This window comes from Triturus cristatus, chromosome 10, assembly GCF_964204655.1.
Source record: "Triturus cristatus chromosome 10, aTriCri1.1, whole genome shotgun sequence".
NCBI lineage: Eukaryota > Metazoa > Chordata > Amphibia > Caudata > Salamandridae > Triturus > Triturus cristatus.
The window spans coordinates 1,158,735,471-1,158,859,284 of NC_140593.1; the positions used below are offsets into that span (position 1 = coordinate 1,158,735,471).

The 123,814-nt window shown below is 46.0% G+C and overlaps 1 protein-coding gene across 1 annotated transcript; it reads left to right on the forward strand.

Annotated features, from left to right (window-relative positions):
* Positions 1-32,670: 32,670 nt before the first annotated feature.
* Positions 32,671-118,085, forward strand: LOC146796817 (metalloproteinase inhibitor 3-like). Its single transcript, XM_085629541.1, has 6 exons — positions 32,671-32,829; positions 60,981-61,147; positions 67,017-67,114; positions 68,395-68,509; positions 74,778-74,893; positions 116,906-118,085. Exons 2-6 carry the CDS (start codon positions 61,024-61,026, stop codon positions 117,068-117,070), a joined length of 618 nt encoding a protein of 205 aa, XP_085485667.1. The 5' UTR covers positions 32,671-32,829; positions 60,981-61,023; the 3' UTR covers positions 117,071-118,085.
* The last annotated feature ends 5,729 nt before the right edge of the window (positions 118,086-123,814 follow it).

Consider the following 123,814-nt stretch of genomic DNA (forward strand, 5'->3'; position numbering starts at 1 on the left):
TTGAATAGAGAGCTGGGTGCGGGGAGAGATAGTATGTAGATCTCGCTATCACAACAGAAGTTATTGCAGTGGAGTGGTCTGGAAATGTTCAACTGAAATATTTGGAATATTTGGCATTAGAATAACACGTCACATCGTAAAGATTGTTAATCATATAAGCGGTATGTTTATAAACTTCAAATATCCCTTAATACTTTGAGACAGAAAAGGGAAGGAAACATCGTCAGTTACCTTTAGGCGCATCCGTGTTGCGGCTGCTGCCTTGCCACCGTAAGCGCGTAGCCTGTAATTAAAAACGGGATAGGGCTGGGATGGGTAGGGGTTGGGAGGTTTTGAAATACCGTGTAGTAGTTGAAGGCTGCAGGGCTGGTTGCCGTTTACAGGATTCCTCTTTCGTACCTCCTTTGCGGGCTATGCACAACTTGTGCTGACGCTGGCTTGCAGGGCTCGTACTGAACGAGATCCCGTGTTCTTGCCGTTTTGTACTTTCTTGATGAAGATCGAGGAAGGACTATATACGTCATTGTTTGTGTGAATCGAAGAAAGACTCACTTTGTATGTGACGTGTTTTGCGCAATAAAGTAAGGTTTTAATTGAAAAAGGGGCTGTATATACAAAAGGCTTACTTTAAAAGTGTAGGTGTTTTATGTGTAATAGTGATGTGTTTGTACACTTCTTTTCTTGACGACGAAGCCTTTAGAAGTTCTAATCTTATAAATATAGTTATCTTGTTGCATTAAAAAAGGTGAAAGCAAGTTGGGGTCAAAATGTTTTGATTATCTCGTATAAAACAGAATATTGTCCATCGCATCATAGGTACAGAATGAGAGTACGTCTGACTTAGTTTAGGAAGGGCTCCTCACGTTGTGGGTGTAGAGGGTCAAGATCTTTCAGAGAAGTTATTTGAAACTTAACCAGGGTATGTTATCGTTCAATCCTTTGGTATCTACATAGACGGTGTACCCATCTTTGTTCTCTTTCAAATAGGATTTTTTCAGCATTAGTCTTTGATCCCAGTAGTGTTTCAATTACAATCCATTTCAAATCATCCACTGAGTGTTTTTGTTCGATGTAATGTCGGCTCATCTTTGTGGTTTCTCGTTTACATTTTACGTTACTCCTATGTTCGCAAATTCTTACTTTGATTTTCCTGCATGACATTCCGATGTATCTAAGGTTACAAGGACATGTGATCATGTAGACAACGAAGGGTGTATTACAGTTTGTGTGTTGTCTTATGGTCCACTTGAGGTTTGGCGTTAATTGGATAGTCTTTGTTGATGTAGTTAGGTGACATACTGAGCACTGTCCACAAGGGTAATGACCTGTGACTGGTTGTAGGTCCCACAGGGTGTTGATCGTTTTTGGGGAGGGAAGGGGTGGTCGTGTATGTACCAAGATATCTTTTATGTTCCTTGTTCTTTTGTTGTCAAACCTGGGTTTCTGCCATTTTAAAGTACCTGAGGTCAAGATCCGCCAATTTTTGTTGATTATTTTCTTTACAGCATTGCTCGCTGTACTGTAGGTTGTCACGCATGTAGGTGTATCATCTGTAGGATCTCTCTGCATTGTTTCCAGTAGACAATCCCTTGGCTGATTTCTCGCCCTTTTTTTGCATTTAGATATTATTTTGGTTGGATAGTCTCGTTTGAGAAGCTTTTGGCTAAGGTCATTTGCTTGCTTCTTGTATTCCGTTAAATCACTGCAGTTACGCTTCAGCCTTAGGAACTGGCTGTATGGTAGGTTTTCTTTTAACGGACGAGGGTGGAAACTGTTAAATGATAATAGGCTGTTTCTGGCAGTCGGTTTGAAGAAAGTTCGTGTCTTGATGGTGTCTTCTTCAATGTAAATCGTGAGATCTAAAAAATCCAGCTGTGTGTCATTAGCTGTATAAGTGAATCTCAAACATTCATCTTGTTCATTCATCCATTGATGGAACTTCCTCAGGCTTTCTTGATCACCTTCCCAAATCACTATGATGTCATCAATGTACCGTTTCCAAAAACGGATGTGAGTTTGATATGGATTCCTTGCATTTTGTATATAGATTTTTTCAAAGGTGCTTACGTATAGTCCCGCTACGCTCGGCGCAAATGTGCTCCCCATAGATATTCCGTGTCGCTGATGGTATAGTTTCCCTTCGTACTCGAAGAAGTTCTCGGTGAGCGCCAGGGTGCAGCATTGTAATACGAAATGTCGTGGAGTCTGGTATGTCCAGTCTTGATCAAAAAGTATTGTTTCGAGGGTTTCGAGAGTTTTCTGCTGAGGCAGGCTGGTGTACAAACTCTCTACATCAAAACCTGCCAGGAGCATTGTTTTTGAAGTGTAATTTTCATTTTTCAAAAGGTTCAATAGATCGCGTGTATCCTTCAGGTAAGTTGGTGTCTGTTGAACCAAAGGTTTTAAGAAATGGTCCGCAAATTGTGAAAGAGGCTCTAGGACAGACCCAATGCCTGACACAATTGGGCGGCCTGGGGGTGGTCTCCTCTCTTTATGTATCTTAGGGAGAGAATAGAAGTATGGTATTTTTGGGGATGTAGTCTTCAGGAAATCTGCTTCGTTCTGTGATATCCACCTGTTGATTTCGGCTTCTTCTACCATGATCTTGATTGTTTGTTGTAGTCTTGCAGTCGGATCTGTTGTAATGATGGTATAGAATTTCTCGTCGGATAGTAGGTTTAGGCATTGTTGATTGTAGCCTTCCTTACTTATTAAGACGATTCCTCCTCCCTTGTCTGCTGGTTTTATTATCATGTCTTTAGCATTTTTCAAGGATTCCAGAGCTTGTTTTTCAGCTCTTGTTAAATTCATGAATGCTTTTCTTGTAGATTCTGTCAGTTCACCGATTTCCTTCATTATGGCTTGTTCAAATGTCTGGAGCTCAATGGGAACTTGGTGATTTAGTGGGCAGAAGGTGGATTTGAGGCGTAATGATGTATGTGTCTTTGAAGGTAACCACCTAATCAGAAAGAAGAAGTTCAAATAGCTCCAAATTACCTTAGTCTAACAGAGCCACCTCCAACTTGCAAATCTTAATTGTAATTGAATAGATCAGTTCTCTGGAGATGTCCAAGTTTAGAAACAGCTGTCTGAGAGAGAAAAAGATGAACTTATGTGACTGTATAATATGATGAATTGGAACAAGTTCTTCTTAGTGAATATTTCATTAGACACTTGCCTCTTAGATCTCAACCTCCTTCATTTGCACACAAAATGCTTTCTCATCACAGTAATTTACAGTACTTGAAATGGAAATCTAGTAATGTGTGCACTCCCTAACCCTAAGTACCTGTTAGTTACTCAGAAGTTCTGGTGCTCACCAATTAAAAGTATTACACTGCTGCCAAGAAGTGCCAGTTTTAAAGTGCGTCCTCACTCATTTCGACCAAAGGAACTGTTTGAACAGATCTCTTTGAATAGTGGTGATGTAGGATGGTAGAATATTGTGAACTGCTTTTCCTATGATGCCAACTGCTTTGCAACTATGGGGCCTCACATTGTCCGAAATAGTTTTGAACAGTGATGAACTGAGCAAAAATAGTCATAAATTTCTGATAAAACCAACTGAAACATGCAAAGTATATATTAAGTGAGAAAAGCAAGCGGCGAGTATAGATCACATTGGATGAGCAAATTTGAAGACAGATAAAAAGAAGCAAATTTGATCAAAAGTTGCAATGAATCAGTTAATCGAAACCTGGTGAATACTGAAATGACCATAAGTATCTTGATAGCAGATCCTTATTTGCAGTGGTAAAATTAGTCTCCAACTGCATAATAGTATATATATTCACATACACTGTAATAAACTTAACATTAATCATCTATATACATAGAGTTTTTATTTCCCTCCCTTCCTTTCCATTTAATAAACGGGGAAATATCACAATTCTTTCAGCTTTTTTTGTTTATTTCTTTCTGTGTCCGACTTCCATACTTCTGCTCATTCAGCATGATCATATGTCAGTGCTCTCAATAAAGCAGGGAGACACATCTTGGCCATTTCTCCAAAGAATATGCTCTCTGAAAATCCCATTGAAGATGGTGGTCATGCAGTAACAAGGTTATCCCAATGACAAAGACCTTTAAGCCTGCATTAAATCACAGCATACATGATAAACTATATGTTCTTGTTCACCGCACTTGAACCAAAGGGTTTGCAAACGCTAAAACCATTTGTACATCTTGGGGCACGTGCATCATTCTAAATACCAGTCGCAAAGTGGCAGATTCACAGAATCCGTCCCTTTGCGACCAGTGTTTTTTGCATTTGGGATGCATCAACCCAAATGCAAATTCGCAATTTAAGTAATCACAAAATTTGTGATTACTTAAATTGCGAATACATTTAGGGAATCGCAAATTGCGATTCCCTAAATGCAATCCATGATGCACTTATAAATTGCGATTTCGCAATTAGGGATAGCAAATTACCATCAAATTAAAGTTGATGGTAATTTGCGAAAACTTTGAAAATTGCACTAAAGTGCATTTTTCAAAGTTCCGTGTTACACACACACACATGCCCTTGGGGCATGTGTGTGTGCAACATGTGGTCACATGGCAATTTCAGGGGTGCATCAGGGTGTATTTTTGACCCCCATGCACCCTTGAAATTGCATGCGTAATTTGCGAGTACCTATTTGGTACCCGCAAATTGCGCATGCAATTCTCATTCATGCCTAAGGGCCTTTAGGCCCATAGGCATGAATGGGAAGCTATTCCTAAATTATGAATTGCAATTTGCAATTAAGGAATATGTAGGAATCGCTAATATTTTAGCAAAACCTACATGCATAGACAATTGCGATTCATAATAATCGCAATTATGGAATCACACTTGCCTACTATGATGCATGTGCCCCCTTGACCTTAGTTCCTTGTGTCTGGAACTTTCCCAAATTATAAAAATTAGAAATGAGAGGCTCAACATTTTAGATAATCGGTTGATTCAGTTCATGGAAGAGAGTGGACCCTTAAGTTGTGCCCCTTTGGTCTGATTTCTGCTTAAGAGAAGCCAGTGATAAGATGTCCACTTGTGGCACATTGAAAAAGACCGCACTAAGAGGTGGCTGTTTTTTAACTGCTTTAATGAACAAACATTTGCAATGCAATCTGTCTCACCTTTGGGACCTTATATGTATTTAGCTATGCAGCACATTGGCCTGGGTGCTGAAACATCTACTGTTCTTTTACATATCAGATTCGCGGTTGCTGAATGGAGTCATCTCTTTGGGGCATATTGTATTAATCTTTTTTGTAGGGGTAGTGAGCACTTGCCCTGAAGTGCATTGAAGCCCATGCACAAGAACAATGGCTATTCTCTGTTTTAAAGGTAAAACAGTTGAGTTTTAAGTAGTTTCCTGAATATAAAATGATCATAGCACTGACCTATATGAACAGGAAGAGCTTCCCAGTAAGTGGGGGTGGGGTAAGAGAAAGATCATCCACCAGACCCAGACTTTTCGATCCGAGGAACCGTCAACAACGTTTTATCACGCAATGTTGGGGCCTTTCCTGAACAGTAAAGAGTGCGCTCGGAAGAGAAATAACGAGGCCCCTTGTGAGTGATACCACAGATTTTGAAAATGATCCTTTTACGAATCCTTTTCCCTCGTCTCCTGTCGCAGTACGCCGCAGCCCTAACTAAGTGTGTGGGGGGGGGGGGTAGGAGAAGGAGAAACCTCCCTTTTGTCCTTTTCTAGTCTCTCGTCACACTAGTCCCCAACTGCACATGAACAATTAATTGCGCGCCATCTATAATTCAGCATGCCCCCGCTCGAACCCCCATCAGACTGGAAGTAAAGGCTTTGTACGATACACACTTAACAACAGTGTAGTCTCTTAACTCAGGGATATATTACGCTATTTAAAGGAGGTATTGTTCAGCAAAGTTAATGGCCCTACTCCTGTGTGGCTTTACTTCTTCTCTCGTCACCCCGCCGTCACTCACTGGTCTTTGCCCACGTGCTACTTGCACCCTGTCTTGAAGGATCCCTGAAGCCACCGTAAGGCTTCCTGTGGTGCTATAAGTGAAGGGATCGCAGCACTTCAGAGTGTCAGTGCCAGCTGGAACAAACGCCCCTTCCGTGAGGGGACCTAAATCCAAAACCTGTGTGAAAGGGCCTTTGTCGTCCATAAAAATCTCTAGAAAAATTACTTTCTTCTGAAAAGAGCACCACACTGAAGCAACGCTGCAGCACTCACTCAGCCAGCCAAAGAGCAGTTAGTTATCCGCCGTGAGGGTATGCAATATCCTGCCGCAGACTCCCATCAAGGTGGCCTACGAGGAAGGCTGTAAATATAACAAGTACTGGCACTAACAGTGCTTTAGGGAGCCCTGTTCACTGGGCTCCTCCAGGTGCACTCCACTCAGCACCAACAATGTGCAGCGACCGGCCCTAATCACCGGGCTGTGTTTCGGCGATCAGCAGCATGGAGCCCTGCTCTTTTTTTGGAAGCCTGTGAGGCTCCGATCCTCCTCTCCGTTGTCGGAGCAATTGGGGATGCTCAGTAGGGTGACCAACTGGCATTGGTGCAAATTCAGGACGGTGAGTGTAAAAATTCAGGACAAAGGGTCAAAATTCAGGACACAAATTCAGGACAGGAGGTCAAAATTCAGGACAAAACTTCAGGACAATAGGTAAGTTTTACAGACACATCAGAGGAGGTCGAGCAATAGTATACAAGTAAACCCAGCCATATCCAAACATATTCAACCATTTGCAAACCTATTCATCATGTATCCTTCCATCTATCATTTCACTCATCCATCCATCCCTTCATCCATCTTTTCACTCATCTATCCATTATCCATCCAGCCACCCTTTCACCCTATCCATCTGTACACTCATCCATCCACTCTTCTACCCATCCATCCATCCACTCATCCATCCAGCCATTTACCCTTTCACCCATCCAGCCATCCTTTCACTTACTCATCCATCCACCCAGTCGCTCATCCTTCCACCCATCCACCCTTTCAGTCAGCCATCCATCCTCCCTTTCTCTCTCCATCGACCCTTTCACTTAGCCATCCTTCCTTCCATCCACCCACCCATCCATCTACTCATCCACTCATGAATCCATCCATTGACCCTATCACTCATCCATCCTTTCTCTCATCCATTTATCCTTTCACTCCTTCACTCATCTATTCATCCTTTTGTCCATCTACCCTCCCTTTCACTCACTCATCCATCCTTACATCCACTCTTTCACTCACCCGTCCATCAATTCACCCTTGCACTTATCAATTAATTAATCCATCCATCATTTCACTCATCCACCCACTCACTCATCATCCACCTTTTCACTCATCCATCCTTTCACTCATCCATCCACCCTTTTACCCATCCAGCTACCCTTCCACCCATATATCCAGCTATTTACCTTTTCTCTCATCCATCCTTCCACTCACTCAATCCACCCATCCATCCTCTCTCATTATCCATCTATTCAATTGTTCATTCATCCATTCACCCTTTCACGAATTCATTCAGCCATCCACCCATCCCTTCACTTACTCACTCGCCTACCTTCTCATATTAATTTTGAGCTGAGCCTTTTTGAGAAGAGGCCCATCAAGAACTCCACCCTTGCTGCAGGAGCCATTTCAGGACTGGGACAGAAGCCACCCAGGGCGGACACAGGATCCACCAAAGGGGGGACAGGAGCCATCACAGGCGGGGGGGGGGGAAGGAGCCACCACATGGGGGACAGGAGCCATCATTGGGGGGGAGGGGGGGGCAGGAGCCATCACAGGAGGGGGAACAGGATTCACCAGGGTGGGCACAGGGGTGGGCATGCAGTATTCTAGTATCATCTTGGTCTCTTCCAGGGTGGGGTAGGGCTCCTCACCCCCTCCTGGACAAGAAACTGAGAAGACAGGCTCTCTTTCCAAAATGTTAGTTTTGCCATCCCCCACTGTGATGTACAGTACTTAAAGGAGATACTCCAAGAGAACTGATTTAACTGATTGGCCTCCATACTTTGTTAATCAGTGTGGGTGCGATTGTGCCATTTCTTTATTTTATTACATTATAGACTGCATGTTTGAAGAACCGGGGTTTGCTTACAATTTAGTGACAGTAATTAAGCTCTGTGAAGAGAACCACGTGCTGCCTCGGGGTAATCAGGGCAGGTTCTAGGATGTTTGGGGCCCTGGCAGAAAGGGAATGTGTGAGGCCCCTCTAAATTGCAGAGACATGACACATGAAGCATTCAGGGCTGTTTGCATCTGAATAGATGCCCTGGCCTGAAGCTGCAGCCCCTCCCTCTCAGTCACCTTCAAGCACCTCTTAACAGCTCATCAAGGGCTGAAGGTGTGAGGGTTGCCGTCCCGCTGTGCAATGCTGCTGGGGATCTGAGCTTTGGTACTGCATAGGATTCGGTTACACCCGACCTCAACAACATCGGAGTCAAGAAGGGAGGTGGGTGGAAGCTGTGCCGGCTTTAGGGTGGTGCGACCGGTGCCCGGTTAAAATTACGGACAAATGGCGTCCGTTAAAGAATCCTTCACGGACAACGGACAGACGGCCGAAATTACGGACTGTCCGTGAAATTTACGGACGGTTGGTCACCCTAATGCTCAGTCTTCCTCTGCCCATAGTGCGGGACTCTCCTCAGTGAATGGGAGCCTTGCCCACACTGCGGTGTGAGACGCCTGATTTCCGGTCTTTGCGCCTACGTTTCGCGAGGTGGGCGTGCTTGTGACTGCGCACTATTTTCAAACAAGCATTTGCAATGCAATACGACTCCCATTTACGCGAGACGTATTGCATTACAAATGGGAGCTTCCGCGTTTAAGAAGGCACGAACAGGAGCGGGGGTGAGGGAGGGCAAAAAATGTGCAAACTGTGGGAGGGGGTGGGAGGGACACAGGGCAGCAAATAGTTGTCGAGTAAAGGGGCTGAAAAATGACGACATAGCCATCAGGAGGCGGGACTAAAAAGCCAATCACAATGCAGAATTTATGAGTAAAGCCAATCAAAAATATGGGCGGGAAGGGGGCAGAGCTTCCCCCACTATAGTGTATACTGCATGCCTCACAAAGCGAGCAGCGCGTTGCGCTGCAACTCTATACGAGACCTAAAAAGTAATCACATTTACATAGCAGGTGCCGTAAGTAGCCCAGGATCTTGTACCAGCATGTCAGCCTATTTTTAAAGAGCATATTCTTTTAAGGTCAGATATTCAGTGCAGTTTTCAGAGATCGCCCAGTAAAGTTTCAGCAGCAGTGATGCTAGGGTGCAATCAAAAGGTACTTCCAGTAAACTCTTCGGAAGCCAGTAGCCCAGTATTAGCTCCGGCAACATTTTAGAAGGTTAAAGCAAGGTACTGGAAAGTAAGAATGGCGGGGCCTGTGGACGTGTCTGCTCAATTGGCAATTATCTTGAAGCAGACCTTTGTGACTGAAGGAGGCTTGTGAGAACAGTGTCAATGGGTATGTGGGCACGATGAATTGAATAGATGAAAGAGTAGAAAGACTGTGAGTCTTCTGAAATGTTATGTTTAGAGTTTATTGACGATGAAGGAAGATTGCCTTTTCTGCATGACCACTCTGTTTTGTTTTGCCTTTTGCTGTGCCCTATATTTGTGCTGGTTTTAGAATTTGTGCTTTAACCTGCTAACCAGGGTAAGGTGCCAATGCTCTCCTTTTAAACACTTTAAACATGGTTGTATTGGCTTATTCTTAATTACCACTTTTATCCTGCATATAAATTCCTATTTGACGGTGTGGAAAGTGCACCGAGGACCTGGAAGTTAAATGCCACTTGTGGACTGAAGCATCTACTGTACCATCCACTATAGTGGCAGTGCAAACATAGCTACAGGCCAACCTTAGGAATCCTGACAGCTTCCGTGTAAAACTTGCAGGTTGACCTGTTAAAATAACCCTTTTGACAGATAAATACCTGCCTTTTAAGTATTTTTATGTCACCCCTATGTAATCATTGTAGCTCACAAGGCTGTATGCATGGTAGTTGACAGTGAGACATGAAGAAAATTAATATTGTCATGTCCCTACAGTGACAAGGACTGAAACTATTTACACGTTGCTGGCCTGGCTGTCTTATGTAGAAAACAACTGTACAGTTTAAAAAATACTGCATCTCACGAATGAGACAAGCTACAAAAATAATCTAGAAAACTATTTTTAATAGTTAAAAAGACAATTCAGTGGAAAGTTGGATTTGTAATGAATATTAAGGAATTGTACGTTTGTCCCTGCTTGAAATTCTGGAAACTAGTTTGCATTAGATCTCCCTGAATAGATGTTAGTGAGGAGTGAAATCCCTTCCAGGAGCAAACAATAGGCTGACCTCAATGGGCAGAGATGACCGCTCTGAATTCCACAGAATATTAAGAGCGGGGGTTGTGGCCATCCTGTGACACCACACTGTCAAATCCTGCTTGATGGGTCTTTGAGACACATATAATACAGTTGGGGCACAATGAAAGGCAGAGAACAGGATTCCAATACAATTCTTGATTATCCCCTGACTGTTTGTGGAAGGATCCTACTTAAGTCCTACGAAACGTCTTTCTCTCAGTTTGTTGTGGGTACAGTGTCTCAGTCAAACTGAATGTTAGTGTTAGATGTGGGAGTACATTGATGATTTCCCTTTGACACTCCCAGACACACCCCAACCTGCAAAGCCCCATTTTAGTTTTGCAGAATTCTTTTGGCCTTTAAAAAATTCCCTGACACATGGCAATGTGGGCCTGTTTGCATTATCACAAACAGGGACTATTGAAACAAGCATTTGCAATGCATTAGGTCTCGCATTTACACGAGTTTGAGCTATTGACATTGCAAATAACAATGCCTATTGGCATTGTCATTTACAATGCCAATAGCTTTAACTCGTGGTAACTGCGAGACCTATTGCATTGCAAATGCTTGTTGAGAAGTTTACTGCCGCCTTTCTCGTGATGCCCGGGGCATTGTTTTCTGTACTGGGTCAATGAGCGCAGAGACCTTCGACTGGTGCCAGCGGCTCAAGGGGAGTCTTAAATTATGCGCAGCTGCAGAGTGCTGTTTCGGGTAGGGGAGTAGGTGACTGAAGCAGGCACATCAACCTGCCTGCGTTTCTCGCGCCCCTCGGCTCTTTGCCATTCCCCGCCACGCTTGGGTGTCTATAGAGCCGGGTGACCCGGATAAACAAAGGAGGAGCGAGCGCTCCCCCTGTGAAGTGGATAATCGCTTTGATTTCACACTGTTGTGACATCACCACAGTGAAATAACAGATTTCAAAATGGGTAATCACAATAGAGGCTTCTGTGAAGCTGTATTTAACATAATGGCATTTACCCATGTTATGCAAAACATGTATTTCAAGTAGATGGGTTGGGCACCGGAGTTGCAGAATTGACGGGTGGGGGGCGCTTAAGGGTTGTGGTTGGGATGCAGACCTGTTTTAGAGAAGTTTACTGCCGCCTTTCTCGTGATGCCCGGGGCATTGTTATCTGTACTGGGTCAATGAGAGCAGAGACCTTCGACTGGTGCCAGCGGCTCAAGGGGAGTCTTAAATTATGCGCAGCTGCAGAGTGCACGGAGACGGTCCTTCATGGCGGAAACAGCAAGTCCCTTCTCCTGCTCTTCACCTACTGCGCACCGTCAGGGCCCCTCCACGCAGTATTTCCGGCATTGACGCAGGGACTTTAATATGTTAAAAAAAAAAAAAAAATTTGCAACATAGAAATAAAGCAAATCAATTGTGCATTATTGCTTCGTCTTTTATAAAGCGAAAAGAAGCAAGCAGGCTTTTCTCCAAAAATAAACCAGGGCTGTTACTTAAACATTTTGCACGCTGGTAAAAATGCAGAGCAAACTAGTTTGCTCTATTTTTGCCTCATACGTACTATGGAATGGAGTAAACCAAATGCGTTCTGTATTTTTAAGTGGGAGCGATCAGTCTGCCTTTGAGGGAGGATTAGGTTTGCTAAATCAGTTCCTTGCTTAGGAAACAGAGTAAACAAGCAGGAAGTGGGTGGCAAATGGTGTGCACTTTCGCGGCCGCTTTGATGTCCTCAGTGGCCGCGCGGCTCACTGAGGACATCAAAGCGGCCGCGAAACTGATCAGGCAGTGCTTTTCAGGCTGCCAAATAGAGCGCGCGCCCGGCTCACATGCACTGTATTTGGAGGCCTGAAAAGCACTAGTTTGCACTTCCAGATCCCCCTTTTACAAAAGCTCTCGCGAGAGCAGCGCTAAAGCGCTGGCTCAGGCGAGGCCTAAAAATGGGAGAGTTGGCCTCTGGAACTCTTTCCTCATTGTTTAGGGAGTGCATAGGAGTCATACCCACCCACTAGCTGGTGTGAGGCATAAAAGTGCATCTCCAGGAATCTGCATCAGATCACTTTCTGGACCAGCGGAAGATCAGAATCGACGACCTGCTGCCTGTGACTAAGAGGAGCCCTGAAGGACTTGCTCCCTCAAATATCCAGGACAAAGAAGAAGACTCCAAAGGTCAGTTGTCTGACCTCCTGCGTGGCTAAAGGGAGACAACAAACTTCAAGAAGCCTTTTCCTGGAAGTACCCAGCTGACCACTGGCAACTGGTCCTGGACTGGACCCTGCTGTTGGTATCTGCCTGTCACACTTTGAGTCTCCCAGGTTCCTCCCCTGAATTCCCAGGGGCTTTAGAAGTATACTCCTGTGGTTGATGTAGACTAAAAATACTACGTGAGAAGGTAAAATCTTTGACTGGGGGGAATCTGGTTGGTGTATCGGACCCATGCTTCATCACGGTCAGGCTGAAATTGCACCTAACTTCCGGTCTAAAGCAACCATAATTTATCATTGGCACCTAGTGCCTTTTAGCACTATTTCTACTAAAAACGTAAACATTTTTTTACAGTTACTCTTATGGAATTTTTGTGTCATTTTGTTTGTAAGAAATTGGGTTACTAGTTGAGGGGGGTGAAACCCTTTTCATGCATCAACCACAATTCTCTGTTAGGGTGAAGTCACAAGCAACCCCAAACTACCCTATGCTTAACGCTCTGATAACTTGTAAAAAAAAATCAGGCCTAATTTAGATGGAATTTGTAAAGTATTTATGTAGAACTTCAAACAGTAATCAAGAGAAGATACAACACAAGGAAAATCCCACACCAATTTAACAAAACTAGAGTTAAATTTAATAAATAATTTGAGACCAAAACGACAAAAATACAATTAGTAGAACCAGAAATATGCACTTTTTAAGATTTAAGTGAAAATAGCAACAAAAATCACAAAGTGACGCTCCCGGCCATCTGGTCATGAGAGACCTGGTGAAAGTCACAAGTTCAGGCCAACCGCGATAGAGCATGGACCAGATACAGGGACCCGGTTAGCCCCACTGAAAGGGATATCTTTACAGTCCTGTTCAATTTACAGTAGAAGGGGCCGCAAGGAGCAGGGAGAGCGTTGTGGATGGCAGTTGAAGTAGTGTGAAGATCCTGTCGGGCATCACGGCTAGAGATTAGCATTGGCAGTCCCTGCGAACTGTCGATGCTGTATCATGAAGTGCCAATCTTATGCTGTCGGGCATCACTGTATCGCGAAGAATCTAGTTCACCTGAATATTTCATTGTCAGTAACGCAGTCAGCAAGATCTTGTGCACTGGCCCCTTCGCGAGGAACCCAAAAACCTCAGGAAAGCTCAACTGAGGCCATATGAAGGGTCCAGTGCCATAGGGGCTCCACTTGGGGGGCAGGAACTGACTCCATCAGAGGCCAGCAGGGCTTAGGCAGGTCCAGACAGTAAATCAGTTGGACAGTTGCTGCGAGACTCTAGAGCTTGTAATTTCACTGTAGCTCACAACAGTAGGTCATCAAGCAGACCCTTGGAGTCCCTTCAACCTGGGTTGAAGGGTGCAGGTCCAGTCATCCATTTAAGCATGCAGGGCACCAGAGTAGGATGGCAGTAGAGTGGCAGTCCTTCGGGCAGCAAAGCAGCACAGCAGTCCTTCTTCTGTAACATCCACAGATCCAGGAGTGTACTGAAGAGTTGGGTCTAACGGTCCCATATTTATACCTGTGCCCACTTGGAAGTAGGAGAAGCTCCAGAGGTTTCTACCACCCTGAGGTGTCAGGCATCCCCTTGCTCCTAGCCTTGGCACCAGCTTGTCTGTTGTCACAATAGACCAGTGTAAAACCCTTTGTGAGAGTGATCAGGGAGAGCCTTTGCGGTGTGCAAGTGTCATTTGTGAAAGCTCTGGGAGCAATAAACAAACAACAACTGCCACTTATACCTAGTCATGTGACCCAGGATCAGACTGCAGGCACCAAATGGTTAGGACAAGAAAATGCCAACAATCAATGTGGCATTTTCAGGATTGAGATTAGAAGTCCGACTTTACCATTAAAGATGGCTTTTAATTACAATTCTTTAGCCACCTAACTCAACCTGTCTACCTGCTCCCAATTGAAAGTTATCACTTATTAAATGTTATAAGGTAACCCAATGTTATCCTACGGGAGAGGTAGGCCTTGCAGTAGTGAAAAATGAATTTAAAAGTACATGTTCAACTTTTTAAATACACCGCACCCTGCCCTCTGAGGTGTTCAGGGCTTACTCTAGGGGTGACTTATATGTATTAAAAAGGGATATTTAGGCATGGCAAAAGGTTAATTTTACCAGGTCAAAATGGCAGTTTAAAAATAGCACACACAGGCTGCAATGGCAGGCCTGAGACACGTTTAAAGGGCTACTTAAGAGGGTGGCACAATCAGTGCTGCAGGCTCACTAGTAGTATTTAATTTACAGGTCCTGGGTACATGTAAATTACTCACTTGGGGATTTGCAAGTACATTAAATGTGCCAATTGGGTGCAAGCCAATTTCATCAGGTATAAGGGCAAGAGCACAAGCACTTTAGCACTAGTTAGCAGTGGTAAAGTACACAGAGCACTAGGGCCAGCAAAAACGAAGTCAGGCAAAAGTTGAGGGGAAACCATGCGAAAGATGTTAGATCCAACATTGGTTATTACATGTTAGTCCATTTTTTGTGGGTTTTAAAAGGGCCTGTGCACAAAGCTTCAATTTTACAAATTCACGTTAAAATTTGAAATCTTTTTTAGATGGTGACTTTTAACATACTTTGCAAGTACATGATAAGTACTCAGAAAGTGTTCTGCTTGCAATTCACATTTCTTCGTAAGCATTTTATCACAACACTGTACATTGTGTTCAAGGGTAAAGTACTCTGAGCACGCTGCCCTTGTATGTTGCTGTCCCTTTGGAGACCGGAAACATCCATTACAACACAGTCATTACAACAACCTACCTTTACAATGCAACTGTTACAACGCAATTGCCATTACAATGCATGCCATTACAATGCATGTCACTACAACGCATGCAATTACAATGCATACCATTACAACGCATGCCATTACAATGCATTATAAGGTAAGTAATGGATTTTCTTTAGTATTAGGGTGGGTATGGGTTTTGGGGTACATGTGAATAGTAACTTTTACCCCTACACTATCCAACACTTAGTAATTTTTACCCCTACACTATCACACATTTACCCTACTGTTGCACTCACTGGAGTGGGAATAGTAATCGTTACCCCTGTACTATCCAACACTTCCCCTACATTGCCCTAAAAGTATTATGCGTTGTAATGGTATGAGTTGTAATGGAATGCGTTGTAATGGTAGTTTAAAAAAATGCGTTGTAATGGCATGCGTTGTAAAAGCATGCAATGCAATGGTAGTTGCGATGTAAAGACTGCATTGTAAAAGCATGCATTGTAATTATATGCGTTGTAACATCATATATTCTTTGGAGACAGCTCTGAAACAGAAATACGAACAGTGGCTTAGCACAGGACCTCAGACACAGCGCGAACGGAGCCAGTTTTATTATATAAACTGGTTCTGACACTTAGCTCATCAGCGGAGCACTTCCATGGATAATCCTGGACATTCACCTGTGACTGATTGCCATCCTTGCTGACTACCATCACTATCCTGAAAAGGACAGTCGCCTGTTCAACAGCAGACTGGCTTCCGGATACATCCCACATACAGGTAAATGGGGAGTTAAGCTGCTCCAAGAGATCTGGCAGAATGCACTTATTATGTTGCCTAGAGTAGAGTCAGTGTTAGGTAGGGTTGTCAATATGATAATAACTCATATATTAATATAATCACTGCAACATTATAATTTTTTAATTATTCATCTTCTTCACCATTCTTCTAATGCTGGTAACAATGCTTTGTTTCCTCCTACTGATAATTGCAGCTCATGTATTTTATACAATATTCCAATTGCGTCAATAAATGTTTGAAGTTCCAATTTGCTAATTTCTCGTGTCTCCCTTTGGGCATTCCTAAGGTAACCATGACAGGGTCGATCTTTTTCCACAATTTCCTTGGGAGAATTATTGTAGTCTTGTTCTAAGGTTGCAGACACATTCCGGTACCCTGTCGCATTTAGCGGTCCAGATGCCGTACTGTGAGCTAGCCAGGAATTGGGCCAACATATTCTAATGATATGCGTGGACTAAGTCTCCATATTTTGATGCATTTGTTGTCCAAACTCAATTTCTTACTTGATTAATAGTAACTGTATGACAATTACATGTTGTTTTTTTTTAATTGATTTTAGAAATATTATTGTTTGCTACTTTGACTTTATTACTGTTTTGGTGTGGTGTAAAAGCTGTGGGTACGCTGTCACCCACAAAATCCACATAACAGTGGCATACATGGGTTATTGAGGTCAGGATGATGTTGATCTCAAAATCTATGAAGTAATGACATCTCAAAATCTATGAAGTAATGACATATTTAAGTCTATGTAGGTGAGATATTCAAAACAGAAAATCTATTCAATAAAGGACTGACTCAGTAAGGGGGGTTGAGATCAAGAATATAAAAAAAAATAAAGGTTTATTACAATGAAATGTATAATACAGAAATGAGAAATTTGAAGATGCAGCATTGAAAGGAAGTACACAGAAGGCAATTTCCATGAAGGCTCTCAGTTATAGGCAAGGCCTCTGGAATTACGCAATTGTGCGGCTGCAGAGATTTTCGCATAATTGTTGATTTGCCACATTCTCCACATAATCGATCATCTGCCACATAATCTGCAGTTTTTAACAAAAAAATGTGTCTCAAACGGTTCAAAAGCAACTTACTTTTCACCTTGTTGTTGCTTATTGTTATATTTAGGTTTTAAAATGGTATTAAAAAGGCGCAACCAGTTGCCAGACGGTGTTATCAAGTTTAAAAATGCTTAAATAATTAAGTAATACTATTTCAAAATGTGCCACATTATGCCGCATAATTTGCTTTTTCTTGCTGCATTGTTTGCTCAACTGTTATTGTAACATAATTTGGCCCTTTCCAACCTCATTATTTTCGTGGTCCCGGTTACAGGAAAATACAATAATTAGCAAAATCATGAAAAATAGACTAAGTCCCAAAGGTGTAGCATATCAAAGAAAATTGGACAGAATTCCTAGTAGAGACGAAAAGATCTCCAAAGAATCTGACTCAGCCCCAAAATCGAGGATTTATAAAACCAGTTTCAGCATAGAAAATTCTGAAAACTGCAAAGTCAGCATGATGTGAACATTGTTAAAAGAAATAATTAGCATTCTTGGAATCTTACCTAACTCTATCACCTTAACACTAACCCACTACATGAATATTGATTCGCCACCTTGAGGTTCCGTGAGAATCATAATGACATTTTTGGGTTGTTCGAATATGGACGAGTTTGGTATCTACGAACCGCAAATGACGAGTTTAGTGGGTGTACGCGTTTTCGCTACGCTACTATGTACGGTTCGTCTCATTCCTGGGTATGTCCATCTGAACCCTTGGGTTCCATCTTAGATACGGCATCCATTTTGTTTCTTGCCCTCAAGTAGCCAGCGAACGGACACTGTCCGCTTCGTGACCCTGGGATTCCCAAGCTTTCGTGGAGGACACGTGCTCCTTTGAAGGTGTCTGTATGATGAGGGGGTTGACACGGCAAGGGCAGATGGCTCCGCTTGAGGCTCATCTTGCCGTGCTAGTCTATTGTTTCAGTCGTGCATGCATTAGGCACGAGTCCTTTGATCATGCAATCAAGTTTCCGATATTGCTCTCTACACTCTATTTCAATCTGTTGTGCATCCTTGTTTTTCCTTTGCATCTGTTTCTGTCCCTTCTCCTAATTCGTTTACAATCGGAATGGAATGTGCTTAATGTGGGGATAATGTGCTTTTACAGTTGGGAACCGGCAATGCTGCTGTAATTATGTTCCGGGCTTCTGAGAACATAAGTGCGACCCTTTTGAAGTTTACTGTGGGAACTGAGTTGTAACCTTTTGTTCGCCATGTTGTTCAATGACGAAAATGTGTATAAAAGGAGCAATCCACTTTTACAATTTGAAGCAGTCTCTCAGAACCTACACGTTGTGTACTTCTTGCGATTTCTGTATCCCTGCAGTAAATAAACGCTGATCTTTGACGCCACAGGAAGTGTCCCGTGTCTCTGTGTTTTGTACGCCGGAACAGGTGACCCACGAAGGTTTCAGGTGTTGTCCCCTGGCACCGCTGGGCCTTAGAATAGCCCAGTCCTTGAGTTGGCGCCCAACGTGGGGCGACATCAGCGGTACTGGTCCAAAGCCCGACGATCGTGAGGAACTTCGTGTGAAATCTCCGAGGGAAGGTGCACCCCGCTTCATCGATCCAGTTGTCAAAATAGGTGGCCCGAAGACTTTTCCCGCGAAGATTCCCGCCTCCTGACGGCTGCGACGGACTGATGCCCTGACTGTCGACCTGTTTTGGCGCCTGGCGTAGTCCTTTGTACGGCGAGACGATAGACGGGCCTTCCTGGTGACGCCATTGCCCTTTCAGTTAAGTATTTGTGGGTCGCTCCCAGAGTTCTTGGTTAAACCTGGTTGTTTGCATGGTTCCATTGCATTTGTGGTTCTTAGTTGTTGGTTCTTAGTTGTTGGGTTTTATTTGACAATTGCAATTGCCAAAAACCGAGGGTCTTGCATTTTTGCGAGGACATCGTAATTCGATAGCCCTTGAAGTTTGTAAACTCGGTTAGTGTGCACGATGCCTGGCCGTAGTACTTTGTTTGGTTTCCTTAAATGTTGCAGCACGGATTCCCGATTGGAGGATTCATGTCCCATACCTCCAGTTGGAACTCCAATTTATGAGCTCTATAGTCGCCACGGAGTAGGTCCTATCGTATATAATGAATATTGGATTAGTTACACTAAAAATGATGGTGTTCTTAGTTGGCCATCACATGGTAGTTTCGAAACTGCAATATTAGATAATCTTGAAGCTAAATTGTTTAAAAAGAAAGCTAGGCCGGCCATGTTTGATTCCTTTCGGTTATGGCGTAAAGAGGCCAAGCAGAAAGAAATCAAACAGATTAAGAAAAATAAGAGAGAAGGTGTTATTACGGTGATGCGAAATGCAGAACAGTATCAGCGAGACAAAGACGAGAAGGAGCAGGAAGTTTTTGCTAGACTGCATCATATGGCGGTGGATAAATGTTATCTGGTTTTGCCGTCTAGTTCTGATAAGACGGGAGAAGAAGCGGTAGAGGATTCATTATTGTCTTATCTATTGAATTCACCACCTCCCTATGCACCAGATACTGTGGGTCCTGTGATTCCTCCTGTTCCTCAACCTGTTGTTCTGGCGGCTGCTGGTCAGCCTGTCGTTCCTCCTGTTCTTCCGAATCCCCTTGTGCCGCAAATTGTCCATCCTCCTCTACCCGCTCTTCTTCCTACTGCTCCTTTGCCAGTACCTCATCAGCCTATTGTTACTACTACTCCTGCTATCCCGACTACTGCTACTGTTTCTACGTTTACTCCTAATGTCGTTGCTCCTGTGCTTCCTTCTTCTTCCCCTTCTGTTCGTAGTCGTATATTTAATGCTGTCGCTAATCTCTATTCTCCACTTTTTGGACCGATACTCGGGTCCGATCTTTCTGATGTCTCTCAGAGGCGCAGTCAAATTCCTGATGGTAGAGAACGTGAGTCGTTAGTGCAACTGGCGTGTAAATGGATTAGGCATCCTGCGAAGTACACTTCGCGTATAGTTTTAGAGACGTTTTCTCAGTTTAACGAGCCCACACAAAGATTTGTGTACGAGGAAATGTGTAAATCTTTGAGAGAAGAGTGGGATAATGAGGAGGTAGACAATGTACCGCCCGAGATCACTGAGCTTCAGAATCAATTTTCGACTGGTATGATTGTGGGTGGTGATGTCCGACGTGCTTTAGAGCGTCTGTTATCTTTTCGATCTACAGTACAACCTCGAGCATTGTTTAAGGACGAAACTGAGGAGCGGACGGCTCAACCTGGTCAGTATCCTATGCGGGAAGTTCCCCCAGTATGGATGCCAGGGGATCCTGCTGCTAATCCTGCTGTTCTACCACACTTTCAGAGAGTTTGGATACACCTCCCATGGAAGCGATCGGAAGTTTTGCAGGTAAAGCAAACTTTGCCTGACCCCCGCAAAAATCCTGCAGGTTATTACAAGGAGTTATCCCAATTAGTGGATGCTACTGTTATGAACCTTGCCGATATCGACATGTTGTTTGGTAACGTAGTCCCTAAACCGATTTGGGCGAAAATCCGTCAAGAGAATCACGCAGCTGAGTTAGGCGGTGATTGGGCTGCTCTTGCGGCGGCTGACGGACGGCAAGTTGGTGGGGCTAAACCTGAACAGATCATTGAGAATCTGCCCCAGAGGATATTTACACTTATGAAGACACTTATGCCAGCAGTGAGAGTTAACTGGGACAAATTGTCTGCGTGCAAACAAAAGAAGGGCGAGAGTGTCTCCGATTTCTTTACGAGATTTGAGGAGGCATTCATCGATCATAGTGGTCAGGATATGAGCTCTGAGGGAGGTCAGCGATTGTTTGTTGATAAATTTGTATCGAATTTGTTGCCTGAACTAAGCAACAAATTGAAGAATTCTGAAAGTTCGTGGGCCGTTTCTACCACTGCTCAGATATTAGCCACGGCCCAATACTACGAAAATAGAGAGAAAGAAGAAAGTGAGCGCGCAGATAAGAAAACAAAGGATCTTAAAACTAAGGTCTTATTGCAGCAAGCGTACCCTCCGCGCTCGAATCAAAATGACTCGCAACAGCCAAATCGATTACAATCACAGTTTTCTAGATCACAGTCGCGTACTGACTCCTCTATACCTCGATCTATGTTGGGGTATAATCAATGCGCATATTGTAGGGGTGAGGGCCATCTGAAGTTTAATTGTCCAGTTTTGCGTGACCGAAACAATGGTGTTTCGGCTCGAGGAGGTCGTAGTGGTCCTCAACAAGCGTCACGTGGTAGAGGTCGCGGTGTTACTCAGAATCAGAATGAGCGTTTTGCCACTTCATCAAACTCGCAAAATTGCTTTGATCGGCGCGATTCATCGTCTGGTAGATCTGCGCAGTATCATGTGGACGACTATTATGTCGAGCATGATGTTGATGCTGATGGTAATTACTAGGACAGCCATAGACAAAGAGAGGGAGTAGTATTGGTTCCGGTTGATCAGAGAGGGCCTTATGTCGCAGTTGCCACATTGGGCGTAGTTGAGCCTTTTCTGTTGGACACTGGTGCAGCAAAAAGTTCCATCATGCTTTCGAAACTCCCTGGCGCGCCTTTGTCTGGCTTAACGAATGATTCCGTTGGATTCTCTGGCGCCCCTGTTAGCAATCCAGTTTCTAGCCCTTTGCCCCTTACAATTGGGTCTCGTGAGTTAGAGGCTCCTTTGATTTTGACTACTGGTTGTGGTGAGAATCTTTTGGGCCTGGATCTGTTGAAGCGGTTATATGCAACTTTGTACTGTTCTCCTGCAGGAGTGGAGCTTACGTTGGGTCAGAGAGTGATCTCTCCTATGTATTTGTCGACTGATAAGCTCCCACCGGAATTGAGTTCTCTTCCTGAGTCTTTGTGGGCAACAGGTCCCAATGATGTGGGCCTTCTGGATATACCACCTTATGTTGTTCAATTGAAATCCAACGTGCGACTGCCACGCATTCCCCAGTATCGTATCTCTCTTGATGGAGAACGAGCACTATTAGCGATCATTTACGATTTGATCGATAATGATGTCATTGAGGAAACTCGGGGTAACGTGTGTAATAGTCCTGTGTTACCTATTTTGAAACGAACTGATCCATCCAAGCCTCCTGTGTATCGTTTTGTTATTGATTTAAGAGAGGTAAATAAGATTGTAATTCCACAGTTCCCCGTGGTGCCTGACATTACAGCTTTGCTGACTCTGATTCCAGCTTCTGCATCGTGGTTCTCGGTAATTGATCTGAAGAATGCCTTCTTTAGCATTCCGATTGCTGAGGAAAGCAGAGATCTATTCGGTTTCTCATTAGGTGGTCGCAGTTTCAGGTTTAAACGCGCACCTCAGGGCTACTGTGAGAGTCCATCGATCTACAGCCAAGCTCTTAAGAGTCAACTTGATGCGTTTGTGTTACCGGCTGGTGCGGCCTTGATTCAGTACGTTGATGATCTGTTGGTAGCTGCTGACACTGAACAGATTTGCAGGACTGCTACAGTATCACTGTTACAGCATCTATGTGACTTACATCACAAAGTGTCACCTTCTAAACTACAATATTGTTGTCAAGAAGTAACCTATCTAGGTCACTTATTGTCAAAGGCGGGAAGAAGGTTGACCCCAGAAAGAATTGCAGCGATCGCTCGAATGACTGTGCCAACAACTCAGAGAGATGTGCGTGCCTTTCTAGGTATCACGTCATACTGCAGACAGTGGATTCCGAACTTTTCACTGTTAGCGAAACCATTGACAGCTCTTACGTGCAAGGATGTTTCGACTCCCTTGCCATGGACGGTAGAATGTCAGAAAAGTTTTTCTGAACTGCGTGATGCGTTGGTGTTCGGCTCCTGTGTTAGGTACTCCTGATTACAGTAAACCGTTTACACTATACGTTCACGAGAGAGAAGGTTGTGCGTTGAGTGTTTTGACGCAACAATTTGGTGGTAAGCAGCGTCCATGTGCATATTTTTCCTCGACCTTAGACCCGGTAGCTAGAGCGTTGCCAAGTTGCTTGAGGGCGACAGCGGCAGCTGCGGTGTCTATTCGACAATCTGCAGGTCTGGTCATGGATAATATGCTCATAGTGATGGTTCCGCATGCAGTTGACACTCTCCTGAATCGGACAAAAACTCAACATCTGACGAGTGCAAGGTTGTCCGGTTATGAGGTGACCCTTTTGGCAAGTCATATACAGATCAAGCGTTGTAATGTGCTGAATCCGGCGACATTGTTGCCGACTAATATGGAATCAGATGGTGTACCACCACATGATTGCTATTTACGAACTGAGGAAGAAACGAAGGGTCGTGTGGACCTGAAAAACACTCCATTGATAGACCCCGATGGCACTTTGTATGTTGATGGTTCATGATTTAAGTTGCCGAATGGTGATGTGACGACTGCGTATGCTGTAGTGACGTTGAGTACGGTTGTGGAAACTGCAATATTGAGTCAGAATTCAGCGCAAGCGGCAGAGTTGATTGCGTTGACAAGAGCGTGTGTTTTGTCTAAGGGAAAGCGAGTGAATGTGTTTACTGATAGTCAGTATGCGTTTGGCGTTGCACATAGTTTTGGTCGATTGTGGAGAGAAAGAGGATTTATGACATCACATGGTACGAAGATCCAACACGGCCAGCTCGTGAACGATCTTTTGGATGCACTTACATTGCCTAAACAGGTGGCGATTATTAAATGTAGTGCGCATCGAAAGGTGACGGATGATGTTGGTTGTGGTAATGCATTTGCAGACGAGATTGCTAAGGAAACGGCTAAGAATCTTGCAACCCGAATGTATGTTACGAGTTCAGTAAGGTGGCCGACGGAGACTGGTATGTGTGAAGACACTGTTGAGAGCGTGAAAGCAATTCAGAATGAGGCCACTGAAACTGAAAAGACTAAGTGGAAAGAAAGCACAGGAAAGTTAGACACGCATGGATGTTGGGTTGACTTGTCGGAATGTCAGAGGTGGATGTTACCGGATGCATATGTGCTAGTCGTTGTGACTATGGCTCACGGTTTGTCACACATTAGCGCGAAAGGTATATGTAAGTTGTTGTCCCCTGTATGGAAGAATGATGGTATTGCTAAATGTGCTGAGAGGGTGGTTAAGAATTGTATGGTGTGTTTGATGCATAATCCTGGCAAGGGCACCCCCACTCCACCCGGCCATTTTGCTCCTCCTGCCTGTCCCTGTGAGGTTATCCAACTGGACTTCATCCATATGGAGAGATGCAATAATCTGAAGTACGTTTTAGTTGTGGTTTGTGCGTTCTCAAGATGGATCGAGGCCTATCCTCTTAAGGATAATACTGCCCTGTCCACAGCGAAAGTCCTACTGAAGGAATACTTTCCTCGGTATGGAATGCCACGGATTGTGTGGTCAGATAACGGAAGTGAGTTTGTGGGAAGCGTGATGCAGAGTGTGTGTAAGGGCCTTGGAATTCGACAGAAATTCCATAGTGCCAATCATCCCCAGGCAGCGGGTTTGGTTGAAGGGTACAATGGTACTCTGAAGCTGAAACTTGCGAAGATACAAGCTACGACTGGTTTGTCATGGCCTGATGCCTTGTCCCTGGCTCTCTTATCGACCAGGGCGACTGTGCACTCTCGAGTAGGGCTCAGTCCATATGAGATTGTGTTCGGCCGCCCTGCAAACATTTGGGGAGTCCCGAGGCCTAAGGCCTTTGATAGTCTTGAGTATCCAATGTTAATTGATTATCTTCATGATCTGACTGCTAAACTAAGGTTAATTCATCAACAGGTCTTTGAAGCTTTACCGGCACAGACAGAGGGTCCTGGACATCGGCTCCAACCTGGTGACTGGGTTGTCACCCTCAATTTTGGCAGAAAACGCAACTTGGAGCCGAGATTTGTGGCTCCCTTCCAAGTATTGCTGGCTACAAGGACTGCAGTTCGGTTGGAAGGCAGAAAGAACTGGGTGCATGCCACCCATACCAAAAAGGTTCCGATCCCTTCACCAGCAGACAATTGGGTGAGATCTGGTATAGCGGCAATGGAAACCGAGACCCCTCTATGTTTTGTGCCGTTTAGTGATGCTCAACCTGTAGGAGACAATTCATTGCAGCCAGACACATCTGTTGAGTCGTCAGTTTTGGAGAGCTCAAGGTCTGAATTGGTATCTAATCGACTGAACACTGTTTCACCAGCTGAACAATTATTTGAAGAGCAGACTCGACCTGGAAGAAATCGATATTTTCTTCGTTCACAGGACAAAGACTAATAAAAAATTTCTTATATTTTCCTTTACTGTTGCCACGAACATTAAGAACAATTGCATCCTTTACTGATTTTCGAGTTCCTTTCTACGTGTGCTTTTTTACAGCTAAGAGATTTTTTATTAAGTTGGGTGTTTGTTTGAGAAAACCTATCATCCGGGTTAACCGTAGGGCCGTGCGGGTACTTCCTTCTGTTTAGCAGGTTCCTGACACTAGGTCGGTTACTTTTTGTCGATTCCTGGGAACTCCTGGGAATTGATAATCGCTACTCAGAACGAAGTGCGTCAAGGACGTCACGGACGGTTTTTAGAGGATGGCGTTCTCTAAGCTGTTGGAAGTAGAAAGGATGTCGGCGCAAAGATCAAAATTGCATAAGATTGTACGAACAAAATTTTTTTTGTTTCAGGTATTCCTGCTGTTTATGACTGTTTCTATGCTATTGGTGGGTGGAGTGTATTTCGGAATACAGTCGTTATTGCCTTCCATTTCACCTACCTTTTCTCCTAAACTAAGTTCTGTTACCACTGTTTCTCCACATTCTTTTCATTCTCTGCCCCAACATGAACAGGTTAGACGTGCGGAATTCATGAATAACTCCTTTGTTCAACTCCTACATCAGCATCAGTTGGTGATGAATACTACCAACTGTTGGAAGTGTGGGTTAATGCCACATACCATGGATAGGGGTATTCCGTATTTGGTTCTTCCTTATAGCTCCCAAGGGTCAGCTCGAGCATTCCAAACTATGTTCCGTAGTGCACTAGATTCCTACCCCAGTCGAGAGCCACGTTCTGCAAACTTCGGTCCTGGTCCGTACCACAAGCCTTTGGCGATAGCGATTGCTGATTTAGATAGAGATATTTTTGATGCATCGCTTATTCCAGATGCAGAGGTGCAAGCATATAAAGATCTGAGTGAGGCTGAGTATAGTATGTCAGTGGGTGATAGACAGCTTAAGAGCTCGTCTCCAATATGGATCGTACCTCACCTCGGTAATTTCTGCTTGAAAGGTCTTGGTCGAAATCCGAGAGCTCAGCTTGGGAAGAGTGCTTGTACTGATACGTATGTTTTACCAACGCTCTCTTCCCCTGTTTTCTTGACTGCCAAGGGTACCTATTTCGTATGTTATGAGCGTGCATATACATGGTTGCCCCGTGACTTCTCGGGTACTTGTTATATTGCGAATCTTTTGCCACCGACTTTTACGGTTGCCTCAGACTATCACAAAACTAGAATTGTGAGAGACGTTATTAGTGAAGAGGACACTGCCGGTCAAGAAGCAGGAAATTTCTTTAAGGGTTTCTTACCGTTTTGGGGACCTATGGTTAATAGTAGGAACCTGAGACAATTGACCCGTGTGGTAGAATTGAATGCTAACATAACTGCGAGTGCTCTTGGTAATTTAACGGCAGAACTTCAGGCGGATAGACTCACGACGTTGCAGAACCGTATGGTTCTAGACGTTGTTCTTGCAGATAGAGGTGGTGTGTGCAAAGTGATCCATTCGAGTTGTTGCATTTTCATCCCTGACAACGCTCCAACTGTTTACCAAGCCATCTCGAAGTTACATAAGATCTCCGAGTCCATACACGTGGACGAAGGTGGTTGGACACTTCTAGGATGGTTTTGGGGCCTGATATCAACTTGGGGTTGGAAGATTCTGATGATCATAGGGGTTGTTGTAACGTTTCTGTTCACGTGTTGTCTTTGTGTGCAGTGTGGTCCTGCCTTATGTGGCCTCTGTGCTACAACGTGTATAAGGCGGCCATCTGTTACCAAGGAGACATTGATGGATAGAATGATGTTCCAGCAACAACTGAACGATTTGATGAATATCGAAATCGATTCTGATCTCGACTAGTGCTTACCTACATGAGGGCAAAAGGAGCGTCTGAGGTTCCGTGAGAATCATAATGACATTTTTGGGTTGTTCGAATATGGACGAGTTTGGTATCTACGAACCGCAAATGACGAGTTTAGTGGGTGTACGCGTTTTCGCGACGCTACTATGTACGGTTCGTCTCATTCCTGGGTATGTCCATCTGAACCCTTGGGTTCCATCTTAGATACGGCATCCATTTTGTTTCTTGCCCTCAAGTAGCCAGCGAACGGACACTGTCCGCTTCGTGACCCTGGGATTCCCAAGCTTTCGTGGAGGACACGTGCTCCTTTGAAGGTGTCTTTATGATGAGGGGGTTGACACGGCAAGGGCAGATGGCTCCGCTTGAGGCTCATCTTGCCGTGCTAGTCTATTGTTTCAGTCGTGCATGCATTAGGCACGAGTCCTTTGATCCTGCATTCAAGTTTCCGATATTGCCCTCTACACTCTATTTCAATCTGTTGTGCATCCTTGTTTTTCCTTTGCATCTGTTTCTGTCCCTTCTCCTAATTCGTTTACAGTCGGAATGGAATGTGCTTAATGTGGGGATAATGTGCTTTTACAGTTGGGAACCGGCAATGCTGCTGTAATTATGTTCCGGGCTTCTGAGAACATAAGTGCGACCCTTTTGAAGTTTACTGTGGGAACTGAGTTGTAACCTTTTGTTCGCCATGTTGTTCAATGACGAAAATGTGTATAAAAGGAGCGATCCACTTTTACAATTTGAAGCAGTCTTTCAGAACCTACACGTTGTGTACTTCTTGCGATTTCTGTATCCCTGCAGTAAATAAACGCTGATCTTTGACGCCACAGGAAGTGTCCCGTGTCTCTGTGTTTTGTACGCCGGAACAGGTGACCCACGAAGGTTTCAGGTGTTGTCCCCTGGCACCGCTGGGCCTTAGAATAGCCCAGTCCTTCAACCTTCTGACCCAATGTGATCTGGAGGTGTCTGAACACACTAGTTACAAAACAGGAGAAATCAATTGTGAATAAAAACAAAACAGTGTGCCAGTTGGAAGAACCTGGAAATGTAGCAAAGAGGCTTCATCCAGCAAGTTCTTTGAGAACAATACAACATAAAAATAAACCGAGCACACCTTGCTGCATATAGTGTTAAACAGAGAAATATAAACAGAGAATAATCATCATGATGCAGCTTTCAACAAGATGACGTTAAGACCTGAATGAGGCTAGTTTCAATCTAAGCCAGAAAACACATCAAAAGACATTGTAATGATTTTGTTTCATTTGCAATAGCTCTATGCCAATACACTTGTGTGACTTAAGATGCAGAACAATTACTATTAATGCACATTTTTAATGCACATTTTTAATTAAAACACAAAAAGGTTCCTCAACATTTTACACATTGCCCTAAATTAAGCCTGTCCTCTTTGTGAAATAATTACCAGGTGGTTGAGCTTAGAATAATTTAGTGACTTTAGGGGTTCACCCTGAAAAGAGTACACTTACAGAGGCATTTTATGATTTGCATTGGTCAGCAGCTCTGGGTTTCAGATGAACCCTTTTTAAGAAGGTTGAAGGGATCAGGATATGCTTCTACTTCATCTGACTGAAGGAATCCATGTTCATCATTTTTTACAATGTTGAAGCATAATTCACAATGATCAAATTTGCTGGCAGGGGATAGTAAAAATGTTGATGCTGCAGGACTGGTGTGCATGTTCTAGAAGTACATTATAGCAGGACTGGATTATGATCCAAAACAAGAATGATTTTAAGCTTGGAAATGAAAGCACAAGTATGGAACAAACCAGGCATGTGTAACCTGATTAAATAAAACCAGTAATGGAAGAAAACATTAAGACTGGTAAGACCATTCATGATAGTTGGTTGACAGAAGCCATGAATCCATCAAAACCGGCGTCCAAGATTCAATTTATGATTCATACTCCTTTTTTAATTTTTTTTATTTATCTCCAGGAGCAAACATAGAAGAAGCATGTATCAAAAATGTGTACGTTCCAGAAGAAAAAAAAAAAGAATTAAAAAAATAAAAAGAATAAAGAAAGTTTTAAAAAAACAAAGGGAAATAGACATAAAAGAGATAAATGAAGAAATACATAGATTAAAGTATCATAACGATACCTATCATTTTTGTTATTCTGTATTTAACATGAACCCCCCAGATTCGGTAAAATTTCCTCCCAGAGTGAATACCCCTACTCTTGGCTATAGCCATTTCTCTTTCAATTATTTCCCTTAGCATTACCCACCATTCCAAAGCCCTAGGCGGATTTTTAGAGACCAATGCACTGGCAATACAAAGTCGCGCTGTTACTGTGCTAACTGATATAAGAGATCGTAGTCTAAAGTTGAGAATTGTCTTATTGCCAATCATGCTCTCTCTTTCCGTTAGCTGTATATCAATTTTTAAACGATCTCCTATAATATGTGTAACACCCTTCCAAAAAGCTGATAAACCTGGACAAGTAACAAACATATGCAGACTATCTGCAGCAGCTAGTCCACATTTAGCGCATATACCTTTATCACTTATGTTTGTCCCATTAGCAAACGCCCACCTAGCTATTCGTTCTGGAGTATAATAAAGCATGCATATGGTTTTAAATTGTTGCAACTTTAAATAAGTAGAATGTACTGCCACATCTAGCTTCTCTAATGCATCTACAATATCTCCAGGACTAATATCCTGATACAATTGTTCACTCCATTTCCATGCTAGCTTTAGATTATATGTTTAGGGAAACAATGGTTCAATGTTGACCCCAGTGGGTCCGGTGCAGAAAGTGTGATCCCTGAGGGGGACACAGGGTTATATTTTATCTATACAATTAATCATCGAGGGAGCACAAAAGTAAGGGAGCATATGTAGTGTAAAATAGACAATTTATTTTACACAGGCATGATTTTCAGAAATCAGAGTAATCAGGTGCTCACATAAAGTGAAAAGTGCGTGATGTGACAAAGTGAGGTGAACTAAAAACATAACATCACATTGACAACAAAAATAGGAACTCCGCATGAGTATATACAATTAAGGAAATTCCCGTTGTAGGGGTCGACGGAGTTTCGATCTTTTAGGGACTTAAGATCATCTTCAGGACAATAAGTGAGCAATCTGAAATTGGCTATGCCCCCCCCCCCCCCCCTTAGTGCCTTGAGACCCTCACGGATGAGTAGTGTGCTCTACAGATACTTGATTGATTGATTGACTGAGGGGATGATCATACGCAGTAGGTGCATGAGCCACTGTTGTCAATAGGGAAGGTCTGGATGTCATAAGTAATCGTCATACAGCTCAGGCCTCCCTCACACGATACAGGATAGGGCAAAGGAAAGTCAGTTATTTTTAGGTCTCGCCTGACCCAGCGCTTGCGCTGGTCTGGCGAGACTTGAAGTAAGGGCTTAAAAAAATGCTACCGCCGGCATGTGCGCGGGCGCGTGCTTGAGCAGAGGCGCCATATGGCGTGATTACTGCTGCACGCGCACCACTCGCACACATGCCCTGCAAACTGTGGCCGACGGTAGCATTTTTCCCCCGCCACGGCAGTCATTTCTCGAAGCGGGCGCTTGCTTTTTTTTTTCTGTTTATTACTTCTATGTAGTAATGGCGGCACCCGTGCTTTAGCTTAAACATCTTAGGCTAAAGTCGGGTGCTGAGATTGCTTCAAAAGTAAAGAAATAGACAATTCTTTAGCTTAAGATGTTTAAGCTAAAGCACGGGTGCCGCCATTACTACAGATCAGTAATAAACAGAAACAAGCATTGGCATAGCCAATAGGTCTCGCTTTTGGGACCTTATAAGTATTTAGTTATGCAACTGTTGCATGGCTAAACACTTATAAGGTCCCAAAGGCGAGACCTATTGGCTATGCCAATGCTTGTTCCTGCTTATAACATGTCATTTTGGCAAAAATTACAGGGATGGCATGAATTGCTTCCAGGCAATCGTCTGTATGGAAATCCAAAGCCAAATATTCGCCAATGTACAAAAGGCAAAGTAACAGCTCAGTGTTTTGTCCAAGCGGTTTGTAAAGTCACGCAGAAAACATTGCTAGCATACTTCCCAGGAGACAGTTTCTGCTCATTCCAAGTCTCCTGCCATCAAGCATATGGAAAATTGACTTTACGAATGACACATTGCCCAATAATCATGGTTTAGGCAAGATTGTGCGCCTATAAAACTGCACAATCCTAATTCTGGCTGCACATGCCCGTGGACTGGCATTGAGCAGTTGTGGTGAGAGTGGACTGGCATTGAGCGGGCGCACCACATTCACATTTAGACCATCTGTTTGCTGGTGGCAGTGTCGGAGGTGTATGCTTAGGAGCATCCTACCGCATAGTGTGGTATCTGGGGGCCCCATTCACCCACCTTTCATGTGGTAGGATACCACGAGGCCACCTTCCCCTAGCAGAAGAACCTCTGAAAGATGTTCCTACTATGCACAATGCAGAAACAGCTGGACAATGCACATTTACTTATCTTTACTGCCCATTGAGAACAAAACAGATTACTTTGTGTACAAGTTTAACACTCAGTATTTTTACTGGCAGAGAACAAATCCCACCCAAGAGGCATGCTTTTTATTCGCAATACATTTGACTTCAATCACACTCGGCAGTTTTAGGGGCCTATGTTGAGACCGTTTTGCCCAGGCTCCAGCCACTTCTCCTCCCTCTTGGATATAGATGCCAGAAACTGAAATAAGGTGGGATGGATATGCACTCAGGAACAGAATCACAAAGCCATTTGCGTTTTTAAGTTCAACTTACACTCAAAGTTTTTACCAGTCTAAAAACTTTTTATTTATAGAACGTGGAGTTCCACTTTTAAAGATAATTACTCATACATACATACTCATACAGCTGTCTGATTGTCATATTATGGCTTTACCAAGAGCATAAAGAGGCTTGCAGCCACCGGCTGCTCAACATTGGTTGGATTTACAGTTACTCTCATTTTCATACCTCTTATTTCTTACCTTGCATTCCATTGTCTGTCTCTTCCTTCCCTGGAGCATTCCTAATTGACTTGTCATTCCATTGCTTAATTTTACAGCACTGCTTTTTTCTGGTCTTAAGCACTCCATGAGAGTGCATATATTTTCAAGCAGTCCCCCTGTGCTTCTCTTTCCTCCTCCACGCTCCATGTTGCTCCATCGCGCCCTTCTGCCCTCCCCTCCTCTGTGATGCATTACAAAAATTAATTTGCCGAATTTTCAAGGCCGGATTTCTAATTTTGCAGATTTCACCATCACAGTTTTTTGTAGTAATTGTGTACTATATTTATTATGCATAATTATCTAAACACTTGTTATACCCAACAAAAAGAACGATTGCACATTTTCAATAAAACTAAAAAAAATCTAGAACTTAGCTCCTACCAGTTGTTTTTTTTTTCATCACCAAAAGACAAAGCTATCCACAGTTCCACACCACTCAATTCCCCATCATGCCACAAAATTCCACTCCCCTCAATTCAACAACTAGCCCGTTGGGCGGTATTTGAGCTAGTTTTTGGTTGGCTTTGGGCTAGAGAGGCGTGCTCTTTAAAAGAATCACACGCGCCTTTCTTCAAAGGCAGCTGAAGCATCCGTAGAACGCGCCACGGATGCGACCCTCTTGCCCGGATGTTTATAGACTGCGCGCACTGATACTGTTACTTTCCCAGGTAAGGCTTTCGTTTCGATACAGCTTCAGGCCCTGGGGCACTAAACCACTCGTCAATGACAGATTTCAATAGGCAGATCGTGAGGTTCAAACTTTTTTTTGGCCCCGTCTGCCCATGCCGTTGCAGTGTAATTCATGCTCGCTGTCTGCCCCGCGACATCTTGAATGTGGCAGAGCGACAAAGCTGTCGAGTTTGGAAATGGGGACCTAGGTTTGAGTCTCAGCGGAAGTGTTAATATCCAGTAATCCTGTCCAGATCACCGTATCTCCCCTGCCCACAATGAAGGGCTACGCCTGTAATATATAGTGATTCTGTAAAGTGCTTCGATGCCTGTGGGTCGAGTCCGCGCTATATGAAACTGCAAAATATACTAATGATTTTGGAGAAGTATTTAAGCCATAAATAAAAGTCGCCCAGCTTCAAGAATTCACAAACTCGCATACATTCCGAGCTTGAAGTCGCTTTGAAATGTTCTCCTTTGTGGTGTGGAATACGAACAAGAAAAAGTTGCATCTGTGCACTATAGCAGGTTTTCACTTCTGCAGTTCGAGTCGCCGGCTGCTGTGTTTGTTGCACAAAACGTCTTTTCCCTTTCGAGACCAGAGGCATAGTGTGGATGTAATTAATGAAAGCATCACGCAGATAGATCCCCGCGTGCATCCTTACGCATATCGAAATATTAAACCTAATAGCATGATACCACCTCTGAAAGAGTGGGATGGAAAAGAGAGTATGTACACAGACTAGCGCCTGCCATATTGACTAACAAGCATTTGCAATGCAATAGGTCTCGCAGTTACACGAGTTTAAGCTATTGGCATTATAAATGACTGCCTTTTATTTATGTTTTTAAAATGAAAACAAAATTAAAAGGCATTGTTATTTGCAATGTCAATAGCTCAAACTCGCGTAAATGCGAGACCTATTGCATTGCAAATGCTTGTTAGTACATCTGTGCGCCAGGGCCACTTTGCCACAGTCTGTTACTTACCGCCCAGTTATTACATCAGTTAAGAGGCTCACATCACGGTAAGCGAATTAGCTCCGCGTCCTTTTAGGGCTGCTAGATGAGTATACACCGACTCCAGGACACTACGCTGGCCCTCTTGGTATTTCTTTTGACAAATCAGTGCACTCTGGGAATTGTAGTTTTTGTTTTGTTTCAATTAAAACAACGGAACTAACGCACGTAAAATGAAAGAGTTAAATATTCCAGAGCCAGAGGTCAAAAGGTAAAGAAAAGGGCTCTGAGGAATCAGCAAATCTTGTAGGCCACAGGAATAATGGGAGACTAAAGTAAAGGTCGCCGTATGCCGAGGAAAAACTACAAAAGGGCCCCCAAGGGCCAAACTGGGTTCAAAGTGTAGCAGAACTCGCAGTTGCCAGGCATAGTAAAAAAGAGCAACTGCCACTTTAAGGCAGAGATGGCAACCATGACCTAAGGCACTTTCTGATTGGGTCTCGCGCTAGTGCAGAAATACTCTGCCCTTAGATCCAGCAGTGTCGGGGCATTAAAGTGATTTATTAAAAGGGCTGGTAAATAGCTGCTGTTATCGTTTACTGGCACTGTAGGTTGAAGGGGACAGCCCAGCAACAAGTGCCACCTAGAAGCGCTTACTGGACCTTGGCACACTCATCTGCCAACGCGTGTATGCTGGGTGCCACAGAGTGAGTCCGTTCCATGGGGGTGTCTCCCGTGAGCGAATCAATCCTGTAAACACATGCGCTCTCCACGTCCACCCGCCCAAGGTGAGAGCCTGTACACAAACTGTTGTGCGCGCCACATCCTGGATAATGGCGAATGGATGGATGTAACAAAGGATGGGTTAAGAATGAAGAAAAATGACAAAGAAGGATGTAGAGAAGAAAGGATGGGTGAAAATAAAAAAAGATGGAGAGCAGTAAGGATGGGTGGATGGAAAAGACAGAAAGAAAGTTAATGGATGTATAGATGTATGGCTATATGAGTCATTGGATGAATGGATGGATGGATGGAAGAAAGCACAAAAAGGATAGAGAGACAGAAAAGCAAGATGTAAAAAGACAGGAAGAATGACAGAGAGAAAGAAGGACTAGAAACGGAGAGAGAAGAATGAAAGGAAATTAAAGAATTATAGAATTCCCTCAGAAGAGCAATCTCCTGGATTCACTAGCCTCGCCCCTTCACTCAGATCTACTTGGGAGATGGTTAAAAGTGTATGTGTGGGGGAGGGTAATGTATTTTTCTGGCTGCTCCCTTGAGAGGGACATTCACATTCACCAGACAAATGATGGACCTTGATGGCACTGGTACAGAAAGTTTGCAATAGCCGCATTACCTTAACTTTTATGATTTCAATCTTATTTTAAAATTGAAGAGTGTGCTGCATGATGCCTTATCGGGTCCATTGGTTTAGGTTAGATGAAAAGCATCATAGGCATTGACTGATACCCTAGCACATAGTGGAAATCCGACGTAATACAGCACACATTTTATCCGTTACGGGAGAATCGTGAGAATAAATTGACTGTTTTTCTGCATTTATTATTGAAGTTATACAAAATACTGACTACATGCTAGTCATATATTAATGACAGGAAACATCTATTCCTATCCAGACTAAAGCTCGAGAAAACTTTACAACGAATCTGGAAGTACGAGGTAGTCATTACAGTGCCAGTTTTAAAACTAGCATTGGCATAGCCAATAGGTCTCGCCTTTGGGACCTTATAAGTGTTTAGTTATCCAGCACAATATCCTTGGTGCAACAACATCAACCGTCGCATGGCCAAACACTTATATGGTCCCAAAGGCGAGACCTATTGGCTATGCCAATGTTTGTTTGTTTTAGGCGGTGTCAGCAGGATCAATTTTTGTTAGGGGGCTTATGCGATGGAGGAGCAGAGCTTGTGAGGTGGGCTATTGTCAGGGAGCAGGTGGGTGGACTAGACGAAGGTAACAGTAGAGCGAGTGGTAATGTCAGTGGGGAATGACTAGTTGGCCAGGTGTGGGTATGTGAAGAGAAGGTTATAAGTAGGGGTGGGCGGAATTTGCGTAGTCGCGTTACGCAAATCTCTGCGAAATGGTTAAAAATCTCCGCGAACACGCAGAAATTCCGCGAGCACGCGGAATTGCTTGTTCGCGATGCTTTTTTCCTGTTCGCGACCGCTGTTTTCGGGGGGGGGGGGAAATATCTCGCGAACACGCATTTTCAGATCGCGAACAAGCAAAAATTCCGCGGAAAGCAGAATTCTGGGCAATTCCGCGTTCTCCGCGGAACGCGAAATTACCTAAATTCTGCAAATTCCGCAAACAGAACGGAATTTACCGCACAGGCCTAGTTATAAGGAGGGGACACTTGGAATTTTATTAGGGGGTTGGGCACTGCCTGCACTCTCCAATGGTCTATGGCACCTGCCATGGGTTCTCGGATGCCTCTTGTCCCTGAAAAGATTTAGATTTTGTTCCTCTGTGAATCTTTCTGAATAAATGGGTAGCTCAATCTCATCTATACTCTGATAGTAGGAAGGGAAAACGTTTGCTTATACAGAGCTATCAAATGAAGTTGGGTAATCCTCTCTTCGTAGTGTTAAATGGTAGCGGCAGTTTCAGTTGGTAACCTTTCAAGTATTTGCCCGGCGGTAATCGCCTCTCATACCACTCGGTAATTTACCAATAAAAGAGGCAGGCGCCGGAGACTGGAAGGCAGGAAACAAAGTTTTATTCCGTCGGAGCAGAACACATCAGATCAGACAGCAAGGTATCGTCACGAGGTGCTCTAACCGCATCTCTGAGACCTGGTCTCTTATACACCGGTTTATTGCTTTATTACATATAGTACATTCTTGAGATTCTCTTGATGCCTGAAAGAACATCCCCTGAAGCCCCGGCTCAGATCCGATCCCACACATGGTTACAGTAGAGGTTCCCACCCTACCCGCAGTGGGAGATGGCTATCGCGCAGCAGGGAATTCCGCTAATTCCCGGGGGTGTGTGCAACCGGCCGGGTCTCAGGGGTAGGGGCTTTGATCTACTGTAATCCCTTTGATGCGGGGTGTTTCCCTTACAGTAGGGGCAATAAACTGCATCCGCAGGGCTAGGTGATGGCCTGGGACCAGTTCGGACAATGGGGCGCAGAGGAAGGGGGTTATCAAAGGAGAGGCATGACCATGTATGGGATGTCGGTCGGATGTGGCTCCGTAGCAGGGTCGCGCAGAAGGAGAGGGTTTATGGCCTGTATGAGAGAGCGGGGGTGGCCGGCGCGCGGGGGATGCTCGCAGCGCCGGGGGAAAGCGCTGGCGATCGAGAGTGAGCAGGGAGAGAGAGTGGGGTGCCTAAAATGGCGACCGTGCATTTGCTATGCGTGGCGCTGGGGAGAGGCAAGATGGCGCAGATAATGTTCAGTTTGCAAGCTAAATTTCCACAGTCCTCCCTTTTAACATATCTCGCCAGCTTGTCCGGCCAATATTCACCTTTGTTAGCCTTTCAGTTACAGTATCGTCAATGTTCGTCATACATTTAAAGATACAGAGTCTTTAGGGTAGGCAGGAGTAATCTGACACATTTGTACATTGTCTCATACAGTTTGATAAAGTAGGCGAGGAGGAAGTACATTCAAAGTTGCAGTATAGTCGTGTACATGGCTGGTGTTGTATGAATGTTACTATACAAAGTTACATTTTCTTAACTTCTCAGTGTACAGTCGGAAGTGATTGATGCAACATCATGAAGATAGTTAATATAATAAGGTGGTTGGGAGAGGATTTTCAACTTTGACATGGGTCCTTCTTTCCAGTGTCCTTGTTTTATAAAGAGCTATCACTGGTAAGCTCTCATTGTTGTTCTTCTTTCGTTGGCACTGTTGAGCACCGGCGGTGGAGCTAAGGTCCAGCTCAAATCCGATTTCTCACGTGGCAGGGTGTGACCACTCACTGTTCTTTGATCACAGTCCTGTTCCTTAACACAGTTCACCACAGGTACTTTGAGACAGGGTGCCGGCCTTTTGTTCCTCGGTAGTAGGTCAAAGTCATAGTCCAAATGAAAGAGGAAGAGAATGGGGTGGCGTGGGATCGGATCAAAAATGCGGACCAAGAAGAGCAGAATCTTTCAGCACTGGGCCCATCAATCGGGCCCGACGGGTTGAGACTTCAGGCACGCTGGTCAGTGGGCAGGGGCCTCGATGTAGCCCTTCGCGCTTATCGTTCTGATAATGGTGTCTCGTCTCACACCCTTTTTGCTTCGTCGCTTCCCCCTTGGTCGATGTCATAGATGCTTTATGATCCGCAGCCAGACTGTGCGTCACGTCCGACCCCTCTCTTCCGATGGCTGCAGGTTATCCTTGAATAGGTTATAAGAAACGAAAGTCTTAGGGATTTTGGCAGGGAAGACATTTACATACTTCATTCTCTCTCCCAACCACTGAGTAGTTGCGGAAATGCTCTTATCTGTTACTATATGATTGGTGTCTATTAACTCTGGTGTTAGGGTGCGTGTTACTAATCTATTAATTACTGCTGTGGTGCAGGGTTCTGTGGGTGTCCCTGTCCATCGTCTGGCCTTCTAGGTGTCAGTTTCTGCGCCCTATAATACAAGGTTTGGTAATACCCGTAAGTGTGAGGTGCTACGGTCATGCGTTCACGAGTATCCTTTTCATACAGTAGGTGACCCTTTATCAGTTTAAAACAGGGCCATCAGCTGTTTCGTTCGGGATACTCTGAGACGGCTAGTATAGGGCTGGAGTTATCTTTGGGAGAACAGGGTGCTTTAGACATTCTATTTCGGGCTAATTGGTCAGGGGTAATTCTGGGCGGTGGAGATGGTGTCCCTTAAGAACAAAAACCACTGACATATAGTCCCCGTGTTGAGGGTCAGATTGGGAGACATCAGTCGTCTTACCTGTCCTTTCCTTCTCAGCCGATTAGGCTTAACGTTTGTAAAAAGGAGAGGTAGTAACGTGGTAAAGTATGGTCGTTTTTGTTTCTGTCAATTAGTTCGAACACCACTGTGTTCAGGCCAATTATACACTTACCAAAGAGGTGTATGTCGTTAATTTATTCAAGAAGAAAAGAGGGCAAGAAAGAGCCTTTTGCGAGGGAGGGGGAGAGAGGGGGAGAGAGGGAGAGAGAGGGGGGGAGAGAGAGAGAGAGAGAGAGAGAGACACAGAGACAGAGACGCACGCATCAAGTAGGCTATTTTGGCATACATACGACACAAAACGAGAGAGAGAGAGAGATGGGTAAGATAATAGGCCACTTGGTGCACACACAACATGGAGTAGCATGGGTCTGTTCCATGTAAGAAAACACAAGCGGGGAAAAGACATAAATTCGGTGATCACGTACACACAAATGCCAGATAGGGGGTGACAGTACATGCATCAAGACGGAGGCTCAGGGCTGCGTCGAGCACGGGGACCTCTCCTTTCCTGTCCTCTATTCCTATGCATGTTGCGTACCTTTAGTATTTTGTAGTTTATCTTATGGGTTGTCTGACCCTTTATTCTCCTCCCTTTGATCGGTGGACGCGCACTTCAATCATACAATGACGCTCTCTTCAAGTGACCCGAACATGAAATGCATACACATTCATATCGTATAATCGTAGTACACACGCACAATCATATCATACAGTTTTTCATGTTCCCAATGGTGGTCTGTAATTTTACGCACTATCTCACAACGTTTGTCTATGTTTTCCCTGATATTGAACTTGGTGCGGTCCATGTCCACTCCACTCTTCAGTCGGAACTTCGTCGTGACCTATAGAGGGGAAAATAAGAGGGGAGGGGAGGTGTAGTATTCAAAATACCCCAGCGCGCGCAGACACGAAAAGTTCTACCTACCATGTACCAGGCTAGCCGCAGGGGTGGGTAATACCACGGACCTATTATTCTTTAGTTCGAGGCAAAGATGCTCTAGTTCATTCATCTCCTAAATTCGGGTTCCCTGGTCGTGCATGTATTTCTGAATTGGTCGTGTATTATGGTGCAGGATACCATACCTTGCGTGCGACATATACCTTAAGTTATAGTTCATTATTGATTTGACAATTCTTGGAAAAAGGGGGGCAGGCGTGATGGGTACAAATTCCGTTAAACAAAAATATTTTAGGCAAATTGAGTCCGTATTATCTGTATGCTTTCGCTTAGGAGTGATAATCTTTTATTTAAAAGAGAAACCTTCAACAACCCAGATGATTAGTCATGACACTGATTCCGTAATTCCTTTTTAAGAAGCCCTTTATTTAAAACAATGTCAGTGTAGAAATACGGGCCTACAGCCGCTATAGGCCGGCCACGGTGCGAGAGGCGTCGAGCAACATGAGCAACACTAGATTAACATAAAAATCGGTTCCCCCCCCCCTCTCCCCCACCATCATGTGTGAAAGCATCGCATACATATATTTATATATCTCTTTTTAACACAAATGTCACGTGGCTGGAAGCCACAAGGAGTTGTAGGCCACTCCTACATCAGCGCCATCTTGGGGCGGGGTCGGGCCAGTGCACAGTCTAAGTCTTTCCATGAATTAGCTGTTGAACCAGAATTCCTTTCGGTAGTTCGAGAACTTTCGTTAGCGTCAACTTTGCGTCAGCATGGCGTCACTGCAACCTTGTAGCAATGCCACGGTTTGTTCTTAGGGCGGGGCAGCAGGCGGGTTCTTCCGCCGACGCTCTACTGTCTCACTGCACCAAGCGGAGGCAAGGTGGCTGCCGCCCGGGGGCAAAAAGAGCAATGGTGGTGGTTTTGTCCTTACCGGAAGTCCGCAGGAGTCGAATGTCAAATGACTCCAACCAATTCTGCAAGGCTGAGGGGAGCGTTCTGTCAAGGGTGGGGCCCATGCCCTAGCAAACAAGCTTTCGAGTCCAGAATAGTCTCACGGTGGGCCAGGCCTGGAACCGGAGGGGTCAACCGCCGGAGTTCAAGGGCAGCAGTAGCAGCAGCTCTTCGGTACAGTCACCGGAGAGGAGCCAGCAGCAGTAACAGCGGCAGTTCGGATGGTACTGCCACCGGGGTGATTCCAGTAGCAGTGACGACAGCAGTTTGGATGGTATCACCACCGGGGTGGGTCCCCGATTACCTTGCTGCGGGGGCCCACTCCTCACGTCGGGTGCTAGCGGCAGTCCTGGTGAACCCGGTGCTTGGGTGGTTGCCTGGCGGCCGCGTGCAGGGGTGCCGGCTCAGCCGAACGGCGAATGAAGTGGCAGGGCGCAACTCAGCTGGCTGACGTGTGAAAGATGCGGTTGGGGTGCCCTCATCTGCTGGCGAGCCTCCACCTGGGGAGGTGGGGGAGGCCCGTCCGCGTCGCCTCCCCCCGCCAGGGCACCCTCCGTTATTGAAGGAAGAAGTGACTGGGAAGATCCGCACAGCGTGCCAGGGTGAAATTCAGCAGGCCGATGAAAAAGATGGCTGGGTGCAGCTTAGCTGGCCGGCGAATTAAAGACGGTTGGGGTGCCCGGCGAGCCTCCACCTGGGGAGGTGGGGGAGGCCCGTCCGCGTCGCCTCCCCCCGCCAGGGCACCAGCCCTCATTAAAGAAAGAAGAAGAGAAAGCGGAAAGGCCCGCACAGCGTGGCGGGCTCCGCCTTGGTGTTGCCAGAACTTCGGCGCTTCATATAGCCTCCGGCCTATTCGCACAATCGCCCGCCACTGATGTCAAGGGATTTTTGCATGGCTTTTATAGCCCAAAGTCAACTAAGAGGGACCGCCCAAAACGGGCCAATGTTGCAATTCTGAGGAAGGAGAGGCGAGGACGGTGTCACGTGGACGTTAAGGCTTTGGGATGGAGGTTGCAGCAGACTGTCATGTAAATAGTTGTTTTAAAACGTGTTTTAACCTGTTTACCCTGTTGGTGTGTTTGTTATATCCTATAAGTTATTAAAATGTTATAACTACATTACTTCGTTGGAGTGTTTGTACATATTTGTAGTCTGATGACGAGCACAAGGAGGTTACTGTGCAATCGGAAAAATAACATAGCCCAATTGTGCGCGATCTAGCCCTAGTTCGGTGACGTCGATGGTGGGTGTCAGCAGGCTTCCGTTTGTGCGGGATTTTGTCATGCTTATTGGGCGGGGTGGGCAGTAGGGCAGACATGTTTAGGTAGCGAGAGTAATGGAGTCGGGCTACCTCGCGGTCGTCTCGACCGTGAGCTTGACTCCTTCCCTTGGTTTCATATGTCCCACAAAGGGCTAACTCCTAGCGTTATTTTAGTTTTTGTAAGGTCAAAAAGGATCCTACCAGTGCCTTTACTATCTTGTCGATTCCTGTTCGTTCATCCTTAGTTAATCGATTCATTCTGGTGGACTCTTTCTTTCCTATCTCATGGTCGTCTAGCGTTGTAGTCGACGTTGGGTTCGGCACGAGGCTCAGCCGGCGTGGAGGCCGTGAGGGCCGAGGCCCCTGTACTGCTTTCGCTCGTGTTCGGGGGTTGTGGGTGTTGCACTATCGATTGGGAGGGTGCATACGGAGGGGGCATGTAAATGATCGGGGGACCTAACAGTAACTCGTCATTCGTTCGCTGCTTGGAGGACAACTCAGGGTAGAGCAAAGAAGGGGTCCTAACAGCGTACTGGCCTGAGGTTTCGGGCTCCTGTCTTAGTTTAGTTTCCCTTCTCTCCTTTATGTCTTCTTCTAACTTTCTAGCGGCAAGGTGAGCTGCCTTTCGTAATTCCTTTTCTGCTTTTACTTCTTCCCTCTTTTTCCGTTGCGTCGCTTCTTTGCGCCACATGCCGATACTGTCAAGCATAGTAGGCGTCGTCTTATTGCTACGCAGAGCTATTTCTAGCGCCTCTATCTTATGGTCGTCGAAGGATCCCATCAGTGGCCACTGTCTCTCGGGGTCCTTCTTTGTATATTTATGCCATAGCTTGGTATAAGCTACGGCGACTAGTCCATATTTAGTGAACATGTCCTTATTAGGGGTGCCCTCCAGAGGAGCCGGATGGTTCACCTCTAATAAGCGGTCCGGGCAGAACCAACTACCAATCAGTGGGGAGAAGATAGGCATGACGGGTTTCAACGGGGACAAAAGTCAGCACTACCTATCTTTTCACTGCTTGCAAAGACTAGACAGAATATCTCTATTCTTCGTTATTTGCAAGCAGAGAATACCTCCAAAGAACCAATATCGAACAACTAGTGCTCGGACAATCAATCAATCAATCAATCAATGGGAGATAAAGATAGGCATGACGGGTTTCAACGGGGACAAAAGTCAGCATTACCTACCCTTCACTATTTGCAAAGACTAGACAGAATATTCCTATTCTACGTTATTTGCAAACAGAGAATATCTCAAAAAGCACTATTCTCCAAAACAATCAATGTTCGGACAATCAATCAATGGGGAGATAAAGATAGGCACGACGGGTTTCAACGGGGACAAAAGTCTGCGTTACCTACCCTTCACTATCTGCAAAGGGAGAGAGAGAGAGTATTTCTACTCCTCCCCGTTTGTAGACAGCGAATATCTCAAAGAGAACAATCAATGAGCACAATCAATGAGCAATACTAGTATTTCCAAAGCATCAAACAATCCATCAATTATTTCTCAATTTGTCGTGTATCACGACCTTACCCGGACCGCGTGGACAGTTTCTCGTCTTCCGCCTCCAGCGCCCGATCGTCCTCTACTCTCCGTATTTGCCGCGGCACTCCTGATGGTTCCCAGTCAGGACCGTAGATCACTCGAGAGAGGTCTGCTCGGAACCAGTGAAGTTCGGATGATCGGCTGCCAGACGAGGGTCTATTGGGCAGGAGCTCTCCCGATCGTTGCAGTCGTTCACTCTGTCGTCGGGACCTCTCCCACTGGATCCACGTGTCGCTGATGGGGCCCACGTTTGGGACGCCAATTGTTAAATGGTAGCGGCAGTTTCAGTTGGTAACCTTTCAAGTATTTGCCCGGCGGTAATCGCCTCTCATACCACTCGGTAATTTACCAATAAAAGAGGCAGGCGCCGGAGACTGGAAGGCAGGAAACAAAGTTTTATTCCGTCGGAGCAGAACACATCAGATCAGACAGCAAGGTATCGTCACGAGGTGCTCTAACCGCATCTCTGAGACCTGGTCTCTTATACACCGGTTTATTGCTTTATTACATATAGTACATTCTTGAGATTCTCTTGATGCCTGAAAGAACATCCCCTGAAGCCCCGGCTCAGATCCGATCCCACACATGGTTACAGTAGAGGTTCCCACCCTACCCGCAGTGGGAGATGGCTATCGCGCAGCAGGGAATTCCGCTAATTCCCGGGGGTGTGTGCAACCGGCCGGGTCTCAGGGGGTAGGGGCTTTGATCTACTGTAATCCCTTTGATGCGGGGTGTTTCCCTTACAGTAGGGGCAATAAACTGCATCCGCAGGGCTAGGTGATGGCCTGGGACCAGTTCGGACAATGGGGCGCAGAGGAAGGGGGTTATCAAAGGAGAGGCATGACCATGTATGGGATGTCGGTCGGATGTGGCTCCGTAGCAGGGTCGCGCAGAAGGAGAGGGTTTATGGCCTGTATGAGAGAGCGGGGGTGGCCGGCGCGCGGGGGATGCTCGCAGCGCCGGGGGAAAGCGCTGGCGATCGAGAGTGAGCGGGGAGAGAGAGTGGGGTGCCTAAAATGGCGACCGTGCATTTGCTATGCGTGGCGCTGGGGAGAGGCAAGATGGCGCAGATAATGTTCAGTTTGCAAGCTAAATTTCCACAGTAGGGCGTAGGCCCTTGCCTGTTTAGGACTAAACGTCTGTCTCCCAAACTCTGTAACACTTAGGTCACTGCTTCACCTTCATCTGTCCCTTCACTTATGTTGACAAAATGGTCAGATTCGAAAATAAATGATTTATGATGCTGCATAAAAACTTTTAGGAGTAATGCATCAGTTTTACTTTTCCTTCAAAACCCCTAAATTGCAAGGGGCTACATTCTAAAATGCACTCCCCTGTATAAATATGAATGCCTTATGTTACTGCCGATAGTGTGTGGCACTGAAAGCCTCACGTAGAAGCGTTCCAAAACTGTAGGCAAACTCCAGAAAATTACTTTTTATCTTTACGCCCACTGCTGTCAGTAGGAACAAGTATTTATGGCAAAACAACCCCGGCACTGTCAGTCAGTCAATTTAACTTTATTTAGTTTGTTACAACCATAAAAGTATGTACACTAATTCTTATTCCATCTGTTAAAATACATATATAAAATATGACGCATATTCAACACGCCTAAATTATTTCATATCCTTTTTTAAAAAAATTACAAAATATTCTAAAATTAATAAAACCGGGTAATTCCTACGTTTATACCTTTACATCCAATATTTCCGATAGATCAAATACAGTACTGTTATCTCTTAGTTGCGCCATCGCTTAACAACGTTACCATACACATACAAGGGTTACTCTGTGCCCTTAAGAATCACTTTGACCTTACACATAAATTTCCCCATGGCGCAAGCTATGTCTAAGTTCCTCATTTCCATTAAAAGTTCAACAGCTTGCGTCCTACTCATTATTCTGTATTTTATAAATATTGGGCGTAGAATCTCCTTTCGTATATCTAAAAATTTCATACAATCAAATAAAATATGTACAATATCACAGGGGGTCCCCAAAGTGCAAGTGCATTTCCCGCTATAATCTATCATGAGATTTTTCACCCCATTATTCATATAACGGGGATTTATCCCCATTCGCACTTTTAGCACCTCACGTCGTAAATAGTGACTTGGTAACCTATCTATATACGGGTAATGTTTATCCTTTTCCCAAGCCAAGGTCATATGGGATACTGAAGTTTTTCGCGAAACATACTCCCGGTCACGTATACAGGACGTGTCAAAACCCAATGACCTGAGTTCTTTCTTATCTATTCAGGGATAGCCTAGCTGCGGGTCAAGCCTTAAACCTAATACTCCATACGCTTCCTTTATTACAGTTTTTGCCTCTTTTGCCCAGGACAGCTCACTCGTGGCAATTTCCGCTTTACACCACTGGGATACTTTGAGACTCCTCTGCCCCTAAGCGCTGCCAGAAGCGTATTAGTGCCATACAGGCTGTTATGGCCCAAGAGGTAATTCCCAGCTCTAGTCTTGCTGCTTGTACCATAGATGATTTTGGCAGCGAGAACCAGCTTTTTAGGATATTTCCCTCTTCTTTGTCCCAGCTGGATTTTCCGCTTAAATAAAGTACTTCTATCCCGTATAGGAATTGTGGCGGGACCATTGCTAGATAGGCCTTTATAACCGGCCTATCCGACATCTCTCCATATACGCTGTTAAATCTTTTTAGGCCCTTCACAGAGGCCACTGCCCTAATTTTTAGCGCTTCCAGATGAGTATTCCATTTTAAATTACTCGTAAACCACATTCCTAGGTACCTATACTCCATTACTCTCTCTAGGCGTTCTATACCAAGATTGCATAAAAACTTTGTTTTATTCCTCCCGAAGCATAATATTTTTGTCTTCTCCATATTCACTACTAATTTTTTATTCACACTGTAGTCTTTAAACCTATTTAATTTTCTCTGTGGACCTATCTCCGTCTGGGCCATAATCACCAAGTCATCTGCATATAGTAAACAGGGTACGTGATTCCCTCCTAGTTTCAGGCTAGCTCCTCTAACCTCTCTTAATTTTTGAGGTAAATCTGCTATGAACAGGGAAAAAAGTAAGGGGGCAAGTACACACCCCTGCCTCAATCCATTTCCAATTTGGATCCTCCCTGACAATCCTCCCTCCTTATCCAAAATTATCTGTGCCCAATTTTCAGTATGTAAGGCCTGGATCAAGGCCAAAAGATCATCCTGTATTTTATACCCTATCGGGGTTGTCCACAACTGCTCTCTGCCCACAAGATCGAAAGCCGCGCGGAAGTCCACAAAGCAGCAGAATAAATTACCCCTCTGTTGTATTGACTTCCGCGCTATGGCCCAGAGAGCAAAACAGTGGTCCACCGTCGAATGTCCTTCTCTAAATCCTCCCTGTTCTGGGGGTACTATCTGGTTATCATATGCCCAATCCTTTAGCATACCTAGGATTACTTTAGAGAATACTTTTTCACCTATATCCAAGAGGTTTATCAAGCGATAATTTTTTGGATCATTTACATCGCCTTTTTTGTGTATTGGCCTAATAATCGCCCCTTTCCAGCTATCTGGCAGAATTCCTGTAATTAGTATCCTCTGAAACATCTTCGAAAAGAACTCGGCCCACCACTCTGGATTCGTTTTTATAACAACTGCTGGTAGATTGTCAGGACCTGCTGCTCGTGTTAATTTTAAATTTGATATAATACTCCTAATATGATCTGTGGAGAAGTGCTCCTTTACATTTTCCCTGACCCCTGGCCAATTATTTGATACTATTTCATCCTTCCTTGGCCATTTGCCATAGATTTCTTCAAGGTGACTTTCCCACTTATCTTCCAGAACCGAACACTGCAAGATCCTACAACTTTCCCCATACATTCTTGTATCATTTTCCAGAAGCCTTTGACATTTTTATCTTCAATTACCTCCAGTAAGTTCATCCAGCATCTATCTTTATAAGATGATTGCCTTATATTTCATCCTTAATTTTTTAAGTTCATGCAATAATGCATCATTATAAATATCTCTTAGGCATCTTTCTTTCCGCCTAATAGCGGCTTTTACTTTTCGGTAATCGTCATCAAACCATGGTTTATTATTTGAAGGTACTTTTGGTCCGTTTTGTGGCCCATAGTTACCCCGTTTAATATTAATCCTGAGGCAATCTACTAGTTGCCTTATCATATCCTCATACCAGGATAAATCCTCTCCAGCTGGTCTATTTTCTATTTCCACTGTTAATTGAAGTGCACTCAATTTCCTTATATGGTCATCACTAATCCTAGTTGTCAAACGCTTCGGGTATTCCACGTCTACTTGTAATTCTATCATCAGTGGGTAGTGGTCACTACCATCTGCCCTACCTACTTCAAAGTGTTTGATTAAATGAAAACTCCATGCCTGAATAAATGTATAATCTATGGGGCACTTTTGCTGCCCTATTTTAAAAGTGCGCTTTGCAGGCCGATTCCTTTCTTCCATTTACGCAGAACAGGCCCATAGCCCCCAGCAGTTTACCTAGCTCCACGTCTTGGTTTGAGCTACCGCACCTAGGGAACTTCGCAAACTCCATGTTATATACTCTTAGCAACTCCCTCTGCCAAGAGTCAGTTTTTTGGGGGTCTAGTCTGTGATTAAAGTCACCCAGTAACAGTAACACATCTCTTGGGTATGTATCTTGTAACGTCTCCAAGTCCTTTTTTAATCGTTCCAAATCTGCTTTATACTCTTTTTTTGTTCTGCCTTTACATATATACACATTTACAATGCATAAACCTTCCCCCATCTACATTATTGTTCAATATCAACACTCTGCTGCCTAAAGCCCAGTTACACTTCAGTTCAAGTGATTCTATACTTGTCGCTATCCTTGTTGAAACCAATGTTATCTGGCCCCCTGATGGTCTCCCAAGTCTATTCTTTCTTCCAAGCTTTACATGATATGTAAAGCCTTCCATAGCAAGGGTTTCGTCGCACAGCCAAGTCTCCTGTAGGCAGGCAATATCGGTCTTCCTTAGAATATCTTCGAAGTTTTCATGATCACATATTCTTTTATATCCATTTACATTCCAAGACAGTATGGCTAGGCTGTGCAACGACCCTTGTTCCTAATCAACCTTACTCAAATCCCCATCTTCTTCTTCATTGTCCGTAGATGTAATTTCTCCAAGTCTATTCCCTACCCGGGCATCTACCTCATCCCACCCTAAATTTTTAGGGGTTATCGTAATTTCGAGGGCTTCTTTCATATCCCGTCCTGAACTGATCATTTTTATTTGCCTTTCTTCCAACCCTGCATGATTCCTAAGAAAAGGTTTCTCTTGTTTATCTCTCAGCACATCCTCTCTTTTTAATATCCTAATTCCTTCCCTTTGCATCTCGGCTTCTGCCTTTTCCAGCGCTACTTTTATTAATGCTGAGTGGAGTAAAACCTTTCTTATTTCTTGTCCTTTAGTGTTCATCAGGAACCCCACTTCTTTTAGGTCTTCTGTACTTGCGTATCTTAAACTAGGACATTTTGCGAATGAGGAGAGGAGTTGGGCACGATTTAGGGGGTTTAATTTCTTGGCTCTTTTCCCTCCCTTTTTATATCCTGTTGGTTCTAAAAATAGCCATGTATCTACGGGCTTATCTCGCCGCATATCTAATCTTTCTTCTAACGTTTCTTCCCTTCTTTGATAGGTTACTTCTTCTTTACCTCTATTCCTGCACCTCATCCCTGGGACTGGGTTACTGGGCCCTGCAGCTACAGGCGGCTCCATCCCCCATTCTTGAACTACGACCTCCTTTTCACCTGGGTATTTCCACCAAGTCCCCCTAGAGCTCATTGCCATATTTTTCCCTAGTTTTCCCTCAGGTCTACCGGTACTCGCTCCTGTTTCTTCACAAGCTAGCTTTTTTTATTCCTTGCCTTACTACCTTATCCCTTTTCCTTGGCCTTTGCTCTAAACTTACCCCCTTCCCTTTCTCCTGATACTTTGTGGGTGGGTTTCTAGGTGGGGCATTTTTTCCCCTTCTTCGCCCCCGGATATTTTGTTTTATACTCCACCTTTCCCCAAATCTCTTTATAATCATGGGACAACGAGATATATATATACCAATGGTTCTGCCTCCTTAGGACCATTCACTTCTCCCACATCTATCCCCTTATCAACAATTATTTCCTCCTGTACTTCTACAGCTCTTACTAAAGATGGCATTGGGTTTTTGATCTGTGTCAGCTCCCCAATTATAATCCTAAACTGATTGCTTTGCGTTTTTAAAATTTCATTGTTTACAGCTGATACCTCAAGAATTCCCTGTAAGGTTTTCTGCAGCGTCAGCATTACCTCAAGCATGGATAAACTGGAGGAGCCTGTCACCTCCAGGCTATGGGGGCGGGAGACCTGATAAATCCACATGGGTATCATTGGAGAATTCCAGTCTTACTCTCCCAATCATACTTGATATCCTCTGGGCAGAGTCTTCATCACATGAGGATTTACTCTGTTTTGTTCTTTCTTCCTCCTCTACCTCTCTGTTCTGAGTAGGTAGCGACTGGAATAGCCGTGGCGAGGAAGACAAACGTGGTTCCATCGGGATCTCCGAGATACTAAAATTAGTCTGATTCAAGTTCTCCGCGATTTAGTACGGCATTGTCCTCCATAGTTAGTGGTGTCTCTCTCACTCTCATCTCTTTATCTGGTCTCTCCTTCGGAAAATGTTTGCTGATAAAGTCCTTAATAGATTTTGAGACTGCCGACCCGCCTTTCGCGCCTGCCGATTTCAAAGTTGTCAATGTTTTCTGCGGGCTTGCGCTCAGAGGGGACGTAGGCCCCGTCGCTGGTGTTTTGCTCCCGGGGGGTGTAACCATATCCCCATTTGTGTCGTTCAAACCTTTTGGTAAAACAGTTTTATCATCCCTCCCAAGGCTTTTATCTCCTATTTTCTTAAGAATTTTTGGGATTCTCCTCGTTTTAGCTCTCCCTGGGGCCATTTCTTCTGCTTTTCTTGGCGCCTTTCCTCCTGGATATGTACAATTTTTTTTTTTTTTTATTTATTTTCTTTTTTTTGATGATTTTCCCTTTGCTTCCTTTTAGTGAGCTAGACTTCGGGAGCACGAGGGCTCTTGGCTCCCTGTATACTTTAGTTTCCCCTTAATATATTTTAAGAAAAATGGGGACGTACTATCTTTTCCACTTACCTCTGGTCTGTGGGCCCGCGCTCTACCTCCACCACTTCCACCACTTCTCAATTTTTATCAGCTTACTTCTTCAATCTGCTTCCAGTCCAATTTCTCCTGCTCACTGGACATCAACGCCTAGAACTTTACTACTGGATTAAATTTCCATAGGGCGCAGCATTTCCCCTTCTATGCTTTGTTTAGCCGTCCGGAGCCTCTCGAGAAGCAGCTCTCTACTTCCCCTTGTCTGGCTAGGTTTTTAGCGGCCACATCGCAACAGGGGGATTGCTGCCCCAACTGCTGCTCGTGGTCCAGGTCGCAGCTCGTGCCTCCCGCGCTTCCCGTTTACCGGGCTCGCTGTCCACAGCGCGTCCGTTCATGTAGTTTGTAGTTTTTGATAGGTGTGGTTTTTTTTTTTCCCGGGCTGCAATTTACGTAAGAACCCCGGCACTGTGCAGCTCTGTGCACTCAACCCCCACACACTTTATCCTACCCCATGTCGCACCTCCCCCCCCCCCCCCCCCCCCCCCGTGATTGAATATAAGCCTAAAGCCCAGGTCACATTGTGTCAGGAAAGCAGGGCATTGTGAAACATAAGAACGCACACAGAAAATAAAATCGAAAAGCGCCTGCCGTTGCTCAAGGGCAACGAACCGAGAGTGGTGTTGGCGAATCAAATGAAAGTGAAAGTGCACACGGCATGCAGAAAGTGTTAAGTGTGTTAGCATGTGGTGAAAAGCAATCGATGCTTAGGTTGGGGCTCCTTCTCCTAGATTAACAAAAGATGGTGACGCAGATAATGATCAAAGTCCTTCCTGCCGGACTGTTAAAACGGGTTGCTTGAGGGAATGTTTCCCACAAGGAAACAAATCATGGCAGCTGTCTGCTGTTTCCCACTCCCGGGACTAAGCAAACTACTTTGAAACGCACTATTTTTTTTATATATAGAACTTTCGTTAGTTTTGCGCTTTTGAGCACTCGTGTGACTTTTCATTCCTGTGTCACTAGTGCACACGTATCATTTAATTAAGTAACAGCGCTTAGACACATTAGAAATGTGGTATTAAGTGTTATATAAAAGAGGAGTTATTGATATTATAATTTGAAACTCAGCCTTTGCTCTCACGTTGTAAAGACCCGACAGTATCAAATCAGAGCCACATTTCAAATCTGTTCTTCGCATTTCCCAAAAAAACACAGAATAATCAACAAGGCTATATATATATAACCCCTGTACAGATCTTGGCGCTCAAATTCATTAAACTGTTCATCATTCCACTATTATATCTTTCGTCTTCACAGTAATAGTATTAATGGCATATTTTTACAAACTCCAGAATACTGCAGACCTTGGGATGTCAACGCGCTGTAATAACCTAACCATGTCAATTTATCAACCTCAGAAGGATAAAAGGCAGATTCGGCGCTCACGCGATTCAACCCGTCCACGCCAGATGTCAGCAACGAGTGTTGAAGCCACTAAGCAAACTACTTTGAAACGCACTATTTTTTCTATATATAGAACTTTCATTGTAGTTGTGCGCTTTTGAGCACTCGTGTGACTTTTCATTCCCGTGTCACTTTTCATTCCCGTGTCACTAGTGCACACGACCCTGCCCTCTGCAGATTTTCTGAAAGAGCACTTGGTGGGTGAGTGGGGGTTTGGAGTGCCAAAGGGTCTGTGCGGGAGTGAGGTGGGAGGGCACTGCGGGCATCGCTGGAGGTGGGAGGGCACTGCGGGCATCGCGAGAGGTGGGAGGGCACTGCGGGCATCGCGAGAGGTGGGAGGGCACTGGGCATCGCTAGAGGTGGGAGGGCACTGTGGGAATCGCTAAAGGTGGGAGGGCATCGCTAGAGGTGGGGGGGCACTGTGGGCATCGTTAAAGGTGGGAGGGCATCGCTAGAGGAGGGAGGTGGGGGGCACTGCGGGCATCGCTGGAGGTGGGAGGGCACTGCGGGCATCGCTGGAGGTGGGAGGGCACTGCGGGCATCGCTGGAGGTGGGAGGGCACTGCGGGCATTGCTGGAGGTGGGAGGGCACTGCGGGCATCGCTGGAGGTGGGAAGGTGGGGGGGCACTGTGGGCATCGCTGGAGGTGGGTGGGAGGGCATCGCTGCACTTTGAGGGTCGGGCTTCTTCGGGCAGGGCTCCTAGGCCATGAAGGCACAGAGGCCTGCGCAGAAGGCAGGCCTGGATCGGGATGAAACCATCCTGCGCCAGGCAGAGCCAGCGGGTTTAATTAGCTCGTGGGCTGCCCCAGTGCCATCACCTCGAGCCCCACGTGCAGAACTTGCTCAGTTGCTCATCTCTTTCCTAATCTCCGCCTAAGCTCTTGGAAGAGCGGGAGCATGTCCCCTCGGCGCGGCTAGTTATGAGAACGCCAAAGACGCTAAGCTTGCGAGGCGCTGCCAAGCAAAAAGTTGTTCCTTCATGTCACAGGGGCGGGAAGGACTGTTGGTTCGGCAGACGAGGGGTCCCAAGCGCCCCTTAAATCCCTTTTCAAGAAGACTGCACAAACTACTAATGGGCCTGGAAGAGGCTTTCTGTGATTGACAAATAGGGTGAAAGAATGAAGCGGCAGCAGCGGCGCGTGGCCCAAGCAACACCGGGAAGGTTGGCATATGGTGAGCACTTTTGCGGCTGCTTTGATGTGCTCAGTGGCCGCGCGGCTCACTGAGAACATCAAAGAGGCCGCGAAAGTGATCAGCAGGCTGACAAATGGTGCGCGCGCCCGGCGCACATGCACTGTATTTGGCGGCCTGAAAAGCACTAGTTTGCACTTACAAATCCCGCTTACTAAAGCTCTCGCCAGAGCAGCGCTAAAGCGCTGGCTCAGGCGAGACCTAAAAAACGAGCCTGCCAATACAACGAATGGCATTACAAGGGATCCACCCACTGAAACAGTTTGTAATTCCTCAAACTGACCCACCGGTTCCTGGATGTGACTGTTATTATAAATATGAAAATCAATAAAGATTATTAAAGTGATGCTTTTAGCACAAATGCGTATGGGAAAGGTGAACGGAAAGAAGTTACCAAATATGTGATTAAGGGTCTGATATCATCTTGCATTAGGTGTTTAGTGGATTTCCTCTCGCAGTAAGGTGAGAAATGCAAATGTGAGCCTGTGAAGTAGCTGTAGAGAGCCTCAGGTGCTGCAGTGTGTGGCAAATTACCTCTATCGATGTGCAGGCAGGGTCGGAGGCTCGGCTGGACTGCAAAGGTGAGCGGTAGGCGAGTCAAAAGCCAAGCCTCCACTTGTTTGAATGTCCGCCTTCAGAAATATTCCACCCCACGTGACTTGAATTGAGACAGAGGGCGTATCTGGATTTCGGCAAGAGGAGCATGTGGGCCTCCTGATAATAACTGACAAGGAGGTTGCCAAACAATGAAAACCGTTTACAATCAGGAAGCACGGAAAAGAAATGGTAAACAAAAAGGTAGGACTACAGCATAAACCGGTTAACTAGGATGCTGTGTTTTGCATTTTTTAACAGTTTTACTTTGGGAAATATAATTTCTATATCTTTAATATTTCATATTACTAACACTGTTTATGTTTTCTTAAAATTGGCGTTTTAACAGTATCTGCAGGAAAACAATGGGTGATATTTACATTTGTGATTACATTAGTTTACATGATAACCTATGCGGCGTGATAATGGCTTTCGTTATGTAAACTGGCGTTGTAATGGTAATGTCGTTCTTCGGCAGCTGCTGTAGAAGCCTTAGTTGTGAAAGGCTTTCGTTGTTCTGTCATACATTCATCTCATAATAAAAGACAAGCGGCAGTGCAGGCTTGAAAGTGATCGCGATCAAACATCAAAGTGGCCCTGTGACCACGAAAGTGAAAGTAATCGCGGAAAAGCATGGCGCCCGCGCACATGCACTGTAGCTCTAGGCTGGCCTGGTAGCACTTTTTTGAGCCCTCTCAATTAGTCTCGCCAGACCAGCGCATGCGCTGGGTCAGGCGAGACCTAAAAACAGTCCCACCAGTTCCAGCTTCTTCTAAATAACAGCGCGAAGAAATGTCCGCCTTCACGACTAAATGTTGCCTCAACCCCCTTCCAGGAGGTAGGCCAGTTGTCCCCTTGCTTTGAACAACTGCGTCCCTCCTGCGTGGGGGAGGGGGGATTTGTGCCTCCCTGTGCCTGTTGCCCCCTATTTATCCCCTCCCACCTTGCCTACTCAGCTCGCTCCAGGATTGGGGGGGGGGGGGGGTCGTGTTTGCCCTGGGGAGACCAATCTTTCGAGCGGGCTATCAAAATGTGTGGGGAAGGAGCTTCCGCCCCCCGGCCGGTGTTTAGCCCGGGCCCCTGATGGGGCCCGTAAACTCTGTAGTACACGCTCCTACACCCTCTGACTGAACATCATATATTTGTCGCTCATTTATTTTAATTTAAAAGTTTTATATAGTGCTAGCTTGACCCATAGGTATCTGAGCGCTTTACATACATACTGTAAAGAAAAACGGACGGAAATTGTATTACATAGTAAGCAGGCAGTAAGGAAGCAAAACCAGGGATAAAAAAAAAAGTACAGCATGGAAGATAAGGTGGTTAACACTGTCCGGTCACCAACTATCCTTGAATGTCAAGAGAGAGGAGTAAACTTGGATATTGAAGTCTAGGTTAGTTGACGTTGGTCAGAAAAGTATTTGTTAAGGAGATGGATTTTCAGGTCCCTTTTGAAACAGGAGAAGGAGGGGTTGCATCTGAGCACTCTAGGGAGAACATTCCACATCCTGGCAGCATTGCCAGAGAACGATCGGTATTTTTCAGTTTCGGAGGAATAAGAAGGAGTGAGTTGGAGCCAGTCACATGTCTGCCAGTGCCCCCTTGCAGAACAACAAATATCTGCCCTCTATCCCAGTCAGTGCCGCCAGACTGGACTATGCCCATATAGTACAATTTACAGCGTGTCTCTCTTTGGAAGGCCTAGATGGATTTTGCAGCAAAGCAGAATTTAACAGGATTGGGGCAATCAAACCTGCCTCCAAGGCACAGTGTGGAGGTTGCCTGGTCTTATGGAAGGCGAACTGATCCTGTGAAGGAAGGTAGAGGTAGTAGTCTAGTAGACCTTGGAATTTGGAGCAGCGCCTTCTCCCTCCTCGTAGGGGAGCTGCATTTATTTCCATGCAATCCTAGGTTGGCGCCCTCCCCATGCCAACTTGATGGTTGGCGATCTAAGTTGTTCCAAGAAGGGCCTAGATAGTGGGATCAGGATATTACTATGCAAGTGGTGTAAGAGTTTCAGGAGAGGCACCATCTCCATAAGAGATACTCTTCCAGCTCCTGGTAGCTGCAGACTCATCCGCTTCTCTACGTTTGCAACCACAGCTATACTTTCACTTCTCTCCTAGTATGATATCCTAGTCCCAGTGATACACAATGCCTATTAATCGGTTGAAATTGCAATTTGTTTTGGGGAATCCAATTTGCGAGGAAACGTTTTCTTAAAGATATTAATCTAGACCAAGTTACACCTAGGCCCAACCACCTGCCGGAATTAAATATATCATAATTAGTAGTGCTCCGATGTGTGTTCTGGGTCTTTTACTAATAGTAAAATGTTGTCGGGTGTTGCGAACACCACATTTTATGCCCGTGCTGACGATATTCCCAGGGCAAATAAAGGATTGGTGATGTAGTGTAGTTGGCCCTGGTCCCACATGCTACTAAAATGAGTGACACAGAGTCAGGCGATTGACTGGTTAACTGGCCACGAGCACGTGCACCCGGGCCCTTTTACGTCACTCGTGACGCCTGTGATGGATGGGTGCATGTGTGTCCAGCCCTCTGGGGAGTGGCTGGTAAACTCGGTGTCTGCTGAAACACTAGAACGTGTCCAGCAGGACACTACTGGTGAGGGGTCTCGTGTTTCTGCTAATCCTCATCAGAGGGGAGAGAAGGGTATTGATTTTAATTCTAGTTGTAAGAAGAGTATAAAGGAGTGCCAACTCATGCTTTGCATCTACTTAAGTGATGCAGTTGACACTTGCCTACATTTTTCTCTTTTTTGGGAGCTTCACAGACCCCAGTTAAGGTTCGTGAAGCCACATGGATTTGCAGGCCTTTGTTGCTCTTTTTGAGTGTTTACTAGTTTAAATTTAAATTAATTGCAAATGAATCAGGTTAATTTACAAAAAATAATAAATAACGCATATAAGATTAACATTAACATAAAAATAATTCGAAAAATACATTTGAAAACAACAATATAAGCTTAATACTAAACGATGGGGATGAAGTAGTAGTCTGTATAATGGTAAATCTGAGGTTATATCTGCACGGATGATGCAGCAGTAGACAAGGCAGTCCAAGTAATATAGTGGTACGCCATTGCAGAAGAGGTTGGTAAAGTATTACATAACCTCAAAATGCTCCCTGATCATGTATTTCTTATTTCTTTCTAAGTCAGGAGATGTGGCTTTGTGTGGTTTTGAACTGTAGGTTTCTCAAACTTAGAAGGCGGTGTATTATTCTTGGCTATGGTGCCCTGTGATTTTTAGTGCACTATTGCAAAATTCGTCCTAAACGTATTTTTTCTTCAGAAAAAACTACCTGCTAGAAAGAATGTAACCGCCCAGTCTTTAGGTATATTAAGTATAAGGAATCAAGCCTTCCCCAAGGCATTGCCACCATGTCCTTTTTCCGCATCACAGGCCTTCCTCTATTAGTTTAAGTCATCTTCTTGGAGATAAGATCCCCTTTTTTCCATAAAATCAAGGGCAGATTTATCCCCCTAGTGAGAATAAATCTTTTTTCCAATTTACTGAGGGCACTATTTCTGCGCTACGTCAGTAAACCACTAAACCAATATGCTGCTTAGTGGAAGGATACGCATCTGAGGGGGTGAAGTGTCTAATTGCGTGAGACAAAGGGGAAACTTAAAGCACTGTGGCAAAGAACACTTTGACTCAGAGCCATGAAAACCACTAGTAAGTAACTGGAACTTTGCTGTTGGCTCCCAGTAAAGCAACCACACCGTTTTGATGGTGCACAAAAGCATCAGTGATCCGAATCCCCAGTACTTGGGGCTCTGGCACAGTGTCATGTTCCCCTAATTACAATTCTGATTCTATCCAAATACCGTCTGGAGTTCTTTTATGAAAGAAACCACATTCGATGATGCATTTATTCCAGTAAATTAATCTAATATCTCTTTATCGTCTGAAAGTTGTTTGAAGCTTGGCATCCTGCTGTTGCTTCCTTGCGTAGTTGGATCTATACCAGCCACTTGCAGTACTTAGGATATTTACTGCTAAATGCACAATTAGGTATGGTGCGACAACTTCAAAACAATCCACACTTTTTTAGAACGAGTTGTGATCAGCGGAAAGATTGAAATTAGAGTTGGTTAGATCCACAAGAATGAACTTTGCAAGACAAAACTCAGCAACCTCATATAAATATATTACCCTTGTTGCTAAATATAAAACTCATAGATTCATTTTTTTGCTAGATACTCTCTGCTAGAAGATGTTTTGTGAGGGAGCAATTGTCAGAAGTTAAAAACTTAAAAAGTTGGTAAAGTACAGACATCTTAAACACTGTCAGATTTCATTACCTTAATTTGAGAAACTGGATTATTAGTTGAAGAGGATGGGAGTCCTCTAAAGTAGCAATGGCACCATTCCTTACTAGGTTCAGTTAGGTCTCAATGTAAACCTGAGCTCAACCCTTGGTAGCTGTAGCACAGAGGAGGCAGGCTTAACTTAGGAGAAATGTGTAAAGCATTTATAAGTAGCAAAACAGTGAAAAAGTAGAAAAACAGCACAATAAAAATCCCATTCCGATTTATAAAATATAGTGAACTTTTTAATGAGCAGACGAGCACCAAAACAATAAAAATCCTTTGTAGAGAACCGGAGAAATTATTTTTTAAAGCTTTAGAAGTTTCTAGCACCAAAACGTACAAAGCACCAACAATCGGTATCTAATCACGATAGACTGGGTAAAAGTCAAATGTTAAGGGCGACCGCGATGGAGCTTGTGTTGGATACAGGGACCAGGTGTTTCCCGGTGGAAAATGTACCTTCTGACTTAGTTGTGTTTCTAGAGAAAAATCCTTGTCTGCAAGGTATGCAGCAAGTCAGGTTGCCAGTAGGATCTAAAAAACTGCTCGTAAAATTAAGCCGGGTGAAGCACAGGACCTTTGTCAGAGCCTCTGCTCTAGCAGGAAGTTCAAGGCTCTTGACGTTGAAGGTGGGAAAACTGTGAGCAGATGTAGTCTGAAGTTGGGCCCCATAAAGGCATTGTCATCGTCTGGTAGCTGCTCGACATTGGTCCAGATGAAGTGTTCTGCGTTTGAAACTTTTCTGGCAGTCAGAATCCTTTCAGCGGGGCAAACCATCAAGGTGAGTCCGACCGGCAATTTGACGTGGATGGTTGTATGGTGGTAGCTTCTTGTTCTTTTGGCAAAATGTTTTTAAGTGTCTAGTCTTGCAATTTTAAATGATGAAGACTCCACTTTAACTCCAGCAAAGAGTCGAAGACCTTTTAGGCACTAATTGGGGATTAAGACTCAATCTCCCGGAAGCCCCAAGCAGGGTCCAAGGCAAGTCCATATGGAACTGGTCAGCTGGGTTTAGCAGAGATTTGAGCTTCTTGCAGCGTTTGTGCTCCTGGTGCCGAACTGGAGGCTGGTCAACTACCCCCTTGGAGTCCACTAATCTGTTCAGGGTACAAGTGGGGAGCAGGTCCAGCTCTTGGGGGTTTTCTCCACAGTATGAGCAGCAGATACAGTCCTCCTTCTGTCTTCAGTCCTCCTTCTGTCTTCCACAGGTCCAGAAGTGTTCTGAAGAAGGTATGCAGGGGTGCGACATTAATGCTTGACACTAGCTTGTGGGTAGGGCGAACCTCCTGACCAATAGGCTATATGTTCACACGGGTTGCCCTACCCACTTTGATATCACTCCCTGGCCCTAAACAATCCCACAATGCACTGAACTGCTAAAATCCAATATGGCAGAACCCTTCTCCCCTTGGGCAGAGTTGTGGGAACGCTCATAAGGTGGGTTTAGGGAAAAGAAAAACTCCCATGCAATCTAGTTCTGAAACCGCGCCCCTCAATCCCCTCCCCCAGGATTATTACCACTCTGGCAGGGCAAGCCCAGGTGTGAATTACATCTGCCTGTAACAGGGGACGCCCCTTTAAAGCTGGTGTAGTTGGTGGGCACATCTTCCTGGCCATCCTGTCTGGAGGGCTCCTTCCAGCCAAGGCCCATTTGTTCCATTTCCTGGGAACTATTCACAACTCCCTCCTTTCAGGGGCAAGCAGACTGCCAGGTAACCGTTAGGGGGATTAACTCTAAAAAGGCTACTAGAGGCTTTAGGCTTGAAAATGCCAACTTTCTAAAGGTGGCATTTTCAAAATTGTGATTTAGATTTCAACTTGATCAATAGATTACATTACTAATAATTTGAGTCCTTGAACCATGGTTCTAGCTATTCCCAAACTGAACATATGCATTATATGTTGTAATAATAGAACCCAGTGCTTTTCTTTGGAAGAGACAGCCTTGCCAAAGTGAGACGCCACTTTGGAGATTTTTCACTGCCAGGACATGTGGAATATAAGTGTTCATGTTCTATGTTTTAAATACCATGCACCCTGCCCTATAGGTGTTTGGGTCCACAAAGGAAGGTTTAGGGCTGGCAAAAGGTTTTTTTTGCCAGGTGAAATCTGCAGTTTTAAAACTGCACACTCTAGCTACAGGGGTAGGCCTGAAGGCATTCTTTGCGTTGTCACTTTAGTGGTGGCACAATAGGTGCTGCAGTCTTCTAGTGACATTTACCTTGCAGGTCCTAGGTGCACAGAGTACCATATACTAGCCAATCAGGGATTAGCCAATTCTATAGGTTTTAGGGGACCGAGCACATTCAGAGGGCACTGGAGAGCAGCACCCCAGTGTTTGGAGTCCATACACAAGCAATAAGAATCCAGAAAACGGGGGTGGGGGGTGACCATGCAAAAAGAGCATTTTCTTACACAGAACAAACATTGTGACCAACACTAGTTAGGGCACAGTGACCAATGGAAATTATTTACATGATATCATATACATAGAAGTGTTAAAACATCACTTCCAGCATTGGTGGGGTGGTTAGTTCTGTGATGCTTCAAGGAAGGTAAGCTATTTTAATTGGTTGAACTTGGTGTGTTAGTTACTGTTGCATAAAAGAAGGGAAAGGAGTGATGTGAGCATTTCTCCATCTGCAACATTGATCTCTGTATTGCTTCAGCACGGAGAGGTTATTCCTCGACTGGTATGCCTATTTTGGGTATCATAACATATGTATTCTGATTTTTATTTGAAGGTATACATCTGTGCAATAAACAGGTAGATCAGGGCAGGAGAAAGACCCAAGACCTTTTTTCAACTTTTCTGTTTCATAGAATGGAAACATGTATCCTAGTTTCTTTCATTTATCGTCCCAGATCGACAGACATCAAGAAGGTTCTGCTACTCTGGATTATCACCATGGATGCCAAGATGCGGTTGTGGATTCTATTGACTTTGATGACAATTTCAGCTTATCAGTTTACAGACAGCTGCACCTGTCTGCCCAACCACGCACAGAAGGCCTTCTGCAGTTCAAGCCTTGGCAAGTATTGCTAAATCAGAATGTTTGACACTTGTTCACTTTTCCGTGACTGTTAGAGATTTTAAACATCAGTTGAAAAGTTTTGGTCTTACAAGGTTCTTTACACAACTACCTGAGGAATTCTATGGAACAAAAACACAGGACCTATGTCAAGGGGTCAGGAGTGGATTCAGAAATGCACTGTGTTGCTGTTGTGGGTTTTGTGTCTGTTGAGCACCTTTAAAAATGAAACCTTCTGAATCCGTAGAAAATGCGCTCTAGATTTTATTATGTGAATGTAAAAAAACTAATATTGCTGTCTTGGAGCGCTCTCTGTCCTCACAACGCGCGTTAAAACTGAGAACTAGCTGGTGGTAGAAGTCTGCTCACCAGACCCGGTTGGTGGCTGCTAATGGGCAGGCCACAAGGGTGTGGGAGAAAAGCTCCTGGTGTTAGGCTCAGGGCAAAGGGGGATCCAAGCTAACACCCAAAGTACACTCGTAGCGGCACAGGAGCGGCTGGGTGCAGGGTGCTGGTTTGGCGTTGGGTGCCCTGTTGATTTCAATAGGGATTCTTCGGTTGTAACAAAAGACTGCAGGCTCGGGGACGAAGATCTTCTGGAGGTGACCACCAGTTGGAGAGGTAAGTTGGGATGCCTGGGGATGCTGGGACACTGTTGGTTGGGCCACCCAAGGCCGTGGGACGTCTGGTGCAAGAGGGTCTTTAGGAGTCCGGTTTTCTTACCAGCTCTGATCATAGTAGGGGGGAACCCTCCAGAAAGAGGCTACAGGCTTCGCTTGGGGACTCTAGGCAGGTCAGAGATCACCAGATCTCAGTTCAGGATCGCTGGGGAGACCTCCTTGTGGTGTTGGGCCACTCGGACTCGGGCAGTAGACGACGGGTGCAGAGTGGTGCAGACTCGCAGATTTGGCCAGAGTCTGTGGGTGAGCAAATCCGGTGCTTACAGGAGACCAAGTCTTTCTTTTGGGGGGCAGGGCAGGTCCTAGGGGTTCTTGAGGTTGCTGGCTGCAGGACACACTGGGATTTCGCTGGAGCAGGTTCGAGGTGGGGATAGGCCGGTAGGGCAGGGGCCAAGTCTGTGGGCGTCCTCCTCTTCTTAGTTTCGGCACAACTCTTCGGTCTCTTCTTCTTGGTCGGTTCTTGTCTGAGGAGGCAAGGTTCAGGGGTGCCCCTAAGGTGTTACAGGTAAGTAAAGGTTGGGACCAATGGGTCCCTTCCTTGGGGTGGGTACACCCCCTATTATGCCACCCTCCAGTGAAAAGGGGTATATGCCTCACTCTGGTTGGCTGGGTCCTCCCATCTGCAAGATGGCGGGGACTGAGAGTTGTGCTTCACCTCTCCTCCCCCACACGAGGGGTGGCGTTGGCAAAGGTGGGCAAATCTTCCTTCCTCACTTGATTTGTCCGCCGATTCTCCGCCCATAGTTGGGATCAGAACCGGTGGGGGTCAGTTGCTGGAAGCAGCAAAGGCCTGAGGAAGCTCACAAAGCTGGCAAGCCTTTAAAGCTTCCCCTTCATGGACCCTGCCCATACTGGGGAGGATTATATACTAATGGGGTATTCCCAAAACATCTCAAAGGACCTGGGTGCAAATACAGTATAAACAACAGTTGGTCCTGATGTATCTTATTCACTACCCCCAAAGAGGCCAAAGACTCAAAGATTCCATCAAAGAAGGAGTCTGCGGCCTCTTCAGGGTAATGAATAAGATACGTCAGGAACAACTGTTGTTTATACTGCATCCTGGGGGAGGAGGCTTGGCACCTTGTCCCTGGATGTGCATTGTTTCATACCCCCAAGAGAAGCAGGCTTTCAACCCAGGAGTCCAGAAACATGTCTGGTGGTGGCAGCTGGAGAGTAGCCGCTCAGCCGGACACTAGTGTTAGGTTGTTTTTCAGGGGGCATCTCTTAAGCTGCCCGCTGAGTGCATTTTTCATTAAATCCCACACTGGCATCAGTGTGGGTTTAATGTGCTGAGAAGTTTGATACCAAACTTCACAGTAAAGGCATTATGGGGCTGTGGAGTTCATAAAGACAAACTCCCAGCACCTTATACTCTTAATGGCATTACTGCACTTACAATGTCTAAGAATGGACTTGGACACTGTAGGGGTACAGGGCTCATTCACCTGTACCCACACCACTGGTATAGGGCCCCCATCTAGAGGGGTGGCTGACCTATGCCAGGGCAGTGGATTTTAGGCGTGTCACACAGGGATGTGTACCATGTCGACTCTTCACTTTGTTCTGCACCAAAACACTCAGCCTGCAAAGGCAGTGTGTGTGTGTAAAGGTACAGGGCCTCTAAGGGTGGCACAATAAATGCTGCAGCCCTTCTATTCCTTCCCTGGCCACAGTGCCCTTGGTACCTGTGATACCTTTTTCAAGGGACTGACCTGTGGCCAAAGAGTGCCAATTGGGTTTTGATTTCAATGCAGTTTAGGGAAAAAACATAGGCCCTACGTACCTGTTTGGCAGGAACTTAGGGCACACTCAGTCAAAGTATATCAGTAGTTTAGCAAAACGTGGGGCAACTCATTGCAACAAGAGTTGCATCTGGTTGTTCAGCATTTACTTAAATACTGAGTAAAACCACAGTGCAACCATTTTCAGACTTTTACAAAGCATTATTTAAGAAGTCTTATGTAATTCGATTATTTCATATACTTCAGATTGGTCACATAAATGTTTCTATTTAGCTTTAAAGGTGGTATTGTTAAGAGCTGTATAAAACGGTCACCTTTCTTTCTCCTTCCTATGTCTAAACCGTAACCTAGCCATAAATTACTCCCACCTGATGACAAATGCAGATGGTTCTCGACCTGACGTGGACCCAGTGAGGGCCACTGGATAATGTGTCCAGATGTCCAGCATGTGCTGTGTCCTGATTGGCTGAGTTCTTCTAACTTCATGTGGCATCTAACTTTATGATGTTTTGGGAACATGCCATGTGTGTTTTAGTGGGGCAAATCTCCCCGGACCATTGTGGTGTTGCTGCCTATCTGTGGGACTAATTTGGGTTTTTCCTCATTGTGCGTTTGTTCTGCTGGTTACTTGCCACCCCACCAGTGATCTGTCAATCAGTTGCCTCAGGCCTAGGTCACAGGGCCTGCCTGACCACGTATTTCTGGCAGATGGAAAGTTAATCTCTGGTGATTTAGACAACAGTGATTCGATTTCGTTTTCATGCACACAACTATCATTGCGTACATCGATGTCAATATTAACTGAGGTATTGTACCACATTAGCTGTGGATGCTGAAGGCAAACAAATTTGGTGTGCGGAGATTTATGCCACAACAGCCTCTTTGTAAATTGCTTATTTACCTTGTTTTGTGTAACGATATTGCCAGATCCATGTTTATGTAGAGGTGGTACATGTAAAGCACACTAACAACCTTTGTGGGTAAGAATAATGCTATATAATATATTTTCATTAGCCCAGTGTGTTTACCGAATGACACATCTTCAAATGCAGGCAGGCTTACTCCGCCTTTCATCCTCTCAAGGGTGAGAAACTGAGAATTATTGGGCTGGGTAATAATTAACCTAGTTATTGGTCCTCATCTCATTAAGCAGATCTCTTCGTGGGTTAGTGTCCTTTCTGAACAAATATTGGCAGGCAGTAGTTCTGCCTCCTTTATAATCTTCATTAAAGCCATTGACCTGGGTGTCACAGGGTGTTTTTTCCCCTCAACTTGCCCCTTTTCGACCATTGTGTTATTCCCCTTGCTTTGATAATCAGACCTTTTGGTTTTTCCTTGATCAGTTCCTCAGATGGTACCTAATTTACACTGCATCTAGATGGGAATCCTGGGACAGCCCACGTTTTAGGAACTGCCTCTCAGAAGTGGTTAGATGAGCTTTCTAAAGTTGAGTTGAGACAAAGACTAAGGTTCCTGTGGTATGTCAGGTCCATCAATGTGGTTCATGGGATGATACCACTGTGATAGGTCAGTGTCTTCAACCAGTCATTTGGGTTTGAAGTCCAAAGATCTTGCTTAGGAGACAGCCAATGAGTGTAACTCCTTATTTTTGCTTTACAATCACCTTGCGTTTAGGAAACTTTAGAAAACCTGACAGTTTGTCACTCATAGCTTCTTGTTTCTTCCAGCATCTTCTAGTGCTAGGACACCCTAATCATATGCTACAAAACCAATACATAAATAAAATAAAAGAGACATTAAATACATTAATTGAAAAGGTACAAGAGAATCATGTAAAAGTGTACCAAGTATTATTATTAATAATGACTTCTGGTCTTATTTAAGTTGAACAGTGAGTTATGCCTTACTGTGAGTGTCTGGCCCATACACATGGAAATTCCATTTAAATGTTGGTATTTACATCTCATTACTATACAAAAGAGGGGGGGGACCAAGGAGCTTATACAAGGGCCAGTGTCTACGCTCCTTATATCTACATTAATATCACAAAGAGGACACTGTTCCTAAAAGTAGGGTGCAAAAAGTCACCCATACAATAAGGTGCAAAATGTCACCATGTATTAAAAGAAGAAAAAAGAAGAGATCCTAGGTGAAGGGACCCTCAGATAAAAGGAAAAACCATTGTGCCCTCTGTTGCCCTCACACACCCCATAGGGTGTCATGCTTCATCATCGGGCAGTTGCTCCTCGTGGGGCCGGCGCTGCAATTCCCCACGGGTCCCCCGAAGGGTCTCTTTATCGGAGATCTTTTATAGGACTACCGGATGGTGCATGTGGGTGTGTGGGGTCCAATGAGGGTGAAAACAAAAGTGCGTGCAAGCGTTAAGAGAAATTCGTAAAGGGTAAACATGCAGCAATTGTCTGAATCGTGTACCCTAAGCAGACTCAACTGCTAAATAAAATCTAGACCCCAATGGCATACTATGCCCGGGTAATGGAAAGGCATAGGTCAACATGTTTCGCGCCTGCGTCGCCTTAAGGGTCGTTTGCGCTTCGTCAGGACCAGAACTCTAAAATGTAATGTGCACGTGAAAACCAATTAAAATACCCTCAAACAATCGGGGCGGGCAGTAACCTGTATCACCCAAAATCTGGCTACAGCTGCATGATGTAACCGCTCCTGATTGGGTACCTGTATCACCCAAAATCTGGCTACAGCTGCATAATGTAACCGCTCCTGATCGGGTACCTGTATCACCCAAAATCTGGCTACAGCTGCATGATGTAACCGCTCCTGATCGGGTACCTGCTGTGGTCGGGGGTCACACCTCAACCAACCTTGCCATGAGGCTCGGGGGTGGGTGGGAAGTAACTCTGTCCTTGGTGGTCCTCTCGCTATTACTCTTCGTGGCTCAAACACACCGCATCCACCTAGGCTGTTCAGTCAACCGAAAATACAGGGCATCGCGGCGGGTCCTCCCTCTGACAAACCATGCTGACGTTAGACCTGCGGTGGCCTTTTCGCTGTTACGCAGAAAGAACACCGCTATATGTGATAATTATGGTATTTACATCTCTCCAGGGCTGTATAAAACGCGTAAACAAAGCAAGAGTAACGTTTGACCTCCCCAGTCAAAACCTAATTGGTGTCTGGAGTGAGCTTTTTAAATTAGCCTTACACACACATGCATGGTTGTAACTGGAGTAAATGCTGAGTGGAAAAGCGTGCACAAGATGGCATTGTTATCTGGTAGTTGCAAGAACACAAGAAAACCTCACCCTTAGGGTTAGAGGGGGACACTGTCAGACTGGTAAAAATATGTGACTCAGGCTATATAGCTTTCCACTGCTAGGTTGACTTAATACTCAGCCTTCCATACTAAACCCCTAATCTTCTTGATAATGTTATTCATTATCAATAGTTGATGTAACTGAGATTGAAAAGTTTAAATTTATTAATATTTCCTGTTTTTTTTTTTTCTAGCAATACGAGCCAAGTTTCTAAATGACTCCTCCACCGATATGTACAGCGAATACTTTGGCAACTACAGCTTGATTAAGTATGACATTGAGACACTTGAGGTAAGGGCTCTAGTCTGTCTGCTTGAAATGTGAGAATGGGGTGAACCAGGGAATGGGATAATAGTTTGTTTAATTAATAGCTTAACAATATTATGATAACAGATGAAAAAGTATAAAATTTGAACAAGCGTAAATAAATACATTAACATGCTATAAAAACATCACATTATGCGAAAATCTAAAATAGGTTGTGAGGGATTTCCATCGTAGGCGTTTGTAAAGATCGTGCTCGTATATAGGGTGCTAGACTTTAATGATGTATATTGCATATAGCTGTTACAGTGTTAATGATTAAAGTAGAGTGCAAAAGAAGGAATAACTGTAAAGTTTGTATGCGCAGAGGGCAAATGATCGGACCTGATAGTTTAGGGGGATGTTGTGACCCTTCCCAGACATTTACTCATATATCAATACCATTGTCAATCTGTAGATGCCACAGTACTTCCGGGAATAGTCTCCGCATAGTATAGCTGCCCGAAAGTTGACTTGATATGTGAACAGTACTTGTGTGGTCTGTGGCTGCACCGTGTTATGTCGGTGCCTGGATCCAAAGTTGTCCTTTCCTTGTGCAGTCTGCAAGAGCCAGTTGTGAACCAGTGAACTTGCCGGTAGGAGTACACCACTGCGTTGTAGGATAGCAGGCTAGAATCCGCTTCACTAATCACACCATGCTCTGGGGCTAAGGGGTTTGCGCTGGCGGTGGTTGTGGTGGCGTGGTAGCAAATAACTTACAGGAACATTGTGATACACATGCAAAGCACACCAACTATTTGATTTATAGTAGATGGTTCACAACCATCAAAGTGTTTATGATAAGGGTATAAGATGGCAAATGCAGCTGCTGGAAATGTTTTGTGTACACCACCCCAGTGATTGCAAGTTCAGAGTTTATTCGGGGCTGACTTTGCCTTCAATTCGTCTGATATTGGGAAGGTTAATAACTACCATTCAAGAGGCTATTGAGTTTGTGGCATGTACTAGATTAATCCTGACACCTGGTAGAAGAACATGACTGTGGTCAGTGATAGAATAAGATGGGTGTCAATGGTCAGTGCAATGAATACCTAAAAACAGACTGATCACTTATGTCTTTCTATGTCTCAACAACTGAACTTCACCTGAGGAACCTCTGTCACAAGCTGCCTGCATTAGACCCTTCTTTCATTATAACAAACCCTTCTGGCTGAGGCGAAGGGGAACAAAAGTGTCAGGAGAAAGTTCACAACAATACTGCTAGATTAGACAATGTATTGAAATTCTGAATTTTTCAACCTCTGCAGGTGTTCAAAGGTGCAGCTGAGATCCAGAACCTGACGTTTATCTACAGCTCAACGGAATACTATTGTGGCTTTTACATCAGCCCTAGCAGTTACAATGAGGAATACTTGATCACAGGTAGGACCTTTCTAGTGATATTGTATGAGCATCCAGGAGGAGATATTGAGTAACAAATACTAGTAAGGGACAGCAGCAGAACCCATGAGTCCTCGCCAACCAGATTATGTGAAATGTTGGCAAATGATTCCCGTTGAGTTCAGGTCTGCAACAACACCAGGAGAGATGGCCATTAAAAACTAACAATCATTTTATATGGTTAGTAGAGTAGTGATATCAGTTAGTGACAAACAGATAATAATCTCATTGATGAAAATAAGTCATCAGTTGATTGAGTTTAATCACCAAATACCTTATCAGACAGGTATTGCTGTATGTATTCCTCCTATAAAAAGACCTGTTTTGAAATAATTAATAATTTTATGACCAAGAATTTGCTCAGTTTGGGAGTATTTCTCTGATAGGTTTCAACTTTCAAATTACCCATGGCTACAGTAATGAATAGGACTGAGCATGTTTAAAAAAACAAGAAGGCCTGTTCCCCAGAAACCAATATCTGTAAGGAAAGAATAATCCCACTTTGGAGGTAATGGAGAACTGGAAGATGGTGACTATGAAGAGACATGCCATACATTAGAGTGCTGAGTTCACAGAACAATGCCGTCTCCCCTGTCTGCTTCCTCACTCTGTGCATGCGATGTAAGATCATCAAGTGGCTATCCCTACACACGAGACGCATCGTGACACAAGCCCTCATCACCAGCTGAACTACGGCAACGCCCTGTACATGGGAATTGCCGCTCACCTCCTACAGAGACTTCAGACCATACAGAACGCTGCAGCCAGACTCCACCTCGGCTTTTCCCGACGAGCCCACATCACACCCCACCTCAGGCAACTCCATTGGCTCTCCATACTGAACACATGTCAATTCATGCTGCTGACCCATGCACACAAGGCTCTACTCAACCAAGGACCAGCCAACATTAACCACTGCCTGAACTTCCACCAACTTTCTAGAAGACTATACTCCGCCTCCCTTTCACTTGTCCATACTCCCTGCATCTTACGAAGCAGAAGTGGAGGACACGCCTTCTCTTTTATTCCACTGTCCTTCTCCAAGTGTCACACAACCCTAGCTCTGATATCATGTTTTTAATATTCGATTGCATCTTTGGGGCAAGTGTCATCCCTACTTGTCTAAAACATTATCCGAAAAAACATTAAAGTCTCCTGCCACTATAATGGGAGCAGGGAAGCACAATAGTATTAGGTGAACATTTTTTATTAGATTAATGTTGTCTGTATTTGGCACTGGTATCCTACTAATGTGTTGTTCATGTGACTCATTCATATAGTCAATATTATCCACCTTCCTGTGCTATCAATGACATAGTCTTAATGGTATCCTGGATAATATTTTTTACCATATAAATCAGAGCCTTAGTGCAACTATGGTGGTTTTTACAAACCACTTGCTGAAGCCATTTTGTGTAGTTTAAAGAGTTACAAGCATTCTGTACGAGTTAGATGTGTTTCTTGAAAACTAATGATTTGTGCTCGAGTCTCGTAGGTATTGTAAGATTCACTGCCGTCTATTTTGCATGATCAACCCATTTATATTCCACTGCAAAGTTCATGCTGGGGCTACTCCACCCTTACCTTTTTCTCCCACATATTTGTATTCCCATACAAAAACTGACCTCACATTGACCCTATTGATATGTTGTCTGAGGTATGCATAAGGCTTCTGAAGATCTTTTTTAGTTTTTCCCTCAATGCTCCCCACCCAGTGCTCCATTTTCCGCTAACCCCTCTTTTCCCTTCCTGGGAGAACTCTCCCAATTTCCCTATTGACATAACTACTGTCCTTTGGAGTTAACCCATGAATAACTAAACATATCTCAGATGAACAGGCAAAAAAATAAAATACCGAACCTAGAAAAGCCGAATAGCACAAGCAAGTTCTTGCCAACTGTATTCTAATTTGCTTGAACAGAAGTCCACTCTGAACTGCCTGTCTTTACCTATATTGGTAATGTACATGCTTTAACGTTGTCAGTCAGTTCATCTGCCTCTTTGTGCCCTCTTAGGTTAAACACTTTGAAGTCATGCATTACCCTAAGTGTGGCAGGAGTTGGGTCTAATTTTATGAACCCCTCTAACCTATCCATTTTCCAAGTTCCTATTATCGCTACAGAATTATACGGGAGATATCTGATGTGATTCTGAAGTTGAATTCCGTTGCTGTTAAGGATTTCGATTTCAGTGCTTTCGTCAATAACTGTTCCTTAATCAAATATGTTAAAAAATTCACCAGTATTTTCCGATGTTTCCTCCTATTAGGATTCCTCCTAAAGGAATCGCAATGTACTCTCTGAATATCTCCCACTATTTCAACTGTCATCCTCTAGGGGGATTACTGTTGTTGAAAATTCTACCACAGACGTTCTCAAATCCTCCCCTTCTGTTCCCTCTGGGGCATTTAGGATCCTTAAGTTATTTCTTCTTGAGCTGTATTCCAACTGCTCCAGCCTCTCATATCAATCAGTAATTTGTAAAGCGCACCACATACCCGCGAGGGTTTCAAGGCACTGAGGATGGGGAGAGGGGGGGTGCTCTTGCTACTGGTCGAACAGCCAGGTCTTAAGTTGTCTCCTGAAGGTTAGAAGGTCTTCGGTTTGTCGTAGGATGAGTGGGAGGGTGTTCCAGGTCTTGGCGGCGCGGTGGGAGAAGGATTTGCCTCTGGCTGTGGTTCTACGGAAGCGTGGGACGGTAGCCAAGGAGAGGTCCGCGGAGCTGAGTTTCCTGTTGGGTACGTAGAAGGAGAGTCGACTGTTGAGATAGGCTGGGCCGGTCTTATGGAGTGCCTGGTGTGCGTGGATCAGGAGCTTGAAGGAGATTCTTTTGTCGACACGGAGCCAGTGCAGGTTCCTCAGGTGGGGGGTGATGTGGTCACGGTGTGGGACGTTGAGGATCAGGCGTGCAGAGGCATTCTGGATTCTTTGCAGTCTGTTGATGAGCTTGGTCGGGGCTCCGGCGTAGAGGGCGTTCCCGTAGTCGAGTCTGCTGCTGACTATGGCCTGGGTGACTGTTTTTCTTGTGTCAGTCGGGATCCATCTGTAGATCTTGCGGAGCATATGGAGGGTGTTGAAGCAGCTGGTGGAGACAGCGTTGACTTGTTTGGTCATTGTGAGTTTCGAGTCGAGGATGACTCCCAGGTTGCGTGCGTGGTTGGTGGGTGAGGGGTGGGTGTTCCCAGTGACGCGGGCCACCAGGAGTCCTCCCATGCTGAGGGGTTGGGCCTGAGGATGAGGATCTCCGTCTTGTCTGTGTTCAGCTTAAGGCGGCTATCCTCCATCCAGTCAGCGGCGGCCTTCATTCCCTGGTGGAGGTTGGATTTGGCGGTGAGGGGGTCCTTGGTGAGGGAGAGGATCAGTTGCATGTCGTCGGCATAGGAGATTATGTTGAGGTCGTGATGTCGGGCGATGCGTGCGAGGGGCGCCATGTAGACGTTGAATAGCGTCGGGCTCAGGGAGGATCCCTGCGGGACTCCGCAGATGATCTTGGAGGCTTCGGAACGGGGGGAGGTGGACCCTTTGGGTCCTGCCGGAGAGGAAGAAGGAGGTCTAGTCCAGGGCCTTGTCTCGGATCCCTGCGTTGTGGAGTCGTGTGCGGTGGCAGACGGTGTCGAAGGCGGCAGGGAGGTCCAGAAGGATGAGGGCCGCCGTCTCGCCTTTGTCCAGTAGGATCCTGATGTCGTCTGTGGCGGCGATGAGGGCGGTCTCGGTGCTGTGGTTGCTGCGGAATACTGTCTGGGAGGGGTCCAGGATGCTGTGGTGTTTTAGGTAGCGGGTGAGCTGGATGTTGACTATCTTCTCGATGATCTTAGCTGGCAACGGGAGCAGGGAGATGGGCCGGAAGTTTTTGATTTCGCTCCGGTCCACCTTGGGTTTCTTTAGTAGGGTGTTTATCTCAGCTTGTTTCCAGCTTTCAGGGAAGGTCGCGGTCTCGAAGGAGAGGTTGATGATGCTGCGTAGGTGGGGTGCGATGGAGCTGCCGGCTTTGTTGAAGATGTGGTGTGGAAAAGGGTCAGATGGCGAGCCGGAGTGTATTGTGCCCATGGTCTTCATTGTGTCTTCAATGCTCACGTTGGCCCAGGTTGTCAGGGGTTCGTGGTCGGTGGGGTGTGTGGGTTCCGGCGTGTTGGGGCCTGTTTAGGTCGTCCGGGGGTTGAACCTATCGTGGATGTCGATGATCTTGCGGTGGAAGAAGGTGGCGAGGGAGTCGCACAGGGCTTGCGACGGCGGGATGTCATTTGCGTTGGAGAGTTCCTTCACGATGTTGAAGAGCTCCTTGCTGTTGTGTGCGTTGTTGTCGAGGCGGTCTTTGAAGGAAGTTCTCTTGGCGGTCCTGATGAGGTGGTGGTGGTGGTTTCGGATGGCGTAATTCATTCCCCTTACGATCCATTTTCAAAATGTCCTCTTTGCTCTGTGCTACCTATGTTTTAAGCTCACTCGCTGCCTGGTCCAAGGCCAAGGTCCTCTCCTCTAAAGAGTAAATTTGTTTTCTCTAGAGTAATACTTACCCGTTGAAACTCTTTCTGATTTGCTTCAGATATAGTGAATCTAAATGCAATTTCCAATACCAATGACAACAGCATATTTTCCATTTTAAATGTAGCAGGCCTTGTTTGACCTGACTGAGGATGTCTGAGGCCTACATGTGGCAAGTCCCAGTAGTCTGCTCTTTCAGCTCTTTCTTGAACATTCTCTAATGTTGACCCTGGAGTGCTGTGAAGGACGAATTCAATGTCGCTATTTCCTGCCACTATTGTTGAGACATTCACATGGGGACAGGCTTCCCCTGATTCCACTGCCTCCCTCATGTCTATAATGGCTGTCAATTGTTGATGTCTGTTTCAGGTTGTAACTTTCATCGTATTACCATTTACCATAGTCTATGGACAGTAGATTCCCAACCAGCTTGGGGTGGGAGCTCCCTATTTAGAGTATTTATGGCATCTGTATCTTGCTGACTTTCCACCGTGTCTTCTGAATTGTTGTTAGCTAGCACCTTAAAGAAAGATCTCAGAGAGGGTGTATTTTTCAGGCTGTTGGGTTTTTTATTCACACATCTGCTGAATTCATTTGAAGAATGCCACCTGCATTGTGGTTGTAAACCATCAGTCACAGACCTTCCATCACATAGTTTATCAGCTTATCAGGCTTATGTGCAACCAACAAGTTCTTTACATTCTGCAGTATAATGAGAAACTCCAATCTTGCTTTTTAAAACCTCAAGCTGATTATTCTTAGAGCTGACTGGTTCACTTTGCCCTGCCCTAATAGTGCTTGTAAGAATGTATCCACTCCTGCCTCTATCTCTGATCTGCTTTTGCTCCACTATGGGCTTGTCTAGATGCCCCACTTCCTCCTTCCCTTCCATACAGAAAGGGTCCTCTACACACTCTTTATCCACCCTGCTAAAGCTCAGAAGGCTTGCTCTTCCCACAGCCTTTTCGCCTACTACCTTTAGCAGCCGAACAATAGTTAGTATCTTTACCACTGGTTCTGCAGTAAGTAGGCTTCAACACCCGCCATAGCAGGCTGTACCAGCCATTAAAGTCCCGCTTCGCCGTTCGGCGAGGGGCTTTAACAAGGGAGCAGGCCTTTAATAGCTGGTAGAGCCTGCTATAGAGGGCTCTAAGGCTATTCGAACATTACGCCTCTAGAGGGCTGAATGTTCTAATTAGTAAAAACAAATGCCTCCGGAGCCAGAGGAGGTTTAAATCCCCTCTGGCTCTGAGAGGCCTTTGTTCACAGCAAGTCAAACATTCAAATTTTGGAGCAGGTGGCTTCTACCAGTCATTAGAAGCCCGGAGCACTCCATTGTTTTCAACGGTGCTCCTAACAGTCCAATGTTCTAATATATGTTAAGGTTTATCTAAAATAGTGCTTTGTGCCACAGCATGAAGGCCCGCAAGCGGTTGCAGTGAGAAGTACACTGTAAAATGCTGCCGGCACCAACAGAGCTTTGGCAGGACCTGTGCCTTGTTTCACCTCTTCCTAGATATTCCTGACTACCACAGACTATATTAATGATTTTGATTCATTGTTCGTCAATATCCTGAAGTTCTTGCATGGTTTCGGCCCTGATGGATGAACCATGGCTACCCTGGTTCAAAATGTAAGAAAAGTGAAACTTGTAGGCAAAAGGCAATTGGAGGGTGCAGCTCAAGATTTGTTAGTAATTGTTCAAAAGTCATGAACATAATATATTGTGACGTAACAAGAGTTAAACAGTGTCTTTATCACATCACTAACAGGTCCACGGTGGAATGCCCGTGTGGATGTGAACTTATGCAACTACATTGTACCTTGGAGGACGTTGTCTGAGGCCCAGAAAAAGGGAATTGAAGGTGCATACAACTGCGACTGCAAAGTGAGTAACCCTGGAACACTGATGCTGCTAATGAAATTAGGCATCAGCCTAAAAAGGACAGAGGCCATTATGCCTTAACCTAAACAAATCTACCAATCATTTCCTCAAATGTTTAAATAATTGATCTTTTATAATTTGCTTGCTTGCCTGGGCTTGTTGGCCGAGAGACCACTTTTTTCTACTTTATTTCCCTAGTAAAGGAACACCCAACAATTTAAACATCTTGCAGTCAAGAAGATACTGTAAAGGAAGAGCCAATACAAAAGTGTAATTTGCACTGACTCGGTATCAGCGGCAAAGATGTGCAAAGAACAATTCAGCAACCATTCAGCTTGCAAGCAGTGAGCTACTTCCCCTTGCTGCTTCTTTTGGGGCTACTCAGTTTTAGTAATATCATTGTGCGTAATTCTGTGGGCGCAGGAGCACAGGGTCCATAGCAAAACATTGCTACCCACATCTGATATAAATTCAAAATTTGTTTACAACTCTTTAATTACACTAAATTACCAACTTGGAAAAGGTTTCCATTTTACTGGCTTAAATTTTAGAGGGCTAGACTACATTAAAAAAAATAGCTGCTAACCAATATATTTCCAACTGAACCCAATCCTGATGTCTGTAAAGTTGCAACCACCTACAAACATTGAACTGGGCACAAAGGAGAGTTTTGAAATACTTCATTGTTAGAAATGGAGATCTCCAGTTGGCAGCGGCTGGTGCCGATGTCCAAATAGGGATCCTTCTTCCTGAGTAAGGGGCTACACCCTTTGATAACCCCAGCTCAACCCTGTGGTAACGTAGCACTAGCAGACAGGCCTATCTCCGAGGCAGTGTGTGAAGCATTTATGACCATACACAACGCAGTGAAGACACTACAAGGGACACCACACAAGTAGCTATAGAAAAATAAGTATCTTCATATAGGCTTAACCCAAGGCTCAAAAGCGATCAAGAATTCACAATGCACATAATTAGTTTTGCAGCGTGAATCTTTCTGGATTCACTATGCTGTGCATTATTCCGCGATCTGGTGGTTGGGTCCGGATTCGTAGTCTGTCTTTTTTTTTTTTTTTTTTTTGTAGCCCAGGTGGGCGTCGACGTCCCACCATTTGGTGCACCTCTCGTGACGTCGTCGTGCTTCCTGCGGAAGTCCCACCTTTGGGGCGCCATCTTCAGATTCTTTTTTTCGCCGTTGGGTCTGGATCGTCACCGAGAAGCTCCAGAGTTTCTATCGCAGGAAGAAGGAGAAAACGCAAGTTTCATCAAGAAAACTGGAGAAGACTACAACTGGAGAAGACTACAGAGAGGAAGAACTTATAGCTGGGACGTGAAGGAGGAGATCCCCGAAATTCTTCGACGCCCATAGGAAAATGCGCACTCAGAGGCTCTGAGCGCAATGGACAAGACACCGTTTAAATTCTGCCCTAACTGCCACCACAAGTACGTGCAGAAGGACCAGCATCCAGTCTGCAACCTTTGCCTACCGATCGACCACCAGAGCAAGGACTGCAACGCCTGTTCAGCATTCACGCCGAAGACACTCCGGGTGAGAGAACGACAGAGAATGGCTAACTTCAACATGGAAGGCAAGGGTAAGGCCCCGTCGCTATACGATCTGGGCCTTTCCACCGACGATTAAGACAACATCGCCGAGGGACCGGATGTCTTCACGGTCGTAGAGACCGACAAGAAAACGCCTGACTAGGTAAGAGACACGTCGAGTTCAAAACCCCAGAAAGGGCCCCGAAAACCCGAAAGTGACTCTCGAAAATCGGAGTCGAAGTCCACGAAAGGAGCACCGGCGCCGAAAACTTCGACGACCAAAGGTGGATCCATGGACAAAAGGCCGAGCGGATCCTTCGAAAAGGACTCCCTGGTGCCGAAGGCCGCCGAAAAGCAGAGGTCGTCGAAGCAGGCCCACGAGGTGGGGCGTTCGGCGACGAAGGACAAGACCGCGTCGACATACGCTCCGTCGAAGAGACCCGCAGTCGACGCCAAAAACATCTCAGAGATGGAGAAAAAGAAGAGAAGGCGCGAGGCGGAGAAGGAGAGCATCCTTCAAAGGAAGAAGCAGTTCGACGAAAAAATGAAACCATTCAAAATCCCAACGGTTCCGTCGACTGACGTCGTCGAGATCGAGGAACAGGATGAATTCGACGCCGAAGAGCAGCCGAGAGATGCTGAGGAGGAGGAAGAAGGTCCCTACTATGAGGGCGATGACTAGGAAGATGACCAGCAATCGTTCTACGGCTCGGCGCCGTCAACGACTCAGGAACTGGAGTGGCAGGACATCGACGCCGAAAATCCCGAAGAGCCTGTGGACACTTATCCGTCGAGGCCCTCGCCGCCTGACGACATCGGCGCATACAACATGGTCGTAAAGAGTGCTGCAGCAGCCTTTGGAGTCAAATTGCATGAGGAGAAGCCGAAAGCTGATTTCCTCCTCGAGACTCTGCTCCCCATTCAGACGAGGAGCCAGTTCCTCCCCATGCTTCAAAGCGTGATGAGCCAAGGGAAGGAGGCGTTTAAGGATCCAGCAACATGCCGGTCTATCACGCCCAGGACGGAGAAGAAATACAAGCCTTCCTCCCTGGATCCACCTTACATCAAGGGATCTGTCACTGCCGACTCCATCATTGCCTCCACGGCCAGAAGAGCAAATGTGCCAGCGACCTCTGGACCACCTCCTGATAAGGAGAGCAGAAGGATGGACCTCACTGGAAGGAAGGTGGAAAGGAACGCCGCAATGCACTGGCGCATGGCGAACTCTAATGCGCTACTGAACAGGCACCAGTACCAGCATTGGGACGAGATGGGGGAGCTAGTCAAGCATCTCCCAGAAGAGTACCGTCAGAGGGCTTCCCACCTTGTGGAGGAGGGAAAGAATATCGCCAACTCGTGCATTAAGACTGCATTGGACGGGGCGGAGACTTCGAGCAGACTGATGGCCATAGGCATTACGGAAAGGAGGCAGGCCTGGCTCAGGATTTCTGGATTCAAGCAGGAGGTCCAGAGCAACATACTGAACACACCTTTCAATGGTGAAACGCTGTTCGGGGCAACAGTGGACGAAAAGCTCACCCAGCTGAAGAAGGAAAATGAGACGGCAAGGTCCATGGGGGCCCTGCAATTCAGGGGGATGAGAAGAGGCACACCAACTCAGAGACCCTTCGGAAGGGGAGGAATCCAGCAGGGAGCGTCCCACCAGACTTTCCAGCAAGGACAGCAGGGTGACTGTCACAGCCAGCAAGGACAGCAGAAGCAGAGCTGGCAGTACCAGCAGCGGGGGCCAGTCCTTTCGCGGGAGAGGAAACTGACGTGGCCAAAGAAGGAGAGGGGGGGGGGGGATCAACCCTCTTCTAAGTGACTCCGCACGCAAGAGGACGCTCACCCCCAGCATACCCCCAGGGGTGAGGCGCAATACAAACACAGCAAGGGGGTTACACAATACAAACGCCTACGAACATGCAACACCGGTAGGCGGAAGACTGAGACTCCACCTTCGAGAATGGCAACGAATAACCTCAGACAAATGGATTCTAAATGTCATGCAGCACGGATACTGCATAGAACTAGAGAAAATGCCTCCAAAGAGAAGACAACGCTCGGGTCAAGAGCTTGCCCAACTCAGAGAGGAGACACTGCAGCTGCTCGAAAAGGGAGCCATAGAACCAGTGCCATACAGAGAAAGGAACAAGGGGGTGTACTCTAACTACTTCCTGGTACCAAAAGTAGACGGAAATCTATGACCCATCCTGGACCTACGATTCGTAAACAAATTCGTAAAAACGAAAACATTCAAAATGACATCGCTGCAAGAAGTGCTACCCCAAATACGAGGCGGAGACTTCATGTCCACCGTGGCTCTCAAAGATGCCTACCTGCACATCCCAATGAACAGGCGGCACAAAAACCTTTTAAGATTCAACATCAACCAGGATCATTTCCAATTCACAACACTGGCCTTCGGGCTGAAGTCAGCCCCAAGGGTATTCACGAAATGCCTCGCGGCAGTCGCGGCGCACTTATGAAGGGAAGGGATTCATGTGTACCCTTACCTAGACGACTGGCTAATCAAAGCAAGCACTCGCGAGAGGTGCGAGGAACACGCAGAACGGGTGACAAGAACCCTGGCGAACCTGGGGTTCTCGATCCACTGGGGAAAGTCATCAATGGAACCGGAACAGGTGAAGATTTTCCTGGGAGCGAAAATCAACACCATAGCCAAGACGGTCATGCCCAGTGACAGAAGAACAACAGCCCTACTGAAGGAGACGCTTCTCTACCAGAAGGGGCGAGTTCTGACAGTGAGAACAGTGAGCAAGATCATGGGCATGATGGCGTCATGTATCCACCTAGTCCCCAATGTACGACTTCACATGAGACCATTCCAAGAATGGCTACAACAGCAATATTCACAGGCAAACGGGAGTTGGGAGGATCTAGTGGTTGTTACGCACGCAGTGCAGGAGGAGATAGCTTGGTGGAACAAGGACAACATAACTACGGGAAAGAGCTTGACACCACCAAACCCAACTGTGACCATCACCACGGACGCATCACAAATGGGATGGGGAGCACACATGGACAAACTCAGAGTGAGGGGTCTGTGGACTCCGACAGATGCGGTCAGACATATCAATTTCCTGGAATTGAAGACTGTCCTGCTATCCCTGAAGGCTTTCCAGAAGCAGCTATACAACCAGAGAGTGTTGATTCAGACGGACAATACCACAGCCATGTTCTATATCAACAAACAGGGAGGGACACAATCATTCCCCCTTTCCTCTCTGGCACAGGAGATTTGGAGATGGGCTATCCCACTCAAGATAGACCTTCTGGCCATACACCTACCGGGGAAGGACAATGTGGAGGCAGACTGGCTCAGCAGGCAGAACTCAGCATCCCACGAGTGGGAGCTCAATGGACAGGAAACACAGAGACTATTCCAAAGATGGGGAACCCCCTCAATAGACCTGTTTGCAACACGCCTGAATGCAAAATGCCAAAGCTTCGCGTCCAGGCAACCAGAACAGCAATCACAGGGGAATGCCCTATGGATAAGCTGGTCAAAGACATTTGCTTACGCTTTTCCGCCGATACCGCTGTTACACAGGGTGCTCGACAAGTGCAGAAGCAGCAACATGACACTGATCCTAGTGGCACCACAGTGGGCAAGGCAGACTTGGTTCTCCCAAATAATGGAAATGGCACAGAGCAAGCCGCACGTATTCAAAAAAAGAAAGGACCTGCTCTCCATGCAGAACGGGGAGGTTCTACATCCAGAACCAGAGAGCCTCAGCCTAGCGGCATGGCTCCTGAAGACCTAGAGTTTGCGCACCTTAAATTGCCTCCAAGCACTATGCGGGTGCTGCGGGAGGCGAGGAGACCAACAACACGCAAATGCTATGGGGAGAAATGGAAAAGATTTACAATATGGTGCAGCAAAAATAAACTAGAGAATAAAATGACAAGAGAGTCAACGGTGCTTAGATACCTCCCACACCTTCTGAAAAGTAATCTATGCTCGTCCTCCCTAAGGGTACACCTGGCAGCCATCGTAGCTTACACACGAGGAGAAAAAGGAGGAAGTTTCTTTACGTATCAGGTAGTAAAGATTCTTGGAGGGGGCAAAAAGAATTGCGCCACCGAAGAGGATGCCGCCACCGGCATGGAACCTCAACGTGGTCCTAACGGAACTTATGAAGGCGCCGTTTGAGCCCATCCACAAGGCCTCACTGCAAATGTTGACAATGAAAACAGCCTTCCTGGTTGCCATCACGTCGCTACGCAGGGTGAGCGAGCGGCAAGCACTGACGCTGCAAGAGCCATACATACAGATACACAAAGATAGGGTTGTCCTGAGAACGGACCCGCACTTCATGCCTAAAGTGGTGTCGGCGTTCCATATGAACCAGAGTATTCAGATACCGAGTTTCTTTCAAAATCCAACTTCAAGCGCTGAAAAGGCCCTGCACACTATAGACGCTAGGAGGGCGGTGATGCACTACATTGAGAGGACCAAGGAGCACAGGAAAACCAAGCAGCTCTTTGTGTTCTTTGCAACGAGTTTCCTGGGTAGACCAGTGACAAAAGGCACCATTGCAAGATGGATCGCACTAACTATACAATTCTGCCACAAACAGGCAGGACAGGAGCTAACTGAGGGGCCTCAAGCTCACTCCACAAGGAGGAAGGGGGCAACCATTGCCTTTCTGGCAAATACGCCCATTCAGGACATATGCCTGGCGGCAACATGGGCTTCAGTGCACACGTTCACTAAGCACTACTGCGTGGACATACAGATGAACAAGGAAGCACAAGTAGGACAGAAGGTGCTTCAACACATATTCAACGACCAACGCTCATCTACCACCCAGCCGCCACAAAGACAACAAACCGCTACAAAGTCTATGCACAGCATAGTGAATCCAGAAAGATTCACGCTGCAAAACGAATAGTTTCTTACCTGTCGGTGTAGTTTTGCAGCTTGAAGATCTTTCTGGATTCACTAGCGAACCCACCCACCTCCGCCAGGAAGATGAGCCTGGAGGGAGAGGGGGAAAGACAAAGAAGAACAGAAGGAGTGAAATACTACAGAAAAAGTTGACAAAGAATTTGATCAAACGCCTAAGAGAGGAAAAAAGAACCCGAAGATGGCGCCCCAAAGGTGGGACTTCCGCAGGAAGCACGACGACGTCACGAGAGGTGCACCAAATGGTGGGACGTCGACGCCCACCTGGGCTACAAAAAAAAAAAAAAACAGAAGAAAGACTACGAATCGGACCCAACCACCAGATCGCGGAATAATGCACAGCATAGTGAATACAGAAAGATCTTCAAGCTGCAAAACTACACCGACAGGTAAACTATTCGATTCACTTCGAAGCAATAGAGGCACTCAAAAAGCATGTGGAACAAACTTAGTTCGAGGCCGGGGTCCACGCGACCCGGTGATGCACAATGTACCTGAGATTTAAAGGGGTACGGACGGGGCTTAAAGGCGGGCACCCAGCGGCACCCCCAGGTGATAGCAAGATCCTCGAAGTGGTGACTAGTGCGGGCACTCAGCAGCACAGCTTCTCAGCTGCAGCGACCCACAATAGCGATAGCGATGATTCTCGTAGGACGGCAAATGCGGGCACTCAGCGGTGCAGCTCCTCAGCTGCAGCAGCCTACAATAGCGATAGCGATGATGCTCGTAGGACGGCAAATGCGGGCTCTCAGCGGCGCAGCTTCTCAGCTGCGGCGCCCACAATAGCGATCAAGATGACTTTGGAAACATGGGCCAATGCGGGTTCTCAGCTGCAACAGCTCATCAGCTGCGGTGGCCCACAATAGCGATGCAATGACTTTCATCCCGCCTTCCCCGCAGTAGAACCAGAGGCTCTGGAATTCTCAACAGAGTCCTTGCATGCGAGTAGAATCCCTCTCAAATAGGAATCTGGACGGCTGATGAGTGAAGTCTGATGTCCCTCAGACTTCAGCAGGAGGCCAGCTCAAATCAGGTCCTCGAGTAGTTGCTTAAGCAAGATGGATAAAAGTTTCAAAGTCCTTTCCCTCTCGTTACACGGACAGAGGTTCGTCTTGACATCCAGAAGTAACACACCCTGTAGGGGTTTTAGCACAGATCTTTATACCCCAAAAGGTTTTGTTCTCAAAGTCACAAATCGCTGAACCCAGCCAGAACCAGTTTGGTGTCGTCTTGGAGCACTTTATTTATGAGGCTTCATCCTGCCTTTCAGGGAGAGGGGGTCTGCCATCAGATGCATAGTGGGAGATGGAGCCATCATTCACCTTGCCAGGCACAGCCCTGCTCAGACAAAGGGTCACCCCTCCCCATACTCCAACTGCAGATCTCTCTATTTAATCTAGTTCGGTCTCAGCCTGCCCTGACCCGCCAAAACCAGACCGCCAATACACATAACAGCAGAGCACACGGGAAGGCTTAGGCAAGAAAATACCTACTTTCCAAAAGTGGTAGTTTTAAACACAGAATATAAAAATAATCTTCACTAAAAGATGCGCTTTAATAATTGGAGCTCAGGCATACTAAATTCGACTTTCCTATCATGTTCCTTGGGTCAATTAGGATTACACCAATTCTTACAGTCAATTTACAATAGGGGTCATTCGCGCTGTGGCATTGAATGGCAGTGGCACAGCGCCCAGAGCATCTAACACCAGCAAACACCGAGGAGACCACAGCGAAAAATTGAAGGGAGACCCACGCCAATGGTACCAGGTCTAACACTCGTATTGCTCCAAGGTAAGTGAATGATATGTCTGCTAATTATCAATTTATCTTGTTAAATTGCAGTTCAGGTGATGCCTCGCTGCTTTGGCCAGATTTGTTTAAAGAAACCTCTGCAGTGGCTGAAATGATTCAAAAGCAAAAAAAAGCATAACAGAAAGATCTAGATCCTTTTAACTAAACCTGAACTGCCCAGCTTACTCTCTCTGGACAGCACTGCTAGAGAAAGTAAGGAGATAAATCAGAAATAGATGAGAAAACAGAAATAGATGGAAGTCCGTTCTAGCTATATTTAATGTAATGACTGATATGTTGGGTAGTGACGGCCATTGATTGGCAGGCAAAAAAAATGGCGAAACAGGTAAATTTATTAGAACAAAACATGGATCATGCATTGCTAATAAATGGTTCTATAAAGGTTCTAGTATTCAAAATCATGTTCAATGAAGCAGAAGGGAAAATGCACAAGAAAACGATATAAAATCACTTAGTAACTTTGGTAACTTAAATCAAGTTGATTGTAAATAATGTGATTCCAAAAAAAAAGAAAACCTTGCAATTGTCCATTCATAGATGATTCAAGGTGTATTTGATTGGTAAACTTGAATACATCTAGGCTACATATTTTTTTATAAATCAAGAAACTAGTGACAAAACCAACAATAGAGGGTTAAATAGTTGAAAAACAAAACATACTGTAGCAACCTAGGAAATAGTGCATAGAGAGTGTGCCCAGCCACTTTTACTGCACAGGTGACATAAGGATAAATCGACTAGGAGACCCATTTATCACAAGTTTGCACCCAGATAGATTTATGGTCACAAATCTAGTAATATAGAACTTAAAAGCACAAGTAAGCTTGTAGTGGCACACAGACCTGCAATTTTGAATCCTTTTTACAGTCACATGAGAACCTATAATCCTATAAAAAGATAACTAACATATAAAGATATGACAAACAACTCCACAATAAGACTCCCAGGGAGTAGCCAAGAAGAGATATGTGATCCTTACATGAAAGTGCTACAATTGTAGGACTAATGCCCTTACATCAATCTAGAGGAAGGCACACTTTTCAAGAGGAGGGAACCTGGCATATTATGTTCCACAAAAAGCCTAAGCTTTTCTTCCAATATCCGACTGCTGTCAGGTCCTAGAAGGACAGTGCTAAAATCTCATGGATTGATGACAAAATAGTAGGAATTCTCATTGAGTTGTAGGATTCATTTCTTAGACTTGGCAGTAGGTTAGTGAAGTCACAGATGGTGAGATATCTTACAAAGGTGGTATCTGATGGCCTAAAGAGATACAAACTAGTGGATGAAAAATGTGGGATTTTCGCAGGCAAAGTGAATGTGAAGTGTGATTAATTAAACCTTGAGTGTAATAATTTTAACTTCTTCCTTATACAAAACAATTATCTGCAAATACATTTGATCACTGCAGAAGTTAGAAAGTCAGTTGAGATAGTAGATTAGCTGGCATACGTGAGGATGATGGGAAGCATCCTCGATTCAATTTTCAAAACTTTCGATAACCCACAGAGAAATCCATATGTTGTAAAAGGTGACTTCTTCAATTGCGTCCAATGAACAGAGCAGAGTGATATTAGTTGGTGTCTGATTTTGTTTTGAAATGTGGCTTTTACAGCACAGATGTAGGGCAGTTTTGAAATGCTGAAATTCCTATTGAATATTGCTATAATATGCCACCAAGAAACATGGCAAACAGGGAGTTGGAAATAGATGGGTGCGAAGTATTCTTGCAAAGCACTGGTAAATCAACCAAAGGCAAACCTAAGAGTGGTCTGGCTATATAGATTGTTTATTTTCTTATTTTTAAGAGTTTTATACTGCAACATCATGACCCAAAGGTATCAGAGATCTGTATGTAGAAAAAAAAATAGAAATTTGTTCCGGTAATGCAGACATCAAACAATGCAACAAAAGCGCACTAGAATGCAAGGGAGAGTTCGATTGATCATCTTGTAATAAGTCAGTAGTATTGAGCAAAGATCATCTTGTAATAAGTCAGTAGTATTGAGCAAGGGGCCCACTTGGTGTCATGGTGAGAACATGCTAACTCGGTGGTCTACATCTGGGTGTGGGATGTGTTTCAAAACAGGTTGATTTGTAAGCAGGAAGTGAGGAATCTAGTTTGTAGAATCTCCTTCACATCTTTAAAAAAGATATTTTTAGGCGCTTGTGTATGTGTTGGCCCAGTTCTTCGCTGGGGGAGAGTTCCATATTCTCAGGGTGGCTCCATAGAAAGTGTTGGCATAGGTTTTCTTCTATAAATATTGAGGGTTCCATGAAGAAGGAATTGCGTCTTCTAAGGGAGGAACTACCACCTTAGATCTTTAGCTAATTTGTAAGGTATCTAGGTTCCTCATGGTTTAGGGATTTGTGAGTCATGCACACTATCTTCAACTAGATCCTAGTTTCTTCAGAGAGCCATCTGGACTATTTTAGAGAGGGCGTGATGTGGTTGAAACGTCGAGTTCCTGTTACCATTCTCGCAGTGGCGTTATGAATTGCTAATATTGGTGCAAAGCTTGATTTCGGTAAACCCGTTAGTGTAATCAACTACAAATGATTTTATGAGCACAGCACTGCCCCTAGACCTTACAACCATGTAAGCCGTGCTGATTCAAGATCACAATGAAGTCTGCAATGAAGTCTCCAATGAAGAGACCAATGTTCGCCTGTCTGTTCCAAATCTTTTAGCATCAAAGAACGCTGGCCACCAAGATTATAAAAAAAATCTCCTAAATACAAAGCAGCCCTTAGTTTAATGGCAGCTGTAAAAAAAATAAAAAAATAAAAAATTAAAGCACGCTTTAGCCAAATCTCTAAGGACTGTGAATAAACTCCCTGGTAAACCCTTAAAGAAACAAGCTATCTCCCACAGTAGGAGACCACTAAGAAGAACCATTCAGAAGAGAACACCATGAGTGTGTTAGATTGACATTGGAAAGAAGACATCAAGACCTTGCTTGGCTTGAAAGGAGTGAAAGATGCACATTGTTGTACCTGTTTGAGTGAATGAAATGGAGAAAGACCAATTGGCTTTGTACAGGAATTAATGAAAAATCAGCTCCATATAGTCCTCGCCACTTAAAAATTAAACCAATTTTGCGTGAAACTTTTAAACAAACTTTTTTCAACAGTATCTCAACTGTAACAAATCCCCCATGATTGGAAGGAAGGTTTAATGGTACCCCTCTAGACAAGCATTTGCAATGCAATAGGTCTTGCATTATTAAAGTTTGAGCTATTGGCATTGCTAAAGAATGCAACACCAATAGCTCAAAGTTTAATAATGCGAGACCTATTGCATTTTAAATGCTTGTTTATTATTGACAGTGCGAGTAGTCCTGCTGGGCACTGGGTGAACACAGGGCAAAAAACGTCGAAATCCCGATCAGACATCAAGACTGTGAATCTTTCTCTGAGTTCCAGGATTAAATGCATGGCAACTCATTTGCCAACAGGGCATAGGCCAGTGCCTTCAATTTCAAAGCATACGTTTTCATTTCTGCGGTTTCCGCAGCATCCAGCATTTTCATTTCGAATTTTTAGATTGCTATAAATAAACAGTTCACATATCAGTAAAGTAATTCAACACAGGTATGCACAGAGTCAGAAATCCTGGCAAGCAAAGTTTAGATTAAAAAGTAAATTCCCACCTAGAGTAAAAAAAATATATACTATGCATTAATCAATAATAAAAGTGATGTATAGAATTAATTGAAAGTAATTTAATTATATTAAATACATTTTATAGTTACATGACTTAAATGTATAATATGTATTTATATTTATAACTATTTTAAATAATTTAATTTAACATTATTTGCTATGTCGTTTTATTTTAAGTCCCCACCTCCTTTATTTTCTATGGGAGAGTGTTGCAGTGCCAGTGGTTGGCCATGTGTGGTGCTGGACTTACTACAGCTCTGAGTGGGAGTAATTTACTACTGTTTCGTGTCCCTTTTTAGCTTCAGCAACTTTAGAAGTCCATTTTGTGAATCTCAGTTCCCCATTTTCCAGCCACTCTGCCCGGTCCCTCCAACCATTACTACTAAAATGTATACTTACATGTGTGAAGGATCTGCACAGAAAAATATAGGCAAGGTGGAGCCGTAAACTCCACCCATAGGTTTGTGAATAGCATTTTTTAGTTTGTTTGTAGTACTACAGAACATACTACAAAATATAGTTTATGAATAGACCCCATAATATATACTGTTTACTGAATGCAATTCTGCCAGCAGGTGCATTTTTAAGGAGAATAGTGAAGGTTTTATCAGTCTATCCTTGAGTTCTTTCAGGGACACGTGACATGCTGTGCATGTAGCTATAGATGTAATTTTACATATGAATACATTTACTAGGATTGGGGTGACACAGGGCAACCCCAGCAACAGGAGAGAGTAAGAAAGGTAGTTGCAAGTGTGACCTTTCATTCATCACTTGGGACCCCGGTCTCAGTTAATTAAAAAGTGTTTCTCTCACGGAGCATTGCAGTGTGCTACACACGCATCTGCTGAGAGCCCCCTGCCTCCACAGAGAGCCCCCGTGCATCCACAGAGAGGCTCCTGCCTCCAGAGAGTCCCCTGGTGCTAACTAATTGGGGAGAGTCTCCAGGGGTCACCTTTCACCTCAGCATCATGATGATTCCAGCGATACGACCGCATAGCTGGCTGGCCCGGCAGCAAAGGTCCCTGCTGGGCAAAGTAAAGCTGATTGATGACAGCGGGAAACGCCAGAGACTCCGAAGCTCAGCATGGGTTCTAAGAGGATAACCCTGACTGCAGGAGCGCTCTTTCTCACTGCCCTTTAGTTGTCTTCTTCTCATGTCCTTGACCCCTGCCTACTGTCCCTAGCTATATAGGCCAGAAATTGTAGCTGTGGTGGAATAAATCCTCGACATGCTAAAAATAACTGTTTGCAGTTATACAAAAGCGGCGGGAAGAAAAAGCCTGCTGTGGTGATGGGGAGGTGAAGTGATGGAACCGGGTTCCGCTTCCAGGCTTTTATACATCAGACAAGCACACCCAGGCATTCAGAAACGCAATTTGTGATAAATGCAGACCTGTCGACTTAAAATAAATTTCACGGGTTGAAGAGGGGGGCGAGGGTTCGTGCAGAGACTCACCTAAAAGGCACTCTGCCCACTACCCCCCCCCCTCCCTCCCCCCCCCCCCCCAACCACCACATAAAACACGAGCGGCACTGAAAGCAATCGCTATTTAAAAACAAAAACATGCCTGCTAGTGGCGGGAGCCACAGCGAGCCATATGTTTTCAATTATCGCGCCCGTGTCTGGGTACGATAATTGAAACCACATGGGCTTTGGTGCGCGTAACAGACACCAATAGGCCATGGGCGGAGCAATGCGCCCACTTTTGTCCTATTGCGTGCTCTGTTTAAAAAAAAAAAAAACACGCACTCAAAGCCCAATAGCGGAACCCAAAAGCAAAAGCACACGCGCGAGCGTGTGCGATTACAGGGTCTGTTTTCATACCCCAGACAAAACGACTCTCGCCTGCGCGAGCAGTGCTACGCCCTGCAACGCAGGGCGCGAGCCCTAAAAAAGGGGCTAGAAAGGTCATTAGTAAGTAGCACTTAATTGCGTTACTGAATGCTAAGATTAAGGAAAATTCAAAGGGCCTTGTTGGATGATTTAAGTAGAGTGATCGATTCAAAGGACTTATGAGCAATAACACAAACTCGTTTTAGGGAAGCAGGAAGTAGTCTTAGAAATGTATTGGACCGGAGCACGCTTGTGGTGTGGACCCCGTCAAAGGAGGAACAAAACTGTAATGCTGTTTTGTTGATTTCAGTGGATTGTGTAGAATGCACTATGCTGCAGAAACTGTTAAATGTCAACCTGCACACCCCTTGAGCTGTCCTGCTACTGGAACTTGCCATCCCAGTCATATGTGAAAGAGCAGAGGTTGCTGATATTCATTTCTATAACTGACTGAGGAGGAGTGCAGATCATACGTTGTCTGGCCAAGAGTTGGTACGAGTAAATCGGCTACAAAGGGTGTAGGGATTAATAACTATCGGCAGCGATTTGAGATCCAGTCTTAGTGGGACCAAACAGACAGTGATGAGGGTAAATTTAGAGCCCTGGTTTGGGACAAAATGTTCAATAGCATGGGTGAGAAGGACAAGTTATCAAAGAAACTGAAAATAGGCTGCTTATTAATCACTGTTATGGCCCCTTGTAACCTATATCATATGCCCAGTCTCATACCAAGCACCAATTCAGATTCTTATTCCATTACGACTCCAATAAGTAGATTTTCAAGACTATAATATACTGGAGGATTCTGAATCTCAGTAACAAATTGCGTTGTTTTTGTGATCTGCATACAGAAGCTTGGTCCCCTCTTATCACCATATGTAATGAATTGAATACTCTTTGGGGCTTTTTTTGAAAGTCTTATTGAGGTAAAATAAGATGAAAAATGGTGGTGCTCCTCTGAACATGCCACTAGGCAGAGAAACTAATTGGATTGATTACTGGATCACAAAATCCAAAACAAAAGCAATGCTTTCACTGAAAGTAAGTTCAATTGCATAACCTGCAGGAATTTACTTCACTAACTGATGGTTACTAACAATGTTTCAGTTTGTCATGAGGACTCGTGGCCAGAGCTGCACACTTTAAAACTGAGGAGCTAGGCCTGAGTGCCAACCTCAGTTCAACATCCTGTGATTCTGGCCAATCACATAATATTCCATTGTCTACAAGTATGTTGCATAGTCTGGTTCTCATGTAAAGTGCTCTAGTGCCATTGGGCCATCTTTGTGGTGTATAAAACTGCAAATAAGTAATAAAATAGATAAATATTAGCTGCCACTTTGTAAAATTAGGGTTCCCAGCAAATAGTTTAAATTCATTAAATGACTTATTGATGATGTATTGCCTTCACTGACATTTTGAATAAGAAAGTTCTGGATTGATTTTTTTAAATGTGTGTAATATATTATGATTTATTTCATTTTTGACATTGCACAGAGTAATTGGTATGTTTAAATTCATTCTGTTCACTTTTTTGGAAAGTTTTTCTCCTTTTAAAACAAAGCTTCACTTACCTGGAACAGATGACATGTTTAGAAAGTGACTGCTACAGTAAATGTTCAGACTTCAGAACATATAGTAGAAGTTGTATCTCACCAGGTCTGGTGTTTTGAAAATCCTCAAATTCTTTAGGGACTGATCTTTAGGTACCACGCCAAAGTAGGAGGCAGAAAAGAGATGATACCTCTTTTTATGGCGGACCGGTAACAACTATTTACCTTCCTTTGCCAAGTCTTGGCTAATCGTAATGCAGTATACAAACAATAACAATGGTTCACTGAGGAAACATAGTTAAGATTATTCAAACCAGTTGTTTAGTTGCAGCTAAGGTAAGTTGTTCAATAAATGTGCAGCCTTCAGTAAAATGCTTTTAATTCACAAAGTGTTAGCAAGGACAGACCATAATATAGTGTTTACTGCTCATAGTTTCCACACCCTGAATAATTGGGCTTATTTGTGTGTATTTACACAAAGAACCACTGCATAAGACCAATAGTGAGCAAGTAGCTGAGCTGGTTTAGACAGAATTTTCCAGACATCTAAACAAGACAGATGATTCCTAGTCTTATTGTCGTAAGGCATGGTTGTATGACAGATTCGCGACCACAAAAAAACGAATAACATTGAGGGCCAAAATATGAATTATTAGAGTTTGACCCTCAAGGGCAGGCTCTGGTGTGACAGGTTGCCTTTTTAAAATGTACACACTTTGTTTTTATCTGAATCTGGTTCCCTTGCAAATATGTCCTAGGAGGAAATCAACAAATCATCATGTTCGAGGCATGTGGGCTGCTGAATTCATATCTGTGCATACATCGCCGCCTAGTGTTGGGTCCGGATGTTTGCACGTTGTTGTCCTGGAAGAGTCTTCGAAGTATCCTGGGATAGGTGACTCCTCCCCTGGACTACAGTGCGCATGGGCATCCTCTCCATCCTCAGATTGTTTTTTTCCGCCATTGGGTTCGGATGTGCTATCTTGACTCAAGTTAGGAAAATCTTTTTTCAGGCCAAAAGGCCTTTAGTTCGCGTCGGTACTGTTCTCGATCGGTATCGATAGTATCTTTGTTAGTTTACTAACTTCCAGAACAAACTTTCGCATCTTACCCGACCGTCGATTCGACATCAACGATGGAATCGAGGACACCATTCAAGAGGTGTCCGGTATGCAATGCGAAATATCCCCACGTCGACGTCCATCCGGTGTGCAACAAATGCCTTTCACCGGATCACGACGAATCTACATGCATGGCCTGTGCCAGATTTCGATCCAAGAAGACTCTACGGAATCGACGAGCGGCGAGACTCGAGGCGCAGCAAGCGGCACCGGCCCCGGCCGACATCTTCAACGCCGAGACCGAAGATGTCGAAGAAGTGGAGAACCTACCCTCCAGTCCCGTTTCCGAATAGGACTCCGGATCGGAAGACGTCGACGAAACACTCTTTCGCAGAGATGAAGACGACACCGAGGTAGGAGACTACAATGAGGCCTTAGGGGCCGAAGAGAGTAGCTCCGGTGACGAGCAAGGCCTACCCGTTCAGACTGAAGAAAACCCAGTGCAACAGTCTATGGCTCCGGTCGAGGGATCGCCTTCGGGCCTTACCCAAGACCTATCCCGCAGTTCTTCGGCCCCGCCCTCGGGCCCGGCCTCGGACATTCAGCGGAAGCCATTAATGCCCAAAACGGCTGGTTTCCCTTCTTCAAAACCGAAACCGAAAGCTGTATTGGTTCAATTGAAACCGAAACCGAAAGCGGCGCTGGTCGGATCGAGGCCCTCCACACCTTCGACGCCAGCAAAACACATCGGCACTGAGCGCACCAAACGAGACTTCGGTGCCGAACTCGAAGCGGCCGACGTCGGAGTCGACATGAGGAAGAAGGCCTTCGGTACCACCAAACCTGCTCGGCTCCCGGCACCGACGCAATCGACTCCGACCCCGAAGGTCAAACACCCTGCTGCGTCTCGCACCGCTTCCACGGCGACACCAAAGCCACACTCATCGAAGAAGTCGACGGCCATTCCCGCCCCTCGACTCGATGACCCACCGGCGCCGAAAAAATCCACGACCGCCTCAACAGAACCGGTCGGTGCAAAAGACTCAAGGGCGCTCCAGGCGCAAAGCACCAAAAAGAAAATGGTCCTCCAGGACACGTCGGGCTCCGAACCAATTAAAGCTCCAGCAGCCTCTTCGACACCAGCCAACATTACTTTTGGCCTGCCACCATCCACGGCCCCGAAACTGTTCCAACTCAGGACACGGGTGACCCATACCACGATCACGCCTGCCGAACGCTCTGCGGAGACGTCTCCATCGCATATAATCGACGCCGACACAGGCAGGATGATTATCCACAAACGGAAAATAACTTCGGAGCCGGCTTTGGACTCCTTCAGGATTCCACTTAAAAGAAAGCTGCCCGTGGTTTCAGAACCAGTTCTTTACAAACCTTTCCACTCACCCTACCAGGATCCACAATCCTTCTCTCCCACACACTCTGACACGGATGCGTTGGTGGACTACATGGGTGACCAAGTCCCCTACCCCGGAGACATGGACCCTGACGGCCAACAGGACCCTGATCAAACTTGGGATGACCCTGTGGACCCAGGTGCACCTATGGATGCACAAGACCCGCAACTCTATGGAGCAAAAACATCTCCCACAGAGGACACAGCAGCGTTCAACGCTCTAATTGAACGTGCTGCGGCCAATCATGGGGTGCAACTTCACTCGGACACCGTCGAGGACGACTTTCTTATGGATACTTTTGCATCCTCAGAAAGGAATATAAAAACCCTACCCATGTTGAAGGGTGTCCTCAAACCAGCAAAGGACATCTTCAAGGAACCCACCAGGGCAAGAGTGATAAACCCCAGGATCGACAAGAAATACAGATCAGCGCCTGGGGACCCTACTTACATCAGAGGCCAATTACCTCTGGATTCCATTGTCGTTGCGAATGCTCGCAAGAGGGCACACTCACAAACAACAGGTGACGCTCCTCCCCCAGACAAAGAGTCCAAGGTGTTAGAGACCTCTGGCAAACGGGTTGCCGCCCAGGCAGCCAACATATGGCGCATTGCCAATACTCAAGCACTCCTCGCTCGCTACGATAGAGCGCACTACGACACATTAGAGCAACTAATCCAACATCTCCCTGACCAATACAGAGAAGGTGCAGAGATCCTCATCAGGGAGGGACAGCTCCTCACAAACGCATCCATCAAGTGCGCGCTGGATGCCGCAGACACAGCTGCCAGGGCCATAAACACTAGCGTCATGCTGCTACGACATGCATGGTTACGAATCTCCGGATTCAAACCTGAGGTGCAAAACAACATACTCAACCAGCCTGTCAACCCCGACTATTTATTCGGCCCGGAGGTTGACACCACCCTAGAGAAAATAAAGAAGGACACGGACACTGCAAAGTCCATGGGGGCTCTCCAGACTCAGTCCTTTCGGAGCGGCTCCTTTCGTCGCCCCGGTAATAGAGGAGCAGGTAGAGGACCGGGGTCACAGCAAACCTACAACAAGGGTAATACACAAACCACCTACGATAAAAACACCCGGGGTGGATATCGTGGCTCCAGTACAAAGGGCAGAGGACGCGGCTACGGCAACACCAGGTCCTCCCCCAAGAACAAGCAGTGACGCCCTCTCCCTTCCTCCCGACCACATAACACCTGTCGGGGGAAGGCTACAAAGGTTCCTGTCCACGTGGAACTCCATCACCACGGACAGGTGGGTCAAAGATATTGTCAAATACGGTTACTGTCTAGAACTAACCTCCACTCCACCCACAATACCTCCAAAAAACCGTCCTATGTCCTCAGAGCACTTAACGCTCTTACAGCAGGAGGTGCAAAGTATGCTTCTAAAAGGCGCAATAGAGGTCGTACCCGTCCACGAGCAAGGTACGGGGGTGTACTCCCTGTACTTTTTAATACCGAAAAAGGACGGGTCACTCAGACCTATATTAGACCTGAGACCCCTAAACAGATACATTCTTTCCGAGCATTTTCACATGCGCACTCTACAGCAAGTCCTCCCGCTGCTCAAGCAGGGAGACTTTCTAGCCACACTGGACCTCAAGGATGCGTATTTCCACATACCCATTCACCCATCACACAAAAAATACCTCAGGTTCAAGGGCAGCACTACCAATTCAAAGTCCTTCCCTTCGGCGTGACAACGGCACCAAGGGTGTTTACAAAGTGCCTAGCTACTGTGGCGGCACATCTACGGAGGCAGCACATACACGTCTACCCTTACCTGGACGACTGGCTCGTTCAAGCGAAGTCAGCCCAGCAATGTGCCACCCACATGTCCCGCACCATTCACCTCCTTCACAGTCTGGGGTTCTCACTAAATTACCCAAAATCCCATCTACAGCCCGCACACTATAACAGTACCTAGGTGCGACTATAGACACTCTGGCGGCCACAGCTCAGCCAAATTTGGTGAGAATCAACAGCATGCAAATGCTGATTTCAAAGTTCAAACCACAACACTCCCTTCCCGCGCGAGTGTTCATGCAGTTGATAGGCATGATGGCCTCCTGCATCTTCATAGTCCCCCACGCGAGACTACATATGCGCCCGCTTCAGGAGTGCTTAGCACGTCGGTGGAATCGGGCTCAAGGACAGTTGAAAGACCTAGTGTTGGTGAGCGGTCGGGCGTACAACTCTCTGCATTGGTGGAATCCACAAAACCTTTGCAAGGGCCGACCGTTCCAAGAGCCTGTCCCACAGATAATACTGACGGCGGACGCGTCTCTCCAGGGATGGGGAGCTCAAGTACTCCATTACACAGTGCAGGGACTATGGACACAACAACAAAAGAAGATGCACATCAACCTTCTAGAACTGATGGCAATCTTCCTCGCTATGAAAGCATTCAAAGTACACTTGTGCAACAAAGTCGTGTTGATCCGGACGGACAACATGACTGCCATGTACTACATACAGAAGCAGGGAGGAACACACTCTCCACAGTTGTCTCATCTGGCTCAGAGCATGTGGAAGTGGGCCATTCAAAGGAACATGTTCCTCATGGCAGAACACCTCCCCGGCAAGGACAACCAGATGGCGGATCTGCTCAGCAGACACAGCCACCAGATGCACGAGTGGGAGTTACACCCATCAGTACTCCAACCGTACTTCCAGCAGTGGGGTCATCCAGAGATAGACCTATTCGCGACAAGCGAAAACGCAAAATGCCAAAGCTTTGCCGCCAGGTTCCCACATCCGCAGTCGCAGGGCAATGCGATATGGATGAACTGGTCCGGCAGATTTGCGTACGCTTTTCCCCCAGCACCACTGATACCGCTGGTGGCACGCAAACTGCGTCAACACTCACTGACGCTCGTCCTGGTTGCTCCAACGTGGGCACGCCAGCCGTGGTACACCACCTTTCTCGAACTTTCCGTGGTGCCGCATCAAAGGCTGCGGGTCAAACCCGAGCATTTGACGCAGAACCATGGAGAGATTCAGCACCCAGATCCGCAACAGCTGAACCTGGCAATCTGGCTCCTGAAGTCCTAGAGTTTGGCTACCTAAACCTGCCACCTGACTGTATGGACATCATTAAGGAGGCCAGGAGACCCACTACCAGAGCTTGCTATGCGGCAAAATGGAAGAGGTTCGTCATTTATTGCAATAATAATGACATTCACCCGCTAGATGCATCCATCCAAAACATTATTTGTTACCTATTACACCTATACCGATGCAATCTGGCGTACACCTCTATACGTGTCCATTTGACCGCAATATCAGCTTATCTGCAGACCAGGCAGCACCTCTCTCTATTCAGAGTGCCTGCCATCAAAGCATTCTTGGAAGGACTCAAACGAGTCATTCCACCAAGCCACCCACCGGCTCCGATGTGGAACCTCAACTTGGTCCTCACACGCCTGATGGGTCCACCCTTTGAACCTCTACACTCATGCGAGATTCAATTCCTTACCTGGAAAGTAGCTTTCCTAGTAGCGATCACTTCTTTGAGAAGAGTTAGTGAACTCCAGGCACTAACCGTTCAAGAGCCATTTATACAGGTTCACGCCAACAGGGTCGTACTACGTACCAACCCCAAATTCATGCCAAAGGTGGTATCGCAGTTCCACATGAATCAAACCATTGAACTGCCCGTTTTCTTCCAAAACCCACAAACTGTCGCAGAAAGGGCACTCCATACACTAGATGTCAAAAGGGCCCTCATGTATTATATCGACAGGACCAAACCCTTTAGGAAAACACAACAACTTTTCGTTGCCTTTGCCCCACACCACAAAGGTAACGCTATCTCCAAAGCAGGAATAGCCAGATGGATCGTTAAATGTATTCAAATTTGCTATCAAAAAGCTAAACGCACTTTAACGATTCCCCCACGAGCCCACTCAACACGTAAGTTAGGGGCCTCAATGGCTTTCCTAGGAAACATTCCTTTGCATGACATATGTAGAGCAGCCACCTGGTCCACTACACATACATTTACCAAACACTATTGTGTAGATGTGCAATCAAAACAGCAGGCAGCTGTAGGACAGGCTGTTCTCAAAACTCTTTTTCAGACCGCTGCAGCTGGCACTGGTAGCCGCCGCAAATAAGAGGGCACTGCTATATATTCTATGCACAGATATGAATTCAGCAGCCCACATGCCTCGAACTGAATATGCTACTTACCAGTATGCATCTGTTCTTGGCATGTAGGGCTGCTGACATTCATATCGCCCTCCCTCCTCCCCGGCGCCTGTAGCAGCTGCAGCTCTCAGAATTACTGTAAGCATGGTCATCACTTTCTATATCTACTCCATCACTGCCACAATGGCGAAAAACAATCTGAGGATGGAGAGGATGCCCATGCGCACTGTAGTCCAGGGGAGGAGTCACCTATCCCAGGATACTTCGAAGACTCTTCCAGGACAACAACGTGCAAACATCCGGACCCAACACTAGGCGGCGATCTATGCACAGATATGAATGTCAGCAGCCCTACATGCCAAGAACAGATGCATACTGGTAAGTAGCATATTCAATACTGTTCCATGGAGATCCTATCTAATAGAGCCTTATCAAACTTTTGGAGGACAGCCATCTGTGTCTCTAGCGATGAAGCAACTAAATCCCTTTCTTCCAATGCAAATAAAACGCACTATGAGTTGAAAAACATGCCTGAACAGTTATCAATTTTTATGAGAAATAGTGTACCCAGACTTATGACTGTCCCGTTTCATCACGCATGCAGGATGTATTTCTGAAGTTAAGACTTGGCCTACATCCAACTAATGGTGGTACACTGAAATGGCGCCAAGACTGGCCAATTAGCATTTGCAGGCTTTGTGGCTATCCCCAGGAAACACGATTATATTTTATGTGTTTGTCCAATCCTGCTATGTTCTCTCCGATTATTATTAAAATCAGTGTTTTTAAAAGCAGGGGTAAGAACATGTCGTCAAGCACTTATACTATGTTTGTCAGGCATGTCAACTCAGTTTACCCACCGCTTTGCTAAATATTTTGACTGAGGCAGAAAAATTCTTTTTAGCATAACACACCATGTGTATTTGTAAAATGCACATTCACCCAAGAGTATCTTAGCGCTGAATAACAGCTGTTTATTGTTACCCAATGGTACTCATTTTATTGAAATCAGAAGGATGAAAGGCTGAGTGGACCTACTGGGATTACAACCTGTGACCATGAGGTCAAAGACTGGCCCCTAAAGTGGACGCATTAGTCCATTAAGCCACCAAACCCGGCTCTTTGACCTTTGCATAACCTGTTTTATTTCTATTTAACCAGCTGTTGTTTTTCTATCCATCCTATTAATTAATTTTAGTATACCTAAGTGCAATATGAATGATCTAACGATAAATTCCTCAGTGTAGGGCCTGCAAATGTTCTGGACTTGCCCCATCAAGATTAGTGGTTTTATATTACATGTTCTATGAAGCTACTGTACATGATCTATTTACTGAACAGAAGTCAAAAGTTGAAGAATTAATGGTAAGCAGTTCAATAGTGACTGATCAGAAGGCTAATTATAGAGAAACAATGTTATACACTTATCAATTTTTGCACATGCCTTGTTAATGATTTGCACATATCTCACTCTGAGCAATGACTCAGCTTTTGAATAAAGAGAACTGCTGTGAATAGGCATCTTGTCATAACAGTCCTACTAAGCGCCCTGATACCCTATCAGGTGATTAGCTGCACTCTATAAATCCCGATTTATTGACTGATTAAGGTTTAGTATTTTAGCAAAATTTACACAGTTTTTGTGAATGAATTATTTATTGTTAAACAGGATCTGATTTGAAGGGTAAAGTTAGTGAATCAACGTTAAGCACTAGAGTAATTCTTTTGCATGGGCCATGTTAATGATTTGCATATGCCTCAAACTGAGTGATGTCCTAGTTAGGTCTCACCTGTGCATTGCGCTGCTTCGGAGGGCCTTTAGCCGTTGCTCTGCTAATTTTCAAGCACACACTCGTGCTTGTGGCTGCATCCACCTTGAAGGAGCAAGCAGCGGCGCGCATGCTAATTGGCTGTTGCTCGCTTCCGTGAGGCGGATGTCGCCACAAGCATGAGTGTGCTTCAAAACTGTCATTAAGCAGAGCACGGTCCGCGTCTTATTATTTTTTTTTTATTCCCCCCTCACAGGGCCGTGCCACGCTCCCTCACGCTTGTTTTAAATAGCGCGGCACACCCCCTTTAATGTTGAACAATGGTGGATGCGCGGCTCAAACAATTCTATTTTCTCATCATTCTAACTTTTTTGTAAGCAGCTTGGCATGTCTCCTAATCACCAACGCTGGCGGCAGCGCGGGCTCAAGCGACTGACTGGACCCTTTTGCCACATTACACTTTTTGAAAACTTCTGAATCACGCAAACGGTGCATTCAAAAAATGAAACCGATTTGCAACATACTCTAGAATCCCATCGGCAAAGGTAACAACTTTACCATTCTATTTACTGTTTCAATGGCAGTCTGTCTTTTCAGCGCAATGGACTCGTCTGTCAGGGTTTCTTAAAGGGGAATGGTGGCATGCTTACTGAATAAGGAGCCACTGCGCCCCCATCCCCGCAACAAACCATGCTCCGCACCGTCAGCAAGTTTAACACCTACTAACTTATGCATGCAGCGCCGCTACAGATGAATATATATTTTGCTTCATGGAAACAGCTGAAGCATTTTCCTTCCATGCACAGTGTGAAATGTGCCAGTGGGAACTGCAGGAGAAACGTGAAATGTCTGCTGCAGTGTGCTTAGTGTTTCCGCTCGCTGTTTTGTTTGGAGCAGTAATTGCGGACTGCTGTGCATTTTATCTGAAGGCGCACTCTCTTAGCCACCCTCCCTCCTTGAGATGCTAGGTTTGGGAATGATACCCCTGCAGTAGGCAGGTGGGAGGTAATGTAATGTAAGGTGGCATTTATAAGGAGCATCCTGGCGCTGAGTATTCGGAGGTGAGGGGGTGCCCTGAGGTTACTAAATAAGGGAGAGGCACAATTTGTCTGGGGCGCTGAATATCCAAGTCTTCAGGGCCTTCCTGAACTGTGTCTCTGTATTCAGCAATCTCAAATGGGGTGGTAGTAGGTTCCAAGCGTTGGATCCTAAAACAGCCACTGTTCTACCGCCCCTAGTTTTGTATTTAAAAATAGGCGGTTTGAGGAGGTTGGCAGATGAGGACCTGAGATTCCTAGTTGTGGTATAGGGAGTGAACCGTGCCGAGAGATACTTGGGTCCTAGTTTATGCCTGGCTCTGTAGGTGATTAGGAAGATTTTAAAAATAATTATTTTATGCACCGGGAGCCAGTGACATGTTGGACAATTTGTAGCTTTTTTAAGGTAGATTGGTTGGCTCCTGCCAAAAGGCTATTGCAGTAGTCCAGACGCGAGAGTATCAAGGCAACTGCCACTGATTTCCTTGCCGTAAGTGGAATTAGGTTAAATAATTTTTTTTAGAGATTTAATAAGGCTGAAGCAGGTCCCTGTTACTGTGGGAGGAAGGCGAGTGCAGTGTCCAATTCTACTCCAAAATTTTTGGCTACCTTGACTGTATCAGGTGGGGGTGATGTCCCTTCTGGCCACCATTTACAAGGCTGGAATAGGACGTTTTTCCCTATAGGGAGAATTTCAGTTTTGTCTGTGTTGCATCTAAGATGGTTATCTCTCATCCACTGGATGACTGCGGTTAAGCAGTGTTTGAAGTTGAGTTCGGTCTTTGTGGAGTTGTTATACAGGGAAAGGATCATTTGGGTATCTTCTACGTAGGACGTAACTTCAATCCCAAAGGATCCTATCAGGGAGATGAGTGGAGTCGTGTAAACGTTAAACAACAGTTGGCTCAACATTGAGCCCTGTGGAACTCCTGTTGCTATGTTGCGTTCTGCTGAAAGGAAAGTACCAAGGGTAACCGCTTGTCTGCGGTTGGTGAGGAAAGATTTTATCCAATCCAGGACGGTACCGGAGATGCCGCCACGTTCGAGTCGCTTCAGGAGGATACTGTGCGAGATGGTATCGAACGCGGCCGACAGGTCGAGTAGAATCAGAACAGCTTTCTTGCCGTTGTTGGCTATAGTTTTTAGCCTGTCGGTTATTTCTAGTAGAGCCGATTCCGTAGAATGCTTGCGGTGAAAGCCTGATTGTTGAGGGTGAAGGATATTATTGTCTTCAATGAATTTAGACAGTTCTTTATGAACAAACTTTTCTGTGACGTTGCCTAGCAGAAGGAGTAGGGAAATAGGCCGGAGATTTGAGAGCACAGAGGGGTCGATGTTTTGTTTCTTTTTCAGTGGTTTTACCAGTGCAAGCTTCCATTCATCTGGCACTATACCTGTGCTGATAGAGGAGTTGACTATCTGATTTATAATGGGGTTAACTATAATCTATTATTCTGTGAAGAATCATAGGAGGGCAGGCATCCAAGGGTGAGCCTGATTTGCATGCTCTTATGGCCTCGTGAGTCTGTTCTAATGAAACTTGTTTGAAGGAACGAATAGAGAGGGCGGAAGCTGGCTCGGAGCTGGCATCCTGATCTTGGGGAAGGTCCATTAGGAAGTCCTTCTGAATTTATTTTATTTTTTTCTTCGAAGAATACTGAAATTTTATCACAGAGATTTTGTGAAGGGGGTATCTCTTTCAGTAGCACTTTGGGGTTTGTGAAGGACTTTACGACCGAGAAGATGGTTTTTTGGTCTTGATTAGCCTCCTGAATTTTCTTGGAGAAGTACTCTTTTTTGGCGCATTTGATCTGCTGATGATAGAACTTTCTGCTATTTTTGTAAGCTATTCTTTCATCAGCGTTGTACGATCTTCTCCATTTGTGCTTGTGCTGCTTACATAGCTTGGGCCAGGGTGGGCGTGAACCAGGTTTTTTTTTTTAATTTTAAGTTTTTTGTACTCATCAGGTCTCTCCAAAGGAGAACGATTGTTGCATGCTATGGTGAGCCAGGAGTGGGAGAGGCGTGAGTCCAACCCAGTGTTCCCTGTTAGAACGGGAGTTAGAACTTGGGCAGTGGTTGCTAATCCAGGGTTGTCAGCTAATTTTGCCCATTTACGTCCATTTCAGGGTTCAGGCAGTGGCCTAAGTGTACGGCTCATCTGTGGAACCCTGAGTGTGAGGGGCACAAATCAATCAATCAATCACGAAATTTGTATAGCGCGCTACTCACCCGGAGGGTCTCAAGGCGCTTGGGGGGATGGGGGTCCGCTACTGCTCGAACAGCCAGGTCTTGAGTTGCTTCCTGAAGGAGAGGTGGTCCTGGGTCAGGCGGAGGTGGCTGGGGAGGGAGTTCCAAGTCTTGTCCGCCAGGTAGGAGAACGATCTTCCTCCCATGGCGGCTCTTCGAATGCGTGGAACGGCGGCGAGGGCGTGGCTGGTCGATCGTAGCTGGCGGGTGGGACTGTAGAAGGTCAGGCGGTTGTTGAGGTACCTGGGGCCCAGGTCGTGGAGGGCCTTGTGTGTGTGTGTGGGTGAGGAGTCGGAACGTGATTCTCTTGCTGACGGGGAGCCAGTGCAGGTCTCTCAGGTGTCCGGAGATGTGGCTGTGTCACGGGATGTCCAGGATGAGTCATGCGGAGGCGTTCTGGATTCGTTGGAGTCTTTTCTGAAGTTTGGCTGTGGTTCCGGTGTAGAGGGTGTTCCCGTAGTCCAGTCGGCTGGTGACGAGTGCCTGGGTGACCGTCTTTCTGGTTTCGGTGGGGATCCATCGGAAGACCTTTCGGAGCATGCGTAGGATGTTAAAGCATGATGATGAGACGGCGTTGACTTGTCTGGTCATCGAGAGGGAGGAGTCCAGGATGAAGCCCAAGTTGCGTGCGTGGTCCGTTGGTTTGGGTGCGCTGCCCAGGGCGGGGGGCCACCAGGAGTCGTCCCAGGCGGAGGGGGCTGATCCCAGGATGAGGACTTCCGTCTTGTCTGAGTTCAGTTTCAGGCGGCTGTTCATCATCCACTCGGCTACGTCTTTCATCCCTTCGTGAAGGTTGGTTCTGGCGGTGGTTGGGTCGTTGGTGAGGGAGAGGATCAGCTGGGTGTCGTCGGCGTAGGAGATGATGTTGAGGTTGTGTTGGCGTGCGATGGCTGCGAGGGGGCTCATGTAGACGTTGAAGAGGGTGGGGCTGAGTGATGATCCTTGTGGTACGCCGCAGATGACTTCGGTGGCCTCGGATCAGAACGGGGGAGGCGGACTCTCTGGGTTCTTCCGGCGAGGAACGAGATGATCCACTCTAGTGCCTTCTCTTGGATTCCGATGTTCCTTAGACGCTGTACTAGGGTGCGGTGGCAGACCGTGTCGAACGCTGTGGAGAGGTCCAGGAGGATGAGGGCCGCTGTTTCCCCGTTGTCGAGCAGGGCACGGATGTAGTCAGTGGCTGCGATGAGGGCGGTCTCGGTGCTGTGGTTGGCCCGGAAACCGGACTGCGAGTGGTCGAGGGATCCGTTTGTCTCGAGGAAAGCGGCAAGCTGTCTGACAGTCTTCTCGATGACTTTGGCAGGAAAAGGGAGGAGCGAGATGGGGCGGTAGATTTTGAGGTCGGTGGGGTCTCCTGATGGTTTCTTCAGGAGGGCGCTGAGTTCGGCATGCTTCCAGCTCTCCGGGAAGGTGGCGGTGTCGAAGGAGCAGTTGATGATGTCCCGGAGTTGGGGTGCGATGACGGAGTTGGCCTTGTTGAAGACTTGGTGGGGGCATGGGTCGGTTGGGGATCCGGAGTGGATGGTGTTCATCGTGTGGATGGTGTCTTCGGTGCTGATCGGGGTCCAGGCGCGGAGGGTGGTGGTGGGGGGCGTCCGTTCGGTGGTTGGGTGCGTGGTCTGTGTGCCGAAGCTGTTGTGTATGTCGGCGATCTTGCTGTGGAAGAACGAGGCGAGTGAGTTGCAGAGGTCTTGTGAGGGGGTGATGTCGTTGTTTCCGGCGCTGGGATTGGAGAGCTCTTTGACGATGCTGAAGAGTTCCTTGCTGTTGTGTGCGTTGTTGTCTAGTCGTTCCTTGAATGCTGTCTTCTTGGTGGTGCGGATCAGCTGGTGGTGTTTGCGGGAGGCGTGCTTGAGGGTGGGTATGTTGTCTGTAGTCGGGTCTTTGCGCCAGGCTTTCTCGAGGATGCGGCAGTTCTTCTTGGAGGTCTTGAGGTAGTCGTTGAACCAGGAGGCTTTCTTGCTGCCGGGCCTGCTGGGATGGTTTTTCAGAGGTGCAAGGTCATCGGCGTAGTTGGTGATCCACTGTGTCAGGTTGTTGGCTGCTTGGTTGGGATCCGTTGAGCTAGTGGGAGGGTTCTGGCTCAGGGATGTGGTGAGCTGGTCGGTGGTGATCTTGTTCCAGCTCCTGCGGGGAGCCTGATTCGGGTGGCGGTGAGTCGTGTTTCTTCTGAAGCTGAAGTGGACGCAGCTGTGGTCTGTCCAGTGGAGTCCGGTGGAGTGGCTGAAGGAGATGTACTTGCTGGAGGAGAAGACTGGGTCCAGCGTGTGTCCGGCGTAGTGGGTGGGGGTGTTCACTAGTTGCTTGAGTCCTAGGTTGGCGAGGTTGTCCAGCAGGGCGGTGGTGTTGCTGTCGCTCTTGTTCTTCAGGTGGAAGTTGAGGTCCCCTAGGAGGATGTAGTCAGCGGAGGCGAGGGCGTGTGGGCTGATGAAGTCTGCGATGTTGTCGCTGAATTGTGTGCGAGGTCCTCGGGGTCTGTAGATGAGGGTGCCTCTGAGTGTGGTCTTTGGGTCGGTGTGTATTTGGAAGTGAAGATGTTCGGCGGCTGTGAGGGTGTCGTCGGAGTTGGTCGTGATGCGGATGGTGTTCTTGTGGACGATGGCGATGCCTCCTCCTGTCTGGTTGACGCGGTCCCTCCGGGTGATCTTGTAACCGTCCGGGATGGCGATGTCCGGCGCTGAGGAGGCGTTCATCCATGTTTCCGTGAGGAAGGCGACGTCTGGAGATGTGGTGTCGAGTAGGTTCCAGAGTTCCACGGCGTGTCTGTGGACGGAGCGGGTGTTGAGCAGGATGCACTTCAGGTGATTGCTGCTGTTGCTCGGCTTGGCGGGTGCAGTATAGGTCCGGATGCAGGAGAATTTGCAGGATCGGCAGGTGAAGGGTCCGTGGGTGCGTCTTGGGGTTGCTCGGTAGCAGCCGGGGGTCCGGCCGGTGTTGAGTGCGATGAGGGTGGCGGCGTCGTAAGTTCGGTGGGAGTGCTGGCCTCCGCGGGGGCCAGGGGTTCTGGCGCTGGGCGCGGTCCAGGCGCGGATGGGCTTGCCTTTGGCGCGCCCGCTGCGCGTGAACGATGCGCGCACGTGCGGACTCTGCCATAAATGGAGAATAGAGGGGGCGGAGCGAGGGAGGAGCAGCTGGGAGGCGGGAGCGGGGTGGCCAATGGGCGGGTAACAGAAGCGAAAAGGGGCGGGCCGCAGGGGAGCAGCGGCGGGGAGTGGGGAGGGGGAGAAGCGGCGGGAAGGACACTAGGACGGCAAGTACAGGGGCACAGAAGGCACAGCAAAAACACAATCAGGGGCACAGGAGTAAACACAGAAAACAATGGAGAAAACACAGCAAAGTACACGATCAGGGGCACAGGCAAAGGAGACAGGAAAAGAACTGGCAGATCAGGCACACGGCTGTGCGAGGCAGCAGCGGAGGGGTCAGGGGTCCCGGCACTCAAGGAGGGAGCTGCGCGGCGTGTGGAGCGACCGGCCCTGCAGGCAAGGGTCAAAGATGGTCTGACCAAATCGGAGGTAAAGGGGTGTTAACTGAAAATGGGGCAAAGTTGGAACAAACCCCGTCCAAGGTATAGCCTGCTCGGTGTGTTGGGCACTCCACCAGTTGGGGTAGAGTGAGAAGTTCAGTGATTTGAAGAAAGTTATCTACTCCTGGTTTGGTTCTACCTTCCAAATGGAGGTTAAAGTCTCCTAACAAGGTGAAATTGGCGTATCTGAGCAGGAGATGGCTCAAGCCGTCCCCAAGTGAGTATCAAGGTAGCGCTCTGGCCTGGAGGGTGGTAAATTAGAGCACATGGGAAGGACAAGGAGGCATTTAGGGGGAGGCAAAAGCTGAGGCTTTCCGCTCCCTTGATTGTGTCGATCAAAACTAGTACAGTGTAGTGTGTCCCGTAGAATGATAGCCAGACCCCCTCCTCTGCCATCCTTTCTATCTTTCCTGTGGATTGTATAGCCGGACGGGAGAGCGACAGCAATGTCGGTGTTGCACCAATCTTTCAACCATGTCTCGGTTTCAAATAGAAGGTCAAGCTGTTGATCTATAATTAGATCCCTGACATCTTGGCAGTGCTTGCTCAGTGATCTTGCATTTATTAGTCCCCCCTTAAGTTGAACATTGTGTTTTGCTGTTATTGGCATAGGTCTATTGACTGGGATGGGAAGATCAATTCTGCAAACGTAGCAGGAGCAGGCCCCCATTATTTTGTCAGGAGGGATCTGGCACTTACAGTACCCCCTACTGTTGAGGTTTTTCAGTACCTCCTATGTGTAGGCGATCCCTGTGTTGAATTAGGCAGCATTTCCTGCCCTTGTCACAGCCTTGGCGTGGACGGGCTCGTCCGCTGCGCGTCCGGCCCAGCATGGGACTAAATAGCTGGCCAGGCGCGTAAATGTGCTAAGCTCCGCCCTCTAACCGGAAGTCCAGGCAATCCGGAAGACAGGTCAGCCCAATATGGGGGTTGTGTCCACTTCCCTCCAATCGAACGGTGAAACGCCGGCATCGGACTGGGAAAGCGGAGATCAGCAGTGCAAAGGATATGTGGTGAGCAAGCAGTCAACAATTGTGCAAAACAGCAATTACAAGTTTTAAAATATACGAGCTACATAGTTTAAAATGAATTCAGGTATTGTAAAAGACGCTGGCAATAAATTGTGCCGGGTACCTAAGGAGGGTAGTGCAATGAATGCTCGGTGGGCGCTCCTCACGCCTTACGCTCCACACGTTAAAGTGCACCGCTTGCAGCTAAGAGATGAAAGCAATGCATAGCTATTTGTTTCGCCAGATTGTCTTTTCTGTACAGTAGGTTGAAGTTACAGTGCATCCCCAGATTTGATCGTGCATGCGTGTTAGCTTCTCTAAATGCTGATAAACTATGTGTGTTTGCAGTGATTGCGATCAGCCGATTAATCGAAACCTTGCCTCCCGGATCCCTGTTAGCGCGCTCGTGTTCTGTAGCGCATGCGGTGCAGTGTGATGTGTGAGCATTGATTCCGAGCGGCTGCAGCCCATGCAAGGTTGGGTAGAACACAGCTCTGTTCTCCAGTGCATTACTGTCCCTGGGGCCATGGGTTTGCCCTGCAGGCTCGTGAGGCAGTCGGGAGAAGGGTGCACAGGCACCGAGCCACAGAGTAGCCTGTGCTAAAATGTGAGGCACGCGCATTGAGGCATCGCTGTCAACCATTGAATTAGCAGGCATGGCAAGGTGAGGTTGCTGTTTGTTTTCAGTTTTATTTTCACTGCATTTCCTCTTGAATAACCCCAAGTCGAATCCATTTTTGTTGTTTGTATGTTGCTACCTACTCTGGAATATCTCTTCCTTAAATTTAATGACTTGAGGTATCTGGGAGCAGGATTTAAGCAAGGCCCCCTGCCTCTCCTTCCTACTGGCTGCGACCTGACAAATGTAAATGTTTTTCTCAAACCATTGAACCAATTACCGCCCTATATCAACCATTTTTCTTTCTATTTCTTCAAGTAACTCATTTAGAGCAAACCTCTGTCCACCCTGTTTTAGCTATTTCACAAAAATGATAGAATGCTAGTTTGATAGAAACCAAACCTGTGTTTCTAAAGATGGGCTGGGGGACAGGTACAAAAGGGACGAGGGAGAACAGTAGAAAAAGGGGGGGAAAATCTTTTCTTTAAAGACGAGAACCCTCACTCACCCAAGGGTGACATGCTTCATCATTGGGTCCCCTCTTACACACAGTTACCGCAAGGTATCCAGTGTGGGCTACAACTCTCGCCAAAGGAGAGGAGCGTGAGGTGTTTTAATATACCCAAATTCGACAATTGGGGTGAGGGGCAGAGTGCATAAAGGAATAAAGTGTGTGTATTAAAACTAGCTCATGGGTGACTAAACTTAATTTAATATGCGTCCCCATAGACCAGTATTAAAAAAGCTAGTGATATTAAGGACTGAAAGGATGTCCTATTCGTAGTCGGTCAACATGTTTCTGCCAGATGACTAGGAGTTCGCGGCATTCATCAGGACCTCAAACGATGTCACTCTGCTTACAAAAGTAATAAAATGAAGACCATACTTAATTGTTATGGTAACATAGACAGTGGAACCAGCTGCAGTCCGGTCCAGTGTCTAGGCGGTAATATTAATTTACCTCCACCTTATGGGAGTTTACCTCAGATCACAGGGTAACTGTGTGTAAGAGGGGACCCAATGATGAAGCATGTCACCCTTGGGTGAGTGAGGGTTCTCGTCTTTAAAGAAAAGATTTTCCCCCCCTTTTTCTACTGTTCTCCCTCGTCCCTCTTGTACCTGTCCCCCAGCCCATCTTTAGAAACACAGGTTTGGTTTCTATCAAACTAGCATTCTATCATTTTTGTGAAATATCTATTCTGGAGTGGTGATGTGGATGCTTATATCTACTCCCTTTTTTGCCTATACCCCCTAGTGAAGATTACACCCTGTTTTAGCAACATAGATTTTTTATATTAATAAAATGTTCCTCCTGCAGGAGGCGTGTGTCCGTGGGCCGGCCACCACCACATGGGCAGCTTGGGGAGAAGGGTAGGTCTGCGGCTTCGATCATTTTAGGACATTCGAAGAGCGTCACTCCAGCTGTGCTTTTCTAGTGGAAGGACCGAGATTGGCAGGGCATGGTTTAAATGCAACAATTATGGGAACAGCTCTTTTTTGTCGCCAATGTCTGTTGGAGGCAAACTGTTGCTAATAGCCGTTTCCTGAGGATGTCTTTGCAAGGTAGGAGGACGTTTTGTAATTTTGGGAAGGCAGCAGGAGGAAGAGTGAAGACAAATTCCGGCATCTTTGCATTGTCATTCGTAGCAATGTATTTATTTGTTTCCCACCTTTTTGTGGATTGTGTTCTTAAAATGACCACGCAGGTTGATTTTGGTCTGTGGCCACATATACAGGGCTCTGCGACCCCGCTAGATCAGCCTCTCCAAGTGTTTTCACCCCTCGACTTTCCTTTTACAAAACGTAGGTCAGGCGTGTTAGTCTGGTTGGCTCTGTTTAAGCATCGGTGTCCAACTTGGGTTCAGAGGGCTGGGTCCATGCCAGATTTTAAGGATAATCCCCTACTGAAAATGGGTTTCATCTTGGTTCATTGTATTGAAATGAATCTTATGTGGCTATCCTGAAAACCATCCAGCCCTCCTGGTCTTTTTTTGGACACCCAAGTCAAAGCAAACCTCTCCCTGTTTAGAGCCTACCGTGTCCCGTATTAAGTGTGTCACACATGCACATCCTCTCATGTTTTCCTTGAATTCTGACACTTGTATGTAATCTTGCATTTTTAAAGATGAAAGGAAACATTACGTCTCCCCTCCGCATCCACCACATATCGGTTGTTAATGCTCTTGCTTAATCCTGCGCAGAGGGTATACAGGGCGGAACTGTTCGGTTCCTGCCATTGTACATACAATGTGATCAGCTTCTCCATCTACTTTCTGATGTTTGTAAACTCTCAGCTTGTATGCTGCTTGGCTAAACACTTATAAGGTCCCAAAGGCGAGGCCTATTGGCTATGCCAATGCTTGTTTTTGTCTGCTGTTTGGACCATGTTTCTTGGGATAACAGTTTTAGAATAGGTGTTTTGATTTGTATATGCCTCACTTCAAGTAAAAACGTAGATGTGTGAAAAATGAGCTCATACTATGGGGCTGATTACGATGGCGGGCGGACTCCAGTCTGTCTGCCATTGTCTCGGGGAGTGGGACTGCACTCCTACAAGGCAGCGGACCCACAGGGGGTATTAGGATGCGACCGCCACCATGGCAGTCGCACTTGCCATACTGAAGCACCTGTTTACATTTACCTGTTCTACGTGGCAGGCACCATGGTGCAGGGAAATGTAATACTTGCTGACAAACTGATCTTTTAAGCACCAGATCAATATGTTATAATACACTAAATTATGGAATGCAGGAAAAAAGATGAATGGACACGACTATATGATGCATATTAAAAGCCCATCTGATTCTAGGTGACTCATTGACAAACCTCCAGAACTAAAAACAATGATCTGGGCTTGAAAACTGGAATGAAACTGATTTAAGCACAGTTTCTAGCAGTATTGTTGTCAGTTGTAGTGTTATTAGCATTCTCATTGCTTCAAAAGTCTTATATTTCATTCTTTGTGTTTTTCATTCCATTATACGCTTGGTTTACCTTCTGTGCAATGTGGACTTTTGCCAGCAAAGTGGACTTTTGCCAGAAATGTGGACTTTTGCCATACTTCATCAAGCAAGGAGAAAAAACACTCTTCTGAGATAAGGAGCAGTGGGTCTGGGTATAGTTGTAAAAACCTCAGAGCACTGCTTTAAAAGAATCTCCTGGCTTGAAGGGAACCATATGGGTGGTTTGAGCCGATTCCATTTTGCTAATGATATGTTCGAGGCATATGAGCTGCAGAATATACACTGTGCACAGATCGCCATCTGGTGTTGGGCCCGGATGTTTGCAGTTTGTTTTTCTTCTTGGACAATCTTTGGAAGTCACGAGTTCGGTGACTCCTCCTTCGGTCCGTACTGCGCATGGGCTTCGGCTCCATCCTCAGATTGTTTTTTTCCGCCATCGGGCTCGGATGTAATACTTCGTGCTCCGGCTTCGAACCTTTTCCAGTTCGACCTTCGACGAAAAATCCTCGTACATCGAGATTCTTAGACAAAATCATCTTCTTCATCTCTCTCTGCGCCACTTCCTCGATTCCAAGCAGCGGCCTTCGGGCCTTTCTCGACTCCGGTCTCGGCCGATGGAAAGGACTCCCTTCAAGAAGTGCCCAAAATGTGGGTCTAAGTTTCCCCACACCGACCTCCATCAGGTGTGCAACCTCTGCCTCTCTCCCCCGAACACGAGGCTCCCCCGCCTGCAAGTCTTTTCGATCGAAAAAGACCATTCGGGATCGACGAGCTCGACGCACTATGGCGCACTCATCGACCTCGGCTCCACCTGACCTCTTCGGAGACGACACCGGAGCTTCGGGACAGAAGCACACCGAACAGGAGGACGACATCGTCAGCGCTTCCGAGGCCGACGACTCCGACCTGGAGGAGATCACACCGGCGCAGAGGGTCGTGAGTACTCTTACCCCCCCCCCCCCCCCACTCCCGCGCCCATACCGAAAGAGACTCCGGTTACCCCTTCGCCTCTGGGCCTAGGGAAAACCAAGCATACCGCTTCCATCACCCCACCTTCGGGCCCGGTGAAGAAGCATCATAAGTCTCCCGGCGGCTCGGGCTCGAGCCAGCCTACTAGCGGCGCCGTAAAACACCGCTCAGCACCGAAGAAAACACCAAGCTCCGTTCCGAAGCCATCGGTGTCAAAACCTGCCCTTCCGGTGCCGACGAAACATAAATCCCTCGGCACCGAAGCTCCCGTGCCGAAACCTGCCTCGGCGCCGAAAAAATCGGACGCCCCGAAAAAGCATGGCACGGAGAAACCAACAAAGCCGTCGGTTCCGAAAACATCGGCACCGACAGACTGGACATTTGAAAAGACATTTAGACAAGCCAGCTCCTCCCCCACTGCCAAAACGGAAGGACTCTGCCACATCTCCTTTCAGAGTACCCTCCCCACCGCCTCCTCCACCTCCTCCTCCTCCTCCACCTTCTCCACCCTTGCCTCATCACTCTCCAACCCCGTCTCCAGACCCTGATGACCAAGGGGATCCATATTACGATCCAGCAGATGCCCCACTGGACCCCACACCTCTGGGAACACCAGACCCATGGGAGGATTACCACAACCCAGATGTCCCAGATGTGTCTCAGGATGATCTTTATCCATCCAGGCCATCTCCACCGGAGGACTCCCTGGGGTTCCACCACTTGGTACAACGGGCGGCACACTATCATGAGGTGGAATTACACTGTGAACCAGTTGAGGAAGACTTCCTACTAGACACTTGCGACATAGCAGATAAGTCTACGGCCATATTGTCCATGCTTAAAGGGGTGACCAAACATGCGGCAGAGGTTTTCAAGGACCCAGTCAGGGCTAGGGTCTTAAACCCCAGAATAGAAAAGAAATATAAGGCAGCCCCCACAGACCCTGCCTATATTAAAGGACCTGCTCCCTTAGACTCATTAGTGGTATCCACAGCTAGGAAGCGATCCAATTCATAATCATCAGGTGAGGCTCCACCACCAGAGTACAAGCTCTTAGATGCGTCAGGCAAACGCACTGCCTCGCAAGCTGCAAGTATGTGGCGCATCGCCAACACGCAAGTGCTGCTTGCACGCTACGACAGAGCGCACTATGATGAGCTGGAGGCTATCATGCAGCACCTCCCAGAGAAGTATAAACATAAGGCTCATGAGCTAATACAAGAGGGAAAGCTCATTACCAACACCTCCATTAAATGTGCTCTTGACGCGGCAGATACAGCTTCCAGGGCTATAAACACCAGTGTTTTGCTTCGCCGCCACGCCTGGCTCAGAATCTCGGGCTTTAAGCCAGAGGTCCAGGCGTCTATATTAAACCACCCTTTTGACCAACAACACTTATTTGGCCCAAAAGTCGACGAAGCCCTGGAAAAGATGAAAAAGGATACAGATACGGCGAAGTCTATGGGGGCATTACAATCCAATACCCCTAGATGCTCCTTCCGCCGTTCCTCCTTTTGAGGCACGGGCAGAGGTTACTCTGCCGATAGCACCTCTACCTCCTACAAGTCCCCTCCAACTCCTACAAGTCCCCTCCTCAGACTACCTTCTCAAAGGGCTATCAAAGAGGTGGATATAGAGGAAACAATAATAAGGGCAGGGGCAAAACCAACACCACCCGTTCTGCCACACCGCCCACGCAATGACTTTCCCCCGCTCCCCCCAGACCATTCCACTCCAGTCGGGGGCAGACTGCTACACTTTCTTCACACCTGGGAGACCATAACATCAGACAAATGGGTGACACAAATTATTCTGTCTCGAACTAACATCTACCCCACCCAATATTCCACCCAGGCACCGTACAATGTCACAAGAACATACCACACTGCTCAAACAAGAGGTAATCTCCCTCCTGCAAAAACAAGCTATAGAGCAGGTCCCCGTCAATCACCAAAATTTAGGGGTCTACTCTCTGTATTTTCTAATACCAAAGAGACGAGACCCTACGGCCCATTCTAGACCTCCGGCCTCTAAATGCATACATACATTCGGACCATTTCCACATGGGAACCCTCCAACAAGTTCTCCCACTCCTCTGCCAGGGAGACTTTCTCACTACACTGGACTTGAAAGACGCATACTTTCATATTCCAATACACCCTTCTCACAGAAAGTACCTCAGATTTGTGGTGGACGATCAACATTACCAGTTCAGGGTTCTCCCCTTCGGGGTCACAACCGCACCACGGGTGTTTACCAAATGCCTAGCAGTAGTAGTAGCAGCACACCTCAGAAGACAACACATTCACGTCTTCCCTCACTTGGACGACTGGCTAATAAAAGCCGCGTCCTACAACCAATGTGTGCAACATACAAACAGTACCATCCAACTACTCCACCAGCTAGGCTTCACGGTGAACTATCAAAAGTCCCACATCGTACCATCTCACACAAAGCAATATCTCGGTGCCACTATAGACACCTCAAAAGCTATAGCCTATCCCAATTCAGCCAGAATCGCAAGCATACAAGCCTTGCGCCAAACATTCATTCTTCAGCACTCTCTCCCAGCAAGAGTGTTTATGAAGCTAATAGGGATGATGGCATCTTGCATCTTCATAGTGCCTCATGCAAGACTCCACATGCGTCCACTCCAAGAGTGCCTAGCACGCCAGTGGAACCAGGCCCAGGGGCAGATAACGGATCTGGTGTTGGTGGACGGCCGCACCCATCGCTCTCTGCAGTGGTGGAACACCACAAACCTTTCCAAAGGGCGACCGTTCCTGGACCCGGTTCCTCAGGTGATTCTAACAACGGACGCATCGCTCTCCGGCTGGGGAGCGCACCTTTTACACCTCACAGTGCAAGGTATATGGACGCCACAGCAAAAGTTACTCCACATCAACCATCTGGAGTTACTGGCAATCTTTCTAGCCCTGAAATCCTTTCAGAAACAAATCTCAGCCAAAGCAGTCCTCATTCGCACAGACAATATGACTGCAATGTATTATATTCAAAAACAGGGGGGGACACACTCTCCCCAGCTCTCTCGCTTAGCACAGAGCATATGGAGATGGGCAATCCCACAGAAGATCTTTCTCCTGGCACAACACGTCTCAGGAATACAAAACACCATGGCAGATCTGCTCAGCAGACAAACGCAGCAAATGCACGAATGGGAACTACACCCACAAGTTCTTCACCCATTCTTTCACAAGTGGGGGCACCCTCAGATAGACCTCTTCGCCACCCACGAAAACAAAAAATGCCCAAGCTTCGCCGCCAGATACCCACACCCATTGTCCAAAGGCAATGCGATATGGATGAACTGGTCAGGCAAATTTACATACGCCTTTCCACCTTTCCCACTAATTTCATTAGTGGTAAGGAAGCTACAACAGCACTCCCTCACACTCATTCTGGTAGCTCCAACATGGACCAGACAGCCGTGGTACACCACACTATTACAGCTCTCGGTGGTTCCACACCAAAAACTGCACCTCTCCCCATGCCTCCTCCTAACCCAGAACCATGGAGAGATCAGGCACCCGGACCCAGCTCAGCTCAACCTTGCGATCTTGCTCCTGAAATCTTAGAATTTGGATACCTTAACCTTCCCCCTGATTGCATGAACATTATCAGGGAAGCCAGACGTCCTACCACTCGAGCATGCTATGCCGCAAAGTGGAAGAGATTTGTTGTTTACTGCCGTAACAATACAATCAACCCTTTAGATGTCTCCATACAGAACATCATCTGCTACCTGCTCCATCTTCAAAGGTGTAACCTGGCATACTCATCCATCCGTCTACACCTAGCAGCACTTGCTGCTTACCTGCAAAACAGACAGCATTTATCTCTTTTCAGAGTGCCTGCTATTAAAGCCTTCATGGAAGGCCTTAAAAGAGTAATTCCACCCAGGTCACCACCTTCACCTGTGTGGAATCTAAACGTAGTTCTTACACGGCTCATGGGTCCGCCTTTCGAACCAATGCATAAATGTGAGCTACAGTTTCTTACGTGGAAAACAGCTTTCCTCGTAGCTATAACTTCCCTTAGAAGCGTTAGTGAAATACAAGCGTTCACTATACAAGAACCCTTTCTACAGATACATCACAGCAAGGTGATCCTTCGCACAAATCCAAAATTTCTGCCTAAGGTAATTTCCCCCTTCCATCTCAATCAATCGGTGGAATTACCAGTTTTTTTCTCACAACCTCAATCAGTTGCGGAAAGGGCATTACACACTCTTGATGTTAAAAGGGCTTTACTATACTACATACAAAGAACGCAACCTTTCAGAAAGACTAAACAATTGTTTGTCTCCTTCTCTCCACCACATAAAGGCAACCCCATCTCAAAATCAGGGATAGCTAGGTGGATTGTAAAGTGCATACAAATTTGCTATCACAAAGCAAAAAGAACATTATCTATTCCACCAAAAGCCCACTCCACAAGAAAGATAGGGGCTTCTATGGCTTTTCTAGGGAACATACCCTTAGATGACATCTGCCAGGCAGCCAGATGGTCAACACCGCACACCTTCACAAAACATTACTGTGTAGACGTGCATTCCAAACAACAAGCTACTGTGGGCCAGGCTGTACTAAAGACACTTTTTCAAACCACTGCAACGGATACCGGTGGTCGCCGCTAGGGTTGGGTACTGCTATATAGTCTATGCACAGTGTATAATCTGCAGCTCATATGCCTCGAACGGAATATGCTACTTACCAGTATGCATCTGTTCTTGGCATGTAGAGCTGCAGATCTATACACGCCCACCCGCCTCCCCGGCTACCTGTATCCGTTCCAACCTATCTTATTTAGATACAACACACATGGGTTTCTTAGTATTATCACTACGCTCCATCTTTTCCCTGCTGGCGAAAAACAATCTGAGGATGGAGCCGAAGCCCATGCGCAGTACGGACCGAAGGAGGAGTCACCGAACTCGTGACTTCCAAAGATTGTCCAAGAAGAAAAACAAACTGCAAACATCCGGGCCCAACACCAGATGGCGATCTATGCACAGTGTATAGATCTGCAGCTCTACATGCCAAGAACAGATGCATACTGGTAAGTAGCATATTCCTTCCTCATAGGGCCCCATTAGAAGTGGGATAGGGCGGAGGTTTCCTGCTGGAGGGCTATCGCTTCAGCCAATCACATCTCTCCTATTGTTCAAGCGCCATGGAATACTTGGTGCAGGAATCTCCAGCCCTATTTTACTGGTTGTGGAAAAGCACCTAGTAACATTCAATATGGCTTGGGGGGGGGGGGGGGGGGCTGTGAGCACCAATGCAGCAGGGCCCCTGACAAACCGTCTTCTATGGCATAAGGGAGCAAGAACCAAACCCCTACCTACCAATAGCCTCCTCTCATAGCAGGTGGTAAATGGGAGCAAAAAAATAAAGTGACCATTATACGTCCGTGAAATGTGATTCTTATATTGTTTTTGATCCACTAAAACTGGGCGAGCGTGTTATTACCCATTTGGGCAAAATTGCGCAATGGGTGGATTTAGGCCAGAAATGTTAATTGCAGACATTTGATATCCCTGTACCTGAATCATGCTGACTTCTAATTGACCCCTAATGTTGTTGTAGGAAGAGTATGACACCTTTCTTGCTCTGGACTGTCCACTCTGATTCAAATGTGTAGGTCCTATCACAACTTGTCTTTATTGCATTGGAACAAATTTCTGCAAAAAACTAGATTATGTCACTCACATAAAGAGCTTTGAGAACTGCTTTTTAAAAATGTCATCTGACAAGTTATTTTGCTACGTTTTACCCTAAGCAATACCTGTAGATTTCATGTTAACTCAGTTTCATCTTAATGACTATGGTTTTATTTCTCTTGCTTTTAGATCTGTTTCCAGTGGGAATGCAGAGAGTATCAAAGCAATTATTGCTTATTAAATGGAGGTGACCCATGGGATTTCCACCTTGATCCACAGCAGGATGAACTAAAGGATCAAATGTGTGCACTCGATGTGAATGGTGAATGCACCTGGCACCCAATTGATACCTAGCTCTCAACCTCATCCACATCATAGTGGAAGAAAACAGAGTAGTAATGTTTTATTGCATGTCTTTGAAGGTAACCACCTAATCAGAAAGAAGAAGTTCAAATAGCTCCAAATTACCTTAGTCACACTCTAACAGAGCCACCTCCAACTTGCAAATCTTAATTGTAATTGAATAGATCAGTTCTCTTGAGATGTCCAAGTTTAGAAACAGCTGTCTGAGAGAGAAAAAGATGAACTTATGTGACTGTATAATATGATGAATTGGAACAAGTTCTTCTTAGTGAATATTTCATTGGACACTTGCCTCTTAGATCTCAACCTCCTTCATTTGCACCCCAAATGCTTTCTCATCATAGTAATTGACAGTACTTGAAATGGAACTCTAGTAATGTGTGCACTCCCTAACCCTAAGTACCTGTTAGTTACTCAGAAGTGACGGTGCTCACCAATTAAAAGTATTACACTGCTGCCAAGAAGTGCCTGTTTTAAAGTGGAATGATACTCTTCGGGGCGTCCTCACTCATTTCGACCAAAGGAACTCTTTGAACCGATCTCTTTGAATAGTGGTGATGTAGGATGGTAGAATATTGTGAACTGCTTTTCCTATGATGCCAAATGCTGTGCAACTATTGGGTCTCACATTGTCAGAAATAGTTTTGAACAGTGATGAACTGAGCAAAAATTGTAATTAATTTCTGGTAAAACCAACTGAAATTTGCAAAGTTTATATTAAGTGAGAAAAGCAAGCGGCGAGTATAGAGCACATTGGATGAGCAAATTCGAAGACAAATAAAAAGAAGCAAATTTGTGATGAGTCAGTTAATCAAAACCTGGTGAATACTGAAATGACCATAAGTATCTTGATAGCGGATCCTTATTTGCAGTGGTAAAATTAGTCTCCAACTGCATAATAGTATATCTATTCACATACACTGTAATAAACTTAACATTAATCATCTATATACATAGTTTTTATTTCCCTCCCTTTCCATTTAATAAACCGGGAAATATCACAATTCTTTCTGCTTTTCTTGTTTATTTCTTTCTGTGTCCGATTTCCATACTTCTGCTCATTCAGCATGATCATATGTCAGTGCTCTCAATAAAGCAGGGAGACACATCTTGGCCATTTCTCCAAAGAATATGCTGTCTGAAATTCCCATTGAAGATGGTGGTCATGCAGTAACAAGGTTATCCCAATGAGAAAGGCCTTTAAGCCTGTAGTAAATCACAGAATACATGATAAACCATATGTTCTTGTTCACCACACTTGAATTTAGGGTTTGCAAATGCTAAAACCATTTGTACATCTTTGGGCACATGCATCATTCTAAATACCGGTAGCAAAGTGGCAGATTCACAGAATCCGTCCCTTTGCGACCAGTGTTTTTTGCATTTGGGATGCATCAACCCAAATGCAAATCCGCAATTTAAGTAATTGCAAAATTTGCGATTACTTAAATTGCGAATGCATTTAGGGAATCACAAATTGCGATTCCCTAAATGCAATGCATGATGCACTTTTAAATTGCGATTTCGCAATTAGGGCTAGCAAATTACCATCAATTTAAAGTTGATGGTAATTTGCGAAAACTTTGAAAAATGCTCTAAAGTGGATTTTTCAGAGTTCCATGTTACACACACACACACATGCCCTTGGGGTATGTATGTGCGCAACATGTGGTCACATAGCAATTTCGGGGGTGCATCAGGGTGTCCTCATTACTCCCTTGCACCCTTGAAATTGCATGTGCAATTTGCGAGTGCCTTTAGGCCCATAGTCATGAATGGGAAGCTATTCCTTAATTATGAATTGCTGTTTGCAATTAAGGAATATGTAGGAATCGCTAATATTTTAGCGAAACCTACATGCATAGACAATTTGGATTTCATAATTGCGATTCCTTAATCGCAATTATGGAATCGCACTTGCCTACAATGATGCATGGTCCCCCTTTGACCTTAGTTCTTTGTGTCTGGCACTTTCCCAAATTATGAAAATTCGAAATAAGAGGCTCAGCATTTTAGATAATCGGTTGATCCAGTTCATGGGAGAGAGTGGACCCTGAAGTTGTGCCCCTTTTGGTCTGGTTTCTGCTTAACCCCTTCAGTGCCCATGACGAGATAGTCTCGTCATGGGCACAGCGCAACCGTGCTCCATGACGAGACTATCTCGTCATGAACCCTGCCCGCTAATTCAACGCCTGGCACAGGGCGGGGCACTGAAGAGGTTAAGAGAAGCCAGTGATAACATTTCCACTTGTGGCACATTGAAAAAGACCGCACAAGAGGTGGCTGTTTTTTAACTGCTTTAATAAAAAAAGTAATCACATTTACATAGCAGGTGCAGTAAGTAGCCCAGGATCTTGTACCAGCATGTCCGCCTATTTTTAAAGAGCATATTCTTTTAAGGTCAGATAATCAGTGCTGTTTATGTCAGAGTAAGCCCAGTAAAGTTTTAGCCGCAGTGATGCTCGGGTGCAACCAAAAGGTACTTTCAGTAAACTCTTCGGAAGCCAGTAGCCCAATATTAGCTCCGGCAACATGGTAGAAGGCTAAAGCGAGGGACTGGAAAGTAAGAATGGCGGAGCTGTGGACGTGTCTGCTAAATTGGTGATTATCTTGAAGCAGAAATGTGTGACTGAAGGAGACTTGTGAGAACAGTCAATGGGTATGTGGGCACGATGAATTGAATAGATGAAAGACTGTGAGTCTTTCATCTATACTGTGAGTAGAAAGACTGTGAGTCTTCTGAAATGTTATGTTTAGAGTTTATTGACGGTGAAGGAAGATTGGCTTTTCTGCATGGCCACTCTGTTTTTTTGCCTTTTGCTGTGCCCTATATTTTTGCTGGTTTTAGAATTTGCGCTTTAACCTGCTAACCAGGGTAAGGTGCCAATGCTCTCCTTTTAAACATGGTTGCATTGGCTTATTCTTAAAACCACTTGTTTGAGGCATATGAGCTGCAGATTACACATATGCCATCTGGTGTTGGGTCCGGATGTTTGCACTTGTTTTTGCCCTGGAAAGGTTTTGGAAGTCACGTGGTAGGTGACTCCTCCTTAGGATCATAGTGCGCATGGGCATCGGCTCCATCCTCAGATTGTTTTTTTCCGTCATCGGGTTCGGATGTGTTTCTCGCGCTCCAGTTCGGACCCGTTACCGATTCTTGTTTCGACGCTCAATCCTTCACCCTTCCAACGGTATTATCTCAATCACGAACCTAATCTGCACGCCTCTCTACAAGTCTTCGATTCCGGTCGTCGAAGAAGGCCTTCGGGCCGACCTGAGCCTTGGCATCTGGCTCATGGAAAGGACGCCTTTCAAAAAGTGTCCTCAATGTGGGTCGAAGTTTCCCCACACCAATCTACATGAGGTGTGTAACCTCTGCCTCTCTCCCTCCCGAGCATGAGGCCAGAGACTGTCCGGCTTGTGCCTCCTTCCGCTCGAAGAAGACCACCCGGGATCAACGAGCTTGAAGGACCATGGCTCGCTCGTCGAGTTCGATCCCCGACGACATCTTCCAGGAGAGCGTCGATGTGCCAGAGGAGCGGGTCGAAGAAGGCCTCATCAGCGCCTCCAAAGCCGATGACTTCGACGTCGAAGAAGTGACTCCAGCTCAACGGGTCGTAAGTAGAGACGTCGACCATGACCCACTCCCTACAACAACTAAGGCTTCGGTCACACCTTCACCTTCGGGCTCAGGTGCACACCGACACACTGCTTCCCATGCCCCGCCCTCGGGCCCGGCAAAGAAGCCTACCAAGCCTTCCGGCGACTCGGGCTCGAGTCTGCCTACCACCGGCGCCGAAACCCAATTAGCGGCACCAAAAAAGAAGCCGCACCCATCCTCGGGGCCGACTGCTACTTCCACCCCGAACCCTCGGCACCGAAGACACCAACCAGTGACTCCCCGGCACCGAAAAAGCACTTGGAGCCGACGAAGAAGCCGCTCCCCAAAAGTTCGGACTCACACTCTTCGGAGCCGAAAAAACCATCGACACCGAAGAATCACACAGAGACTGGTAAACAACACGGCTCAAAGCCCAAAACCGCCCCGCAGCCGGCGCCGGAATAGCCCTCGATGCTGACGCAGTTGACACCGAACACCCAACCTTCTTCACGAGCTTTTTCAACCAGACCCTCAACAAAAAACTCTAACTAAAGACCCTAAAAGTGGTCAATTGACTGAGTTCCAGAAAAAGATCACTGGACATGCCTGCACAAGCTCCACCACCTAAAAAGAGGGATATAGCCACCTCTTAGGGTCCCTTCTCCAACTCCTCCTCCACCTACCCAACCTCGTTCTCCTATGCTATCCCCTACACCAGTAGATGATGACGACACATATGATGACTCAAGGGACGGTGACAACGACCTGCCACTAGATGACCCCAGTCCACCAGGTTCCCCTGACCCCTGGGATGACTATAATACGCCTGATGTCCCTAATGTCCCGCAAGAGGACATCTACCCCTCTAGGCGTTCCCCACCAGAAGACACCATGGGTTTTAATCAGCTAATACACCGGGCTGCCCAGTACCATGGGGTCGACCTACATACAGAACCCGTTGAAGAGGATTTTTTAATGGACACTTTCGACACCACCCAAAGGTCCACATCCACTTTACCCATGCTCAAAGGGGTTATTAAACACGCTACACAAGTATTTAAGGACCCTGTCAGGGCTATAGTCATCAATCCTAGAATTGAGAAAAAATACAAAGCTGCCCCTACAGACCCAGCTTACATTTAGGGCCCTGTTCCATTAGACTGCATGGTAGTCTCAAATGCTAGGAAAAGGGCTAATTCGCAGACATCAGGTGATGCAGCTCCGCCCAACAATGAGTCTAAACTCTTGGACGCCTCTGGCAAAAGAACAGCGTCACAGGCAGCTAATATTTGGCGCATCGTAAACACTCAAGCCCTGTTAGCCAGATACAATAGGGCTCACTATGATGAGTTGGAGTCCCTACTCCAACACCTCCCAGACAAATACAAACAAAAGGCCAAAGACCTAATACAAGAGGGTAAAAAGACTACAGCATTTCCTTCCTGTCTGAACCAACATCACCACAGACAGGTGGGTGCGACAAATAGTGCAACCAGATTACTGTCTCAAACTTACCTATACCCCCAAACATTCCACCCAAACAGCGTCCAATGTCAGAAGAACATTTGTCACTCCTGAAACAAGAGGTAGTTTCCTTACCACAAAAGTGCAATAGAACTAGTTCCACTGCACCAACAAAACACTGGAATTTACTCCCTGTATTTTCTCATACCAAAGAAAGACGGCTCTCTGAGACCTATTCTAGACCTCAGGCCACTAAACCTATACATACAATCAGACCACTTCCACATGGTCACACTTCAGCAAGTCCTCCCTCTACTTTCAAAGGGCGACTTCCTAGCCACCTTAGATCTCAAGGACGCCTATTTCCATATTCCCATTCACGCTGCTCACAGAAAATATCTCAGGTTTGTAGTGGACGGGCAGCACTAACAATTCAAAGTACTCCCTTTCAGAGTCACAACAGCACCACGGGTATTCACAAAGGGCCTAGCAGTAGTCGCCGCCCATCTAAGAAGACAACACATTCATGTCTTCCCATACCTCGATGACTGGCTTATAAAAGCCAGCTCTTACACCCAGTGTGTTCATCACACTCACTCGACTATCCAATTACTCCACAACATGGGGTTCACAATAAACCACACCAAGTCTCATCTGCAACCCTCTCACACGCACCAGTACCTCGGCGCCACAATAGACGCCTCAAAAGCGCTAGCCTATCCCAGTCCAGCCAGGATAGCAAACATTCTCGCTCTCCTACCCAAATTTCAGCAGCATCACTCTCTTCCAGCTCGAGTGTTCATGCAGCTCATAGGGATGATGGCCTCTTGCATATTCATAGTGCCTCACGCAAGACTCCAGATGCGTCCCATACAAGAGTGCTTAGCACGCCAATGGAACCAGGCTCAAGGTCAGCTAACAGATCTGGTGTTGGTAAACGGTCGCACTCATCGCTCTCTGCAGTGGTGGAACACCAAAAACCTTTCCAAAGGACGACCGTTCCTAGAGCCAGTTCCTCAGATTGTCATGACTGCGGACGCATCGCTCTCTGGCTGGGGAGCTCACCTATTACATCACACCATGCAAGGCAGGTGGACACCAAAACAAAAGTTATTCCACATCAATCACTTGGAATTACTGGCCATATTCCTAGCCTTAAAAGCATTTCAAAAACAAATCTCAGGTAAAACTGGCTAGTCCGCACGGACAACATGACAGCCATGTACTACATACATACAAAAACAAGGCGGGACACACTCTTTGCAGCTCTCTCAGCTAGCACAGAACATATGGAGATGGGCTATACCTCAGAACATTTTTGTCCTAGCCCAACATGTCCCAGGAGTCCAAAACACCATAGCCGATCTGTTAAGTCGTCAAACACAACAGATCCACGAGTGGGAACTCCATCCACAAGTTCTTCAACCATTCTTTCAAATATGGGGGCAACCACACATAGACCTCTTCGCCACCCACGAAAACTCCAAATGCCCAAGCTTCACCGCCAGATACCCACACCCATTGTCCTAAGGCAATGCGATATGGATGAACTGGTCAGGCAGATTTGCGTATGCCTTTCCATCTCTCCCACCCATACCACTGGTGGGGCGCAAACTATGGCAACACTCACTGACTCTCATTCTAGTTGCTCCAACTTGGGCCAGACAACC

What these genes read in the sequence shown, in the direction of transcription:
- LOC146796817 (XM_085629541.1), top strand. Translation starts at nt 61,024, where the DNA reads ATGGATGCCAAGATGCGGTTGTGGATTCTATTGACTTTGATGACAATT. An exon ending in ATGACATTGAGACACTTGAG is followed by an intron (nt 67,115 to 68,394) that starts GTAAGGGCTCTA and finishes CAACCTCTGCAG; the next exon opens with GTGTTCAAAGGTGCAGCTGA. An exon ending in TGAGGAATACTTGATCACAG is followed by an intron (nt 68,510 to 74,777) that starts GTAGGACCTTTC and finishes CATCACTAACAG; the next exon opens with GTCCACGGTGGAATGCCCGT.